Source organism: Nesoenas mayeri (assembly GCF_963082525.1).
Source record: "Nesoenas mayeri genome assembly, chromosome: 6".
NCBI lineage: Eukaryota > Metazoa > Chordata > Aves > Columbiformes > Columbidae > Nesoenas > Nesoenas mayeri.
In genome coordinates this window covers 22,900,778-23,044,956 of record NC_137545.1, presented here as the reverse complement: position 1 = coordinate 23,044,956, position 144,179 = coordinate 22,900,778, and the positions used below count along the sequence as shown (strand labels likewise).

The 144,179-nt window shown below is 39.1% G+C and overlaps 3 protein-coding genes across 5 annotated transcripts in view; 1 reads left to right on the top strand and 2 right to left on the bottom strand.

The window, feature by feature from the left end:
- The first annotated feature begins 1,451 nt into the window (after positions 1 to 1,451).
- GORASP2 (golgi reassembly stacking protein 2) lies at positions 1,452 to 15,838 on the top strand. The gene is made up of 10 exons (XM_080346501.1): positions 1,452 to 1,560; positions 8,839 to 8,919; positions 9,612 to 9,815; positions 10,214 to 10,300; positions 10,748 to 10,878; positions 10,964 to 11,096; positions 11,218 to 11,341; positions 11,704 to 11,790; positions 13,856 to 13,951; positions 14,698 to 15,838. Exons 1-10 carry the CDS (start codon positions 1,498 to 1,500, stop codon positions 15,015 to 15,017), a joined length of 1,326 nt encoding a protein of 441 aa, XP_080202627.1. The 5' UTR covers positions 1,452 to 1,497; the 3' UTR covers positions 15,018 to 15,838.
- A 21,876-nt stretch (positions 15,839 to 37,714) lies between these two features.
- On the bottom strand, positions 37,715 to 105,473 carry TLK1 (tousled like kinase 1). Of its 3 annotated transcripts, none has more exons than XM_080346365.1 (21): positions 105,361 to 105,473; positions 79,795 to 79,913; positions 76,503 to 76,574; positions 70,787 to 70,862; positions 68,164 to 68,210; positions 67,715 to 67,801; positions 65,593 to 65,682; positions 64,642 to 64,734; positions 63,430 to 63,540; positions 61,577 to 61,713; positions 60,163 to 60,351; positions 53,030 to 53,096; positions 49,298 to 49,395; positions 47,107 to 47,188; positions 46,720 to 46,811; positions 46,544 to 46,633; positions 45,656 to 45,825; positions 44,381 to 44,516; positions 41,699 to 41,810; positions 41,298 to 41,405; positions 37,715 to 39,468 (listed from the first exon to the last, which is right to left on the bottom strand). In XM_080346365.1, exons 2-21 carry the CDS (start codon positions 79,906 to 79,908, stop codon positions 39,292 to 39,294), a joined length of 2,148 nt encoding a protein of 715 aa, XP_080202491.1. In that variant the 5' UTR covers positions 79,909 to 79,913; positions 105,361 to 105,473; the 3' UTR covers positions 37,715 to 39,291. The 3 variants fall into 3 exon arrangements, 2 of the variants coding, with proteins under 2 accessions (XP_080202491.1, XP_080202490.1); XM_080346364.1 differs by lacking the exon at positions 105,361 to 105,473 and adding an exon at positions 104,634 to 105,022; XR_013922253.1 differs by lacking the exon at positions 105,361 to 105,473 and adding an exon at positions 104,634 to 105,022 and having other exon boundaries at positions 39,335 to 39,468; positions 41,298 to 41,428.
- A 33,013-nt stretch (positions 105,474 to 138,486) lies between these two features.
- The window catches only part of METTL8 (methyltransferase 8, tRNA N3-cytidine), a gene marked incomplete at its 3' end in the record, with an annotated part of 12,584 nt that continues 6,891 nt past the window's right edge, over positions 138,487 to 144,179 (bottom strand). The window contains exons 4-8 of the mRNA XM_080346776.1: positions 144,083 to 144,146; positions 143,611 to 143,750; positions 139,977 to 140,083; positions 139,816 to 139,881; positions 138,487 to 138,677 (exon numbers count right to left, since the gene is read on the bottom strand). Coding sequence (XP_080202902.1) covers positions 138,487 to 138,677; positions 139,816 to 139,881; positions 139,977 to 140,083; positions 143,611 to 143,750; positions 144,083 to 144,146 — 568 coding nt within the window. The remainder of the gene's footprint in view (positions 138,678 to 139,815; positions 139,882 to 139,976; positions 140,084 to 143,610; positions 143,751 to 144,082; positions 144,147 to 144,179) is intronic.

The following is a 144,179-nucleotide window of genomic DNA, read 5'->3' as shown; positions in this document are numbered from 1 at the left end:
TTTATGTATTATTCACCTTGTCTTCTTGATTTGTACTGCTGCCTCTGGGCATACTAGAGTTGATTTCTTCCTGTAATGATGAGGTGAGATGCTGCAGGGATGTAAGCATGCCTGAACAAGCGTGCCAGCACAATCCAGAACTGGCCATACCTGATGAGAGCACCTGGAGAAACACAGGCTGGCTGCTCCGGTGGAAACACCTGGGCACAGGGAGGTGGCCAAGGATGAGAAGGGAGTGGGTCATCTCTGTAGGCAACATAAGGGTAAATCAAAGTACAGTGCAGAGAGGCTTACTAACCCATAAAACACTATGATAATACAGAGAGAAACGAGTCCAAAAGAAGTGAGGTATGGTTTTCTGATCATGCTTATGCAAATTTCCTTTCTGTGCCTAGTTGGGGATCTTCAATACCGTGTTCCAGTTGCCTATCAAATGCTGTTTCTGTGTTACTGCAAATGACTGGTGAGGGTAGGACTCCTTGAAGAGATCACCTCCAGATTTGTAGTACCAGACCCACAAGGCCCTGGTTCACATGGGCTGTGCAAAAGCTGCATCTGGGATCTTCCAAGCACAAGAGACACTCTCACAGAAAAAGAGACTGTACTGAGATTCACAATACTCCCGAAAATCCGCCGTGCGCTTCCTCCAGCTGTGCTGCAGCATCAGGTTGGCTCGGGGCTGGGTTTCAGTGCTGGCTGCCTGGCAGCTCTCACCACCTCGCTCGGCACAAACAGGCTGGAGAGAGATCTCTGTCTGCTGCGTGTCAGGACATCCCGTGCGTCTGAGATAAGAATCTGTCTCGTTATCTTGCTGATGTCTGCGAGGGGGTGTGCGCCCTGGAGCAGGCTAATTCGAAACGCCGCTCCCGGCAGCGGTTCTCACCCGAGCCGTTCCGTACCCACGCGGCAGTCCCCCGGCTCCAGCCCGCCGGCGGTTCGAGGCGCACCCGGCAGCCCCGGTGCCCCCATGTCGCTCTGAAGCCCCGGTCGGCCTCGTCCCGCGGCCGAACAGCGCTCAGAGCTCGCTGCTGCTCCAGCCGTCCATCGGCTGCACGGGGAGCGGTGAGACTAGAGTCGCCAGCAGAACGTACGGTCTGTCCCAGCTTGCCCTCTCTATGTTCTGTGCACTCATTTACGGTACAGTATTAATGCTAATGTACATTAATTAACTATACCTACCTGGCACCGCCGGCGCCTCCCGAACGCCCGGGACGCTCTCCCGCCCCGCCCCTGGCAGAGCCGTTCTTGGCCGCCAGGTGGCGCCGTCGTACCAGAGACGAGAGGGAGGCGCGTGGTCCATCGCGGCCACCGTACGGCCGCCGCCTCCTCTCGGCGGCTGGGCTGCCCGGCAGGGGGCGCTGCAGCCGGAGCCGGCGGCCCGTCCTCCCGGCATGCCCCGCGCGCGGCCCGTCCCCGCCCCTGCCGAGCCGCGGAGGGGGCGGGGCGGGGAGTGCCACGTCCTGCGCCGGGGCTTTGTGCGGAGCAGCGCCGCCCGCCATGGGCGCCTCGCAGAGCGTCGAGATCCCCGGCGGGGGCACTGAGGGCTACCACGTCCTGCGGGTGAGGGCGGCAGGGGCGGGCGCGCCGGTCGGGTGACTGCTGGGCGGGCGGCGGCCCTTGGGCCCGGCGGCCTCTCCCTGCGCGGGTCGGCGCTCGAGCGGCCCGAAGGCTCCCGCGCGGAGGCGGCGGGGCTCCCTGCGGCAGCGGCCGTGCCCCGCGGCGGCGGGAGGTGCGCGGCCGTCCGCGCTGCCGGCGGCGCGTCCCGGCGGGGCGGGGAGGCGAGTGGCCCGTTCCCGGCGCCCCGTCAGCAGACTCGGCTCCGCGCTGCCGCTCCCGGCGCTTCGCCTCAGCCGCGCGGGGCTGCGCGGGGCCTGCGTCCGGCCCGCCCGGCGCCGCAGCTCCGAGCCGCCTCTCCCCGGCTGGAGAGACCTGGCGGCCGGGCTGTGCTGCCGGGTCACGCCGTCTGTGGCCCGGCTGGGGAACAGGCGGGCAGGCGCGGTGCGCGGGAGGTGCTGCTGCTCTTTGGGCAGCTTTTTAGGGCAGGGCTGCTTCTCCTCGCTAGAAAATGCTGCTCGCACGCTGGCTCGTACACGTTCAAACTGCATTTCAGAGCTGCGCCCTTTGGGTGTCTGCCTACGGTGACACGTAGGGCGTTTTATCTTGATCGTGGCATCGCGATTTGCGCGGTAGCTGCTTCAGCCCTCAGCGGGAGTTCCAGAGGCATTTAAATGACAAGCGGCACACCTGCCAGAGCTGCCTTCACAGTGAAGGCGTGTTGCTATTTTTCATAGGTACATAGTTTCTGTTCATGCTGTGGCTACAAAAGTTTGGGTATGTGTGCAACAAAATATTTTGGTAGGCTGCATTAAAGGTCTTGTGAGCAGCCTTTTGGAAGTCCTTTCTTTAGCGTGTGTTTCACACAGAATCACAAGATGTTAGAGATTGAGCAGAGCGGTACCTGGGCTGTGTCCTTGGATCTGACACGCTGGGTGACACAGTGACTCTGCTGGAGCTACTGACAGCCATACCCACAGCACAACCTCTTGCCACTGTAGCTACAGCCTGGGCACCCTGACTGCACCCTGCCGGGCTACTTTGCTGTTGGCATCGGACCTTCGCAGGTCAGCTCTCTGTCTAGAGCTGGCCCCACACTTTGGACACGTGAAAGAGCACAAGACCTCAACTCACAGGAATTAGTACTTCATCAGTCCAGCTTGCTAGTAGAGAGCTACAGCTATATGGACAATACCATGATGAAAAAAAGAACAGAGATCATTTTTCAGGTGTTAAAAAATGCTACATAATGCTTTTGAGAATCAAACATTGATGCTTTGATCAAATCCAAACATTCATCTGTCAAAATTTGCATATAGGCGAAAGTCATGGTGGTCTTTGCTCCTGGTGTTAGAGAAGCTTGACACAAATGCTCTGCCTGTCTGCATGCACTGGCCTTTGGTGGAACTTGGGGTCAAGCAATACTGCTATTTTCTTCTAATTTATTGTCAGGTAGACTTTCTTTCTGAGCTCAGTATTTTAATCAGATAAATGAGAATGGTAAAAAGAAAATGGCAGTAGTCTTTCTGTGTTACAGATCTAATTCAGATAAGGTCAGATATATTTGATAATACAAAACTTCTGTAAATAACATATATTTCATTAAGTTGTTGGAAAACTAGAGAAACATCACAAAATCTTTTCAAATATTGAAATAATTTGTTTGGGTAGGGCAGATAAATGAAAAATACCTGTTAAAAGGCCATGAAACAAATTAGTTACGTGGTTCTGAATGACCACAGGAGCCAAGTAGAAGTTGCCAGGAGGATGAGCAAAGTGAGACTGTTGCAAGTCACAGGTTTCTTACAGTGAGGCTTTTAACCTGCATGCATTGCCTCCCTGTACAGCTGGTAGCAAAGTCTCTTTTCCTGCTCACTTCAGACTAGGGCAGAAATATATACAGCAAGTGAACAAACACCATTGTTAATTTCTGATGTTATTTTTGCAGATTACTTAAATCTTTTTGGCAGCTCTCATTGTGAGCTTTATGATCTGTGCACTTGTAACAGGAAATAGGAATGCTCCAGAACTGAAGTGCTGTCGAAGGAAAGTGATTTCATTAGCTGCATGCTTGAAAGGAAGCATTGCTGTGCATTGCGCTGGTGGGGTTTCTAGACATTGAAATGTAGTGCTTTTTTTTCTCTTTTTTTTTTTTTCTCCCTGAGAGGGAGAGAAAGTTACACACTGTTTTGTTGCCCTACTCTCTTTATAGTTAGACCTAATAATCAGACATTTGTTGGAAGCATTTCTTTGGAATACGTTTTTATTAATCATATGTGCATTTGCTCTTAGACTTCCATTTACTGATCTTTGTCAAGTGCTCATAAATCTTCCTTTTAAGTAGTACCGCCCAGACTGGTATTGTGCAATGCTATTTACCTCTTGGAATTTTATCCATCAATTGTTTTTCTCCTCCATACATTTATTTTAACATATGTTATGTGGCTGATTGGAGCAACTGTCTGACTCTGTGTATTGCTCAATGTCCATTTGTTTCTGCTCTTCAAAATGGAATGAAGGAAAATTTTGAATAACTTTCTCGTTCAGCAATGCAAAACTGCTACAGTTTGCTCAGGCTGTTGTAATGACTTGACAATTTCTTCAAGGAATAGATGATGTAAGAATTTTTATCTGCAAGGGATTTTGATGTTGCTGTGTTATGTGCTGTTCTCCCTAAAAGATACTGAACAGCAGTGCCCAAAGTCTGTTGTAGTAGAGGTACAAACATGTCGCCATAAAGGGATGACTTATTTTTAAAAGCAGCCTCACATTTTAAAAGCTCAATTTAAATTCTTGGTGCAAAAATAAAATTTGATGCTACCTATAGGGAATCTCTTTTCTTGTAAGAAAGCTTATAAAGCTTTTTCTCTTGAAAATGGAATATTTAATAAGAAAATTCAATCCAGTTATACTATATATTGTGTTAAAATAGCTGGCAGACAAAAACCCAACAGATTCTATCAGACCTAGCAGAATTACTTATATAATGATACATAATGAAATTTTATTACCAATTACCGAGTGGGTGGAAGAACTACAAAAAAACTACTTTCAGCATTTTGTTGGTAATAAAGTAGATATTACTCAGGAAGCATTTCTTATATAGAAAAAAAAAAAACAGCCTCAGAGCTTCTGCTCTTTGAAAGTTGTATGTTTAATGCTTGAAGCTTCTGAAAGTTTAAGTGGATACTAGTATAAGTTATCTGACTTTCCAAAGTGGTTAGTGCCTTCATCTGCCTCTGAAATTGTGGTTTCTGTGCCTAATTCCATTTACTGTAGTACGACTTGCTCGGGACTTAAATTTGTGACCATTGTGTTGCTGAGCAGCCTTCTTATGATGTGTAATGTAAAACATATACTGTGTAGGCATAGAATGGTAGTGTTGGGAAAAGTGTTCAGCAAAAGGGAACTTTATGTGTTTACCATAAAAGAAGTCTTTTGAGTTACGCAGATGAAAATTAGTGTCTTGACTTTGAATCCTTTTCCCTGTTTAATTCTTGACAGTGAATTAAAAGTGAAATAATTAGTGTGTAATCTGTGTGCTCAGCAGCACTGCTGTCCGAGTGCTGTCCTCTCGGTGAGGAGCTGCAGTCCTGCAGCATCATGCGAGACTGGAAGGGTCACACAGCCCTTTCCTGCCTTCTGACGCTCAGTATTCTTGGCAGATGTTTTCCTTGCTCACTCTGAAAAAGCTCCGATGGTGGCAGTTCCACAGCTTCTCCGGGTAGTCAGCTCCGCTGTTTTTCTCTACTCTTAGAAAGTCACGGTGTTTACCCATGGGTATCTGTAGCTGACATGTCTGAAATAACAGCTGGCTTTGAGAGAATTAGGCTTCCAAAGCTGCCAGGGATGGTGTCTTGCCTGCACTGGCGTCTGTTGTAAATGGTATTACTTGATTACTTCTCTGTCCTTATTTGATCACAAAGGCAAGTTACTAAATACCTACTTGGGGCATATAGCAAAGCTATACAAAGCCAGATTGTTCAGGACGCCTGGAGTTTATGTACATATACGTGGAATCTATATCCTAAGGTCTCTGGTTATCCTTTGCTGCTGTAGTTCCTGGAAAAGAATCATGGCCACGGAGCTTTGAGCAGAGAGCTGTGCTGTGCATTGGGTAACTGGTTGAAAATAAGGTGGTGTGACATAAAAACTGTATGGGGTCATTGTTGCTGTTTTAAAGAGGAGACTTTTCATATGGAATGAACTTGGCACTTCTGTTTTGTTTTTCTGGGACTGCCAGGCATAAAAATGCTTTTCCGTCAGTGGCGGTGGGCCCAGACAAGCTAGGGAAACAGGAGACTTTTTGTGACTGAGCCTCTGCATGGCAGCATGAGGAAATGTGCTGACAGAAGGGATGCAGCTACATGCTTATGATTGATGCAGCTATAAGAACTTGATTTCTTTAGGTAGGGCTTCCTGGCAATTTTTACATGCCTACTTAGAAGCAAACCATGCGGAGGTGTTCAGGCTAGTGATGGGTTTGGGGAAGTTGTTCAACTTCTGAAGATACTTTCTGCAAACTAATTGTTCAGAACTTGGAAACTCTTGCAGTATCTTCACCAGTTTGGGGCAGACCTGGTGTACCAGATTGGGTAGACTATAAATAATTTAATTAGAATGTCAAATCTATACCTCACAGATGTCAGCAAGCTTTATGCTGATGGATGCTAAACACGTGTAATTCTCATTTATTGTAGGTGCTCCTTCTCATTTTAAAAGATTAGCTTATTGAGTGCTGGTCACTGGTTCATGGTGTTCAGAATATAATCTATCAGAGGTTGTGGGGGAGGGATTTGTGTCAGCATATAGAGGTTTTGTTGTTTAGGTTTTTTTAAGACCTTGGTTTGGAAATAGAGGGAAATATCTGAATACTGGCTGAAAGAAGTCTGGGTTTTCATAATTTCAAGGCCATGACATGTATCCAGTCCTAACAATCTGATGTGTTATCTGAATAAATATATTGGTGTGCTGGGTTTACTGATTTTTTTTTTAATGATGAGGTTTAGAAAGATATATTCTTGTTTTCAAAATAACTTCTGAAACCATCTGCTGATTTCATTTTGGTATAAAGCCTTTATGTCAGGCTCATTAAAAATGCAAAATCTAAGTTCTTATATGTCAAATGCAATAGGTGGTGGAATGAAAAAGAGAGGCTATCAAAGTATTTTCATATCGACTCCCTAGACTGAGGGAAGAGCAGTGAACAGTACAAGCTCATCCTACATTAGCTACTGGAAAAAACACATCAGAGGAGAGCGTGTTTTGAATTACTTAATTACTAGAGAAACTTCAAGCCTGAGAATACAGTTATGGAGCATGTCTGTGGGAAAACAGAGTTCTCTAATTCTGCTTTCATGAAACTGTTTGTTTAACCTTTCTTTGTCAGGAAGGCCTCAAGTACCCAGCTTAGTAGGTAAATACGTGCAACATTTGAGAATAATAATTCATACGGTGTATTTTAGCTTCTCTGTGGCTTTTCTCAGAAGCTAAAATTGCTGTTCCTTGAGGCTGTTCTGGAGTAGCTCTACATTATTGCAAGTTTTAATATCTAAAGTTGAGTGAGCTCTAGGGACAGACCACTAATGTCAGAGCAACATCCACAACGTGCCCAGGAGTTCCTGTGCAGTTGGTGTCAGAGGGCCTGAGACGTGGAGCTTGGCATTTGCTTTTACCCTGTTACTTGGTGCACAGCTTGCTGTCAGGTCTCTAGGTGCCCTTGGTGAGAGGCATCTTGAGCCAACAGATTGAGTAAGTAACACAGAGGCAGTGGTTTGGATTTAGTTAGCAGGACTGCAAGTTACTTTGGCGATTGAGAACTGTGGTTCCATACAGAGGAGAATATCTGTACCCCCAGCTGTAGGAAATTATTTCCAAGGAACATGCAGGCAATTTGAAGAGGCACTTTTGCAGATACATGTCAAGTTCTGGTTAGAAATAATAAATGTGGGGTTTGAGGACGTTGTTGCTGCCTCAGTGTTTTTTATGACTTTGGGATAATGTTGGTTTCATACTTTTTTTTTTCTGTTTTTAAAGTGTTGGACAGCAGTCAGTGTGTGTGATATGACCCTGGAACTGCTGATTCCAGATTATTTTTTTCTTTAATGAATCTTTAGGTTATGTGTTAATGTTCTAAGCTTCTGGTGTCCAGTACAGAAAGCTGCCAACAAGTAATTTGAGGTTTTTTCCAAGCTCTGATTTCATGAATTTGTCAGGCAGAGATAAATAGACCCTAAGAGAACAGTTTCAGTAGTAATCAAGCTTTTTTTTCCATATTAGAATATTTTGTTCTAGATGAGTCATGTTAAGAAAACTCAATTCCTGCAGAATCAGACCGGTATTGAACAAACTAGCAGATTTGTACCAATGCTGTCAGATGGAATAACACATAATGTAAGAAACCACACTGTAAAGGGTAATGCTTTTCAGATATTTTTGGAAGATGAATGTACCACATAAAAGAAAAAGCCAGTGGGTAAAATGAATCAGCTTACAAATAAAGAAAGATATTCTTTGCTACAAAGGCTGTAGGAAAAAACTGATAGCCGTACTGGAGTTACTTTTGTCTCTCAGCAGTTCATGTAATAGAGAAAAACCAACACTGGCAAAATGTCTCTCGGTTACTCCATTTTGAATGAAAATCATACTTTAACCATCTGGGAGCAATGTGTGTCCAATACTTAGACCTTGTCTGAGTGGAGTGGTTGAATTATTTAATCTGCCATGGCTGCAAAATTGCATGTGTCCCTGTTCCTGCAGCTTGTTGGTAATGAATCCTTGGTTGTACAGACACCCTCTGTGTCTCAAGATTGTCAACAGGTGATGTTTAATCATGAGATGCCTACACAGATGTGATTCGCTTTTTCCGCTAGTAGGCATGAGATAAAAAGCAAGGTCCAATGGTGGTACTTCTGTGGAAAATTACTGCTTTTTAACCAACTTTTTCAGAATTCAGTAAGCTTGTCCTTTGACCATAATCTCCTTTATTGAAGTAAATATCTCAAATTTATCTGCTGCTGCAGCTGTTAAGCAGTGCTTGTCCCAGACAGTGGCTACTGTTGTGTCATTCCTCAATAATTTACAAATTCCTGATTATTTTAAAATGTTTCTCTCTTTTTTTAAGGGAGGGATTTCTTTGGTCCAAAATATTATATTTGAACATTTAAAAATCATATATACAAATATCAGTAGCTTCTAGAGCTATGGTAGAAATACAGAAATATAGTTGTAATCTATGAATCTACATTGGTACACTGTTGCTAAATTCTTGTTTAACTTTGTTAGGTACAAGAAAACTCACCAGGGCACAGAGCTGGATTGGAGCCATTCTTTGATTTCATTGTGTCCATTAATGGTTCAAGATTGGTAAGTATGTTGCTACTTAGAATCTTGAATGTAAACAATGTGTTGAGAATCTTATTTCCATAGGCAAATTAATGCATTTTTAAAATTTAAATGTATATAAAATAGTTCTCCTTAGTTTAAAATGAGAGAGCCTAACTGCATCAGATATTATTTTCTTTCACCCTGTAGTTATAATTCTACCAAGAATTTAGCTGGAGAATAAGGATGCAGACAGATGTGTTCCCTCCAGACATCTGCACCAGCATGTGGTTGTGTTAGTGCCCCCTCCCTGGTCTGTTTGTAGAACTGCTTGTGTGAGAACTTGGAGGTTGGTTGAAAGAGCTGTTGTCAAAGCTGTCAGCTGGGCAGGAATTGCAGAGAAGGTTTTCGAGCAGGGCTGTATTGAGACAGCAAACCATCGTAGCGCTGGAGAAGAGTTGTGGGTAAGCTCTTCCACCGGCGTGACTGGATTTACGAAAGCCTCTGAAAAGCTGCAAGGCATGTCCTTTCAGGTTTGGAAAGCATGATCTGTTATTGTAATACCTCAAGTTTTCACCAGAGTTGTATTGTAGAATTGTGGAGGGAAGCTTGTTATAAAATAACTGTAGATACATATTCTGATAACGCACAGTGTTTTGGGGCCTTTGATGTACAGAAGTTGTGCTATAGAACTTGCTGTGTTAAACACTAAAACTTTGTTTGAACATTCACAGAATAAAGACAATGACACTCTTAAGGACCTGTTGAAAGCAAATGTGGAAAAACCTGTAAAAATGCTAGTGTACAGCAGCAAAACACTGGAACTGAGAGAAACATCAGTGACGCCCAGCAACATGTGGGGCGGACAGGGCCTGCTGGGTGTGAGCATTCGTTTCTGCAGCTTTGATGGGGCCAATGAAAATGTGTGGCATGTTTTGGTGCGTACAGACTTCCAAGTATTTTTCTTACTCTTAAACCTTTTGTCTTTTTACTGAAAAGCAGCTTGCAAGGGGGTTGACAAGTTGTAAGATTGAATTTGTTTCCCTTGATTTTGTGTTTTAAAAGCCTTTTGAACTAGAACCGTATGTCTGTTGAGTGTATTATAAAATCTCAAATTTCAGTTGATAGTTTTGTACCATACTTAGAGCTCCTTGGAACAGTATCAAAAGACCCATCTAGCCATTGTTTCACTAGTTCAGTGGCTATTCTACTAATTGCGTTGAAAACTTGACCAGATTGTCTGTCTGACTCAAAACTTTTGTGAAGGGCACATCTAACTGTTCTGCTACACCCTGACAGTTACATAGTGTTTTGTAACTTTTCCTCTTAAAACCAGGAAGTGGAACCAAATTCTCCTGCTGCATTAGCTGGACTTAGACCTCATAGTGACTATATCATTGGAGCAGATACCGTCATGAATGAGGTAAGTATATAAAAATAAGATTTTGAATTTTTTTAACTAAAAGAATTGTACCAGGGCAGTTTGAAACATCCCCAGTTCTGGTTTTGTTCACTGCTAATGGAAGTTAATGTAAAGAGAGAGGAGCCCTGGCATGGTACTTCCTTGTGCTTAAATGCAATTCTGGAAGCAAAAGTTGTTCTTAAGTAGAAACTTTTTTGTATGCTAATATTAATATTTCAAATAGCAGATTTGAAGTCTGGCTTGTGCAACGTGTCTTCTGAGTTGCGCTAGCAAGGCACATACTGCAGTTGGCCTTGTGATAAATAAAACAGCAGCACCGCAACAACTGCAGCACAGAGTGATTACCAGGTTCTGTCACAGAAAGTTAGGGCTAGGAATATGATTATACTACTGTTAAATGATAAAATCAATACAATAAAGCCCTTATTAATTTTTACCCTTTTCCAGTCTGAAGATCTCTTTTCCCTCATTGAAACGCATGAAGCAAAACCGTTAAAACTTTATGTGTACAACACGGACACAGATAACTGTCGGGAAGTGGTGATTACTCCAAATTCTGCCTGGGGTGGAGAAGGCAGGTAAGGAGATGAGATGTTGCAGTGGGATGGGAGTCTGTAGTTGTAAAGTCGCTTTACTGACTTTTAAGTTATCTTATTTTAAAAGCCTAGGATGTGGCATCGGTTATGGATATTTGCATAGGATACCTACACGCCCATTTGAAGAGGGAAAGAAAATTTCTCTCCCAGGACAGTTGCCTAGTGCATCACTCAGTCCTCTCAAAGATGGCTTCACAGAGGTAAGTCACAGTCATTTCTTCGGCTTGGTAAAAATGGATGTTATATTGCTTTTTGTGCTTCTGTTGGTTCTTGTGGAAACACACCCTACTGACGTAACTTGCTTTTTCTCCTTTCAATAAGGTTCAGTTGTCATCAGTTAATCCCTCAGCCACGTTACCCCCGGGGTCAGCAGGCCTTGAACAGAGTCTTTCAGGACTTTCTATTAGTTCACCCTCAACTACTGTCAGTAACGTTCTCAATACAGGTCAGTGTGGAAGTAACTAGCTTCTGAAATGCATGGGTTTTCTAACTCTTTTGGATTCACAGATGTTTCTATCAATTTAGTAGAAGGCAGAAGAGAGAATAAAATTTTAATTCCCCAAACTTTTCTCAAAAACAAAAGCTAGGGTACTGTAATTGTGCTCCACTTGCTCACAAAATACTTGCAAACAACTTCTATCAGAAATATGATGTGTATTATTGAGAATACTGTTTCTTCAGCAGCATTTTATGGTTAAGGCAAATAGTAATTCTCGTGTAACCAACTATTTATTTGTACTTCTCGAGGAAGGGAGCTGAAGTGTTGTACGCTTAAAATTAATATTGTTTTCCTGTATCCTCCACCAGGTGTTCCAACAGTTCCATTATTACCACCTCAAGTCAGTCAGTCGCTTACCTCTGTGCCACCAGTTAACCCAGCAACTACCTTACCAGGTGAGCAGGGAAAATTTATTAAAACATTTCTGAGACAGAAACCATAAGGGAACAAGGGAAGAAAGCTGTCTTTTCTACTGCTTTTTGGGGGGGACACAGGAAGGTATGACTTCATACAACTTAACACATTTCATGTTGAAGATCTCTGTACAACTTCTACAATGTTCGGAATTTTTTTTTTAGAGCATGTGCACAGCATGAACTGGCAGCAAAGCTTACAATCATTTACCTCTTAGGGCCCCCTGCACAATAGATGCAGCATTGAGCGTTTCTCAGGAAGGTATTAGCTTTGTTATTTGCAACATTTCTTGAGTTGACATATTGTTATTTTTCATAGTTCATAAATTGTATGTTGCAAAATACTTTTGCAAATAGCCTCTCAGTTTGTTTGTCTTTTGTAGTGGGACTTCATGACAGAAGAAATTTCTGAGAAGGCACATTTGCCTATTTCTGCATTCCTTTCACCCATAAAACCTCAATTTTAGGAAACTCCTTTTTAATACTCAGCTTGATCAGTCTTCCCAGTATAAATATAGGGCTAAGAATATAGAACTGTATGTTGCAGTTACTGTTTCTGAGTTATTTAGTAATTTAAACCGGTATAACAAGAGTCTGTCTACAGAGTGATGTGCATTATTTCTGATAATAACAAACATTTCAAGCACTAGTATTCCAGAATTGTTCACTGTTGCCAAGAATAGGATTGGGTAGGGTTTTACTGTGTAACTGGAACAGGACTCAATGGTGCATTCCGAAACACTGAAGGAGTTGTATTTTGTTTTGTATGCTATGAGACGAGTAGGTAAAGATGCGTTCAAAAGTTTTAAGTAATGCTTGGAGGTATGGTCTCTAACATAGAAAAAATGTGTAGTAGAGCTAACTGTGGGCATACAAGGGCAGAGAACTTTAATTTTGTACTGCTTAGGTAAAATACCAAACTACTAAGAAGTTCAGCTTCTGTTAATGTCCTCTTCTTCCTCAATGCCCTATTCACCCATTCCCCAAAATCTGCAAATGCTAATTTTCCTGTTACCTTGTTCACTGAATAGTATCATTGCTTTTTTTAAAGCCATTAGAGTATTTCTTGCTATTTGCATGGCCATACTAGTGAAATTCTAATGTATTAAATATACAGGAGGTTTAACATTTGAGTGAATTTATGTGAAGTTCAGCATTTTTCAGATTTAAAAAATATTCAAACCACAGTGGTTTGTAGCTGAGCTGAAAGCTTTTTCATTATGCCAGCCTTTGTGGCTAATGAATTCACAGGTAGGTAAAGATGACTATTTATGAATCAAAACCTGTATACAGTAGCTTTGCTTTAAGACTTTTATCCCCTCCATCTTATTACTGTAATGTTAACAGTTATTTCAGAATTAGCCTTCTCTGAGTTAACCACAAAGTAGGAATAGAGTCCTTGTCCCAGAAGTGCAGCTCTAAGACAGAAATTTCAGGAGGGGAAAGATATTCCGTAGCAAACACAATGATGAAAGGGCATGTGTTGTGTTCATCATATGTTTCTCTTCTATTCCTGACTTTGAAAGTTATTTTGTCTTGCCTTTTCTATACATCTCTCTGTTTAGTTATGAACTAAGTAGAAAAGACTAATAATAGAGTAATCAATATTAGAGATCAGAAACAGGATGTATTTCATCCTGTTATTATCTTATGCCATTCAAGTTGGGAACAAAGGGCTTCTGGTACAGTGCTGCAGTGAAATAACTACCTTTGTTAAACTTGGGATGCAAACCTACTAATTCCTTGAAATAAGATTCTGCTTTCCTCAGAAAAATCTGAGGTTGGGATATGCTAGTCCAGAATTCCTGCAAATAGGTATCTGTTTTCACTGTGCAACTTAAAAGCTGAAACTCAGGTGAATTTGCATTCTTACATGTAAAAGTGATAATGAAGATGTAAAGCAATATAAAATAACTTTATATGATCAGTAAAATCTCAGAAACAGGAAAAACAAGCAAACAAACCCCCAAACAAATGAAACGATGACAACAACAACAAAACAAACAAGAATTTTAAATTTGCAGTCGTAACTTTCTCTTTTTTGTAGGTCTGATGCCATTACCTGCAGGGCTTCCCAACCTGCCTGATCTGTCCAAACTTAATTTACCTGCACCACACATTGTTCCAGAAATCACACAGCCTGGTAAGTGCTTCTGCAAACTGAAACACTGTAATAGCCTGTCTCTCCTTAACAATCCTTAACACTCTCATTTAGAGCCACCTGGTAGAATCCTGAAGAGGGTAAATGGAGTGTTTGCCTGACATGGGAGTTGATGGTAGTGCCCACATTAGGTAGAAAAGGAATATATCTTTAGATAAGCTAATTCTAAACCTGTGTCTGTATTTAGTTGTTTCAGCTTATAGTATCTGATCTATGATCTCAAAAGAGGTAGGGCCAAGAGTGAAAGTAAATAGTTTTATTGGTAGAAGAAAATACGAGGTTTTTCCTTGTATGCTAGTTGAGATCAAAGCACCCTGATTGAATGCTAAAAGTATGAGCTAATACTAGATTTATGGGTTTGAATAAAACTAAACTGAAATTGGAAGCCTTACCTGGAATAAGGTTCTTGTTAACTTCTTGTTTCTGGCAGTTTGATGGAATGCCAGAAAAATCTAATAGTCAGTATTAATGCTTAAATACTATACCTAGTCATATGGGGAGATAGAGCAAACCTGAGTTTGTTCTGATTCTTCAGTTCTGAAGTCTGAAAAGTATCAGGCTTGAAACTAGCCCGCTGAGTCAGTGCTGTATGTATAGCATACTCACACTAAGTTGAAGAGTAAATAGGAGATTAGAGAAGGTAAACATGTTAAGCAGAGAATCTCTCCAGATCTGTCTGTGGTGTGCAGCAGCTCATTGCCTCCTTTAATCTTTTTTTGTCTCCTTAGGTTTGCCACCCCTTACCTCCTTGCCACCTCTGAATCTAATGGGAATAACACCTCTGTCAATGCCACCCAAATGTGTTCCTCTGCTTCCTTTGGTCACAGAGGCATCTGCAGTGTCTACAGATTTGCTTCCCTCCATTACTCAAGCTGGAAGCTTTTCTGTTGACCCTGTCACTACGCCAAATGTGGAACAGACCTCTACACTCACCTTGGATAGTGCTATCCCAACTGTTAAGGCAACTATTTTTGACCAATCAAGTGAATCCTCTGCAGTTAATGAGAAAACACCTGGAGTCACAGATACACAAGCTTCTGAATCATAACTCCAGATCACTCTGTTGGATTGGCTTGGTATTTATTTAGCCATGGGATACATATTTGAAGAGCAAGCTATTGTTAATTTCATACTAGTTTGTACTTAATCTTTAGGAATCCTGTAAATAATATGGAGGTATAATAAAAATAAAAGGGGGTTTATAAAGTGTGGTGGGAGGGGAGGAAGAGTACTTGTATGTAACCAAAAAAAAAACCCAACAAAATGTCAAGGTGGTAAATAGAACTCTACTGCCAAACTTGGAGGTATATGTTTTTAATATAGGCTGACAGCCTTAGTGTGCTAGGCCTGTCCTTGCTTATAATTAGCAATTTTTGCTTCTGATAGAAATGAAGCGGTTCTTGGGTGTGACATTTCCGTATCATAGTTCTTGTTCTTTGCAAGTATCTTGTTACTACAGTGGGGATGAGAATATTTAGTCCAAGTTGTGAATTTTAACACTGCAAAACTTCCACCTAAAGATATTTCTATTGAAGTTGCTGAGTGACCTGTTAACTGACATCTTGTTATTCAGCTTGTACACACATCTTTATTTTTAAGCTCTTGGGAGATGCTCAAGCCATGTTTTGTGAATGCTGCTGCATTGTTTCATATACCCACTGTAAAATGGCATTTGGAAGGGAATACAGGAAATGTTAAATGTAGCATACAATTTGGCACTTCATGACTACTGTAAGACAAAATAATGATTAAGCATTACGTACAGCAATAAATTCCTGGAATTTTATCCTTTGTGTGACAAAATAGTACATTTCTTTTTTTAGTGCTTGAACTCTCATGTAACTGTTTTTAGGTTAGGTCACTCTAGCCCAGCTCCATGAGGGGCCTCCCCTGCAGAGGAACAGATCCAGTAGGGAATGCCAGACTTTGGAATGGCAGGCAGGATCAGCACTAGCAGTTAGATTCATTGCAGCAATGAGTCATAAAATCTGCCTGCATATGATTCATACTTGGCTTTTTAAATTTATGTTGAGGATTAAAATTATAGATTAACTGTGGCCAATGCACTTGCATAAACTGGTGTGTGTGCTGTACTCCAGGTGATAGCCTTCACTCCTGCTCTCAGGTATAGCTCATGTGGAAAATGCTTCTGTACAACTCCAGTACTTCTATGCTACTGGGATTTCAGTTATACATGTTTTCTACAAGCATATGCAAACTTTAGCCCTGTCATCAGCGGACTGAAGCTAAAGTCTCTCTAAATGGCTACGTCATCACTTTCAGAAATGCAGTGTGCCTGATTAGTGTTTGGAACAGTAATTGCATGTAACTGCTCATCGTAAAGTCTCAAAGAATTAGTTCAGGTGGAAGCCTTATCTAATACCTGTCATCCTGTCTCATCTTTATCACTTAAGTATTTGTCTTTCCTCTGCCCCACTACTGCACATTTCCTCATTGCCTGTTGTGTCAAAAGCCCATGTCAAAGACAGAAACCAAATACTTTTTTTCACACTGTGAATGGTTGGTTTCTTCAGCTGTTGGGTGTGTGAAATCCCTCTGCATGGCTGAGTAGGGGGCTCACTGTTTCTCAGAATGTATTTTTGATTTAACTTTGTAAATCCAGTGCCACATACCTCAGAATTAAACCTTGCCATGAGACAAAGTATGTTCCCTGCTTTCTTTTTCTCTGTATACAGAGAATATCTGTTAGTATTGAGCTTCATAAAGCCTCGGAAGTCTGATAGTCTTTCCTGTAACTTCCTTACACACTTTCACAGCTAGCGTCCTCATCATTATTATTTTCCTTTTCTAACCCAAGAGCAGCAGAAAGAGAAGTTTTGTCACATACCCCATTTAGAGAAATTGCTGACTGTAATCCGGTGCCTTGAACTAGAATCCTTGGGTAGTTTTTTTGGGTTCTTACAGTACAGCACAGTGTCCTTTGGAGTAACAGCTGAAGTTAGCTGGCATGTTTTTGTGCTTTCCAACATCAAGCTGCAAACTTCTGTAGGTGTTGCACGGTTGTCTCTAGGAGCAGACAAAAATAAGACAGTCTGAAGCCATGCACTTCTGTTTGTTAGCTATTTTAAGGTCCCTGTTGCTGACTTTATAGATCCAGCCTTTTGATAGGTACAGAAGCAGTAGAAGTAAAGCAGTGTTTACCTGTAACCATCAGCGGTTCTGGTAAAGATAACGTGACTTCAAATTTGGAGATGATTCAGTGGTGCAGAGTTTAAGTTCTAATCTCACAGCTAGAAAGTCATAAACATTGACAAGTCAAAAACCACTTAAAAGCAAGAGCCTTCAAGACATAGTATTGCACTCTATCCCTGTTTTTTAATTCCCTTAACTAGTGAAAGAAACAAATAACTTAACAGCAAAGTCAATTATCCTGTTAAGCAGGCATTTATTAACAGCACCGGGGATCATCCACAACAAGTGCTCCCATGATGGGATGCTCTTGCGTTGCTTATATTCACACAATTATTGCATATTCATTATAATTTTTGGAAATTGTTTACCTACTTCTAAGAAAAAAATTACATAATCATAAGGTTAGTATGAAGTTAGTTAAAATCGATTAGTTTCTTACTTGCAATACTTCTATTAATTACTAGTTGAATATAAGCTATGTACTCCGCTTCTAAACAACGTCTTAGTTAATCTTCTGTCTCCCTCTTGTAGGATCTAAAACTTGAAAAGTATCTCCTGTTTTTGCAGGTGGTTAGAAAGCATTTATCATGTCAATTGGTGAATGACTGATACGTACATCTTTTGTAACTTAATCGCAGTACACATTCATTTAGCAGCTTCTCTTCAATTCCCCACTTCTCAATATACTTGCAAATTCTTTTGCAATACAGATCTACAAAATATCATAATCTTATGTTGTGGTACAGTATAGCTATCTGTTACCCAATAGCAGTACCAAAAAGACCATTGTAGCATAATGCAAGTAAAAATTATTAGCATTAAAATTAGAGTCACAAACATAAACAGCTACTTCAATTGGGTCAAACAGGGTAGCTATGAAGTAAGGTTATAACAAATTTTTGCCAAAACTTCAAGAAGTATCATCTTTAGTGACTTAATGTAATACTTCAATTTATTCCCAAAAGGATTTGCAATCACTCATTTCAATACCATTTAAGAGTCTTTAGTTTGTAACAAAACCAAAATTCACTCTTGTCAAGACTACAATTATCACCAGTAATGCCAACAAGGGATATTTTGCAGTTTCAGATTCAACCTGTCCAGACATTCCTTTTAGTTAATTTCGGGCTGTAATAGTTTTCACTAAAGATTTGAGTAAAAGCATTTGTTACTGCAGTTATACTTTTTAGAGTCACTAAGATCAACATTGAGAGAACTGTAAAGCAGTAAGTCCTACCAGTTCCAATGTTTGTTTCTTATCTGGCACTTTCTTCACTCTCGAATAGTGAATCCAGGCAGGTTGCTCTGTAATCTTGATTGCAGTAAAGGCTGTCAGCAACACCTGGAACAGTCCACTCCTCTTCTAAAGGTTGACCTGAAAAAAAGCTTTAACATAATCTCTTGGCTTGAAAGTAAAGACTTAAGTTTTCCACTTTACCTCATTTGAATGTTATTATTGCTTTCAATTGTTTTAATAGGTCTCATCTTAGTAAGAATTTTTGAGACTGAGGCATATAGAAGAACTTATGAATTCCAGTTTGTTTTCCCAATTTTTATCTGATTGGCTGTAAAAGAAATCCTTCTTTTGTTGGCCAATAGCTCCCACTACAGTTACAAAATCTTTATCTAATGGTGTCAGATCCTGATTCAAAACTGAAGATGTTCCAATATCAACTAAAAACTCAGCATCTTTTCCCTGTTTTCCTCTTCTTTCTCCAAAGCTTCATCATCTGCCACCTGGGAAGGTAAAGGCATGTAATCTTCAATTCTGTCCCCTTGTGGGGACCCATCATCTTCTATCTCATCCTCCTCTCTCATCAGGGGAGTTTTCTTTCTTTTTCTACACACCGAACAACATGGTTTCAGCCTCCCTTGCACTTTATTCTGCTCCCTTTTTAATGTAAACACAGATGGATCATGTGGTGGCAAGTTAATACCACATTCTTTCTGCCACTCTGGGTGTTTTTCGCAGTGAAAAATGTATATCAGCATACATAACTTGATTCCATTTTCCTTCTCTCTTCAAGAATAACATCGAAGTGCCGTAACTCAAAATTTCATTAAGAGGCCACTTTTCATCATCATCTAATTCATACAATAGCCACTGATTATAATATTTCATCAAGGTTTCTCTATTCACATTATCACCAGGTGGTTCCCCAAAACACCCTAACAGGCTCTTTTCAGAATACCACTACTATGCTTGTCCTCCCATTATGCTTTATACAGAACAACACTGCTGATCTTATTACAAATACGAACTATGAGCACTACTACATATATCAATACCTCACAGATAATACTAGAAACTACCCGCGTCATACAATCCTCACAATTTGTACTCCAAGTTTATCCCACTCTCTCCAAAACTTACAATTAACACAAAACAATTCACGCAAAAAGCTCAAATCTATATAACGCTCAGAACTACAATTAGGACATTTTACAACATAGATTGGTTCACAATACCCACACTTCTCACAAGTTAAAACCACAGCAGCCTCTACTGTATCTTCAGGCATTAAAGTGCATAACCAAAACGAAGGTGTATCCAAAAATTAAACAAAACTACAGTATGCGTTATGGCTGTATACAAAGCTGTCTTTATATGACAATAAAATAATAAAATAATCAATACCAGAAGTTTTCCACATTAAAAAATCCACAGAATACCAAAGCCATCATATTCCAGAAAACCAAGTAGCCAAAGTATACCTTCAAGGTGCTAACAACCCGGTGTACGCTATCCTGTGTAAGAATTCTGTGTCACAACTTGTGGCTAGCCCAAACCAAAATGACTGGTCTCAAATTTCAGAAAAGAATGCCTTCTTACCAGAGGTCTTTGTCCCCACAGCCATCTGACAGAGGAGCAGTGTCTCCAGAGAAATGTCCAGAGTGCATCAATAGAGTCCCTGACTCAACAGGTCCTGCAGCCAGACAGGATCGGTTCTCCTGCCCGAACCACCAACTGAAACAAAGAAATAAACTTAACAGCGAAGTCAATTATCCTGTTAAACAGGCATTCTTTATTGACAGCGCTGGGGAACACTTGGGATCATCCCGAATAAGTGCCCCAATGACTGGATGCTCTTGTGTTGCTTATATTCATACACTTATTGCATATTCTTCACAATTTTTGGAAATTTTTAACACACTATACATCTATACTAAGAAAAAAAACCCGCATAATCATAAGATTAGTATGAAGTTAGTTAAAATTGATTAGTTTCTTACTTACAATACCTCTATTAATTACTAGGCAAATATAAGCTAAGTACCCTGCTTCTAAACAATGTCTTAGATCATCTTCTGTCTCCTTCTTGTCATGCGGTAGGATCTGAAACAAAAAATATCCCATTTTTGCAGGTGGTTAGAAAGCATTTATCATGTCAATTGGTTAATGATAGGTACATCTTTTGTAACTCAATCACAGTATACATTAATTTAGTAGCTTCTCTTTACTACATGTAATGAAATTGTAGCATACTCACTTCTGGCAAGGATCTCTTAAAGACTTACTTTTCCCTGAAAAAGAGAGTAAGGAGGGATAAGGAATGAAGACAGACCAAGGGCCTGCCAGACAGTGTAACCTTGTTTGCATGAGTTCATGTATTCGGCTGTTAGTGAACAGTTATTAATAGGCATATCAGCTTTATTTAAAACATTGACACATTGAGATTTTTTTAACAAGTTTAACAAGCAGCAGACAAGACGACAGATGTCCCATGAACATCCCCAGCCTTACAGATACTTAAGAGTGATTAACATGTGCCTGACGTACTGTAAAATGAATAAGGTGTATTCCTGCTCCATCAAAGGCTGCGCTGGGGGCACTGGTGTTCAGTGGTACGTGTGTTTGTTGCGAGTGCTGGGCTGGCTGTACAGTTCTGCTCAAGAAACCTCAAGCACATGCTGAGGAGGTGCATTTTTTGCAGCTTGAGGCTCTGCTGCTGCCCTGGGAAACAGCTGCTCAGGCTGCAAGGTCAAGGCAGGAGTGTGGACAACGCGTCAGTGGCGACCGTTTCGTAGCTGGGGGGGGTGTCCCAGAGCGGGCTGTTCTGAGCCACCCACAGCCGTCTGTTAGATCAGTCCTGTCCAACATTGAACCCGCCTGCCGCAACCGGAGCGCCACTTGTTCCCGGGCACTGGCGGGGCTGTGCCGCCAGATGGCGGGCGACAGTCTCTGTTGGTTGAGTGTAGAGGATCAGGCGCAGCACTGAGTGATTGGTTCCCGCCCCCCCAGCAGCGACTGGAGTCAAATGGATGCCAGCTGGATGCTGAATGATAGTACTTAAAGGAATCACGGATAACTATAAAACAAACTGATGTGAATGTAGAAATGGGCTGAGCTTAAGCTAGTTCTAAATTCCAGAATTTTGCTGGCAGTTTGCCGACTTAAGCCAAGCTAACCACAGGGCAGGGTGAAAATGTGTTTTGAAGAAAGCTCAGCCTTACAGGCAGGGACTCGTTTGAGAAATTGTAATGCTGAAGGAAAGGCCTGGGTAATATTTCCAGCCTCGCAGTGATGTAAGTGCTGATTGTGGAATTAAGTTGAAGAGGGCAGGATAAGGATCAGTGATGTTTGATCACAGCGCCCTGTCTTCCTCAATTATACACAGGCTTTGTCTGTACTAGTCAAATAAATGTGTTCACAATCACTCCCTATGATGGAGGCCCCGCTGGCACTGAGCTCGGATTTTTTGGTTTATCACTTGGACTTGGACACCGACAATCTGTCTCATTTTAGATTTGAATCTTGTAATGGTAGGCAAGAATCAGACTGTGTTTTTTAATCTGTAAGTGTTTGTAGTTCATTACTAGCTCACACTTTGTACTCCTGCTCTGTACATTCTCCATGGCAGTGCTGGTAGCTTAATATATATTTGCACAGCCCAGCACGCAGTGTCTTGCACTGTGCTGCACCTTCTAGTAGTTATGTTGGCTCCGAAAGCAACAAAATATTCAAATTCATTTGGCCGTAGAAATGTGGGGGGTTTCTTTTCTGGTGTTTGTTTTTTGGTTTTGTTTGGTTTTTTTTCTGTTTTTAAATCTATGGTATAATGGGAAGCCAAGGCCTACCACAGCACAGTTTTAAAGTAAAATACTTAAGGTGCAAGAACCAATCTCCAAAATACAAAACCAAACAACCGACAACTCCGATCAAACAGAAAACTTAATTTAGCTCAGATGCCCCTCCAACAGTTTTGCTCCTGCAGCCCGGGCCAAAGAATTAAAACATAGTAACCTGTCCTTCTGCAGAATATCTCAGAAACTTGCAGATGGTGGTTAGAGAGCTTGTAAGCTGAGCAAGGAACAAACATGTCCTTTTCCAGAAACCCAATTAATGTTTATCCTTAGGCCTTGTTGAATACATTATGTTGCACATTATTTCAGTTGTAAGTTAGTACCAAAGTGCTGGTTTTGTGCTATGACATACCTGGCATGTCAAATGACATCAAGACTTAAGAGTTCAAAGGCCACAGATCTGGCATGTGGAGAGCTGCTCTGGCTGAGAAGGGTTAGGTGGGGTGCCTAGTTTTGTTACCTTACAGCAGGAAGCCATCAGCAGCACGTGTGCCTCTCCACTGCCCGTCCTCACACCTGGAAAGGCAGAACTTAGCCCTAAGAGAAGGCTGCAAACATTATTACAAGTTGACTATGGCCTACCAAATAATCACGTTCTCAGCCTTCGAACTTTTATCCTATGTGAGCAAAAGGTATCTTTCATCCTTAGTTGTGCAATGTAGTATTTTTACTCTCTGAATAGTTTCCCATGTTAGGTTCACAGCTAATCTGTCTTAAAAGCTGCATTCCAACATTGCTCAGCACACCACGAAGAGACAGATTCAGAGACCACAGAGATCAGGCTCCTCTTGGGCAACCCATGGCAACAGTGAAAGCCACTTCTGCCAACAACCAACCGATTTTAATAACAGTCCTTGTCTGAGAGCTGTTTACTCGGCCAGCAAGTGGCTGCATATTCACATACCTTGTTTATGGTCCTTGCAGCTTAGGTGAGCTATGAAACCTCAACAGAAGCTTGAAAAAAAAGGAAATGAGCGATGAACTCAAGTTGCAAAGCCTATGGGCGACATAGGCTTGCTAGTTATGTAAGAAAACCCCACAATGGAAGATTATATTAGCAAAAGCAATGCAGAGCTACGAACTTTACATTTGACAAGGAGTGCTGGATGTAATGGAGGTCACTGAGGGTCAACTCATCTGGACCGTGTGATGTGCAGAAAGGACATTATAGCACTGCCCGGATCCCGCACCCTAAAGCCATCTCTTCCCAGCCCTCATAATTTACCAGCCAACATCCTCTGCTGGCAGCTTTCATGAACAAACGCGACATTTCAGTGTTCTTGCTCCTAAATGAACAATAGTCACAAAAAACAAATCTTCAGCCAACACCACTACATTCTCACCTGGTGTAAGAGAAATAGCTTCCAGTTCTTCATACTGGGCGGGGGAGAGAGAGAGAGACTAAGCAAAGATACAGACAGTTCAGTTGCTAAGACTTAGCAGTGACCATCTTGCTGCTATCTTTCCCTTATCCTTCAAGCTGATTTTCCTGAAATTCTGATTTTTGAGTCTTCAAAATAGTCATCTTTAAAAACAAACTGAAGATTTCAAACCTCCCACCCTGGCATTTCTAAGTACCGATTGTATGGGTTTGTAGTTGTGCACATATCAGCTACTTGGATTGGCACATACCATCAGGCAGTGCTTAAAGAATTTAAAGAAATAACATGGGAACTGAAGCTAGCTCAGAAAAATAGTGCAACTTATTTAAGAAACACTAGAACTTGGAAAAAAAGTTGAAATTTTTTATAAACAGCAGCTCAGTATTAATGGTTACTAGGCATCAGTCAAGTTTTATCAACTATGATACTAAAAGATTAAACTGTAAGAAAATATATAAGAAGCTATTTCACAACACTGTTTATGCCCTCAGGTGAGCTTGTGTTCACACAAAAAAGGGAACAGGACAAGCATGGTCCCAGGCAGTGACACTACTAAGGCTCAGAAGTCTGACAATAGGAGACGGTTTTGTACATATAAACAGCACGTGGGTAAAATCCTTTTAGAGAACAACTGCTAAGAAAATAGAAACCAACTGGAAGTCTGTGTATTGCCAAATAACATGCTGGGCACTGGAAATGGTTGAATTTATAAAACAATTACCTTTTGTTTCAAGGTTACATTTTTATTTGAAACAGATTTCTTACACATCTTACCAGCAGCACCTATTCAGAGAGAAGCCCCCCTCAACCAATAAGAACAGCAAAACACAAACAACAACAACACAAAACCAAACAAAAACAACAAACAAACAACCCCCCCACACTTGCTCTCTGGGCACTAACTGTTTAACAATGAAAAGGAACTTACTGTTCCTAACCCACTTCTTGACTGTTTTCATTCTTCACTATGAAAAAAGTAATAAGAATAACATCTTCTGGATTGCACTGTGCTTCTGAATATTTTAAGCCTAAAAATACACATCATAAAGGAGTAGGAATACTTTGAGGAATTTGGGGTGAAATATCGAGAACTACGAGGAACTGAATAAAATATTTTTCAAATGCTCCTTGGCAACTGTCATACGTCACTCATACAGAAGCATGCTCGTGCATCCTTACCTGACAGCTTCACGTTGCTGGAGTTCAGTGTACACATAATCTGCTCCAAAGTCTCGCATCAACTTGCAAAAGTACTTGCTTCAGCCTTGACTCCTGTCCTTGCAAAGCCTACCTGTCAGCCTACAAACTTCTGCTTCCTACAAGGTGACACCATCTCTCAGTAAGTACGTTACTGGCCCCTTCTCTGAAGGACTTGCTGCCGCTGTGGCTGATGCCATATCTAGTCCTACAGAGGATAAGGCCTGAAGGCATCTCAGATTCTTGTCTACTATGTCACCTTCCTCCCCTTTTTCTCTTTTTTGCCTTACTCCTCATGTCATTTTTAGACAGGGCCTTGTAGTATCATTCAGAATGGCTAGAAAGGGTGGCTAAAAACACCGGCAGATTTCTTGTGGTGTACAGGAAGAGATGCTGGAAGAGATCTGCTAAACGACAGATACCAGCTGCCTTTCTCCTTGCTAATCACTGCCTTTGGCACTCTGCACAGCAGAGATATCCTGCTGTCACCTCTCACCTAGAACTCATTTGCCATCCTCCCACAAGGAGTTCCTCTGCTTTTTTGAACTACTTGTTGGGTCTTCCAAGAAAGGAGTGGAAGTCGGCACCCACATCCACTGCCTAGTGTGCGCTGTGGTTTCAATGGAAGACACAGGCTGGTCTGAGGGAGGATCACGAGTCAGCCAGTGGGAAAGAGTGCCCGCAGACATTGGCCTGAGACACCACAGCCCATCGCTGTGAAGGCACAGCAGCAGTTTCCAAGAGGGCAGGTTAGCAACAAGGAGCTCACTCGCGTTCACTGCTGTTGCCTGTTCAAGGAAAACTCTTCAAAATGATGAAGAGTAGTAGAAAGCTGTTGTTGTCACATGTGGCTGAACTTGAACAACCTCTACACCTGACTGTGATGCTGAGACCAGCTCATGAGCATGGGGCAGCTTCAAGTGCAAGGGCTTTTCTTCCAGACCTGTGTGTCATGCAAGGGGGATATTGGCTGTTTAAACAGCAAGTGCGCTTCACTAGAGGAGGGTGTTTGATCAGTTTTGTACATATCTCCTTGTAAAGACCAGAAATGTGCTTTCTGAAAGAAAGTGTTTAAATTGATTAGGCAAATCATAAATAATACCCTCAGCCTCCTGTCTGCAGCAGTCTCCAAGCATTGATCATATGGCATCTTTCCAGACCACATGGCAGCCAAGGAGGCAAAGTTGGTGATTATTATTTCACTCACCTTTGGCAGGAAATAAAACATCTGTTTTATCCTGACAGTGGGACTCTCTAGCAGTTAGGCTAAGATGGGTTAAAAAGGAATATAATTGGAAATTATGTTTAAGGCAGCAGCAGGCAGTTAGACTTCTCAAATTTAGTAAGACTTCAGTCACTGATACTTGAAGAGCCATGGATTTTTTGTGGGTGTAGCCAGTCAGGTTCTCTGTTTCAGAGCTCAGTCAGAGAGAAAGCTTGCTTGTGAAAGAGGGTACCTTTTCAGCTAGTCTCAAGGGACAAGTGGTTGTGGCTCTGGACTGCTCACAAGCAGAGCAGCTGTACTTGCTGCTGCTCTGAGTTCTTCTGGTTGACAATGGTATTTCTCATTGCTGTTTGACCATAAGGCAGTGTTAAGTGCTTGAAAACTGGGGCTATTAATGTGAATATGCAGCATGAGCAGACGTGCCATTCTGTTTAATATATAAGCAGATGAAGATAATTTTGGGGGTGCAAAACAACTTCTAAGATCATCTGTTTCCCTGTAGAGTTAAAACAAGTATTATTGACTATGAATGAGTAGCCAGTGGGCTGACTGAATAGCTCAGCTAGGTGGTGACGAAGAGGAAGGACAGCTGCAAGTCTTACCTCCTAGAACAGAGCCCTAAGTGGTCAAAAAAAGGCACCTTCAAAAAGAGGGAGGAAAGTTTACTGCAGGTGATATGGTTAGAGTGGCCCAGTGGAACTGAGCAAAGAGAACTTCAGACCAAATGCTTGTAATAATTATTTCTGTGTCTCAGGGTAATCTGCGTAAGAGTCTTAGCAGGGAAGTGTTCTAATTGCCTCCCAGAAGAGGACAAAGCAAAGTCTTGGGTTCAGCAACCAAAGAATAATCTTGTGCCGAAATACTGGAGCATGATGAAAAACATTTGCTGTTTTGTGGGATTCATTTTGCTATACCCTCTTCGTATCCAGCAGAGCCTGCTCACAGACACTGTAGTGCTCCTCTTTGAACTGGTTTGGCTCAATGAGTGGATGGGCATTTAGTTAGCGGTGGTCACTTTGGAGGGAGGAGGGTTTGTATAATCTTTAGTCTAAGGACAGTCACTGAGAACAGATTTCAGCTGGCTGCAAGCACTCCCATTAGGATGTGACGCACAACAAAATCTTAAGTGAATGATGCCTCTGAGTATCCTTGGCAGCAGATAAGCACAAGCACCGTGGCACGCATGGCAGCGATGAAACGTACAGAGTCATAGTCATTATTGTGCCATCTCTTAGGAAACAGCTGACTTTACTGCAGTTTGCAGCAACAGATGTGGATTAAAGCCTCCAAAAATTTGTATTCATTTGAGTCACTAGTACATACTAAAAAGGAGCCTGAGTTCGACCAAATACACCACTGAAAAGCAAGTGAGACTTGGATAATCTCAGCTTTGCCTACTGCACCCACTTCTCTACTGGCTTTGACTGCGTAAAAAAATATATCTGGTCCTCTGCTGCTGCAGGTAGCTGCTGTCCTCTGCTCAGCAGTAAAATCAGCTGTTGGAGCAGAGATGTAGCAGAACTACTCCTCTAGTTATGGGCTCAGAGCTACTAGGGCTGGGCAAGATCCTCACCATCTTCCACGTGACCTGCTGCAGTGTGCCCACCACAAAATGCCACCAAGAGTTCATGTTAAAGTTCACATTCCTGGGTGGGTTGAAGCATATTTTGAGAAGGAAGTCAAACCTCAGCTGATAGTGGTGGATCATATACCTACAACTATTAAAACTCCTACTGTTTTTTGTTTCCCTTATTGCAAGTAAGGGGCAAGAATTTCTTCCCCTTTATGGTCTTTGTAATATTGTGTGAAATGGCTTTTTTTTTTAAGGGTACACTGCAAAAAGAGTGGCTTGCTTAACTGTTGGCTACGCATTCACAGGTGTCTTTGCTGTCAGTTATTGATGCTATCAAGAAAGCTGCATCCCTTAAAAGGCTTCCAGCTGAATTTAAGCCCCAGGCCAGATACTTTCTCTCTGCAGGGTAACTTTTAGCATCAAATCTCACTGGAACAAGAAGGCTTTAAAACTAGGAAAAAATGAATGAGGAAATCAGTGATACCAATTATACGCCAAATGAAGATAAGTCCCTCTGTCTCATTAGCACTGTTTAATTGTGCTTGGATTTAAATTCTAAATATAGTTCATAAGAATTCACAAGGGCGAGTGTTTGCTTCCACTGTTGTAATCCTCTCCATATCTAATACTTCTCTCTCCTATTAGATCAACAGTTTTAAGGACTTGTCTGTTTGAGTCATAAATAAGGACGCCAAGACATCACCCCTTAGAAATTAAAAATGTAGGTTAAGCAATGGCTTTTGTTTGATACTTGCATTGCTGTGAGAGTCCAGAGGTCTCAGCTGATTTCTCAGCTTCCTGTGCTGGGTCTGTGTGAACACATGGAGAGAGTCCCTGCTATGGAGTCCTACACTCTTAACAACGCAGAGGCAGAATATTTTCAATATGCATGTGTGCATGTGTTAAAGCATGTATGTGTCTTTCTATCTGCTTGTCTATCTCTATCTATTTATCTATCTGTCTATCTAAATGCAAAACATCACAGTTTGCAGGAATTTGAATCTTTTCTCCTCAGTCTTGGTCAAGCACTTGACCCTCATTGGGGTTAACTTTAACCTCTTTACCAGTTTACCACTACAAACCTGGTAACAAATATGATTTCTAACTACATGACTCAATCCAGCTACTAGCAGATTTCAAGAGGAATCTAGAAAGCCCACCACACATCTGGGTCTTCTATCAAGGGGTTCATCTGGGAAAGAGAGGAGACCCACTCCCTCTTCCTGGAAAAAACGCCCCAGAGCCAGTTCTTTGCTCACCAAGAGGAACCTACCTTTAGATCATATACAACATATCTGTTCAAAACATCATTGAGGCAATCTCTCTGGTTTGAGAAAGGCTGGATTTAAACAATCATTTCCACACCAGCCAATGGTAAAAGGAGGAAATGGGGCAGTTCAGCAGGGATGAGAGAAGCAAACATCCTTTTTCCCTTCCAAACTTGGTTAGAAATTCACAGTGTTAAGATGACCTGTCCAAGAAGACAAAGATTTCCAAAACATCATCAGCATTTCTAAAAGCAGTGCAAACACTCACCAGTCTCTGCTAATCCTTTATCAGTGGTTTTGTTTGATTCAGAAATCCTATTAATTAATCTACTATTGATTGGGTGAGAATTTTACTGCCCTCAAAACTGCAAGTTTATTGCACTTATGAAAACATTTTACATTTGCATCCTGGATTAGGACGTATCTGTCAAGAACAGATGTAATTGCTTAGTCACTGTGTGCAAAGGCATCTGATGCTCAGTGTAGGCTCAGCTTTGGTTGTCCAAAGGAGAGTGAACATAGATATAGTATTAGATATGAGCTTCAGATGCTTGAATTCATGCAGGAATAATCAGGTTTGCATCCATGGGATAATTAGCACACCATGTTCTTTCCACAGTAGTTTAGTCAGGGAATGCTTAAAAAAGATGGTGGCTTTTTGTAGCTCCTGATCTCTAGAGATTATTATGCAGAGATGGTGCTGGAGGCTTAAATACAGGTAGCACCCAGATCACTGTGGTGGCTGCAGTGATCGTTGTTTCTTGGAAATTTTGGTTCTTCATAATCTCTCAGCAAACAGCACAGACCACCATGGGATGTGTGCTAGGTCTCTCTCATATGCCAAAAAAGCATGTGCTTCGTCAAGTATTTGTGTGTTGGCACTAAAGAAACACTGAACTAACCAGCTACCTGAGGGCCCTGCAGAAAGTGGTGTTGACTCACAGAGGGATGTTTCTACATCTAGTGGTGACTTTGCTAACTGCTGCAGAACATCTCTTGCTGTTTGCTGTCCATCACTCCCTTGCCCTCCTCTTAACAAGACCGATTTTGGTCAGTGAATTAAGCTAGTATGCCCTCCACAAGGGCAGGATTAATAGCCGTTGTATGGAGGAGAGCTCTTTGTTCCAAGCCCTGGCTGAAAACTTTCCTCTTTGTCAAACTGAGCAGAAACCCACAAACAACACTGAAAGCAGCCTCTAATCTCTGGCAGTTTAGAGGGGTGTAATGCAAACATGAAAGAACATAACTGCTGGATAGAACTCGTGGCTTTAATGAGAACATGCCCTTGGGGTTTATGACAAACAAATTCCAGTTGCTTTATTGCATTGTGTCTGAACTTCCCCCTGTCGTTTCAGCTGGATACAGCACACTGTTGGATCATGTCTGGAGAAGGAAGTTATTTGTGCAACCATGGAGGGAAGGAGAAAATCTCTGGCAAGATGTTCATACAATGAAAATTTGAGAATACTGGTAGCGTAGCCAGCTGATTGCCCCCATTAAGAGAGGTGCTCCTACTGAGGGAAAGCAGGAGCTGCGAGGGTAAGCCTGCCTCTGGGGAAGCCCCTCTTCCTCCAGGGAGCACAGCCAGGAAGCCTGAGGTGAAAGCGAAGCCCTGTCCTGCCCCAAGCTGAGAGGCTGCCATTTCCAGCAGTGTCTCTGCCTCTGCTCCCCATGCCCACAGCCACTTCCCAGCAGCTGCCCAGGGCCTCGGTTCAGCTCTTGGTCCTGGCTGAGGTGTTACCCAGCCAAAAAGAGCACCACATTTTCACCCAGGGCTGCCAGCTGATGTGACCCGGCACACAGCTCAGTGGTCACTGGTCTGGAGGCAAGGGAGGCCCTGGGTGCAAAGGGCTCACGTTGGCTTACATCAACGGCAAAAAACACGTTTCCAGCTAGGAATGTAAAACTGAGTGGTATTAAACCCTGGACCAACACCAAAAGCAACATAGCTCTCACACCTTTCGTGACATAACACAGCATTTTTCCCCCCAGACATACAAATGAGTGCAAAACAGTATTTTTAAGTATTAAGATAGAAAATTCTAATGCACAATCATATCCTAATGGAATCAACTTCTGTGAAGCACTCAGACAATTTTCACATTAAATATTTGTCTTGGGTCAAAAATATAACAAAATCTTCCATGGTAAAAGGATATATAATTGCCTTAAAACACAACCACCATGCTATTAGGATTAGTAACTACTACATTACATTTTTTAAGTTAAAAACTCTCTTACAGATCATATATTGTAGTAGCTATCACTATTTCTTTCACCACATTTTAAGTTACTTTAGAACTACCTCCTACCATTAATCCACCTTTGTCAGCCCAATGTCCTATGAATAACATGATAGAAATCATAAGCAGTGACTATTACAAAGAAATGTATGACTTAAAAATGATAAAATGATACTTTAAAAGGCTTCTGAGTTGTGATTGTATAATTTCAAATAGCAAGAATGGCAGTAATAAGAATCAAGTCCAAAGCAGACAGAGCAAGAGCTGAATCGCAGTATTTCCAGTCATTTTAAATTATAAATACATTCTGTGAATCTTGCTTCAAACTATTAGATATCAATCAATGCATTTTATAGATTCATCATTATACTATTTGAGCACCTAGAGGTCCAAAGCTTCCTAATAACAGGCTAGGACTTAACACAAAAATTGAGGAGACAAAGTTCAGAATTGTTAGAGTTATCTTCTTTTACAGATCCTTTTCCCAAACATTAGTAGTCAATACTGCCTTGAACTCAAACAGAAGTCAAGCTTCACTCCAGAAGCTTTGATTCTTATTTCATGACCCTTGTTCCAAGTCAGATGGATTGTATAACCCAAGAAGTTTTCCTCCACCCTTTGGTACAAGCTATTCTTCCCTGTTTTGCATTAGCTGTAAGAGAGTTTTCTCTTAGTATTTGTTGAATCCATAGTAAGCCAAATGGAGCTGAACACTAGCAAATAGTGACACCCAACACCAATTTCTAGGAAAATTAATGTCATTAGTATTTAAATCCTCTGCCTGCAGGAGGCAGAGAAGCCCTGGCCCAATATCCCAAAGGGATGAGCAGTCCTGATGGCTCAGCCAAAGTATCTGTTGCTCTGACATTGCCAGACCCAGGCTCTGTGTCACGCCAGTGTGAGATGCAGACAGGTAAGACAGATGTTCAGCAGCCTGAACACAGCTCTGTGCTTTGCCATCTAGTGGGCTCTGGCAAAGTGTCTGCTTCCTTCTCCCCGGGCTGTGCGTAAGCGTGTCTGACACAGATCTCCAGTGGCAAGCCGTGTTTTAATGCACCTCCCTGATTTTAGGCTGAGGCAAATTTATAAGCAGCAAAGTGCTGCTTATAAAGTTGTGATGGTTCAGGCACCACTAGTTGTCCCCCTGCGCCTTGGGCTTGCTTTCTGTATATCCAAATATGAAATACAATGTAAAACTTTGCCACTAGCTATTATAGTGATTCACCTTGTATCCACCCACAGTGTGTGGTGGCTGAGTCTGAAAGTGTTCTGGACATACAGCAAGTTGCCTAGGGCCACGCAGTTGAAGTGTCATTTCAGTCACACCATCCGTCTGGAGCCTCATCTAGCTGACTCCTGCTTGCTTTTCCTCCATTTCAAAGAGGATTGGCTCATATTGGCTTTTTTCCATGATCTCTGTGCCCTGTCTGAATTGCTCCTTAGCACGAAACTAGCAAAATCCTTTGCAAAACCCAGAAGGAGAAAAACATGACATGACTCACTGAATAAAAAACAGAGGCCTTCACATTGCCACCTGATGTTAGCAGAGTAAACCAAAGCATGCCCCAAAATAGAAAAGCTGTCTAAATGTAATTCAGCTGTATTCTTCTCAGTGGTATCTGAGATAAGGAGGAAAAAACCCAATCTTTACAGTTTTCACCATTAGGACCTTGTTTTGTTTAAGATATTACCTACCTATTAAACCTATAAGGTTCACACTTTACCAGTACATTAAGACATTAATATAAGTGGAAAAGGATGATGTTCATTAAAAACACAGGAATTCTAACGCATCATAAAAGAGGACTAATTCTCCTATTTTATCTGTGTTTTGTTAATGGGATAATAGGACAATAACCTTAACGTTATGCTAATTTTTAGGTTGGAATGTGTTTGGGCTCAGTCATAAAACTGTCCTGACATCTGATAGCTCTAAGAAGAGCATTTATGAGATCAGGCTTGGCATCTGATACATCCTCATGTAACCTTACAAGCAATATGAGGATTTCATGGTATCATATAAATATACATGAACGGACACTTAGCCAATGGAATAGGATGCTCCAGTTTCACTATGGGCAAGTGCTCATGTGTAGTTTGCTACTTAATATGTTACTTACCTGGCTTTGTGAAAGAAGGACAGGCAGAGAAGGTATTCCAGTGCTCAAATTGGTGATCTGCCAGCTGCCACTGAGCCACAGCTGCAAGCCTGAAAAGAACCATTTGTGCACTAGTTATAGTAATTATTTTTATCATGAAGAAAGTTTTCCCTTATGTAAATGTACAAAGCTGTGCAATAACTCCTCACATCGCTGTTTAGAGGGACAAACCTAAGAGAAGGAAAGAAGCTGCACCTACTTGCTAATTCAGCTCCATGTATGTGACCATTTGGCAGGTCTTGTTCCTCTGTCATGCTCAGCCCAAGGGCAGATGAAATAGAAATCTGGGAGCATGGTGGAACGTGTTTTATAATACTACTTTGAATCCTTTAAGTCCTTGCTAGTCCCATAGTGGAAACTGCTGTCCTTCCAGTCTTGGTGAAGGGAGCACTTAAACAACCCCCATGTGCATCAATACTAAAAATAACAGGAAGCCACAACCCCAGGCCACATGCAAAACTGATTCAAACCCTGTGGATGCGTAAACAGGTTTCCCAAGAGTAACAGCAACGACAAGGGACTGCTTCTGTTTTTTACACTGAAAGCACAATGGCCACATTACAGAAAACAGCACTGATCTCAGGGATCGGGGCTGAGGACATGCCATTCTCTTCCCAGGAAACACTTGTTCCGCTGGGCTGCAGGGTTGTGCTCTGCTAAATACCATGGCACAGCTTTCACACAAAGCAAGAAAACACTTCACTTTGCTAGCAGGCCTGCTGGTCTGATGGTAGCACATCCTCTGAGGATACAGCAAATGTGGTTTTGATCTCTAGCACTTTTTAAACAGAAAGTCCCTGTGCGTGTTTTAATAACGCACAGAAGAAGATACCCACAGATTTGCACAAGGGGATTCTGAAACTCAAACGTCATGTAATTTCTTAATGATACCTGATTAGCTCTAGAGACACTAGATACAAAATGAGATTTCTAGGGAAAGCATTTTCCTTTGATTTATGCACAGAATTACAGAATTTTACTGGCTTGGGAAACATAGCACAGTGAAAAGATTGCAAAGTGACTCAATTACTTTGAGCAAAAGAGAAAAAAATAATTTCTTTAACAGCAAGAGTTTTCCTAACATTCTGTTAGGAGTTGAATATCTGAAATAAATAATGCAAGAACCTCACTTGTTCAGAGGATAATGTTAACTCCAAAGGATACTCAAGAACCACGCATGAAGTTCAGAATGAGATAACATGGAGGCTGCACAGAAAGCAAGGCTTGTGCACTACACAAGGCACTGTTCTTCACACCACAGTGCATAGGACTGGAAATAAGAGGCTTAATAAACAGCAAGAAAGAGAGGATGCCAGGAAATACTGGAGTGGACTGCTTGGATAAATAATGTAGCCTCCACTGATAGGCATCTTTAAGAATAATATGGGCAAATTTGTCAGGATACAAGCAAACTTGAGCCAAATTTGGGTACTGGAAGAGACTAGAGAATTTTTCAGGGGTGGTTGCCTAATAAGCATTGAGGACCAAGTAAAACCTGTTTTGTTTGTGGAAAGAGCATCTGGAAACACACTGGCCTCAGGTGGCAGATATGTAAGGCCAGGCCTGCAGGTTGGCCACTCAGGGGAACCTCTTTATTTTGTTAGACTCTGTGGTCATAGACACATGAAATTGCTGGATTATTCATCATCCCTCTAGATAGGTTTGCAGTCTTTCCTACAAACACAACACAATCCTCAGCTCTTCAATCCATGGCTTCCTGAGGCTGGGTATGATCCAGGCCTCTGGAGAGGTATTTATACCCAAAGCCCAAGGCAGGATCACAGCGGGACCGTGGGATTGCCATGCCCTGGCCCCAGTGAGGTGGCCGCAGATGGCCATGGCAGGCTGGCAGGGACAGAGGCCACAACAGCAAAACACCTTCAGTCTGTGCTGTCAGGCACCCCTCACCTGTGAAACAAAGGTCCTCCCTCTCACAGCAGTTGATATATAGAAAAAAATATGTTAAAAAATACAACAGCAATTGCAAGACTCAATTGTTTTTGACACTGATGTCAGGAGACTCTCTTACCCCTCTGCCTCCAAATTTTGCAACCATTCCTGCCCTGACACCCCACCCAGGCCTCCACACTGGGCCAGACTCCCTCCCTCCAATCTAGCACTTTAGAGAAGACCAGCAAGCCCTGGAGGCTCTTTGAAGAGAAATAAATGTCCCAGATACCCCCCTCACCCTTCTTGGTGGCCCCTCGCGCCCAGCAGCATCCCTCACCATCCCAAGCTCTCTGTAGAAAACCCAGCGGCAGGTCAGGCGGGGGCCCAGCGCAGGGCCCTTCCCGCTGCCGCAGCTCCTCTGCTGTCACAGGAGAAGCTTCAGGCCCCACAGAGCTGAAAATCCAGAGCAAAACTGCAGCAGCAGCGCTGCTGGTGACCTACCTGCACCCCCCAGACTGGATGTTTGGTGTCCTGCCCGCTGGGATTGCTGCAGGCCGGGGACGACAGGCCTGGCCGGGCTGGCAGCCCTGCCTCACACCTGTGGTCTCCTCACGTTGGGGAAGACAAAGCCTGAGCAGGAGCACCCGGGATACTTCAAATCCCAGGGCATGTTTTCCCTTCCAAAGCTTGCTTATTTTAAACCACGCTTTATGCAGTCACCTGTGTGGGCTCCCACGCAGGGTCCCAGGTGCAGAGCAGCCCGGCTGTGTCTCGGCAGGTCCCGCGCACCGAGGGGCTGGCGGCTCCGTGGGCTCCTGAACGTCTCCAGCCACGCAGCTGTTTGCTCAACGAGCCCCCATGAAAACGGCATCTATCAACCAGTACAGACCCAGTTAAGGGCGAGGAACTTCCCACAGTGAAATCTGAAAATCTTCAGTACAAATACAAACAAAATAGAACTGTGCTAAAACATGGCTGTTTTCCAGCAACAACAAAGCCAAGCATTAACTCTGGTTGCAATGACCTGTAGCACCGTAATCATAATTAAAAGGGCAGAACTTACTCTAACAGCCACTTCTGTTTCACATGTAGCATTTCTTTTATTAGATAGCAATTTAGTAAATGCAGTAATGTTAAAGTATTTATGAATGTAAAGGAAGTGTTATACAAGGTGTTTCAAAAAGAAGGGCCCAATTTCCATTCCTATGGTTATATTAATAAGAATTTAATAAATATTATAATAAGTGTTACTATAGGCCTTCCAACTTTTAAGAATATTATAATAAAACTATTTAAAACAGTGCAGGCATTTTCCTTATTTGTTTTGACCATTTTCCCACTGGAAATTTCTCTCTTTTTGAAACACTCTGTATTTCCAAGGTTCATTAAAAACTGCCTGATGAAGTTTAACCTCATTCCTTTTGCCTACCTGCTGCTAAATAAGAAGAGAGTTTAGGAAATCTAGTGATGGATGACAAGCCATGAAATTAGTAAAATGTGCGTGAAATGCAGAGTGAACAACTGATGGATTAATTACCTTGGAGTGGATCAGCGTTCCTTCATGAGCAGCAGTAATTCGGGGTTCTAGACTCGGCCTCAAGGGTATTTGTATCTCCAGCACAAACTGCTGAATTGCAGGCACCAAACACCAACTCAGACGTCTTCTTGTGACCGCAGAATGACTCCACACGGGGATACAAAGCCGTCGTTAACTGTACTGTAAGATGCTAACACAAAAACCACTGTGTATTGGAGGTAAAAATCCTGCAACTTTGACTCAAAGGATGAGATAGTGACTCTCATTTTCTTTCATGGATTTCTATCCAAAACTTTAAGGTGACTGCTTAGGTTTCAGAGTATGTGTCATGTATTCAGCCACAAAGCCTATTCCCAGATGCTAACAACAGAAAAAACAAGTCTATATGTAATTAGTGCAATGCATAAACCATCTGATTTTTAGGTAGCTGTAAAATTTCCAGTTACTTAAGTAGTTTTTTTAATATAATGCCAAACTTCCCTTTACTAGGGGTAACCACAATACATTCCAGATAAATAAAAATACAGTTAACACAACCCTGTATCTTTTCCTTAGACAAAACATTCTTCAATTTAACTTCTGATATTGACACATGCAAAATAAGAAGGAATGAAACCTAACGTGAGCCGACAGCTCATTCTCCTTGAACCCTGCACTCAGTCTTGTGCTGCAGAGAGTCAAAAGGATGTAGTCCCAGTACTCTGGTGTAATATAAGATGGAAAGAGTCACTATTTGAATCTAATTTTATTCCATGGTTAAAGAATTCTAGAAGGACATGCTGCAATACTGAAGTTTTTTCTGTGAGGTCTATTCAGTGAAACGATGTTTTGGTTACATCTACGACAGACGTTTTTAAGTTTCATGGAATCCTCCCCCGTCACCTCCCATATTACTTAAATTAATTATTCTATTGTTGGCCTCTTGTTTGTAATTGAAGAGAGTTTGCTTTAAATAGCTAAGTGTAGCTCAGCGATATGGTTAGCCGATTTGCCCTCAACTGAAATGCAAAAACACACAACAAAACCCTTGAAATTTCAACTGTCATTGTTTATTACTGTTTTGGCTACATTCTCTACAATTTCAGCAGCATCTTAAAGAGACAGTTAATGTTTCTTTATGTACAATGAAAACAAAATGGCTTGCAACATCAGAAACAAGAGCAACAGTTTAACTGTACAATACTAAATGAAAACCTGTGGTAATACAGCCTCCTTTTTCTGCAACATGGACAAAATTACATATAGGTACTCAGCATCAAGAATGGGATAGTAAAAAGAATAGAGAATGGGAGAGAGAGATACACTGTTCTGAAAAATAAGTTTCTACCATACAAGGCAGTTTGAAAATGTTTCACATTTTAAAATATCTGTACAAGCCACAAGAAACATTTCCTTGTTGATAGGAACTTCCTGAAGTAGAGAATAACCATGAGCAACTTCTACATCTAATTATCAATGCGCTCTGCAGGTTGAGAACGCAGTAAACTGACTTAAGGAACTGTACTGTATATTGCCAACACAGATCTGGTTTACATGCCTTGATTGTTAATGAATTACCTACTCTTAATCTCTCTATAACGTACAGTTGACTTGCACCTTAAGGAGGTCATTTGATTCTTTCGCAAAAGTAAAAGCAACATCATTTAGCAGCAATTAAAAGCGCCTTGAGGGAGACTTAAAAAAAATACAATATCCAATTAGAAAAAGCCATACTTTAAACATTTGTACAGGAATAAGTCGCTGAAATTTAACTGAAAATGTGACATCTGTACAACAATTTACAATAGAGCTAGAAGGGAATTTATCATTATTCCTGCATAGAACATTATACATGACCTGTTTGCATTTGGTTTCATACTGTTGCTTGCTTTTATCAGAAGCCTGGAAAGTTTCACAAGTTTCAATACCACAGCAAGTATAGTATTTTTAGAAAATGGAGCAGATTTCAAAATTAGCAATCTATTTGTGAAATAAGTACCAGGAATTCCATAACACCCTTCCGATCTAAATTCAGTGAAACACCACCACATTTTTGGAGGTACAAGCCTGAGTTGCCAAATAAAATACTACAATTTTATCTGAGGAATCTGAAACAGAACATATCTTCGACTGTCTCACACTCCTTACTTTGGTTTCAAAAGATCAATGTCTTGGAAAGATGGCAGTTTATTTAGTTTATAACCAGGCACGGAATTTTTCCTGTGTTTTCAAATTTGCTCACTACCCTTTTTTATTTAAGTAATGAAAAACTACCCTTCATGTTAGAACTTTCCAGTATCAACCAAATGTACTTTAAGTATTAAAAAGATTATTTACAATGTTCCCCAGAAAAAACTAAAAACCTTTTCTTCAGTCTTAAACACAGTAGACCTGTTAGTGTGTAACAGGCAGTGTCATCCTTCAATGTTTAAAGGTATTTCTCAGAAGGGTACACTTATTCACAGCCCATGATCCATTCCAAACCTACAAATGACACTATGTAGGATGACTTCAGTCTGAAAACACAGTTATCAAACTTGTCCTGTGTAAAAACACTCAAATGCTTTCAAGCTCAAGTCTGCATCTGGAAACTACACAAAAGTATCATGCCATTCCTCAGCTGGAGAAATTTCAGTATGAAATAATGCTTGAAGTAGGTGGTGTAGGGGATGCTGCTAGCCCAGTCATATGCAAGTTTCCTGAAGAATTTGATCTCCTCATATGAGGCAGAAGATAAGTATCATTAGCCAGCTGGTGGACATCAAATCTATCCTCTTTCCGGTATGCTAAACAGCGTCTGATAAAGGCCTAGAAAAGAAATGTAAAAAGTGACAATACCGTTTTAAATAATTACATCTGCTTTCAAGCAAATATGCATGTCTCCCTAGATAAAACAGTTTCTAAACAAATTCTTGTTCTTACACGAATCAATTCAAATGGCAGTGTAATGTTTTACTACTGAGTCCAATGAAAAAATGTAACATCACAGCAGAAAAAAAAGTCAGCAAATTAATTGGCTTCAAACAGTCACACTTCAAATATTTATTTCTACCTTTAGGAACTACACTTACAAGTAGAACATTAGCATCTCACACAATTAGAATTCTGCATGTGTTATCCCTGAACAGCTTAGTAAACGCCAGAAGCAAATGTCACAGGATTGAAAGAGCAGAAAGGAGCTCCACAGAGCTTCTAAAACCATTCAGCTGTGCAGTAGATGAAGAGTAGATGGAAGATGCAGGGACAGAATTTCAATGCTTTGGTTGACCTTTGAAAGCTGTCGTTACCACGTGGGCCATGATGGAAGAGAACAAAACATGAAATTTGACTGTGGTGGCTGCCATGTTCAATGGGCGTTAAATATCTAATGGACTATTTAAGAAACCACTACCTAGCTAGAACTCCTTTCCCAGAACAAAACTCAATCCACCCTGCTTAAAAGTATCTAATCAATTGAAAAAAACCTGCATCTAGCTTCAGGACTGTTCTTGAGACACTATGTTGTCTGATGTTCAGGTCCATATGATGTCTGCCAATCACTGGGTGCTGAAAGTTTCTGTCAAGTCTTATGTCTAGCATACACAGAACATCTGGTCTCCAGAGAGCTTGGGCTTCAGCATTTAATGATGGAAAATCCTTATTATTGCTACAGAACTGATTAGTACATCATTACTTAATTCAGAACTTAATTTAAAAGAATTACATATCTTCTCTTTGATAAATCTGTTCAGCTGTTTGTTCTTTGCTCCAATTAAAAACTAGAGATTAAAGGAAAAACTCTGCGATACAAGTTCCAAAGAATCCTGATAGAATTTACTTCTATCATTTACATATCCAGCAAGAACAAGGTGGAAATTAAAATCACGCACATCTGCTAATATATATTCACATGTTCTTGAACATTTTGGATTTTAATCACATTCTTCACAATAAATCCTCCATAACAAATGAATTGTTAAGACATGTTTTCAAGATCCTCAGAGTTAACAGTCTGTATCTAAAATGTTTGTAAAATACTTCATGCTTCTGTGGCAATGTAGACACATTACTGTCATAAAAAGGAGAACATTGCACAAAATACAAAAAAGTGAGGATGATCAAACGACAGCTACACTCTGAAAACTAACTAATAATGCATTTCAACTTCGGTTTTGAGGTAATAAACACATCCTATGACCTCTCAAGGGGAGGAGTGTTAGCAGGCATAACCTCCAGGTATTTGGTAGTCAAATAGTTCTTCAAGCCAATAAGGCTGCAGAAAATAACATTCACTATTTTCAGAAAGAGCTTGTTACTGTTAGTAGAAGTATTTCACAAGAACTTGCAGTGAGACAGCCTGAGTGAGGCACATCAGGTCCTCTGGGAAAAAGCAAAGCAGACAATTTTCGAGGCAGACTTCTTTAAAATCACTTGCACATTTCTGGAATATATTTATAGTCTCGCTTTGAAGTACATGATTTTGAGAAGTCCCAGAATAAGTTTGCTTAAATAAAAACATCAAAATACTGGCTCTGTTATGTTTTCCTATACATTTAGTTACTACATCCCACAGCATTCTTAAGTGAACAGCAATTTTATGGCTGAGTCCTTTATGATGAATATTGTAACTGTTACTCAGAGATCGTACGAAAAGTTACCTTGGCTTCATTGCTTACAACAGGTTTGACGGGGAACTGAACTTCTGTGGCTTTTAGTATTGTATTTTCTTGTAAGATATCTTGCTGTGATTGATTGTGGCCAAATGGCTGAAAAATAAGCACATGATTTTCTTCATGAGAGTTATCCGACTAATTTGATTTCATAAATATTTATGCTACAGTAAGTTTTTGCAGTGTTAATATAAACCACATACCGTTCTGTAAAATAAAACAGTTTCAGACAAGATTTTTTACATTTTTTGCAATATCAATGCACACCACCAAATAGTAACACAAGTCATTTTCCATGTAGATTCACATCTTTGACTATAATTCAGAGTCTACTGGAAAGAGGCATTTACACTAAAACTCTTAAGATGTTGAATCAACTTTTTCCTTACCTTCCTACCATAAAGGCATTGGAAAAAGATTACTCCAACTGACCATACATCAACCTTGTTAGAAATCTTTGGTGGCTCTTTGCCAACTACAAAACACTCTGGAGGCAAGTACCTGGAAAACAGAACATGCACCTCAGTGTCTGCGAGCAGATATGTGGCATCACTAGAACTTACTCAAACATCAGATTATATAAACACTTCACGTACACATCTCTGATCTTTTGACGACTGCACAGTTGCCTTATGATCCACATTCAAACATCTTGCACACCCATCTCAACTGACATCACTGTTCTTTGTATAGTCGCTCAGTCAAACAGAAGGTCTATTTCACACAAGTGCAAATACTAACATTCTTTACCCAAATCAGTAATAGTAACTTTTTTTTTTTCCAACTGGGATCCTAGGTTAAATATGAACCTTCTCCATCTATCAGAGCAATATCAGAGCAAGAAAAGAAAGCCGTATAGGGCATTTTACAGCAAGGCCTGGTTTGGAATCAAAATTAATGTAGGCATCACTTAAAGATCCTTTACCCAAGTTTTAAGTAAGAAAGATGATATTAACCAAAAGTGTATATGGCAGACACAGGTGATTGCTATTTTCATTCCTATAATCTGCAGGAAGCCACACTTAAAAAACTGAAAGTTGAGGAAGTTCCTGTGCCATTCCTGAATTACCAAAGAACTGGTAAAATGGACCCTTCTTTAAAAAACAAACAAAACCTCCCATATATATCAATATGAGGGGCAGTTAAGTATTATTTACTATAGTATCTAACATTAAAAATGCATAAAAATCGTTACAACAACTACAGACCAGACATTGTTTCATCAAGAGTATATAAGGCTTTACAAGAATTTTTGAAGAAATATTTGTGGAAATGGAAATAAACAGAAAACCTATATAAGAATGCAACACAAATATGAATTTTGCACAGTATCACAAAATCTCTTCTGGAATACTCATGTACAATTCTGATTACAATATTTCAGAAAAATGAGCTTCAAGTGATGAAAATGCAAAGAAAGCTACTAAGATAATCTGAAGAGTGGATAGCCTACAATTCAAGGAAAAAAACTGAAGGCTATAAAAACACCAAGGAGCAAGTACCAGGAAGGGAAACAACCTATTTCAGAGAGGACAGTGTTGGCACAGGAACAAACAAGTATAAACTGGCTACAAATAGACACAGTCCGTAAATTACAAGATTAGGTTTCTAATGATCAGAGAACTGAGGTTACGAAACACACTTCAAATCAGATTACTGGGGACAAAACACTAACAAAATTTAACACAAATGTCTGCAAGTTTACGAAAGAGATTCTGTGAGCTAGCTGCCTGGAAAGGCAGGTTACCGGACCCAGTGACTGAGGAAATCCCTTTCAGGACTATGCTGCTGACTGCGCAATTTGTTCTAAACAGACTCATCCCTCACCTCAAACTCACTCAAAAGATTTCTCTCCTTAATGAAGATTTTGGGCTTAGAGAAAGCATGAATTAGAAACACAGAGATTCATCATGAACCTACAATGGTCACAGACTTCTTTTGATGTCTTAGTTTATAGCACCACTAGGGCCTGTGGCATTTTAGATTAAATCCAAAGGCCTCAATTTTTCTACATACATTCCTACAATCAAATATTTAAATTGGTGTTTAAACAGGTAAAGCATTAAAAACAGCAGCAAAAGCCTAACACTTCTAAAATGCTTCAACTTGAATAATCATCTTTTCACAGCATGTGTGCATTGGCATCCAGGCAAGAGTATTTGTGTTTTATTTTATAAAAATTCTGAAGGAGAAGGCCAAACATTATGTGCAACTTCTGAATATGGGAAAAGTTGCAGACCCAATGGGAATGTCGCTGGCTTCTCTGTTTAGAGTCAAGTTTCAGCTCCTGACTCTGATCTTGCTACAGGCAGAATGAGGGAAGAGCAAATGAATTCATAAGTAACAACCTGGCCAATCTAGGCATTCTGTTCCACCCACCCTGACACAGCTACTGTGTGTACCCAGGCTCAAAGAGCTACTGTGCCATGAAGAAGCTGCATCTCTAGAGAGCAAATTCTAGAAACAGCTTTTCTGTAAGCAACAAATGCTTATTGTCATTCCTGTCCTGTAGGCAACTCTAAATCTTCAGGTTTTTGGACAAGCATGCAAGTGCACACAAAAAACAAATCACAGCTGCTGAGCTGTCATTAACCTTTAGGATGGAACAGTAAATACTCTTTTGTCCTAAGGACATTACCTGCTGGTAATCCCTGCTCTAAGATTTCCAAGAGCTAAGCACCCACACTTAATCATCATAGCTCTGTGAAACGTCTTCAACCACCTGCAGCCAAAGATTAAACACCTGCTTCTTCAGGAAAACTATGTTTCTAAATCATGGGGATCATCTCTGCATTTTTATATATACATATATATATATGTGTGTATATATATATATATATAAAATATAAAAATAAACCACACACACTCAGACTCTCTTATCTTATTTGTTATGTTACCCTTCTAACATTTGGGAACATCAACATTCAAAGTACCACGCAAAAATCTTTATTTGTCATCTGTGTTAGTATTTTTAATTCTGGCTCTCTCTCCAAATTGGTTTTATAAGAGAGCATTTATGAAATCTGAACAATGACCTGGAGTCTAAACAGCAAAATCAAACTAGGCATTACCAGTAAGTTCCTGCTCCCTGTGAAGTTAAATCCATTCCATCCACACCATAGCTATCATCATCCATTATTTTGGATAGGCCAAAATCAGTAATTTTTATTTCTCCACATGCTGTTCCATCTACAAGAAGGATATTACCTATTCAGGGAAAAAAAAAAGTTACCACAAAACAGCTAACAGAATGCTTCATTTTCAAAATCAGGTTCAATTTTTAGGAACATCTAACTTCACAAGTCTTAAGTGACAACTTTACATCCTCAAGTCTAGAGTAACTTGACCACGACACATTTAAGCACATTCTCAGGAATTCTCTAGGTTATCATCATAATCTGAAATGGCTCCCTCAGCTGGGAGCTGGCTGGACAACCAGGAAACACCAAAACATAGTAGTATATGTTACAATGAAGTTCTGTATTTTTCTGTCCAGAAAAAATCCTACACTACACGTTTCAGGGCTTGTATATGCCATAAAATCATGCCAAGAAATTGCTGCAGCTCTAAGAATCTTACTCCATGTGTTAAAGTTGTGGAATAATTTCTTGATATAAAAGTAGTCTGAAGTTTGTCAGAGAACAAAAACTAATGAGACCAAGAATACATTCTATACAATTCCATAATACGAGAGAAATCCATATGAACAACTTGTTATGCAGCAGCAAATAAACAGGCTGGCACAAGAGTGACATTACCAACCCCACGCTTGCAAGTGCAGCAGACTAAAGCACATGAAGAACACAAACATCGCTCATGCAAGGTGGGGAAACAAAGGCCGTGGATTCAAGACAGATTACATCATTTATGACAATGCTCATTATTAATTGTAAAGAAAACTTCTGTAAAGTCCTGTTTTGAAATGCTTATGCTGGGATGCTGAAAGTGATCGATTACTTATTTCAAGCCTTTACAGGCTAAGAAATACATAAGGGAAAAATTATTTATACATCAGCATTCTGCAGTGATCAGACAGGACTGAGCCAAATAATGATCTTACCTGTTTATACTGCTAAATACCAATGTATGTATCTATGTACTATATGATTTTTTTTCTATAAATTCAAATCAAAATAATACAAAGTAGGAAAATTATGACAAAAAGTTTACCACAGAAAAGATATGATTTTGGCAATAAAACTAGAAAGAAAAGTACACACTTTTAAAGCTGTTTATAATAAGCCTGATACACAAATGATAATTTTGGCATTTTCAGGCATGAATAACAAACAAAATAAGGGATTAAAAAAAAGATTACATTTTTAATCATAACATTCCTCATTTACCTGGTTTAAGATCATAGTGTATAATAGGGGGCTTGATCTCATTGAGATACCGTAGTGCATTTACTATTTGCATTACAATGGACCTAGCTTCCTTCTCTGACATCAATTTATGTTGCTTGAGATAGAAATCCAAGTCATTGCCTTCACAGTATTCTAACACCGTGCAAAACCTGTGTTAGAATTCAGAGAGACAAAATTAAATAACATATCAAACTGCACAATCAGAAACGGAGATATGACAACCCATTTTGATCCTGGCAAGTTTAAGAACAGCTGTGTGAATATTAAACTATATGAATGAAACTGTTAATAGAACACATGGCATAACTATTAGCTTATGAAACCTGACATCAATCAGAGCATTCATACTCACCAGAAGAGAAAACGCATCCATATTGATGAGAGGTTAATTCAAAAACCCCCTTATTTATGTAGGCACGTTTCTCAATATATTCACTATCCCTTAGGATATGACACAATTTCACGCAAAGAGGTGAAGCCCAGTGACCATGTGCTACATTTAGGCTCGTGATGCTCCTGATGGGAGCTTGCCTAAGCCACAGCTGCCCTGCAGCGGCCCTTGCTCTGCTCAGAAACATTACAGCACTTCATGTCCCGTTCACCCTCAGGACATCCTGAAGGGCTTACTAGTCAGGTAATGCAAAACACTGTTTTCATCGATTTATAGAAGGCCTGCAATATTTAGCTGACACAAAATTCTGCAACTAGTGGTTTTTATTTTTAAGTCCCTTTAAGGAAACCCTAAATGCTTTGCCTGAAAGAAAGAACATATTATTTTTGTTCAAATACTCTTCATTTCTGTTTATCTAATATACAGCACTCAAATCCTTGCCAAGTTCTAGAAAATGTATCATTTCATGTGCTTACGTATCTGTATCCAGGGAGAAGTAGTCATATAGTTTCACTATCCGGGGGTGATCCAGTTCTTTGTGTATTCTATACTCTCTGCAGGCATGTCTAAAAGAAGACGGATACATTAATGTTCTACAATCAAGAAAATGCCATTCAGTTTAACATATGAAGCGTAAGTCATTAATATTTACTTATGGTAGTTTTCTTTCTTTTCATCCCTCCAGCTTTTGTTAAGCTGGTGAATCTTCACAGCAGCATATCTTTGTTCATAAAGATCAAAAGCCTAAATAAGAAACCCACAAATATGAGAAAGTTATAACCAGAGATGACAAAAATAACAAAAATAACATCAAGTAAAAAAAAGGAAAAAAGTTGTCATTTAATTCACAAGTCTACTGATAAGTCTATTGTAATGCTACCTCCCTTCCTGGGTTAATCAAATCTTCCTCAACCAGTGTTTAAAGAGCATACCTATTATAATCCTTCTGCTTATTTGGATCCCCTCTCTTCCCTTGAAAATTACATGTACAAGAGTACATGGCTGAAACATTAGATTTAGCAGACACAACACACTCTACCTTGTATACTTCACTGAAGCCACCTCGGCCAAGTAAATGGAGTAACAAATACCGTTCATTCAACGTGGGGTGATCTTTAAATCTTGAAAGAAAAAAAAATAATTTAGTTCTATTTAAGGCATAGGAATAGACTCCAAAAGTTAAACCTCTTAGCATCTTTTCTGAAATGGAGTTTTGTTTTTATTACCAATACCTAATATGCTGAACAATATTTCAGAACCTGTTGACTATTTAGGGTACGAATGCTACCACAACACCATCATCAAACTAGTCAATTCTGGCAAACTTTTTCTTATTTTTCTCTATTTTTGTGAGGATAAGAAAAGCACCCTTAAATTTAAACACGTGATACAAGGGCACTCTCCTTGTTTTATCAGATTTTAGAGAAGTCCCAAACTTCAGCTTTCTGGAACAGATGAGGCAGATATTCCTCTAATTTCACATAAAACATTTTGTACATACCTATCTCCTTTTAACAAAATGTATTTTATATAACACTAAGAAGTTAACAAATAACAAATAGCAATGTAGAGAAAACATACTTAAGAACTGAATATCTGTTTGTCCTCTAACAGAGGCAAGAAGAAACCACTCCTTCCCAACATAAAATGATGCTGCAGGACAGAGAAAAGGACCATACTTTCTCCTGAAATATGCAGAAGACAAAGTACATCCTTCCATCCAACCAAGGGGAAGGGAGGTGAATAGTCATCATATTTCTAGTGCAATGATGAGACAACTATACTCACGAATCTAGGGCCAGTTGTCACTTATCCTCCATAAAAAACTCTAAGAAAGGGTTTAGGGCTAGTCTACTGTGTTTCTCTACAGTTTTGGAAGAATAAAAAAAAAAAAAAAATCTTCTAATGCAAGCACTGAAGATTTAAAAAGGTTATCATTTAACCTGCAAACAACTGCTTATTTATTTTTTGTAGGACATTTCTTTTTAAAAGAAAATATCCTGCCATTGAATTGTAAGCATCAACACCTGTTACTTTTCATATCCAAAACACAACACTAATTTAGCTACAAATTAGCACTATCACCACATGGTAACTAAAATTTTGTGTACTCCTGCAGGGTAGGTATGGGGACCATTAAAATAGTTAAGTACAATTTCATATGTCACTGCTTTAATGTTTAGAAGTCTTAGTGTATATGTAATTCTATTGTGTCTAAAAAGTAAAAAACAAAATCCTGAAGTCTTAAGGCTACTGTTTCATAAACACTTCCTAGTGCAGAAAGAAAGAAGCCCAGTCCCATCAGCTCCTTCACCCTGGCTGCTCCATCTCCCCTTGCACTGCCCTCTCTCTTCATGGCAACATGAGCATTTTTGCAACTGGGGCAAAGAACTAGACCAGGAAATCAATCCAGGGTTAAAATTAATCCAGATAAAGAAACCACAGGAACTAGTTTTAACTTGGATCAATCTTCAGCGTCTGTTCGGTAAAGAAATGCCATTGCAAGCACGTGAGAGCGAACAGGGCAAGGGCATAACGAAGGAGGCAGGGATAGGCAGAACCGGTTCCTTCCCAGCACCACTGCCAGCTTCATGAGCTGGTGCAACTGTGATGTTAGTGTTTGTTTTCGCCATCATGGAAAACAGACTAATTTTTTACTTATGCAATTATTACTTTCAAACCTACATAGTAATAAGTAACATTAAATAACAAGTTAACATTCTGATACATTGCCACGCAAGCTGAAGTACAGAGTAAAATCGAACATAATACAAAAGACTTTGCATTTTTCCTTCTAGGTACCTGTATCTAGTAGGAATGAAATTACAGTGCAATAAAATCAAAATTAATTTTAGTTTCATCACAAAATTGCTGCTGTTGCATCAAACCTCCTCACCATATTCCTGCATTATTGTCAGATAAGTGAATTGCATTAGCTTCTCTTACAAGTATTTTTTTAGCCTAGTAATACGTTCTAGCAAGTTTTAGCTCTCCTGCACTGTAAGCTTTGTATATATGTTATTTCTTGCACATTCAAAACAATGCATTAAGAAGTTTACCAAATTACAATTCTATTTTTTTGAAGCTTAAAGAAGTTGGTGTCTAAAATATATGCATAAACAAAGAGAACAAGGAAAAAGAAGTATGAATGAGACTCTCTCCTGCAGGTAAAATGTGATTTTAGAGCATTATTTTAAAAATAGACATGCAAAATTAAGACACTCTCTTACTGTGAATTATCTTCATTATTTATTCTTTTCAATTCTCTTATGTGAAGATTTCTAACTCTTTCCAAACGTTCAAGTTCTGCTTGTATTTCAGCTTCCTCCTGCAAATGAAAAGAATTAAATATAAAAGCTCATTTACTCCCCATTTGAAAAGGATATTTTTACCCTTGCATCAATACTAGTGGTGATGGAGGAACATTACATTACAAAACCCCGCTGAAATGGAAGAAAGCACTGGTTTTCTCCTAAAGCCAGAAAAATTCAGGAAGATAAGACAAATGCCTGTTTCAAGGAACCTTTCTGTCCATGAACCCACAGGTAATGGGATGTTCACAGTTTTGTTCTGCACTGTAGGGATGCTATTTGAAATGAGAGGCAGCTGCGTTTTGTGCCTCAGCCAAGGAGAGAAATTATCTGGGAAGCGGTCTGCAATTGATGTACAAAGGAGAAAAAACTGAGATATGTGCAGTTATAGATTTTGTACAAATGGACAAATTGAGAAAAGAAGTTTAAAATATTTTGAGGCTGAAGTGCAAACCGAAAAAGGAATAAAAGCATATGTCATTAGAGCAGAAGCGTTAAGAGACACCAAAACCAAGCTAGTTTAAAAAAAGATTTTTCTATTTGTATCTTATTAAAACTAAAAATGCAGAATGTGTACACCCTCAGATTTTGAGTGCAATTTCAGAAGAAGCATCTCAGGTAGGAATACATTCCCAACTAATTTCAGCATTTAAAATTATCTTATTTTTGCGTGACATATTAGAGAACACTGAAATAGTTGTTTACTCAGATTCTCTAAAAAAGGAAAGAATTCACAATGTCTAATTTGTGAGAATCTATGCATTTATACTTGACATCAAAAATGCATACTCATTGAAAGACACTCTAGAAAGTGTTATATTAATTTCAGAGTTAGTACCTCTAGAACTTGAAAGCTCGAATAATGGGGAGACAAAATTAGTCCATAAGAGAAAGCTCATAATTATGGAATTATTGTAGCTGAAAGGAAAGAGAAGGCCTGGCATCTGACACGTATTTTTTTAGTAGCAGTGCCAGTGGAAGCAGTGCCTCACATCATCTCTTGTTATTTTGGCACAGCCTCTTGTACAGCCACATGGTAAACCAAACTGGAAAACTAATAGGTTTTTTTTTTTTCTTTTTAAAGTAACCCTCATAAAAAGATACATATTTGGTTTTTGAAAGAAGGCAGATCAGTTCTCCAATTTATACTGTGACTGCACAACCTGGTGGTGCTGGTAAAAGCAACTGGGCAGCGAGTCAAAACACAAGGGGACAGAGGCAGAAGTCAGCAGAGAGGAGAGAAAATGCTGTAAAGCTGGTGTTTTCAAACATTGTACATCATAAAATCACACCTTGAAACAACAACTGTATTTATATAATCTAGAACACATATTAAATTATGACATTTCAATGAGTTGGGGAATCTGGACCAGATGATTTCAGTGGATATCCTGAATCCTTCTCAACAAGCTAAGAAAAAAAACCCCTCTCATCCCAAAACAAGACACTAGATGAACCTCCACTCAAAAAATTAAAATCAAATTCCTAATAATTTAAAAGCTGGACTAAGTTAACACTAATCTGCCAGCAGATCTGGGTGGACCGTTCATTTTTCCTAACATACAATGTCAAGGTTTGTGGGGTTTTTTTTGTTTGTTTGTTTGTTTTTTCTGTTTATACAATGTTAAACTCCTTTTTTTTTTTTAAATACTTAATATTAATCCTTGCAGTTCTCTGTTAAATACTCTGCAATGATATGCAGTTCCTCATAAGCCAATAGTCCTTTACAAAGAATTCTTGCCCTTCTCCCCCTGCAAAAGGCCACACACTTATACACACACAATTGTCTATGTTCTTCCCAAGGGCTGACAAAAAAAAATCCATCAGTTATGCCTCTTTTGGGCTTTTTTGTTCATATATTATGCAATTCAGTGGTTCTCAAAATGTGGTTCATAGGCCAATGCTAGTCCAAAGAGAACTGGGCTGGTTGCATTGTTTCCAGCTGTTATTTAGGACACTCAGGCTGTGAATACCTTTAAGCAAGAATGAACCAGCTTAGCTGCCTCAGGTCACTGCTGTATAAAAGGAAGGGAGAAAACAAGAGCCCCTCTCCAGGACTGAAGCTGCTAGCGGGAAAAGAATTTCCTGGGGAGCAGAAGGAAAAGAAAACCGGTGGTGGCAGCATGTACAGGGCACCAAAAATAAGAGCACCAGGAAAGCATCTGGAGAGTGAAGAGGAGCAGACAGCAGAACAGCAAATTCAGAAGGAAAGAAGAAAAAATGTAACCAGCAAAGAAGCACTAGGGAAGAAACACAGCCACATCTAAAGATAACAAAATTGTTTTTCTTAGTTATCGACAAAGTCTGCATTGCACATAAGAATTAAAGTGCACATATGTATTTTTATTCTTATTTTCAGATATATACAAGCATGATTTCCTTGGAAATAACACTTGTTTCCGCTCTGGCATTTAGTCAAGAAGTTCCTTCTTATACAGAATATCCCACCACTAATGCTCAAGGTGAAAACAACATTCAGGTATTAAACAAATTTGTAACAGCTTCCTTCATATGGTACTTGAAATTTTCATTAGACTTCGAAAAAGTTAAAGCATGGGAAAAACCTACAGAATTTCATGTGAAGCTGGTGCTATTTCTGAAGCATTAACACTAAAGAACCATGTGGGCCATCTACATCACTAGGGCCAACAAGTTTATCCACAGATTCCATACCACAGATTCCAGTACTTTCTGTCATGTTCTTTAAAAAGAGCATCAGTGTTCTCAAGGGGCCCAGTTCAGTTTTTTATATCAGGATTTATAACAGGTGACTTCTACATTTGAAGAGAACAGGCCTGAAACAGACTCTTGCAGCATTTCAAGGGGAAAAACACTACGACCTGTCTTGACTAAACATCTCAAGAACTACTGCTCAGCACATAAATGTACCTTCCTCTCACACTTAAGATATTTTTGCCTGCTTGAACTGTGAATGGTTTTCACAGGTTACTCCTCAAAAGCTTTGCTTGAATAAGCAATGGTTTGCTAATATCATAATTATCTCACTACACGGATTTACCAGAATGATGGGCTTCAAGAAGAAAGTACTGTTTGTGTTTTTCAAAAGCAAAAAGCTGGAGTAAAATATCTAATTGCAAAAATAATACAACGTACAGAAAAAATATTTTCCATAGAAGTAGGAAAATTATATTCTCTCTTGTGATAGGTAGGATGCTAACTGATGGCAGCTGAAGTAAATACTATAGATCATCAAAACATTATATTCATTCAGAAATGAAATGATTTATAAATTGGACCTTTTTAAAGGTCAAAAACTAATGTAAAAAGCCCATATATCAAATTTGGCTGATTCCACTTCCTCAGCTCTGAAACAAGAGCAGTACTGGTGGCACCATCACTGTTACAAGGATTCAAGGAATCGGTACGGTGTTAGAATGGATGGACTCACTATTACTACCCTGTACTCTCAGTGTTTATGGTAAGTTGCATTAAAAAAAAAAAAAAAGAAAAGGAAAGCCATGATTAGGCACAAAATTGTACAACACTTTTAGTATTATGTTTTCTATTCAGATAGCTCTCAATAAGCCCTCTCCTTATTTTGATAGTACTAGTTTTTAAGGTTTGTAGCATGGTAAAAGAACCCAAACAAACAAACAAAACCAACCTCAGAATACCAGATCAGATACACACCTTTTTGAGATGTCCTAATCGAAGTTTGAAAATTTCTTCTTGTTCATGATACTCTGCTAGAGTCAAGCTGGAAAAAAACCCCAACAAACATGTTATTATAGCTTTTATATGATGGTAAACAAAACAACAGCATTCTTACTTAAATACTACAGTAAATACAGTATCTTCTGTGAATTATTTACTACCACAATAGTCAGACTACATTTTTGAGCCATCTGAACATCTTGGTTTGTAATTTCAGGGTAAAAACATACTCATATAATGCCTCCGTGTCTGGTTTTCTGGAATATTAACTGTCTCTCCCTGTGGACCATTTCTGTTCTCTCAGATAACCTGTTAGATTCCCTGGGTGTATCCTGGATCATTTCACCATCCTGGTATTTTTGCTGATCCTAGTCCAGTGCTTGCTTCTCAACTTTAACACTTAATGAACCAAAGGATGGACATCCAGAAACCAACTAGACACGACTGATAACACTGGATTTCTGAGCTGTGATTGAAAGAAAGTACTGCAAAATCATTCATTCCAAGTTCATTAACACTACATTTTGCATGAGACCACAAATTTAGTTTTGAATTGGCATAAGACACTTTTGCTTGTTCTCTTTTCATCCTCCTTCCAGAACAGATTCCTGACTACAATTAATGCAGTGGTCCCTCGCTGTCTGTAGACTTACCAGGACACAAAGTCAGTTATCATCCAGATATAGGATGGATGGTCTAATATAAATTAGTAATTGCGAAACTATTAGAAACCCATGAACTGACCACATGCAGTATCCATTTGACAAATGAACAAAAAAGACACAGAAGACAAACACCCAAAGAAAAGACAAAGAGACTTCAAGTTCTGGAGAAGAAACCATATGCATATGATGAAGGGGAATAGGATGGGGAAGGAGAAAGAGGTATGGCGTCCTTGAAACGGTTCACACAAATCGCAACAAACAAATTAAAAGGAAACATTTTATTGTTTTGCCTAGATCTATTATTTCTTGCATAATGCAAAGCTAAAACTAATATCATAATACATTCTCACAAAGTCCATATTTTAGTGGGTTCAATTATCAACTGTCCTGGGAAGATAAGTTTCACAAAGTGTTCAGGAGGCTACACAGGCTGTTCATATTGCAAGTCTAGGGAACTAGAGTGTCTTGAGAATTAGCGGTGGTTTTCTCAGAGGTGAGGGACACCAATTCAGATTGGTCTTACAACAAATGCCAACTTCAATAAATATTTCAGAAATCTAATACACTGTAAGACTTCTTCCCCCCTTTTAAATTTGAATGAAGCTTGCCATAGTTTTCAGAATTCTAAACTCTGTATTTATATGATCTCAAGAGTTGTTTATAAAGGAGTGTATCTTTTCAGGATAAAACTTGGTGGCTTTGCAGCTTTTATAGAGCCCTTTCCTATTCCTGATTTCATCTGAATCTCACTGCCCCTTTTTTGACTTGGCCAGGACAGGGGATTAAGTTGACCAGGTATTTTCCATGAGTATCAGTCAAACTGCTGGATTCTTTTTTGCCCACAGCACCTTTCTCTCCAATAAAGGCAAAAGGTCCCTTAGGTCTGTTGGGACTGAACGTTTATATTATTTTCCCGTCAGTCTCCCCTGGGTTTAGACAATTTATGCCACATCTTAAAAGAAGAGACATTAAAGAAAATGTGGGAAAGCTGGCAGTGCATTCTCTGTAGAGTCCAAACAACAGTAAGAAACATAAGAAAACAACGCTCTAATTCCTGCTCTAATGCATTTGCTAGACCTATGGAAGAGACTACCAAGGCCACACGAGACAATTCACAGCAGCATCCCTGACATTTTTTCAATATTTCCACTCAAACAGTGAAGTACCCTAACGCAGATTGAGGTCTCAATTAAAAAGGCAAAGGATCAATGCCAATGAGGTTGAATATTGTTCCTTGCAGATTCTTGTCTGTAGTATAAACTGCACATCTGCATCTCCAGAAACACAGATAGAAAAGTTAGTCTTTTCTCAGAAAGGAGGCTTAGCAAAGCTGAGGCACAGCAAAACACACTGAAAATACAAAGTTTATGACATGATCTTCCAGAATTTTCATTGAATGCTGAGAGCCACAAAACCACAGATACTCTGAAAAACTAACTTAATATAGGAAAGCTGGTACTTTTTATAAAACCTCAGCTATCTATGTAGAGTTACGACAAAGTACCTAGACAGCTCTTCCAAAAAGTTCTTAAATAGCCTTCTTGAGCACAGAGCACATTAGAGGTCATACTGAAAACATTAAGATTTGAAGTCAGTCTTTCCATATTTCCATGCTATATCCCAATAAATGACTGTTTTCCATTTTTCTATTTCCTTACTCTATTAGAGGCACAGCATGATTCACAGCAATTTGAAACTGCTATTACTGACCACCACATTTTGGAGGAAGGCATATAAAATGCTGAACTGTACGCAAATATAGTCACTTTAGATTTTGTTCGTTTACTTTCGAAAAACAAAACTTTATTCCCTCATATTCAGAAACATTTACTTTTTTTTTTTTTTAGAAGTGGGAGTTTATTACTTTTTATCTATAAATATACTGTACTTTATATTAATATTAAAATAGCATAAGACAAAGCGCAGTGAAACAATGACAGTGTACGTGCTGGATTTTAGGCCACCACCCCACCACACAGGCTGAAAACATCCAGCCTAGAGACTGCTTCCCGCCAGCCCATTGCTTCCCACCTGCATCCACTCACCCGCTGCCTTTCCTGAGGCAGCGGCACGCTGGAAGCACCTTCTGAAAACAGAAATCACCTATGAGACACCATCATTTCACAGACTCATAGAATCTTTTCAGTTGGAAGAGACCCTCAGGATCATCGAGTCCAACCATAACCTAACTCTAGCACTAAACCATGTCCCTAAGAATCTTGTCTAAAGGCCTTTTAAACATCTCCAGGGATGGTGACTCCACCATTTCCCACAGAAGTGGTTGCTCCTCCATCACCTGGGACATAAAGGTCTCATCGGATATGGAAGAAAGGTTGAGGAGTATGGGGGGGGACATTGGCCCACTGACTGAACCAAGTTGGGTAGTCAGGCCTGAGGCTAATTTGAGGAGTGCTGGGGAAGAAGGGCAGCTGGGAGTAGGTTACATGAATTGGTCTGCTAACAGTCTGGTCCTGACTCTGATCTTTTCTACTTAAAACTACCAAGCAATAAACGCTATATTTTAACTGTCTACAATCAAATGACCTATCACAGAATGTTAGGGATTGGAAGGGACCTTGAAAGAACTATCATATACATGCAACAAAATCCTGAAATTTGCCCCCCCGCCAAAAGCACTGGACATGTTCTGTGCATGTAGTGTAACTTTCCTCTGACCTGCAGGGCCATGGTGTACCACCTGTACTTGTCACTAGAGGACAACAGACAGCTTACTTAGCCTGAAAAGCTGGATTATCACCAATTTAAACATTATTTTTAATGAACAAAAAAAGGCCTTCCAGTAGTTTAACAATGTTTTCATAGCCAAATTTCAAAGGCTTTGACATGGTGTGCATGGGCAGCCATAACCAATCTCCTCTGCACTTCTTCCTCACAAATTCAGAGGAAATCTTCTATGATCAAAACACTCTTACCAGTGTGTACAGACAAGACAAAAAACCAAAATGGCCTTCGTTGTCATGACAATCAAGCCTGGCACATTTATAACCATCTCTTCTCCCAAATATTCCCAGTTGAAACCTCATCCTGGATACACAGGTGCAGCAGAATGTGGCCATGCCCCCAACACATCAATACAAGTTTTTGGCCTCAATTTCTGAAGCGCTACTTTTTTGGTCTAACCTTATTCTCACGCTAGTTCCTCGAATTTCTACAAGGGCAGGCAGACACTGACCAAGTCAAAGCCTCCCATGAGGTCTTTTCGCCCATTGTTTCCATGTTTGCCTTAGAAAGAGACAGCCTCAGGAAAAGGAGCTTGTCCTGCAAAGCCCAGACACATTGTTGGCACTTCAGCCTGAAAAAGCTTCTGAAAATATTTTTATTTGTTCCACACAGAACAGAATGCTCTCTCTAAATGGTGCATTTGTTCAGCTACAGTAACAAACTCTGCCAGCTCCCTCTGCTCTCCTGTCCCCAAGTGCCTGCAAGGACAAGGATGCAGGCAGATCCCCTGAGGGCACCGGGAAGCAGAGGAAGGTGATGGGAAAGTGAATACAAGAGACACAGCTGAAGCTGCACAGGAAGGACTGCACCACCGAAACTAAACAAAACGCTGCTCCTAGAAATTAATGATCAAGTGAAATAAGAGATGCTTCCAAGAAGTAGGGGACTGGCATTATAATCTCTCAAGTCTCCAAAGAATTTGGAATAGAGTTTTCAAACAAATTTTTCCAAGGCTAAGAAGGCAACCTCTACTTCAAATAAATGTTTTTTCTTTAAATAAATTTAAATTTATCCTTTTCATGTAAGACTAATAAAATTACTTTGCTCAGCAGAAAACACGGTTTCTCAAAATAGAAACTACTTTTTAGTTTTGGTTGGGGCCACAACAAGGGAAAGAACGATGGAAAACCAGGACAGTGTTTAGACTCATCTGTTGCATGTTATTTAAACGTCAAACCCTCCATTCACTCACAGGACATTGGCAGATGGCCACTTTTATACACTAACTTCAGTGCAAAAATCTTGCTTTTAAATTCCTATCAGAGACCACAGTATATCAGGCTAAACTAAAACAATGCCCCTATTAAGAATGCCTCAGACAACACCTTCAATTAGTTTCACAACAGTTAACACACATTTTCAGTAAGGGTTTCAACAATATTGGTTGGTACAAAGCTATAGGTTGTCTTGTCAATATCTGCAGCTGGAGACATTTTCTAAAGCTAATAATGCAGTGGCAGAGACAACTGTTGCTAATAACTGCTAGCAAGTTGCTTGCTTGTTTAAAAAGATCTACCTCATCACTTGTATGTATGTTGTACTCATTTACTACTGGTTTAGTTCATTAATCTCAAGCAGCTCTTCATTTCCCCATGCCTCATATAAACAGAATCTCTTCCATTTGGCTACACTAATTAACATCATTACTTTTGAAGTAACACAGGAACAGTGATAAGCACAATTTAATAAGAGGAAATCACATACAGAAGATGACAAATTAACTTTAAAATGGAAATGCACAATAAATAACTGTTTTACCAAGATAGACAAAACATATTTAAATCTGTACTGAGAAACAGAGAGGAGTCAATGCATAATACTCCTATACAAAATTATAATGAATCCTAAATACAAACTTTTGAAAAACCCTTCCAAGTAAAGGGCTAAGAGCATGCTGTGGCTTAATCATTTTGTGATCTCAGGGCACATTCCAGACCTTCTCAAAGGTCCGAGATAAAATCTACAAGCTTATCATATAGGAAAGCAATCTCATATCTAGATTATATAATCATCAAATTAGGATACTTAAAGGCAAAACAGTTTTGGTTCAATTATAGCTTACATTTATGCTAGCACTAGATACAAAAGGACGATACCGATTGTTCTCTTGGCAATTCCATAATCAGAAAGCATTTTCATGTGCCATTTAAAATGTAACTGGTTAAGCCAAATAAAATGAAAATTTGAAAAGCTTGTAGTAATTTGGAAATTACCTAAAACTGCATTATACCAGAAAACATTCAGAAGTCCATTATCAGGAATTCATCTTATCCTACTTAATAATTAGAACATGTCTTTTGTATTTTTTCCCGAATCTATATTTTGTCTCCTCCTAAAGCAGCATTAAGATTACGGAAATTTAACATGAATGAAGACATGGCCAAAAGCCATCAAATTACAAGTTCTGCAATTTTTCAGGTCTTTTCCACTACTTCCATGTTTCTTTTAGTAACAAGAAGTATTACATTCAAACAAAAAGGTATTTTTAACATGACAGTCATCTTAACTGTACTATTCTGAAGTACAAATTCTTTTCTAAGAAGAAATGTAGCACTAAGTATTACTAAATAATCAATTTGAGCAATGGATCATCAGTGCTCTACGAAAATACATGAGTAACACTAACCAAGATTTGCTTATATCGCAAGCCTTACTACTGTATTTTCACAATTTTGTCATGGCCAGTTTCACAATGTGAACGTTAAGAATGATTCATAACACAAAACATATGCAGCTGTCTTCAAACTGATGGTCTAAATGTATGTATTTTGCCATCTAACCAGAGTAATTTATTTATCCTCCACCCCCAGAAGTATAAATTACTACCCTCCACAAGCGAGAGGTGACAGGTGACCATGTTCAACACATGTAGTCTACTTCTACAAAACAACACAGATTAATTTCTTAGTCTTCTTAACCCTAGCTATTTACTTTTTTTATTTAAACTAACTAGCAACAGATATACCATCAGCTACAGCCTCTCAGCAACAAGGGCAATATCTAGTATCTCCAAGCAGCAACTTCTTAAAATACTCAAATTAAATGTCAGGAACACATCTGTCTGTGCCTTGAATTAAACCATTTCTCTCTGCAGGAAAAAAAATGTCACTTGAAACATGGAGAATTCTTTGATAGCTCTCAATTTTTATGTTTATATGACAAAAAATTTCAACATTGTCAGTATGTGAAATGGGATCAGTAACTTCTGACAGTTGCTCTCAGGATCCAGCATTCAGAAGGGAAAACAAAAATATTTTTTCTGTTTGTTTTTAGACATGTCTTCAAATACTAAAGGCTGAAAAAAGCTTTTCTTGTCAGCTAAAGACTGTTCTATGTAAAATGAAAAATCTCTAACTAAAGGAGAGGCTCCTAAACCAATGTGGATCATGAAAAGTTCAACAGTATCAGTGGCGTCACAGGAGTAGGAAACCAGAATAAGGACTCATCTAGATCAGGAAAACAGAAGGAACATTGCATACACACAGAATGGGCCTTTCTCTGGTGACTCGACCAAAAATACATTGGACAATAGTGCAGCGTCTTCATAGGCAGTGGTGCAAATTTCCCAAACATCAGCAAGTCCTCAGTGAGAATATAGCTGCTGAATATACTGAGTGTCTTTTTATGCTGTTATTTGAATAGAACTCACAGAAACAATATCTGAGATTTTATGTAAAAGACTGATTGAAATGTTAAACTTACAGCTGTGGTAAATTGGGTCTAACAAAGGGATCGTTTTCTGCCCCATTCACAGCTTTATTTTTCCTCTGCTTGGGTTCAGAATTGGCAGATGGTGCCTGAGAATTATTTGTAGTTGGAGGCTTTCGCTTGGCCAGGAGCTTTCTTTGCCTTTCAATGTCTTCCCTTTGTTGATTCACCCATTCTTGCTGCCTGTAAACCCCAAAAAAAGCTTTATTAAAGTTGCATAATTTTGCATTTTTTAAAGAACTATCTTTTTAACTGATGAAGCATTAAGAAATTTTTAGAAAAGTTACAGTACATGTGGATATGTTTCCTAGGAAAAAGAACACCAATGTTCTTCACGAGGTGGAAAAATGTTGCTAAAGTTTTGGCACAATCTACTTTTGAAATACGTGGTTGAGGTTTTTGTTTTGGGATTGTTTCATTTTTGAAAGTGTTACACATGATTTCTGCACTAGAAAAAGGAAAAAAAAATATCTGAGCTGGTGGATACCTTCTATTATACCATCAAAACAAATGTAGCAGTGTAAATAGAGAGTGCCTAATTTTTATAGGCCAAAGAAAGAATCTGATATGACCATTCCAAATAAATCATCGCTTTGGTTGTATGGCGAACAACTGCAGCTTTTATGCAAAACATGGATACAGATTGTTTTTAAGATTGTCTTAAAAAAATCAATACCCTAGGCAATCACATAATGCTAAGACTACACATTGCCCTTCAGAAACTAAAATCTTGGTGAATTACATTTAAATATACATATATATCTCCAAAGATGGAGTCAGACTCATTACCAAAGAACATCTTTTGAGGCATTGCATAATTATTTAACCACTATCTCTGATGGTCTCCTAGGTCCTTTTCCTTGGCCCCATCTCTGCTGAAATACCTGTTGCAGCAGCTCTTTTCCAGGTGGCTGCTGTCCCCATCCCCTTGCACTAGACCCTGTCTGAGGCTGCCACATTTGTCACCCATGACACTGAGGAGCTGGATGCCTGAAAAAGCTGCTCCAGTGATGGATGGGCAGGCAGCACCTGTGTGACCACTAAGATCTCATCTGCCCCAATGATCACCAGTGATACGTGGTTAGCTGCATGAAAAAAAATCACTGATTCAGTTTTATAGCTCTTACTACCAGCTGGGCTGGATAATTATGTGCTGCTCATTTAGTACATTCATGATTTTCTAAGGATAGTCACAATCAAGTGAAACCAAACTGTCTTTCAATGACATCCAGCCTTAGTATTCTTTCACTTGATTAAGGGAGTTCTGTACTGTATTCTCAGTCTTTAAAAGGCAAAGCAAAATACAATGTATGAAAAACTGCTCCAATCCTAGAACTTTAGTAATAAAACAGTCCACTAGAGGGAACTAACAATTAGTCAGAGTTTTAAGAACATAGCATTTACTAACTTCACAAGATTTTGAAATGCAAAGCCATCTGTCCACTGTTCAGTAAATGAAGCACCATGACGAACTGTTGTAAAATGCCCCAGGCGTAATCTGTCTTGCATGCTCTTCTCTCTGCTTGCCAGCTTCTCCTGTGTGCTCTAAGAAAACAAAACAATATTCACGTTTAGTAATACTAAAGTGTTCAAAAAGTCAGTAAAACACCCAGCTCTTTTCCTCCAACAACTTTCTAAGGGAAGGGTAAAAGGAGAGTAGATGAAAACATCTTGTATTACTTTACTCATTTATTCTAATTTCTGCAGAACTCAAATATCTGCAGTTGTCAGAATTGGTACACCAAAAAAAAAATTAGAGTTTGACTCAGTTTTTTATAAAGTTTGCTGTTCTTCATAATTAACAAAACATTTTATTTGTAAATACAGCAAAACTGGTAAGAATATCAGCATGATACAGACATATAATTAAGATTATGTCTGTACATGTCTGTTATACTAAATGAGCCTGATCAGATATCGGCAAGTGTGCACCTACTTTACTTAGCCTGGAAACTCCCTAGACAGAGCATCTATGTTACTACTTGTACCAAATTGACTGAGCTCAGGAATCTCTACATGGGAGCGCACTGCAGGTAGACTGAACTGTAATCAGATATTCCCTTGCAGAAGCAGATGCCCTTCTCAGAACCAGCCACTGCTACCACAGGCATCCTTGGGATGGGATAAACAACTCAATCTGCCCAGTCTGCTTCAGCATAAGAAGAGCGAGCCCTGGGAACACCACTGATGGACCGAAACTTCTTTAATTTTTATAAATGATTGCTTCTTGAGAAATGCCTACAGCTCAAACACACACCCAAAAAGTGAGAAGTTGACATAATTAGGATTTCTGTGCAAACAGCCTTCTAGACTGAAGAGGAGGCCTGCAAGGCCTTTCATGAAAAACGGCCTATGGGGTATTCTCAGTCTGAAGGTGCCCACCTAGCATCACGCTGAACAGATCTGAGGCATTTTTTGCCTGCAGTCCCCCCACGCTGGAACTTAAAAAGGACTGCAACAATTCATTTATGGCATGCTAGCGAGGAAACTCTCCCTAATTCTCTGAGAGACAAGCGTGTGCTCTTGTATCTGACAGCAGCATCTAGCAGCTAGTGCCAGGGGACAGCCTTGGCTGTTTACCTTAAACTTTTTTGTATCCTAGTTTGTAATAATCTGATTTTCTATTCACATTTTGTTACTTTAAAAAAAAAAAAAATACAGCTATTTTAAAGAAGAAAGAAACAAGCTATCCTTGCCTTTTACAAAATTGTTGTTAGTTTAAATATAATTGGCATTAAATTTGAAATAAATATTTCTTTCATAGTAGTACGAAGGTAAATCATCACCTTCATTTGTTTCCATTAATCTTGAGCTAACATAGCATTTTATCATTTTATAATCAAAATTGTCTCAGTCACTTAAAACATCTTGCAAAGAGATTTTATCTGTCTCATCTCCATAACTGATTATGTTCATAAATTTTTGCATCCACTGTAATCTTATTCTTAAAGTTAGTCCAGAAAGTTTATTACCTATTAACTTCTTATCTTTTATGCTTTTCTATTTCTGAATTACTCATGATGGGAAAACTCCCCTTAAATTAAAAAAGGCACTTTTTCCATGATCTGAAAAGGTCTCAACATTTTATTTTGCCTATTCTGGTATATAAAAAAACTTACTGCCAGATAAGAGACCATGAATATGAAGTTTCAGTCTCAGAGACTCAGCAAAAAAGTTAAAGTGAAAATGAAAGAGTCATAATGGACTTCTATGGCATGCCAACAGTTTTTATCACAAAGATTGTAAAAGCAGTAAACTTACCTTTTCAATTAGGAGCTTCTTACTCATTGAAATACATTTGTTTAACCTTTCTTTATATTTTTCAAGTAGCTTTTGTTGTTCATCTATTTGTCTTCTAAGATCACAGTTAGCCTAATAAATATACACAAAATATGAAAAGATATATTGAAACACTTTGCACTGAGCTGCATTGTGCATTACAACATTCAGCATACAAATAATACATAAAAACATTGTACCAAACACCTTTCCATTCCTCCACTGTTTAGGATATCCTTATCCTTATCCATATCCTAAACTGAGAGTTTAGTCTTAGCTCCAAATCCTTTATATCTGATTGCTGAAGTCATGTGAAATCCTAACATTTTTAATGTAAAAGGAAAGAAAAATTTCATAGACAAAAGTTTCAGCTATCTGAATAGGAAGTTTAACAAGTTCCCTATGTTCCAATTATATTTAACTTATTACCTTAACAAAAGCATAGCAATATTATTTTGTTTAAAACTAAATGATTTTAAAAAAAGAAAGGTTAGGATTGTCTGTGCCATACTATTGAACATGTGCTAAAAAATGGTCTTCATGTATGATTTTTATAATGTATGACTGCACAGGTTAATATGTACTTGTCCACATATAAATACTAAACAGACTATTGAGTTGTAAATACAGGGTGTTTTGTTTCATATTTCTAGGCATTACCTTTCCAACACTTCTTTCAAGAGCAAAAGCATTATGATTTTTTTTTCTGAAAACAGGTCTTAGAGCACAGTATAGCATAGGCTTCTTACTAAAAGTAGTTATTTATTGCTCATAATAAAACACCTCCATTCTGAAACTGCCAAAAGTTGTCCCACTGCTAACTGCTACTCACAGATGGAGCAACAAAAAAACACCTGTTACATGAAATTATATTATGAACTTAAGGAATGAACCAACCTCCTGCAAAACAGCATCAGCTTTCTTTGTACCTTCAGAAAGCATATAAACCTATTTAAACACTAACTAGACATAGCACAGAAGCAGAAAAAAAACACTTATGCATTTTGTTTCATAGACTTCTACGATTTTCAGAAAAAAAAATTTAGAAAAATGAAAAACTTGTTTCACCTTTTAATATAGGTAACTCCAGGGCAATTTTTTAAAACAAGGATTATTCAAATATTTAAAATATTTGCCTCAGATTCACTGTCTGTTGTTCTGAATAAGCGTCTTTATCCCATGTCTAACACTTACCCTGAGTAAGTCATCTATACGACCTTCTTTCTTTTCCAAGTCTTGATTTTTATTACTTTCTAGTGCAGCTAATTTCAGCATTGTGAGATCAGTCTAAAAAGAACATTTTGAAATATTTATCCTTTCCTTCAACAATCACAGCATTATTTTTCTCATGTTCGTTAGGCAGAGAAATAAACTACTTGAAAACATCCAACAAGACCAGTACATTTTATTTGCATGTGTTTCAAAAGTGACATGGAAAGTTCTTACTCAAAACTGCTTTCCCTCTTCATGAGAACAATTGTGAACAGCTGGGACAAACCACTAACAGTGTTAAAAAGATTTCATCCCCGATTGAAAAGTTATTGTTAACAAAAAAAGCATATAAGACAGGGCAAGAATGTAAATGTCAGCTAATTACTTTAAATTCTCTCTATTTGGTCAACAGGTGAAGTTCTGACTAAGCTCTGAAAGAACTGATCATGTCAGAAATGGCAGAGAGAATAAAACAGTTGCTTGCAGCTTTTAAAAGTCATGACAGAACTATATCTTGATCATCTTGATTGCCATCTCATTTTTCTTCTTCAATGTCATATTTTAAATGCAATATGACAACAGCAGCTGTCACTTCAAATGCTGTCTGAAAGAGCAGCCTCTACTTCTAAGATCACACAACAGCTAAAATCTGGAGCAAAAGCTTACCAACAACGTGGTCATCTACATGGTCAAACTACTCATTAAGTACACTGTTGGAGGCAGAGCACATACAGAATACAAAGCTAAGCAGAAAGACTTAAATCATGACCTGCAGAACTTAACAGAAAAATGCTTCGGCAGACTGTCAAAAGCAAAGCTTCTGAAAGCCTTTAGGAGTTTAGAAGTTGAAAGACAAAGAAATAAACATGTCCATAATTTCTTTTTTCCTACAGTCTGAAGTGATACAGAATAGCTCTACTCAAAAATAGTTACCTGAGTAATTTTAAAAGATAACTGCTTTGGTTGCGTGATAGGGTGGTCCCCGAAAGCTAATAAAGTAGGAGAAGGACTATTCTGTCGAACCTGGAATGGATAAAAACGAAGGGGTTTAGATACAACTGTAACATTCAATTATGAACATAGCCTTGTTTACAACAATTGGCAGGAAAATCATCTAGAATAGAGAAATAAGGTATCTTTATTACAGAAGATACCACTTGGTACACTGCATTGAGAGCTACCACTATGCTGCTATACATCAGTCACAGTTTAAAAAGAATAAAATATATTCTCTGAGAAAACTGAGATTGTCACTTTTGGGAAACTGGCAAAGATTTAACACAATACAAGACTGACACAGGGTGATGTCAGTCTTACAAGGACTTATTTTTCTGATTCTAAGCTTTCACAACTCAAAAATAATTCAAGTTATTTTTGGAGTGGTTATTTTCCATGGGAGAACCAGAAAGGGGAGTGTGCAGATCAGAACATAAATCCTGTTCCCCAAACCCACTAGTTTGTGTGAATGAGACGATTTTCAAGCCAAATTCCAGAATCTGTATTACACTCCACTCTGTTAGCAAGAATAAGAGAATGTCTGAAGTTGAAAGTACATGGAAAAAAAGCTGAGGTCTACCAGCAGAAAAAACAAATCCTTTCTGTAACTGGTGGAATCTGTTTCGCCATTTAGAATCACATGTTGGTATGCTTAACACTGAAATATATTAATCAAGGATTTAGATGAGGGAATAAAGTGCACTGTCAGCAGGTTTGCTGATGACACCAAGCTGGGAGGAGTGGCTGACACACCAGAAGGCTGTGCTGCCATCCAGCGAGACCTGGACAGGCTGGAGAGTTGGGTGGGAAATATAACAAGGGAAAGTGCAGAGTCTTGCATCCGGGCAGGAACAAGCCCAGGTTCCAGTATAGGTTGGGGAACGACCTATTAGAGAGCAGTGTAGGAGAAAGGGACCTGGGGGTGTACAGCAGGATGACCCTAAGCCAGCACTGTGCCCTTGTGGCCAGGAAGGCCAATGGCATCCTGGGGTGTATTAGAAGGGGGGTGGTCAGTAGGTCGAGAGAGGTTCTTCTCCCCCTCTACTCTGCCCTGGTGAGACTGCACCTGGAATACTGTGTCCAGTTCTGGGCCCCTCAGTTCCGGAAGGACAGGGAACTGCTGGAGAGAGTCCAGTGCCGGGCAACAAAGATGATGAAGGGAGTGGAGCATCTCCCTTGTGAGGAAAGGCTGAGGGAGCTGGGGCTCTTTAGCTGAGGTCACTGAGGGGTGACCTTATTAATGTTTACAGATATATAAAGGGTGAGTGTCCCGAGGATGGAGCCAGGCTCTTCTCAGTGACAACCAACGGTAGGACAAGGGGTAATGGGTTCAAACTGGAACACAAGAGGTTCCACTTAAATTTGAGAAGAAACTTCTTCTCAGTAAGAGTATCAGAACACTGGAACAGGTTGCCCAGGGGGGTTGTGGAGTCTCCTTCTCCAAAGACATTCAGAACCCGCGCCTGGACACATTCCTGTGTAACTTCATCTGGGTGTTCCTGCTCTGGCGGGAGGATTGGACTGGATGAGCTTTCGAGGTCCCTTCCAATCCCTAACATTCTGTGACTCTGAGAAATTGTGCATACGAGGAAGAAAAAATTAATTAGCATGACCAACAAAGAGAATATTAAAAGGATATAGGCAAATCAGGTATCAATTATTTAAAAACAAAATTTATCAAAAACTGAGCTTTTAAAATCCCAAGTTAGGGGTTCAGTATCCTCCTAAGTAACGAAAATCCTCCCCTTTCTTGTTTGAGGCTTGTGAACAGCCGTCATTAGAACATTTCAACATATATTGAACATTTCAACATATATTGAACATTTTACACAATTACTTTGTATTTTAAAATGATGCTTTAGAAAAAAGTTTATGTTCTGTTAACAGAAAATTTTAGATTTAGTATTTAACTTGATGCTTTTTTTTGCTGTTTAAAGAACAAACTCCTACCCAGGATTCCCTCCTTTGAAAACTCTTCACTTCTATATAGATTCTTTTCAATTATGCTGCTTTTAGACTATAAGAGCATCTCCAGCAGTTATGAAGTTCACAAACTTACAGAAGAAGGAGCGGAATGTGAATTCTGAGGAGATCGGATTGCAGGAGGCACACCTCGCACTGGACTAGAGCCGTTTCCACCTTGGTACTGTGGAGAAGATATGGACCTCCAATTAGTTACTCTTCTTAGCAAAACACCTTATACATCTACTGAATGATACAGCTCATCTGCACACAGAATTTGTAAATCAGACGGTCTTTCTTTTATTAGTATAACCTTTGGTCATTTAAAGAAAAGTGTGAAAGAAAATGGTTTTTGTATTTGAGCTCAGGCTGCACCAAGAGACCACTGCATCTCTTCTTCTAAGGTTTAATGCTGATAAATGTACATAATGAAAAAAGTATCCTCTCAAGATGGCTGTCCATTACAAGCAAAAATATTGTAATACAAAAAAGGTTAAAGTAAATTTTAAAGCTGAAGTAAATTTTACAAACATACAAAAACCTTACCTCAAAATAGTCACTAATCTTGTGACCACGTCCCCCAATATTCTTTCCTGAAACAATACATTAATACATTGGAATTGATTAAATACATTACTTAGAGATGTGTCTTATATTTTTAGATATACAGTAATTATAGGAAAGTCTTACCACTTGTTAATTGGCTTTCTTTGGTGTGCTAGTATGTGATCTCCCTATATAGATAATTAAGGGATTGGCCACAACAAAGAAATCGGCCTATTCTATTCATTGAGAAATCAAAAATTAAGTCACACTTCAGAAATTAAGTCACACTTCAATTCCTAAACCAGATGAGTGCATGCCTAGACCTCTTCTGGATAACAGGAAACTCATCTCTCATCCTACAGATCAAACCTTTAGCTCTACGTCCCTGTCTATCTCAAAGTTCACCCACTTCCAAAATATGTAATTAACCAAGCCTATTAACATTATATGCTCCAGGTGGGTTATTGTGCCCAAATGCTCAGCCCAAGGACTTCCTTAAGTGCCAACAACAGTGTGGGCACAGAGGGTGACAAGTGTTTCCATTCCTCCCAGCCTGGTTATGAATCAGCTAACTCACAGGGTTAACTACAGATATAAATAGAGCAGAGTGGGAGAGTAGAATTTCTTTTATCTGAATCGTCAGTGAGACTTTAGAAGCACCAATGCAAATTCATCTTTCTTCAATGTGAGGACCTGTCACATACGTGGCATTTGAGAGGCTGCACCATGGCCTTACCCAGTGCCATAAATGCTTTCTTCTATTTGACCTCAAGATAACTGATAAATCTTAAGACTGTATTTGTCTCTTGTTCAAGTCAGACTACCTGTTAGGAAACAACTTGAAAATGGACCATTGTTCAAAGCTTTTCTTTATAGAAAATAATTTTTGGCAAAAAATTAGGAGATCATTACCCATAGGTCAGAAAATGTAATTTTAGACATTTTAGTGAAGTTTTTCAAGCTTTTCTATTCCTTCAGACCTGAAGAATTCGTCCTAGTCCAGTGCACTTCTGTATTGGCAGAGCTGCATAACTTTGTGTCAAAGAAATACCATGAAGAAACAGAAACATTTGGTAGCCCTTTTTGTGTCAAGGCTTTTAAGAGAAATATTCAGATAAAATAATTCAAAGACCTAGAACAGCACACAGCTACCCCCTCCAGCAGTTACCCAGTTAGGAGTACATATCACTGCTACTGCCATCTAGCCAGTTCTTTACTGACCCTATAATTTTGTTACTGATTTCTGTCTTCATGCTTAATTCCCATATATCGCTTTATCAAATTAGAATTTGCTTTCATCCAGATAAATGAGATAGACTGCTTTCCTTTTTAGTATAGAAAAATCTAATGTCATGTTACAGAACTCTGCACTGAAGAAATACATCAAATTCTTTCGGCACAACCAATTATGAATAGGTTTACACTGACTTTCGTCCCACTTTCAAATTACATCCATGTTCTAAGCAATACTTTTCTTCAACATTTATGGATTATTTTGCATATTACAAAGTCAAAATCCTAGGTATGTAAAAATCACAAGAGATGGACTTCTTGTTCCTTTTTTCAATAAAATAGCAGTATTTGCTGTGTTTCAACTGTACTGTACCACTTCAATATGCTGCAGTTTCCTAGAACAGTTCCTTAGAGTACTGCAGCGCAGATTACTCGGTTTCACTGCTGCTGACAGTAAAATAGTAATTATAAGACATTATAATCACGTTGTCTATGTTGAGAAGTTCCTAAAATTTCTATCTTCTCTAATTTCAATTCTTACTGATAGAAAGAAGGATAGGCTACTAGAACAATGGAAATAGGAAATTTCATTCAAGTTCTTTGAACAAAGCAGGTCTCTATGAAGCAACGCTTACAAAGAAATTAATTTTAGTCAAACTACATAATGCTCCTACTAATAGCATGTTGCATCATTAAGACTTCCAGATATGGAGCCCATTGATATGTATCTGAAGTGGCACTTCCTAGCTCAGTTAGAAACAAAAAAAGCTAATACAGATGTTATCAAAACTATTTCCTCTCCCCTTCTGATGAATTCTCGTCTTGAGGTTAAGCTTCCACCATTCCTCCCCCAAAAGTTACATTGGAAAGAGGAACAACAAAAACTATGCTTTGTAAATATTAAATTGCAAATCAGTCTCAGCCCAATTTCGCCATCCCTCTAGACAACTACACTGTACAATAATCCATAAAAAAGAAAAATAAAATTAAATTTTTAAATATACCTGAAAAACGAGCAACCAGATATTATAATCTGAAATCTCTTTCTCCCTTTACCTACTGCAAAGAAATATAAACTATAACAGTATTTTGGATGAGAAGAACTGCTGCAATTCTTAAAAAGTACATAGAGTTGTACCATAGCTACAGGTTACACATGCAGTAGCACACAACTGTTATGGGCAATTACCAGCCCAGCTCAGATTTTACTTGTCCATCCGTTCCAGTAACAAATGAAGGAGGAGAAGATGTAATTAATCATCCAAAACCCAACACCTTTTCCATGCAAGCAAAAGTACAGAATTTTTAAGGCTAACAGTCAAAACTTTGTGCATTATAATTTGATTAAATATATGCAATAACTATCTAATTCATTTACATGTTCTTTTACCTTGGCTGCTTTCACTCTGAGTGTCTGCTTTTCTTTTTCTTCCTCTGGAAGGTTCTGACTGTTTCTTCTCTGGAGTCTACAAACAACAAAAAGAACATGATTCAACAGCAGCTCTATTTATTTATATTATTATTGCTAAATTATTGCAAAATAAATTTAAATCTTCATTCATAAAACATGATTTCACAATTCAGCGGGGATGTAATTTCAGATCACAGTTAAATAATACGATCCTTGGTCAATCAGATATATAAGCTAGAAAAGATATTTAAGGAAGTGAGAAATAATTCTTAAATAATTTCCCAAATGGAAATTCTACATACTAATTGTGAAGCAATTATACCTTTTCATCCAGTCTGGAGTTTATGTTTCACTTATGGCTACATTTTACCGAGATCTTCAGATTATAGTTGTGGGTGTTTTAAAGCTTAATACTTAGTGAAATAAGCTGATTCTTGACAGTGTTTTCTACACATTGCCACAGTATAAACACAAAGTTCTAGTGCTTCAATAGGAAGCCAATAATGTTATGTATTTTCAGAAGTGTAGAAGTCATCTCCAAACTAATATAAGCCATAGATTTCCAGAATCTTCTTAGGATTAAAAAAAAAAGAGAGCAACGGCTCAAAATTCGAGTATCTATCCACCTGGAAAGTGGTGTTGTTCCCTCCCCATTATATTTGTATCTCAAGAAATTGAAAGAAAAATATCAATGATGAGTTAAAAAATACAGATCCGCTGAAAATTTATTCCAGAAAGATTATATATAGTTGCCTAGAAACTACAATCAGCAAGTACAACACAGATAACAAGAGAGCGCTGTGATCAGAAGCATCTCTAAATTACATTTGCTCTCTTGATTTGAGGATTGAAACCGGTTAGTCTCCCCACTGTAAGTTAAATTGCTCTGGTTGAAGGAAAAGATCCTGCAGCTGTGGGTCTTTTCAGCCTCTGAGCAGCCTCATACCAGCAACTGGAGAAAGCACAGAAGCCATTACATGAACTCTGTTCTACAATCAAGAAATCGACGGTCCCTAACATCTCAGACTAAATTTGAGATCAGTGATAAGATGCTTCACTCTTTTATACCATCATTTTACGATTCCACTGTATTTAGCACTTTGTGCTCAAAGTATTCTTCTCTCAACACAGCAAATGATACCAAAATCCAAATTTCAACTAGAAGCATTTCAAGTGTGTTTCAGTTCCAAAACCTTCACATGGTATCTTCAAATATAAATTTATTCAAAATACCCTAAAATATTTATTTTGGCAAAGAACCATTTTAAGTTAGCTGTGATTCACAGAAAATGATCAGTCTATAAAAGAACAATCAGGACAAGAAAAGCCTTCCTTATCTACACCATGTATTTTTTAGCAGTTTCAACTTTGTGGATAGCTTCATAAAAGCACCTTTGGAAGTTTTACAATTGTAACTGTTGTATTATAATGCTACAAATGAAGTTAAAATTACATAAATTTCATTTAAAATAAACTCTTCCAATCAAAATCTGGATTTTTAACCATGCTATTTCACATTAGCAAACTGTACAAAACGGACTCCTGGAAATGAAGTTATCTTAAGACAATGTGATTCTGAAAGCAAAAAGGTTAGCTTAGAAATACTATTTTAATAATTTGCAATTACTGCCAAGTAAACAGGTAACATTAGGCTATCTTCCAACAAAATTAAATCAAAACTATTTAACCAAGCATTTTCATGTTATTCTTATTTTCCAGCTTTCAATTTTGCAGTTATCATTCTAACGTAGCCACTTTTACCTACCATATCAAGCAAAAATTAAGTTCTTTAAAAACTAATTAATGACTAAACTTTTAAGATTTCCTCCACCAAAATCAGTTTCCAACTGCAGTGACTGATGTCTTGTATTTATAAACCAGCCATTTGAAGAGGTTTAAAGTTTTAAAACTGAATCTCAAATAATTAATAAATGTCTATTTCCTTAAGCTCTTCTGATTTCTTTCAGTGTTTAATTTAACCTTCCAAGCAAAAAAAGTATTAGCACACTAATGAGGTTATTAATGAGGTTACCAAACAAGGTCACGTTCACCTTTTCCAAGTACAAAATTCACATGGTAATGTACAGCGTACATCAATCACTAGAAAATGTTCTCCAAAATCCTTTCTAATGAATGGAATCATATGAATTACAAGAAACTGAAGACTAATGGGGCTGAGGAGTATCCTCCTGATAAATGACGATTGAAGCTACTTTCAGTCACTTCAAAAGGATTTATGTATAGTCAAGATTTAGATTAAAACCCCACTATTTCAGAAGCCAGACAAAATAGTTCGGAAGCTACATTAAAGTTACCCACAGTTTTACATATTAGCAGAGCCTCATCCATCATGGTCTTGATCCTAGTTCTCTTCACACTTATAGTTTTAAGTCTTGGCTTTTCACATACTCCTTTACAAAATCAATATTTCTGAGTACCAATCCTCAACTAGTCAATCTCCTTTACAAAAAGATACTGAGATATTTTTACATACTTTATGTATAGTATATATATATATACTATACAGTATATATATACACACTATATATATATAGTGTATATATATAATATAGAGTATATACTATACATTATATAGTATATAATATTTTCTACCGTTATCATAGAACTGGTAACAGTATAACTCAAGAAGTTATTTTTGTAGAAGAAAAAAAAATTAAAATCATGTTTAATAAAAGTGCTTATTTTTTGTCTCAACACTTAAAATCTCCAGTATGCTTAATAGTCATGAGGTTTTTTTAGTTGTTAATATTTTTCACATGCATAATGAACGAGTTTATAGTTTTTCACAATTATTTTCTTCTAAATCCTACCCTCCCCCCAAAGCGTTACAACTACAGCACACAAATACAGCAGCGCTATTTTTCTCTGCAACACATTATAAATTCCAATTAGATCAAACCTGTAGTTACTTCTGAAATCACATTTATTATTAGGGTTGTGTATTATTGGGAACTGCAGCAACTAAACAGCTACATCCAAGCAGAGCAAAAACATTTAAATAACTAAACAAACTGGACAAATCAAGCCACAGACAAAACTGTCCTTTAAATAATTCATTATCTACAGAAAATAGAAAACAGTATAAGATAGTAATACATATAGTAAATACAATAACAGTAAAATAGTTATAAACACAAGAACGTATTTGTAACCAAAATAAGGACTAATCCACTTTAATGAGGAATGATGGGGAAGGCCAAAATATTGGAAGACTACCAGAAGCACTTGTTCACAATCCTATTCAGTCAATTTAGGATTTATCTCAACTACAAGTAGCTAATACACACTCAAATTAAGACCTATGTAGCACAGCAACAATACATTTAATAAAATAAAGATAATGTATACATTTAAAAATAAACTAGAATGTAGGCCTGGATCTTAAGATCAAACATCCAGCTGGTGTTTATTGCTCACAAGGCTGAACTGAATCCAGAACAAATCCTGGCTTCATGTTATTTTGCAGATCAAAGCTTACCTCTCTGAAGTATCTTAATTAAAACTATTATTGAGATAAGTTGTCCCTCTTAATACATCCATCAGACAGTAAAAAAAAAAAGACTACAGTTCTAATAGTTGTATTTTCTGCAATCCCATGTGCAAAAACTAAAAAAGAAAACATTTGCACCAGAAAAACAAAAAGGGGGGGTGTGTGTGGGAAGCCTGCCTCGTTTTGAAAACTAAGTGTCAAAGACTTTCTTTTAATGTGTCACTTAGTGATGAAAACACAGAATAATGACATGAATGTACCATCACAATTTCATCAGAAACCGATATTCTTGCTAGAAACTAATTTCAATTATTCTGAGATTTGCATTTCTACTTTTTTCTTCTCCCAAAATCTATTGTAACACAACAGTTCTCTTTCAGCATCAAAATACAGAACTGCTTTCCTGTATGATGAAGTCTTTATATTTCTACACTATCATCCACAAGAGGAATTCCTTATTAAGACTTCATTGTCACACCAGTAAAAAAAAAAATGAAATTGCACAACCTTTTTGCAATATTAAGAACTAAACTGTACTTTTTATAGGATTGTAGAATATAAGTAACCAGATGTTATTTTAAGAACAAAACTCTAAAAACCTATTAACATATTTGATGTTACAATTATAATTTAATTTAAGTGCATACTAGTGACAACTTTGGAAAATGGGTCAAGAAATAATATTTTGTAATTCAATGTCATTAAGACTCACCTTTCAGAAAACAAAGAAGAAACCTGGAGCACTGTGCACTGGAGATCTGTGCAGGGACTTTTTAGGAAAAAAATCTACTTCTATTTTAGAATCCAACTTTTAGAATATTAGAAAAAAATAAAATTATACCTATGCGTGGCTTGAGGTTAAAACACTGCAGAGTCTGTAAATATGGGTTGAACTTTCAAACTTACATGCCTTGGAAAAAACTTGCCGCCATACCTCATGTATACAAGTATAAAATAACATCTTTCTACACCAAAAAGTTACTACATGTACAGTCTGTGTTTTGAGATCACACCGCTACTCACAGACATGGTTTTCTGTCAAGGAATTGCAATAACGCACGGTAACCTTCAGACTCATTTCCATTCCCACACCTTCATCAGCACAGCATCACTGCAACACTGCCCAAAGTATCTCCAGGAAAAGCCACGGAGAAAACCCCAACAGGCAGACAGACTCTTTTGGTTAAGGAAACAGACTATATACAATTGAAAGGAAAATCCAGCTGGGAAAGGCATGGAAAAAACACCAGAACCACCAAACATAACAGAAAGAAATCACACATACAGAACACTTATTTATAAATTAGCAGTCTTGGGAACCAACTAAATTAACTTGGTGCTCAGCCCAATATAAAATCAAACATCAGACAGTGTCTCACAGTGACCAAGTGAATCAAGAACTAGGCCTCAAAAGGAACCTTTAACATGTGAAAATAATGTCAAAAGCACATTGCAAACAATTTCCCCTCTTGCATGACACATACTCAAACACAGGTCTCACCTGGGCTAGAAACACACTCCTGCTTACAACCAGTACAATCTTATGGATGCAAACTGTGATGTACACAGGCAAAACTGGCCCAGGGGCTCACCAACCCCAGAACAGGTGGACTGAAAGAGCTGCATTAGCGCAACTATATCAGTGCTGGTCACTAGCAGGAAAATCATCTGCTCCAGGGAAGTCTGCACATTAAAACCTAACAAGAGTATGAATCCGGTTTTGGCTTATGAACTGTAATTAAGTAAGAAAATACACAGTGACAACTGCAGCTTTTACAAATGCAGATGATAGCTACTGTCTGACCTTGGAGCAAAACTATATTTTTAAAGAAAACATAGCAAACTTGTTTCTACAGTATTTTCAAAGATGCAGCCAAAGACCAGTCAAAGTTTATCTGTGCTTGAAAACTGTATTAAACAGAAGACATCCCCACAGCGTGACTACAGAGTAGCAGAAGCAGTTCATTTCATGACAGAAAATCCAGAGAAACTTTTATGAAGCCATGTCTCCCCCTCCCAGAGATGGTATGTTCTCATAATATATGCTTTTTCCTATCTAGCTGTGTATTTTGCATTTTTATTTAAATGTTTCTACATAAAATAACGCATCAAAGTTGAATATAAGATTATGATTTGTTAACATGAAAACTTTGAGGTAATAATGAATCTGTCCCATATACTTACCTCTGATTCTTTATCGCTTAAAGATCCCAAGCTTCCAAAACTGTGATTTGAGCTTTCGTTATTTGTTGAGGCCTACCAAGACAAACAAAATACTGAACATTATATACAGACTTATAAAACATCTAATCTGCTATTATCACTCAGTTATAACAAGTAGCAGTAACAAAACTTCACAATTGCAAGGAAGACTTGATTAACTGTACAGCACTTGTGACTTGCAAGAGGGATAAAAAGTTTGACAGGTTGATATTTTGGCAGGGCACAGTAAATTGTGTATGTCGATTGCTTTTAAGCCAAGTAAAACTCTGTTACATTCAAAAAATATTTCAGTCTTATTTAGGAATCCGATGAAAAGCCCTACCAAATGGTTCCACCAAATGGGCTTAAAAAGCCAATATAGCTGAAAGTGCTGGAGACTACTAAAAATTTTTCATTTTTCAATTTAAAAAAGGGTTTAATTCTCTCCAAGACAGATACTAGGCTACTACAGAGATTATATTTTAAATCCATTCAATGACAGAAAATTACAATCTATTGAAAATATTATTCTACATTCTTAAAACAAAACATTTCCCGCAAAGTAACAAATAGAAACTAGTAAGGAAAAAAACACCACCACCACCCCCAAAAAACTAACTGTGAAATAGTCTCAAGTTACAATATTTATTTAGAAATTTTCTAAGGCTGATTTATTCAGAGAACTTTTGAATACAGAATGACAGTGATGATGTTTTATTGCAAGAGGCTGTTCCACGTTCACATAACAAAAAGTGCCAACATCAGTTGAGCTTCTTGTTATTAAAAGAAAAAAAATCTTATGCAAAGAGGAAGTTTCCTCATTTTTTCCTTCAAAGTGAAAGCAGAACAATGTAGACCATATTTACACATAACGTTTTCCCAGTTACCTCTGCACATCAGACCAAAAGGTTTTATCTGCCTTTTTAATAAAAATCAGATAAGCCTCTCTCAACATCCTCCACCATGACTGAAGACTGTATTAGAAAGAAAAGCATATTCCAAACCCAGTCCCAATCAGCTACTACACTTCACATTCTCTGCTTGGATACACTGAATAGTCAGAAATAAAAGAAATACAGAAAAAACTTATATAATTGCCATTTTATTGATGGTGGAATAAATCACAAGACTAGATATTGGTATTCCCCTCTACTTTCCTGCCTTCTAAAACCAAACAAAAAGTAAGCAGGAAAAAGAAGAGATATTGCAACGTATACTGAAGATTATTTGTGGAGTATTTCTGGTCAAAGTTAAGAACTACTGTGTCTTGGCTGAGGAGCTGCATCAACCAGGACAGTGGTAATACTATTTTCTGCAAACAACTATCGAAGCATTTGGTAGTATTAAAAAAAAAACCAACACAACACTTTATCCAGCTATCCTTTTGGAAACCAACTGGATGAGATACAATTATCTGTTCAGACAGATCTTGGAACATGTCAGGGAAAAGAAATTCACAATTCACACAGTAGAGAGAAAAAGGAAATTAGCTGTTTCAAATTTTTTTTTATTTCCTCTGGATAATTTGGATGAACAAGCTGAGAACCTGAAAGTGGAATGTAATTTAGGTAAAAGTGAAAACAGCGAAACAATAGACAACAAAAAAAGACTTGAAGAGATTCATGGAAATGGTAAGCAGCAGCTCTCAGGGGATCAAAAGTTTAAAGAAAAGGAACACTGAGAAACTTGATAATTACTTTTAAAAACAATGCATTACACACATAGCAGTAGACATTCTGAGAAGGAAAGTGGCAATAAGGGACCAACACAGCTGTATCAAAAACTAATAGAAGGGTTTATAAGCACACTAGAAGTTAAAAGAAGATACGGATCTAGTCACGAAAAAGGACAAATAGTCATTTGAATGATGAGTAATTACCCGAGGAATTACAATGAACTAATAAATTAGGGAATTAAGTAGTACTAGAGAAACCAAGCAAGAAAGAAAGAAAGACAAGCCAAAATTTCCAAGTTTGTCTCTATCTAATTTTAATCATAAGATATGGCAAGTATACATTTTTGCAGTCATAATTAGAAGGCTTTAAACAAAAAGAGAAAACAACAGTGCATCAACCACACTGTGTCAATCCAACCTGATTCCTTCCCTGCCTGTTTAACTCACTTCCTGGTGAAGATGGCAGTAACAGAAGTGATATGCCGCTTTTTTCACAGCTTTATGAGAGTTACCTTCACATTATTCTCAAAACCAAATTAAGACGACATGATGCAAGATCACTATACGCTGATTTCTCTGCTTTATAGTTGGTTAATAGTCATCAATAATATCAAATATCCCCAGAAATTTCATCAGTCTGCTATCAGGTAGTATTCTGTTCTGTAATCTAGAGTGGCAATTAAAATGTGGAATAGGAAGTAAAAAATACTAACCAAGTCTGTACAAAATACTTAAAATACAAAGGCACTGCAAACACTTAGGAAACAGAATTCAAAATTATGTCAGTCATGGGGGAAATGTGCCTAAAAACTTAGTATTATATTTCTTTTAACATCAGTTTATTAAGTACTACACCTGGAGAAGAACATTGAAACGCGCAAATACAAAATGGAGTACCTTTGGTTACGCAACAGTATTGCAGAAATCAGTCTTGGAAGTTGAAACTAGTAACTTGAACAGAATTTCCAATAAAGGCAAATTTATTTTGCAGATATATCAATTGAAGGGTAATATATGACATATGGAAGGTAATTAAGCCCTTCTATTCAATGTTCATAAGGTTTTTCCTCAACTGTTGCATCCTGGTTTAGATATTAATGCACAGACTGCAGGAAGTCTGCAATGAAAGTAGGTAAAATTGTATAAATGTCTGGAAAAGTTGAAAGAATTTGGCTTTGTTAATCTAAATATATTAGTCTTCAAACAAGTTTAATATTAAGAACAGAGGTCACAGCAGACCCCCTGTCTCTATTCCAAGCCAAACTATAGTAGCTGGCCATTTGCAGAAAGGACAACTCCACTTAAATACTGGGAAAAATGTCTGTCTCTGATCATGTGCACTACAGCGAAACCATAAATGCCTGTAGAAACCCATTCTTTGGTATTTTTAAGAACAATTCAATGTCCATATCACAGACAGGTTCAGGATAAACATCCTATCTCAAAGCAAAATAACAGACTAACAAGGATTTTCCTGAGAGCCTCTTCCAACCCAGTACTTTTGCAAGTGAATCATGCAGGTAACGTACAAGTGAGACACTGTGAAATAAACTAATATTTCAAAGACGGTAGACATGGATGACTGCTCTTAGAACTTACTTTAGCTCCAACACTGCAACTTCCAGTACTTCCAGTGCTGCCACTTACTACTCCTGTAAATCTTGCCTCTAACAACTCCTGTCTTCTTGGGTCCAGGCTATGAAGCTCATCCATTGCTCCTAAAAAAAAAATAAAATAAAATAAAAGTTAATTATGTTCCCTAATGTTTGCAATGGCATATTTCACAAACAAGCCAAACATACTACTGGCCTATGCAAAGAAGGAACTTACACCATCAGCTTGACAAGGATTCACCATCTGCTACCTAATAAAAAATGTATTCAACGAATTCCAGAAACTTTGAAGAAAGTTCTGTGTGTCAATTTTGGTGAAAACTAGAACCTGTTAGAGGCGCGTAAGAGACATGGAGTCTGCAGCATGCAATACGCCAACCAGGCAACTATTTATAGATCAAAAACCAGCTGACAGGAGCAAAATACTTTCCAGCATAAAACCTTCCTGTTCTGCAATCCTCTTGTTTTCCATATTATTTAAATTGTTTAGGCTATCAACATATCACTGTCCAAGACAAACAAGTAAGAATCACAGGAGAAAAAGGGAAATCAGAAGGTAGATCACAGTCCCCAAGAGGTGCAGGGGAAGGCAGGGTTATAAGGACCTGGGAAGGGCTGAGGAGCAAGGAGCAGGATCAGCAACGTGGAAAGAGCCAAGAGCCACAGGGACCCTTGCAGAGGTGGTGCCCCTGCCAAATGGGCAGTGGGGGCTGCGGGCATGGCAGGAACAGGAGGGGGAAGGAAACCGGGGGAACAAAAGGAGTTTCTGATGAGCTCAGCCTACAGGAGTAGGCCGCAAAACGATGTGCAGCTTCCTAATCTGTATTTAAATCACGGCTGCTTAATGAGTCTGAAAGATGATCTAGACAAATAGTCTTCCGTATTTACACAAACTGCTTTGTTTTTATCTTTTCAACTACTTGAACATTTAGTTTACCTTCACTTGGAAACATTTCAGTTGCTTTATTTTAAATAACATATTTAATGCCGAAGTCTTTATGCACTATTTTAATAGCATATCTCCGAAGTTCCATATAAAGTGATATAGCCTCATTTTTTTCAGCTAAGACACAGCTTATCATGTTTGTGCTTTTCCGTGCCATGGGACAACACAGCAGTTCAGAAAGGACTGCAGGTAATAACTGTGTATATTCAAATAGTGCTATGAGAGAAAGCTTTTGGAATTTCCTTTTATGAAAACTGCAGTTTGCAAAGTTTAAGTGCTTTTATTAACTTCCACTCATCAACTAAGCATCTTGACAGGCAAGGTATCAGTGCAGCTTTCCACGTCATTAGTAAGACATGAGACACTTTCCTATACAACTCTTGGGTACCTCACAAATCTTTAACATTCAAGAGCTAGACAGAACTTTCTGTACTGCACATTTTGGTCACTCCAAGCCATGCAGCTAAGCCTCCTGGTAGAGACAGCGCTGGTTCTGCTGTCTGGCTAATTCCCTTGCTCCTGCAGGAAGGCAGGCGACAGTGTGGCATCTGTGCTCCTTCACTGCAGAGCCCGGTACCCAGAACCTCCTCTGGCAGAAGAAAATCACAGTGAGAGAAAAACAGTCAGGAAGGAGACATTCAGGAAATGTGTTGTAGGTAGACTCTTCTTCTGAAAAAAATTAAACTGCAAATGGCAGGTTGAGGATACCACATTTTGTTTCTGAAGGTGGAAGAGCTTACCCAAACACAGCCACATCCAGAGCTGGAGGTCTCTTTTCCAGCAATGCAGGGGAATTATCCAGTTTGAAACTACAGTTGGTTTCTTATCAGCGGTTGTAATGCCACTTCTGTACTTGCATAGTAAAAATTCCTCCAATTTCTACATATTTTAGATTGTAAGCTCTCTGGGGTACAGACTGGTTTACTACATATATGCATAGTGCAGTTCAATAAGGAATCCTATTTAAACTCTTGCTTCCTAAAATGTGCTTGTGTACCACTTCCAGGAGTTTCAAAACCAAAGTGTACACTTTTATGCACAAAAAATATTTCTTATATTTACATATTGTGCAATAAAGCTTCCGTTTTTTCTTTTTTTTTCTTTTTTTTTTTTTTTTAAGCAGATGTGTACAGCATACCTTTACTAGTATGTAATCCATACCTTAATGGGAAAGTATTGTTCTAAAAGCGCATAAGAAACTAATCACACCAGATTTCTCAGGTGAGTATAAATGACTATTGTTTTGGTTCGTAACAGTAAATGTCTAAGTGTATGCCACTCTGAAACAAATAACATGAGTTTACCAAAGCAACCCATTTAATGAAGCAGGACTAGCAATATTTTGATTTACTAGCCTACTTGACAGTCACCGCCCACCAAAGTTCAGAGCTTACTTAAAATTGCTGACATAATTCTAGCAATTACAAACCATGCACATATTACAGAAACAGATATTATCATACCCTATATTGTTTATTTTATGAAATATAAGAAAGCAATAATCACAGTAGATAGCTAAGGTTCATTTGAAGTGCTGTAGGGTAAAACTGCTACTGCAGATCTCATGTACTGTATCTAGATACTAATGTGCTAAATAGACCAGCACCCCTGGGTTACCTCCCCAGTCAGAATGGTAATTTAGCAGGTAGAGGGGTAGTCCACAGCACAGATGAAACACAATCCTCCCTTTTATTTTTCTGCTCAGATTTTAGAACCTACACATGGCTGACAAACATAGTGTATTCTCTTGATTGTTTCTGCTGGAGTGTTTTTTGTTGTTGTGTTTGGTGGTTTGGGGTTTGGTTTGGTTTTTGTTATTGTTGTTAAATATCCAGAACCAAAAAGCAACACGTAACATGTACACTCCGCCATCCTTCTGATCTGAAGGACAAGACAGAAAATCTGGATTCAAATCTTCCAACACTGAGCAAACCCTAAGAAGGTCTATTAAACTGCCTTCGTCATTCATGCTGTAATTTAAGATACACCATTCACTCCCAGACACACAGCTGCTTTTTCCAAGAACATGCAGTTCCGTACAATCCTTCAATTCTTAGCACAAGTTAACTGCTTTTAAAGGTACCATACACTTAAAGGCACTTCATGTAAGGGACAAAAAATATAATTTTTAAACACCAGACTTCATAAATTATCCTGCTGACAGAACACCTTGCTGCTCACAAGATAGATATAACTTACAGTTTTGAAAATCTACCCAGACTTCTCAGTTGAACTACATCCCCGAAAGTCAACTCATTATCTCAAAAGACACACAAGTACTTACAGCATATTTACAATGACATCAGATGAAAGACTAGCATTGCTACCACCCACTGCCACTCAAACTTCTGCTATCTTCCAAAGAGAACACCTGGAAGATTACCCCAAACTCACAGAAGAGCCCAGATTTTAGAATGCTTCTTCTAGTAATTTTTTTAGAAGTTACCAACACTATCGTTGTATTTTTTTAGGTTCTTTCAGAATAATCTAAAGCCTCTTCTTTAAAAACTGGTAATTTGAATTTTTCAGACCTGGTGATCATAAAATAATGAAGCACAAACAGCACCTGTACTCTTAAGGCCCCACACCTCCAAATATACAAATACTTGCAAAAGATCCAGTTATTTTACCAAATATTTACTTGCTCATACTTCAGTAAAATGGACATTTTAGGAGAAAAAAAATTAGCAGAGAGTTGCAACTGCAAGTCTTCACCTCCTAAAACTGGATCTTTTGTGATACACACATATTATGATCTCCACCTCAAGCACTGCCAGACGGCAGAGCAGCGCGGCAGACCCAAACACAAGGGCTTGGCAGATCAGACATGTTTTCCTTTTCCACTAAATATGGAATCAAGCTTCAAGCCTCAATCTTTATCTTTGACTCTCTTATTACCCTGAATGGACTCTTGTTATCTGGCAATCAATTACAGCTGAAGAAAGATCAACAGCTTCACACATTGTCAGCTTTCTACAATGAAGATAAAATTCATTATGCAGAAGCCAGACTCTTCTTAGAACATCCCTCCAGATTAGACTGAGGCCCCCTTCTCCTGAATTCAAGGCCAGGACAAACCACCTTTCACTTAAGTGAAAGGCATACTGGTTTGGTCTGGTTTCTTTAACCGACTTATATGCATATAGCTTTTAATTCCAAAGCAAACCACTTGAACGCACAGACCTATCTATTGAAAAGAAGAAGACAGTTCAACAATAGCCCAAGCGCAAATCGAATTTCCTAATGTGCTCCTAGCAGGCACTCAGATTTTATGGTAACACACATTGTATGAGAATTATGTCCAACATATTTGCAGGAACACTTCACATTAACACTGATAATATTACCACCGTGTAGTCTCTTCACTGACAGTAGCATCTTTTAGATCAGTAAATATAACTAATATACAATTAAAAGGGCAAAAGGTAGGAATAATAATAAAAAAAAACAACACCACATTTCAAATGGCAAGAAAAGCAGTCTGGAAAGCAGCTTAAAAAAAAAAATCAAAAATCAAAATTCCTTTAAAGGTATCAAACAATCCTTGAAGTTATGACTTTAAGCATGGTAACCATTCCAAGTGCAGAAACCACTGTTTAACAGCATTGCAATGCAATCCCTAAAGTCTTTAAGTAACTCTTTATTTCAACTTGGAATATCCTAAATGTGCATTTATCCCATTATGTTGATGGTCTAATAATTTAATTTCATAACAACTGAGTTTGACAGCTCTTGTCAATCTAGAATACATGTGTATGAGCAGATAAATGGAAAGCTTTAAATTATCAAATGCAAAACAGACTACAGAAAATTAGTAAAAACACAGATTTAAAAATCCTTGAGCATCCTCCTAAAAAAAAGCCCACACAACTACTTTTCCCTTCTTCTTTCACCAAAATTAAGATGCATCTTGTCTCTGCATCCATTTGTATTTCCTTTTAAGTGAACTACTCTCTTGTCTCATTTGTAAAAAACAAAGCAGCAAACCAAGCAAACCAAAACATGCACTAAACTTCATTCTTCTCTCTTCTCTTTCTCAAACTCTGGACTTTCCTTACTGCAGGACCAACCTGAAAGGGCTTTTTCATTCTCCAGGAAAATAAAATAATGAAGCTAACATTCCTGCCTCCAAGAAAAGAAACTATTTGGTATAGTGGTTAGGCAAATGCTAGCAAGTCATCATCATGTTGATCCAGGTCTCTTCCTACTAATAGTAAAACTTTCTATTTATTACGGCTTCCACTTTATATGTGCTTCAGTACCTTATAAAAGGGAATAAAGCAGCCCAGAACAAGTTGCCAGTGAAGGAACACACAGAGCTCTCAAATACAAGCCTAATCAAGTGAAAAAGCAAGGCAAACCGAACTATAGTAAGACATCAAACTGTACGGAGTGAATGCAAATTTCTTCATTTTTAAATTGGAAAAGGCACCTGTTCCATTTAAAATAAAACATTTGGGCTGCAAGATTGAGAAGTGAATCAAAAAACCAGAAAGTTGACCTGTGCTGCTAAACAACGTCTTGAATAGGCTTTCCTCCGCAGTGTGTTTTGGGGAATCATAGAAAACAGAATTGGAAACAGCCTTGAAAACTACTAATGTGCTAAGAAAACAAGTTGAGATGCTAGCATGATGGCATAAAGCCAAGCAACAGTAATTTGAGAAGAATTCAGTTCCAAGATAACAGCAAAAATCCAGCCCAACTTTTGCAGAAGGCTTTTAAGTGCATCACCATCAGAACAACTGTGAATCACAATCCCCAGGCCATAGTCACTCAGTTCTGCAGCCCCACAAGTCAGAAGGTCCCACTCAACCTAAATCAGCTGTCAGCACGGCAGATGACAAGATAAAATACCTGAGATGTGAAGTAAAACAAAAAAGAAAATCCTAGTACTGTAATATATTTACATCCTAACAATAGCTACATAAACAAAGTCTAGAGGACACTGTTTACCAAGGCCCCAGGGTTCCAGCTCTTCCAAAATACTTAACAGAGTAACAACGAACACTACAGATTACCCATGACAAAGTTTAAACTGGAAATTTAGAAATGCTTATAATCACTGGATTTCCAATCAAGAGGATTAATTTATTTTACAGAGGACTATGTACCTATTGTAACCTCCAAGCAAGAGGTGACATGAAATAGTTCAGGGTAGTATATTAGAGCTGAAAACCTTCACTGTAGGTGCACTCAAACAGCAGCAGTAGATGCAACAGAAAAGGGGGAAAATAGATCCTAATGTTCAAGTGAAACTAGCTGTTTGAAAAGTGATAAGAAATTCTAATGAGGTACATATATAAGCCCGGGGTTAGGAAGGAATAGTATCCATTTAATTAATCAAGAGTCATGACAGTGAAAATGCAACATTTCTGAGCACCTGAGCTGGTAACACTCAGGCATGCAACACAGAAAAAGTAGTATAAAATTCACCTTTCTCACTGAAGTTATCTTTTCTATTTAGGCACTTGTTTCCTAACAAGCACACCCTCTACCACCACTAAGGTTCCTAGGTGAAATTAAAATGCTTTTCTTAGTAATCAAAACAGAGCTTTTATTCCACAAACTGATCCTCTTGAAGTGAGAAAGAGTGTGTCCAAAGGAATGAGCAAAAGGATGCAGGCAAGTGAAAGGTGCTACTGCTTATGGGAGGCTAAGGGGTGAAAGGAAGGAGATAAAAAGCTGGAAAATCAGCAGGCATTCAGGTCAGGCTTTACACAAAACCTGTAGGAGGGAAATAATGTAACTGGCAAATTCTGGCCTAAAAAAGCACAACTATGGCAAATTTAACAAATTATAAGTAAAAGAGTCTTCACTGTATTTAGAAGACAGTAGTTTTTGACAAATACGATTTGAAAATCCACTTCCAAAGTACTTTTATAAAATTTGTGTCTGCTGATTACAGTTGTATGATTGTTGGATGCAAACCTGTTAAAATACAAAGCAAAGAAAATGAGGTTTTTCAAATGAGAAGGAAAAAAAACACCAAACACAACAACTTCCGACTGATTTCCCATGAACTAACGGGCCGATGAGGGAAGGGGTGCATTTTGGTTAGGTTACCTGGCCTCTGCCATTCAACATTAATTCTTCTGGTGCTGAAAAAACAGGAAAATACTCCTTGTGTCCCTCCTCTCCTCAAGATACAGCCTATTTCTTTTTGGAAGACTTTTCAAAGGTTTTTTCAAATGACCATAGCTCAGTTTTTAAAAATGCTGTTTGAAGGTTGGTTATTTCACTTTTCCCAGCAGTTCAACAGTCCAGAAATTTGATCTAAAACAAAGAAAACATCAGCTGCTGGATAGACAAGTAATTTTCTGCAGATCACTCTACAACAGAAATCAATTCTTTAACACTAAAAAGAAAAATAAATAAATAAATAAATAAATAAATAAATAAATATTTAGACTTCATCTCTACGCTGCCAGTTTTTGGATTTCAACTGTCTGGCCAACAATCCAGAAGAGTGAATTACAGAGAAATATGTTCCTGAGGGAACCTCTGCTAACGCCTTGAAGAAAGACTCATGAATAAACCACTTGGGCCAGCTCTAGATCAGTCAGGAGACATTTGTGGGTAACAATTTAGGAACATTTCATTCTCCCTGATTTTCAGCTAGGCGCCCTATTCTAAGGTTCCCTTGGCCATTATGCATCCCATCAGACGGCTGCAGGCAGCAGAGGCAGAAACAAATTTACAAGTTGCCAACCAATGGCTTTATTTCGCCACAAACCAACAACATATAGTCATGCGTGTGGGTATACGCCACAAGGACGGGAGCTCAGAACGGCTCATTCAGAGCTCAGGGAGTGATTCATACAACCAAGAGGACAACCGCTCCCAAAGGGTCTGTTCTATTGCAACTGGGGCTGAACCAGGCACGCAGCTATGTTCACAGCAAGCCAGGGTCTCTGACGAGTCCCTCTACTGATCCTCACCCTTGGAAGTACGATTGAATTACCTGAAAGCCACACATGGCTCATAAGCAATGCACTGGCCTCCTGAAGGAACCGCGAGCTCTTATTTCTGAGTGACGGCATTTTCCCCACACATTGCATAAAAGTAATTGTACCTTCCTTCAACACTATAGACAACACACCTATGGCACAAGTGTGAACACAACCTGAGGTGCAGCACCGTACCTCTGACAGATAAGCACTCATGTAAGCAACAGAAAGACTTGAAAAAAAGAAGAAACCCACCTGACTGAGCACCTTTAAAAATTACATCGCAAACTTGCAAGGTGATAACGTGCATGTCCATGACAGCTTTCAAGACTGAAGTCTGTCTAACAGTTAATGGTGCTGATGGGTCTGAAAGCTACTGAAGCTTTTTTGCAACATCCACTGAAAACAATGGCATGCTGTGTCTCCTTCCAAACCTGTTCCTATTCAGAAAACAAGTCAACATCTAGTTTTATTTGGCACGTGAATACTTATAACGGCCTGGTTTTTAGCCAGACCTTTTCTTTATGCTAGTTTTTGCTGAAGGAATTTTTTACAGATCAATTTTTTCCCATCTTGCCCCAGAAATTATTACGCCATTATTTTTGCAGCATTTTTTCCTTATTAATGATAGGAGTTGGAAAGTATAGAATAATTAATAGAGAGAAGACGTGGCATGGAACATTCAACATGGCATCTACTTATCCATTTCCATTAAGTTCTATATAATGCCATGTGCAACACATACAGGAAGCGTTAGCATAGCAAACACTGCTGTGAGCAACAGTACCACGGCAAAGTCCTTCCTGAGTCTGCTGAATAAATTTTAGCGTGATGAATGAAGGGAGAAAGGACAACTGAAAGAACATGCAGCATAGTACTAGTATCTTGAAAACTGTTTCTCTTGGATTTGCCATCTCTCAACAGCAGTAAGGAGGCTACATTCTGAAAATTGGTATCACTGTATTTTCGCCTCTCCACACACCTTGACGAAACTTGAATTCAACAGTTAAGTTAATGGGCATAGTAACAGAAACATCTGCTATGCCCAACAGCAGAACAATCTACTTGGAAGAATCTCCAACTTCTAAAACCCCTCTTCATGTCCAGTAATCCCTTCTAGGCTCTTAAAAACAATATTGAGTTAGGTAAGATCAGAGTGTACTTCCTAGATCAAAATCCCCAACTGCAAGATGTTTCTTTATTACGAAAAGCCCTCCTATATCAATCAAACAGAAAAGCCACTACAAAAAAATATACTCCATAGAGCAGCAGCATCAGTGAATAATATCCCTTTTGGAAATGTCCTCCTTAAAAATACTTATTCTGAACTCATACAACTACCAGCTTAAAAAATTAAAATTAAAAAATTGCTAAAAAAATATTTTCCAAGTTGTTGGCTACAAAACCATATGCAGAACAAGCCTGCCAAAGAAGTCAACACTCTGCGCGAAGAGAAACTAGATGGGTGATATCCTGAACATGTTCATTACAAGAAATGGCACCATTCCTTTGCAGCTTGTCCCTACATAATCCCAAGTGTCATATTTTCCTGCTTTTTAAAAACCTGGATTACTCACTTGCAATTTTTCTCTAGATTATTCTGAACTGCCAAGAGTGATCAAAGAGTAGGTTCTGATTTGGCAGAAAGATTTTGGTGGCTTTTCAACACCACCAAACTGGCAGAGCCAGAATGTTTCAAAGAAACAAGCAGGTTTGTTAACTTGGTCTTCGCTGACCATTTTGTGCTCTTTGCAGCTAAAGACAGAGATACCTGACAGCAGGTTTACTAACCAGTTGACTCTCACTGTGTAAAGTACTGCTCTAAGCATTCAGTCTGTTTAGAATAAATGTATAGATACTGGAAAACAAATGCATCTTCAGTAAAGCCTTTTTAATGACAACATCTGATCTGAACATCTGCTACAGTGACAGGACAATCAGAGATACAAAGCACTCATTTAAGGTGCTTTTAATAAAGTTTTGTTCAAGACAACTGTCAGTTTTGGCAGCAACTGGGTAGCCAACTAGCACATCCTCCTGATGTTTCTCGTCATTTCTGACCACTGTGGTCTGTGCCTCCATAAATGTGATACAAACCTCTTTAAAATCTCCCATAAAGCCTTAAACAATCATATTTAGGTTCCATGGGGCTTTCTCCTGGAAAGGGAAGATTCATTATACATTTTTAAGGTCAAAAGCAGTTAGTTTTTCTTTCTTCAGAGTTAAGAACAATGTTCTGGATAAGGAAAAACCACACTAAATGCATTGGTTTATGATTGTATTCTACAAAGTTAGAAGAAGCTTAGAAGAAAATATGAAGGCACTCCTTTGAGCTGCTTTAGTCTACTGGATATCCTCAGTCAATCAAAAGTAAAAAACTCCTTGTTATTGTCCCATAGTGCGGTATCCGTGATGCTATATTGCACTGTACTACTGCTAGGATAGATAAATGAATATACAATACACAGACAATAAGTTTATGCTTACAATTTCCCCATAAGGTAGGAAAAGCCTATCTGCATTCTATAGAAAGCACTTAATATCTTGGCCAAAATTATGTGAGATATCTGCGGCAGAAATACTAAAAGACTGTCTTCCTGGGTAGCAAACATCTGCCTTGAACATAACATTATGTCAAGAGAGACACAAACTAAAAGAGCCTGGGCTGCATGCATGCAGGTGACATGCTGCCTGCCTATCTCCACCAGCTCCCCTTTCAGGTCTGTGTAGAGGAATCTGCAGCAATTACTGTTGCTTCCAGACAGTTCTGTAAAAGGTATCCAGACAGAAAAGGAGAAGCAGAATTTGCCCATTTCAGCTTCATTTGCTGCAAAACCAGACGCTCCCTATGCCCTTAGGGAAGAGGCAGCAGGCAGGGAGAAGCACACTGCACGTTCATGGGTCACTTGCTGCCAATGCAGACTAACAGGTCACAAGATAACACCAGTTTTGTGATACTCCCAAAACGTGCATCACACTCCAAACAAAAGTGCACTACTTTCTATCTCTCTATGCTGAAAAGTGCTAAAAGCCTGGAGCAGTCCTGAAGAAGAAACATCCACCTAGAGAAATACCAGAAAGTACAGTGGATTTCATTTGGTGCATTCACTTACAAGGAAACAAACCAGGAGTTCTCAAAGCTCAAGTCCATGAAATGGCTGTCTGCAAGAATTTAAAATGGCACAGGCCTTTCCCACATATCAAAAATAAACAGCAGTTTCTGCTATCTAAGGAAGGAGTGAAAAGGAAGTTGAAAGCAGAGGTCACCTAGTGAGCAGGAAGGGAGCGCCAGTGCCCCTTCCCACGAGGCCTTTGGTTCTCACCCTCCCTCCTCAGACAAAGTAAACCATGAAGGAACAAATATAAATTGTGCCGCTTTTCCCTAAATAACTTTGACTGCAAGTTACCTATAGGGTAGAAAGGCGGTCCAAAAACCCCCAACAATTTAGTGGAATAAATGTTTCTTATTTTTCCAAGTTACAATACCAGTCATTTGGTATTTGAAAGCTGTATTTGTGTCAACAGAAGTGTGTTTCAGTTGCTAATTCCCTGAATTTCCTAATCTCCTTACTTCTGCAGCTCCTGCTGCCATTTCTGCCCTCATGATCTCCAAATGCTCCCCAGCGCAGGCAGCCCCTGCCCCCAGCCGAGGCCAGGGCTCTGCTCCCTGCAGCACACAGCACGGTACAACTGCTGACCACAGCCCATAACTCTTAACCTATAGTGTTCTCTTCATTACATGCTATAAATAAGAAATAAAGCAAAAAATCCTAAGTCTTTCCAAGTATATTAATCTATTTCACTCTTAACACTGTGATCAACTCTAACAACTCCCATATACTTAGGTAAGAGGCCACAGTTCAACAAACATGCAAAAATCTTATTACACCTCTAAGATGAAGCTGTGACAATAAATTCACCTCTAACTGTCACCACAAGACTCATGAACTATTTTGGTTTTTGAACTACGCCATTTTAAGAAAAAACAGTACAAACCTCGAAAAGCACTGTCAGTTTCCTCCTTTCAAAACATCTGCATGGTGCACATAGCATAGAAAATACAAAAACTGAAACAAGAAGAATTACATTAAAAGATTTAAACTGCAGGATCACAAGCTTGGTGAGAAACCACCACACCAGGCAGCTCATGCAGTTGGGACCCTGTCCCTGTGCTGAGCTCACTACCTTCCTCTTGTAGGCACCCTGACTAGAGGATAGGTGCTGCTCAAAGAACCAGGCAACTAGATACTGTTCCTTAAGCTTTTGTGGTTTGTCTTAAAAAAATAAAGTACAATTCAACTAGCAGCCTCTGAACTGACAAGGCAACCCAAGCTTCGCTGAATAGGGGAAGAAACCCATTTTTTAAAAGTCCTTTGTACGGAGGAGCTTCTCAGAATACAGCTCTAGATAAATTACACACACAGAGCTGACATGTTACACCCACGTTTTCCTAGGACCTTGCAGCATTGCTCCCATTATACAGATAGGGAAAAATGAGACTTCTATGAAATCACACATGAATCAGTGAAAAATCAAGTTTGAGACTAAGGGTAAGAAATATTTCAAACTTTGTATGCATCCTTCTCACAGCACAGCTACAAAGCCTGTTGATACCCACAGTATACATTAAATTCAGTTGCAACTTTGTGTACTGAACATTTTTAAAAATTCAACACCTGCATAGTTAACAAAAAAAGCATCCTATGTAACCATCTGTCAAAAATTCACTTTTAGCGTTCCTGGGCATTATCATTAAAGAAATCTGCATTACAGCCATTGCTCCTTTGCAGTGTTCATCACCTAATTTTAAACCAGCTTTCTTTTCTGCTACACTATCACTTTCATTCAAGTTTTAAAAGAAAGAAAGGTTTCTCACTCCTTTCAACACAGTCCCTTCCTGAGAACCGAGCAAAGAACAGACTTCATGGAACAAAGTCTGTGATCACGTGAATAACATTTTGTAACATAAATGCAGTTGAAGCCCTGAGGGCAACTAGAAATTAGGAAAGGGCAGAGCTATAAGTCTTTGATATTGCAAATAAAAAAAAAAAGTCAGGTATATATTCAAACCATATTTCAAGACACCAGTAAAAATATTTACGTGCAATTAACATCATCCACCATGTAGAAGCACCTGAACACTCAGCTACATAGTACTTGTTGCCCTATGGAACTAACGACATTTCTTCTCAGTTAAAGGATAAGGACACTATAACGGCACCTGTGGACCACTGCAGCCTAATTTAAGAAGAAACAAGTGTGATCCAAGTTCTCTTCTCCAACTAACAGAAGATAAAGCAGCACTTCTGCTTAAAACAGCTCATACCAAAAGCAAGGGAGGACCATGAAACCCCTCGGGTGGCTGCAGCGGGGTTCTCAGAGCCAACTTGTACGGCCCATCAGAGACACAACAGCCAGCGCTACCGGGAGGCAGCGGCACACCTTACCAATGGCTGATAAATCGGGATGCATTTCACCTGGCGTATGTTTGCCTCGACTGCTTCCACACTCCTGACTTTGGGGGTAACTGAACACCAAGCTAACCACACAGAAGATTAAAATAAAAAAAAGAATTGATCTATCAATAAATCTATAATGGACTGCGAGGATCCAGAACTGAGCCAGGCTTACCTCCATCAGTTAGAAAAGGCGGACAGGCCGAATGAGACCTATGCCTGTACAGTCAGAGAAGGTTAAAGCCCCAATGAGTCTGCAGACGTGCAAGCGGACCTGCTGCTCACGCCACAGGCCCACCGCTCTAGTGGGTTGTCCATCTTAGTGACAAAGAGACAACTGAAGTTTAAGAACTAGTAAAAGCATTTGAAAAAACAAAAACCACACCACAAAAAAACCCCCAAACACAAACCCCAACACATCAGGAAGGAGAAAGTTTCACCAACAGCAGTTTGCAGTGAATTCAGAAAAAGGCCAGTTGGAGGCCACCCTCCTCACCCTGCCCACGCAGCAGGAGCCGCCACCGCTCGCAGGGCCGATGCCACCACCTGCCCCAGCAGCTGCCAATGCCGTGTTGCCACCGTTAACATGCATACATGGTGACGTCTATACATGGAAAAGCTTCTAAATATTAGGTGGCAAATGCAAACACCAGTGACCAAGTACACCATGCAGGTTTTGGTATACCTCTTAGAAAAAGGTCAGTTTAGTCTCTAACGAAGCCATTTTACATCCCTAACAGCTAGTGATGCTATATACCTATTTTGGTAGTACTTGAATCACTAATTCTCTGCTTTTATGTACAGCTTTCGTATAAAAAAATAATGTACTGCAAGTACTACATGCTAACATGATTATTCACCAAGTAAGATAAATTGTACTAAAACCATCTTATTTTGCCAGAAATAAACTCTTCTGCTCAGTGCCTTTGGATCATTCATACAACAAACCAGATCCAATAACTCAACTGGTGCAACAAAAAGTCATTTTAATGACCTGTCTTGACTTAAACCTAAAAACCGTGAAGAATTTCCATTATTAAAGACAGAAAAAATACTAACAAATCCTGTTATTTACCCCAAATCCCTCATTTGGATCTTTATCCACAACAATCTTAAGACTGGATTTCACTTTTTCTCAAGCAGAATTTTGACAGCTAAGATAAACCAACATTCCTCTCCAGTCTTTCTAGACACAGGCACTGCGGCTGTGAACCCCAAACCACACCAAGCAGGCACCACTGCTGCCAGGTCTACAGCAGGAGGGCTCCTGCGCGGTGACACACCGGGGAACACCAGAGGACAGACTCCCAGCCGCATCCTCACAAAACCGCACCACCAAGTGTAGCTCCAGCTGAGCGCAGGCAGCCAATGCTTGAATGTCCAGAAGGTTCTTGCTTCTACAGCATAAACCTGCTCCCTTTATCAAAGATCACCCTCCCTCCAGGAAAATCACCAGCATGCACAATTGCAAGCTGAGCAGGGGGAACGCGACTTCAGGGGGGAAAGGACAGCTTAGCACAGAGGAGCAGAGGAGTGGGACAAGACTGGAGGTCACCCCTGTGGCCCAGCACTGGTCGGGAAGGGAAACTGAGAGTGGGAGGAGGCAGGAGCTGGTCCAGGCGAGAGCACACACCCCAGCCACAGAGCCTCGGGGACAGCGGCGCACCGCCAGACTCTGCAGCTTCCGACAGTCACCGCTACTGCTGCCTCACCACTCACTTCCCCTAGAAAGATGGGATCTCAGAGCTGCAAAAACAACAACAAAAAGCAAAACCAGCAGCTTCTCCCTTTCTCCCTTTCTTTTGTATGAACAAACTTGAAGAAAAAGAGAGATTTAAGGAAAACAGCAGGAAGGTGTTGTCAGACTCTGGCAGAGACTGGTGCCTGTTGTTTGCACTTCTGCAGAAGAGAAAAACAAGTGAAAGGCTCCGAGAGAACAGCACGTTGTGATTTAGCCAGGAGAACAAATCAGGTCAACTTTCAATCACACGACACAGGGAAGAGAAGGAGGAAAAAAAAAAAGTCACTATTAAGGTCATTTACTGGAAATTATTTTGTTGTCATAACTTCAATATTTCATTCCCAAATTATGACATATGTTGCAAATATAACAAATAGAGAGAAAAATAAAATAAATACAATACTAATCTATAATCTTAATATACAACCAGACTGCTTTTTTTTTGTGAGCTCTACATTTTTCTATTTAAAAGCAAACAGCAACGTAAAGAGCTAAAACTCAAGATATGGCAAAACCAGTACCATTAATCTAGCAGCCAAACTTTATATAATCTGCAATACTCATCAGCAGGTTTAACAAAATTACATACTTGAAAAAATGAGTCAAGTTTTTAAGAAGTATGTAACAAGAGACAACAGGAATTTAGAACATTTTTACTGAAGAGCAGCTGAAGTTTTTGTGTAAGCGGAGCTTGTTTGTGAAATGCTGTGGGGGATGGGGGTCCCTAACAACATTAGTATTCCTAATGACTAAACAGACAACTCATCGAGACTTCACACACAGACTTTGTGCATATATAAAAGTGTGTACATGCATTATATATAAAATTGCCTCTTCCTTAATACTAACCAGTTGGATGTTCAGAATGTGACAGCATGTATCAAGCAGGGGACTGAAAAAAATCTATGGATGCAGAATACAAAATATCATCTAACAAGGAAGCAAAGACCATGACGTGCCTTTGAATACTGGTGTTACCCCTCTTAGGCATTATTAGTACCACAATCATTTAATAATACAATTTAATTAGAAAGAGGTAACATGCAATACGATTATATAAATAGAGGTAAATTAAATAGGCAATGAACTCCACAAAAAGCAATCACATACTGAGGCAATAACAAGGACAGCAAAAAGTATTTTTTGTAATATCTCATTTAAAAATCCTAAACCTGCATCTCCAGGATTTACTTCTATTTGTATCCCATAGTAATTTTAAAATATGAAAATCCCACTCCTCATAATGGCCCTTCATAATACTAAATACAAAGGGACTACAACAAGAATTACTCCACAAGTTAAAGCTTGCAGAAAACTTGCAAGACAGACTTTTTCCATGGTTCAGTACTGTGAATAAAACTACTGAAACTAAAATGCAACACTAATAATCAAAAAGTTTCTAAAATATGTATCAAAGACACAGCAACCACGCCCAAACAACAGCCGGCTCAGGGAATAACTGACTTGCAAAAGAAACAAAAACCAAACAAAAAATATCCACTGCCTAATACTGATTAACCAACTCTTACCAATCTATAATCACCACAACTAAAACAAAAGAATTACCTCATGAAGATAATGACACCACTCAGACCACCATCACTCTTCTCTCCCCGTAAATTGTCACCTGGCTGGTGAAGGGAACAGGCCAGGGGAGAGAGCGGGAAGGGGAGCAGGACACTTGCCTGGATTTGCCTGAGCAGTGGACCTTGACTTTGAAAAGTTCCCAAACTTCTGATAACATCTTTTAAGAGAACTGTTAAAAACGGATAATTACCCATCCAGGCTAAAAGCATTTGCCAATAGAGACCTCCAACATAATACCTGCAAAAGTTCTCCCACATAAACTAAAATAATATTTGTAATATATAAAAACTCACGGCTATTTCAAAGTCACTCTATTTTTCATCATACAAACAATGTATTTATTAAGAGAACTGGTTTCATCACAATCTTGAATGTGCAAATACAGTTGGTCTTTACAATGATATCACTTAGCATGATATCACTTAGCTTGCTGTAAGTCACCAGTGTCAACCAAAAAAGTTGTCCTGTCTAAACAAACATATTTTTAATTATAATTCTGTATAAATTAATATAAAAATACATGTTTCTACTGATGTTAAAGAAAATATTACTAATAATGTGCGGATTTTATTTTCAATTGCTTTATAATGAAAATGTCAACTTACTAAAGGATATTACTTCTCTCATCACTTTTACTAAGAATAAGCAAAGAAAGAGCAAATACTGTAACCTCCCTGAGGACCAAAATAGCAAAATTCAGGACAAACTTGTGGAATCTAAGAGAACGCAGCATTGACTTGGAAAAACAATAGTTAACAAATATGGCTCTGCAGTGTAAGGGCCTGAGTAGCCTAAGCCGCGGCAGTGAAAAAAAAGTAGTCTTAGAAATCCTACTTGCAGCATCCTCTGAGTTTGTCTCCACAGAATCAATAGGTCCAAGAGTTCAGTGGTTGGGAAGAGAAATGGGAAACCCCTCTTCTGTTAAAGCTGTGTGATCTCAAAGGCACCAGAGACCCAATGAGTGAAGACCAGCACCTCACATTATTTCAACTTAAATAATTATTTGCATATTTAATGTCACTTTCCAATTTGTTGCTCTTAAGCATATAGTTCAGAGGTCCTATTACTAAAAAATAAACATTTGCAACCCACCAGAAGCTATAGGTGCAGAATACAGCACTTGAAGCATCTATACGCTTTGAGCTCAAGATACAGTCATAAAACGAAATATCTAAAATGCTGGGTGTATGTGACATCATACAAGCGATTTTCCTAAAAGTATGAAGATTTCCCATTATTCCTCAAAAAAGGATATTTTTCTTCCTTTTCTCTTATAGGTATAGCTGCATCAGAAGCCCAAAGAAAGGGAATCCAGCATTTGCCAATTGCCAAGTAATTATGGTCGGGCTTCATTTCCTGTAAAAGGCACTTGAGTTTCTTACCACCATCCTCATATCTTAAAATCTGAAGCGCAGAGTGCTTTGTTCTTAAGGACGTTATAAAGAAAGCACCGCGGCCTTTAAGCTTCCACCCACTTAAAACTGTGCAGATATGATGAGGCAAGATACATTGCTTAATGCTTCTGCTGCCACCGTGCAGCAAGTAGAGGTGGTTCCAGGGAACACTGACCTCCCTGACGCTCAGCTTCATGTAAAAGCTCCAGTAAATTAAGTTTCCCATTCCAAAGCGATCAGATTCCTGTCACAGATGTGTAATTATCCGACGACTCCTAGCTTTCCCTCTAAATCCTTGGAGGACATTTGTTAGCCTCAATGCCTCTCCTGCTAAAGTTAAAAAGGCCTTTGGAGCACAGAGTGGATGAATTTTCCTATTTGCTTATTTAAAAAATACACTCCAGCATTAAACACTTAAGCTAAACATGGAGAGATAAGAATCTATGGTGAGGCTTAAAGTTTATGATCTATTAAATTCGTACAAGGGAAAAATACATTCAAGCAATGTAAACTTTAATGCTCTGCTGGCAGCCAAACCACCACCTCGCTGGAAGCCACCCAGATCGGAACTCCGAAGCACTCAAGCGGCTTTCACCATCAGCCGCTTCTGCCATTGTCGTTTGTTCAACCACTGCAACAGTTGGTTCACTTGGAACCACTAAGGACCAACTGGCAACTTGGAAAGCGGGAAGCGTGGCTTTCTTTTCCAAATGATGAGCAAGAAGGAACAGTCACTGGATTTGATCTGTTAACTCTGAATCTCGCAAGGCGCGGTGACCAGAAATAACTGACTCATTTCACAAACTACAGACAATTCTACTTAATCTGGTTTAAATGCAAAACACATTTGGACATATTTGTTTCTTGTTATGTATCTAGCACAATTAAGATTCATTTTATTTCACTAATAAAGTTAGCTAAAAGCTTTCTAAAGTATGGGAAATTATGTTTCTTAAACATTAAGAATCTAAGCTGTATAACTACTTAAATAAATGCATATAGATGTGCACCCTCCTGCCTAGCAAGACGCATGATCAAATTAGACCAATTAGAATCAACTTTTCTTTAAGAAAAATAATTAAGCACAAATGCAAAATAAAATTAAAAACAATTATTTAATCAGGATTTCCTGCTCGCTGATTTAAGCCATGATTAAAATTAGTAATATAATCACCCTGATTTCAGTCAATTCCTCCAGCACGGACCCAGCCCCAAAGGCTCGCGCTACCCCAGCCTTCCCCATCAATCTTCAGCACGTCCAACCTCACTCAAGCCCTTCTACTCCCCTCTTCTGGGACTCAGTTTGACTAGAGGTCGATCAATTTCACAAGTGTTCATGTTCCTACCACCTACTACATCCTACCCAGGGAAAGGCTGGCTGCCAGGCCTCCTCTGCTGCCATGTCCCTCAGGAATGAAAGGAAGGAGTGAGACCTCCAGAGACAAGGTGCCTGGGAAAGAAGCAGACCTGTAGTTTCTATCCCAAACACAGCACTTCAACGTGGATGGAGTCAGGACGAAGGGAAATGTAGGATTCAAAATACCTTCTGATGCTCACTAACCCTTCTCCACTGCTGCTGAACTCGATCCTCAAGCACTGAGCATAAAGTGCAGTATTTGTCCCTTGTTATCTTCGGCAACCATTAGAAGTTTTCCACCCGCAAGCCCACCTGAGAAACTGGGGTATACTATGGCGGCCGGTTTCTGTTTAACCGCTCTCCAGCGATCACAGCTGGAGCACCGGCATTCCCAACAGAAATCCTGACCACTCTTCTTCCTCTACCCATCCTCCCCTCCACCCAGAGCAATTTGGCAAACCAAATTTCCGTTTTCCTTTTTTACAGCCGAAACACACCAAGCAAAACAGAAAGAATAAAAAGTTCCTAAAGACAATGCTTTTCTTCCCCCTACCCTAGTGTGCTTTTATGTTTTAGGGGAGCTACAGTTCAGAAAATACTCTGCTGCATAAAAACAATTTACTAACTTCAGCTTTTTCTTGTGTAAAAAAACTCAGCATGGATGTCAAAAATTTAGTATGGGAGTAATCTGGATTGGAAGCGAATACTACTTCAATACAGAACCTTTTATCAAGAATACAGAAGGCATAAAGGATTATTTAAGTCTGTCATATTTCCATAATCTCCATTCTTCAGTACCAAAATTATACAGACCTAACTTTGACTGTGATGCACATATATACACAGTAGCTTTTCCCAGGAGTCCCAACAGTATTTTGCAATCATTCAGGATTACCAGGCTCTAAGAAAACCCAAAGAAATGTCAAGACTAATTCCAGACCAGAGTTATTACTAATAAGCAAGTTTACTTCACCTTGCTGAAGAAAACAATTTACTTGCTGAAAGAAAAAGCAAACAAGAAAAAAAAATATAGGAAAAAAAAAGAACGAGAGAAATAACAGGCTTTTTATTTTAAATGAGAGAATAGTAAATAAATACAGACTATCCTTTAATATATTGATTCTCTCTTTAAAATGGAATATGTTAATGGGAAATTCTGTTCTAGGCAAGTTAAAACAGAATTAAAACAATCACCCAAGTACTAATTTACTCTATTCTCTGCAGCATTTGCCTTTCATAAAACCAGATTCAAACATGGGCCCATATTTGTAAAAAAACGTTGTCTTCTCCCATGTCTCAATTTGACATGATATAAAATCTCGTGAGAATCTGGCATAAGCGTCAGCTCACTATGAAGAACACATCTGCAACAGAAACGGCAATATCACAAGCCAGAATCTGTGCATATCAGTGGAACAACATACAGTCATACACAACACCCGCCCATGCTACAGCCAGCCTAAAGAATCTTTTATGACTGCTGCGCTTATCCTAAGTAAAAATATACCATCATCTTTAAACATGAAGCATTCTCATTCTTCTCTGCTCCCACATAAACTGTCCAAATTCGTAAAATTCTCAATTACAGCTGAATGACAAGAAACTATTAATAAACTTACCGAGACCTTACTGGTTAAGCAAATAAAGTAGCTGAGTTTTTGCCCTACAAGCAAACAACAGCAAAAAAAACCCAATCCTGGAAGTCTTAATAAGATCAGGTAGCTTTCATGTTCATGGACTAATATAGTGTATGTAGCCTCTGTGACACAACCTGGCATCTGGAAACATTTTGTAGACCGGAAACTCAAGGAGTTTATGCTCAGATATACAACTATCATCACATCTTAGGCAACAACAAATACAAACAATACACATTTATCAATTTTTTTTAAAAAGTCACCAACAAAATTTGCTGCATCTACAACATTAGTTATTCAAAGAGTGTCAAATGGATGTCACGAGTTTATTTACCAATTTGTTGCCATATGGTTTCATGTTTGAAAACTGAAATTCACATTCCTGTCATGGTAATTCAACTGCATTCGGCATGCAGTTTTGCTTTTTGTAAGGTGTTCAAAGCCAACAGCACACACAAAAAATAACTTGCAAAGCATCATGCTTGACCATCAGACACTGTGGCACTGCCCCCAACCTCAAAAAATAAGCTACCCAAAGACACTCATATGTATCACCCAAAATCTCTTGTCTCTCTGTCTTGTCAGCAATGACCTGAACATCCCCCATTTACAATACAGCACTTTCCAGCTATACGCTTTGGTCTTCTTAGTTACACCCACAAAGCAGTCAAAACTCAATAAACTTCAAACATGAAGTTGCGTGAGTACAATTATGTGAGCTGTGGCACAAGATTTAGCCACACAATCACATACTGTATGTAAAATAATACCACATAGCAGTCCTCCTAAATTCCTGATAGCATCTACTGCAGGGCTCTTGAATAAGTGGCCACATATCCCACACACAAGTTACTGGCATATAAAACAATTGACAGAACTACAGACATTTACAAGCTATACTGAAATGCAAACAAGAGACTATTCTGGTACCATATAAGTGTTCAGATGCAATTGTATTCAAGTCCACCCCAGTCCTTTAATTTTAAAACCTTAAAACATAAATTCAAATTTATACAGCTAAGCCATGATGTCCTTGTAAGCCAAGATATAGAAGATAACGTTCAATGAAAACTGTTGCAGAAATGTTGTAGTGCATTCCAGAAAAGATTAATTATTTTCTTTAATTTCACTTCTATTTCCCAAGTAGTCCCTTTTTGATACTGACAAGGCATTGCATTTTTTTTAAAATAACTTTGTGTGATAGTTATATATACCAGAGCTCTTCTGTTTGCTTCCTCCATATTAGAGCTTCATACAGTATTAGTAGGACGTGCTAAACCAGGGTGCTGTGGGTTTCTGTTCTCAATCAATCAGAACCTTTAAAAACCCGTGTGAGAGATGTGGGCTTGTGCCAAATTTTCACAGTGAATCACAAGTACAGTCAGATAAACCATAGCACACATGGTGCACGCACTGAGGGCCTGCACATCTGAAGGCAACACGAGCAGAACCATCACAGAAGCCAAACAATGAGATCGGAATCCACAAAGGAGAAGTCCAGGCTGGGGCACAAGATCAGCCCCAGTGCCAAATGGTCCGTATCTGGAAATATTCTCCAGTTAAAACCGGCACAGGCATCAGTGGCGATGCAGCACTGATTCAGTATGGGCCGGCAGCCTCCTGCGCCGCCCCAAAGCTCATAATCTCCATTAACATCACAAGGTATCACAAGTTTAAAATCGATGAGAGCACAAACTTCTAAAAATACATTGCACTGCAAATACAGCACATTTATTAGTTTGATCTGACATCATTCTTTCACATATATAAGGCAATGTCTACGAACATGTTTATATTTTGGGGCCTACTGCTTTCAGGCAAGATACTTCATTGCAAAATGTCTACACATAAAGTGTGCTGATAACATCCCATGAGCACAAACACAAAATGTAAATCCAAGTATGGCTGGCAGCTTATGATTTTCAAACAGAGCTGCCTAGTGAGGATGCACAATTATCGCGACCCAGGAACACCGTGCACACACAGTCCATTATAGTACTAAGCAAACACCAGGGTTTTGATTACTCAGTAACCCATGAACCTGCATTAGAGGATGTAAATTACAGTACCTAGAAAAATCCAACACCATGAGTCCTAAGAAAGAAAAAAGTAAAAAGCATCATAACCATCCCATTAAAAACTAATTTCACAAAGATGTTTTTCAATATCTAAAAAGCAGTACTCAAGAAACATAATTTTTCTTTAAAATAAATCGATATATAAGTTGTGCTGCAATAATAATTTCAGGCTTATATGCCAGGTATCTGAAATACATGCAAAAATACCTCATCTATACAGTCTGCGTGAATATTATACGCACGCGTATTCATAACAAGTGTCGCAATACTGAAGAAACCTACTCTCAATAAACTTAAACTATATATTGGGCCAGCAGTGGCTGTTTTTCTAAAAGCTTCAGTTTCCCAGAGAAGATGAGCACAAAATGCCTGCCACTTTGCTCAGCATCTTTAACATATACCATAATTCCTTTCCAGGTATTTTCTAGAGCATTTCATGTCAATCTACCTGGAGGAGCGTGTGCAAAAGTGACACAGAGTGATACAAGTCTGACAACTACCGGTGTGGAAAATGGAGAAACACGGACTGCGTTACGCATTTTCAGGATGTCAAATCCCTGTTACCAAGTCTTTACATAGCTTAACAACCCCTCCCCCCCGCCAAAGAAAAAAAAATATCACGAAACCAAACAAAACCAGAAAGAAGCAGCCACGGAGAGACTTGAAAAACAAAGACTCCCCATTTTCACTATTATTTCAAGTTAGCAAGTTTCCTGTTTGGGCGATGACGTTTTGCAGACGCTACAAGAAATGCTTCACGGTATTCATTAAACTGGGGCAAATCAAGTAAAATTATCTATCTGCTCGGCATGCAAGTATCCATCTATAAAAGTTCTCCTCCGCCACTAACCGGCGTTCAGCAAGTAGTTATTTTAGCTAAAAGCATCGAGCAATCCACGAGCTGTATAACTGCTACATCTTGTGGCAATACATTTCAACGCAAGGAGGAAAAGCAGACAATACCCGAAAGGGAATAGCGAAGGGACTTGTTTGCTCATAACCTTCATACAGATATTCCCTGCAAACACCCACAACACCCTGCTGTCGCTGTCGGTGTAACACAAGAGGGGAGGAGCAGGGGAGGGAGGAGAAAAATATTATCATCCAAGGCGTGATGGAGGACAGGAGAAAGTTGCAGTCATTTCGCGGTGGCCGCAAGGCGCCCTGTCACTTCTGGCCGTAAAACCCGCCGCCCCCGGGGGCGCCTTCCCCGCGGGGCCGAACCCTCCGGTGTCGGCCCCTCTCTCCTCCCCACCTCCATGATGCCAAAAGTGCCCGACTCCCTCCATCGGCAACAACGGCCGCATCCTCCGGCGCAGCACTTTCGCTTTACCGCTGGCGGGGGGAAACCGGTTTCGGGGAGGACGCGGCGAGCTGCCGCCCCAGCACAGCCACGGCGGGCGCCGGGCGGACGGCCCGGGAGCGGAGGGAGCGCGGGCCGATCCCCCTCCGCGGCCCGGCGGCGGGGCGAACAACGAGGCGCGGGCGGCGCGGCCCCGCTCGCCTAGCGGCGGAGGCTCCCTCACCGCCGCCGGGCCCAGCGCTGACCCCGCACCGCCGCCGGGGACACCAGCCTCTCCCGCCGCCGCTCCCCTCCAGCCCGGGACCGGCCTCCGGCGGCGGCCGGCGGGCCCCTCCCCGAGGGCCGGGCCCCCCGCGCAGCCCCGCGGCGCGCTGGTTACCTTCCTTGGGCGGCTTGCCGGGCGGCGCGCCGTGGAGCTGGGAGGCCGCCGCCGCGGAGCAGCCCTGCAGGCTCGGTGGGGACGTGGAGAGCCGGGACCAAGATGGCGGCCCCTCCAAACTTCCACTGCTACTTTGGACACTCATCAAGCTACTTTCCTGGAGCCCGGCAGCCGCCGGGGGCGGCGGGGGAGGCGGCGCGGCGGGGGGACACCCAGCGCCGCGCTCATGGCCGGGGGGCCGGCCCGACACCGGCGCGGGGAGGCCGCCGGCGGGGAGCGGGCTCCGAAGACAGGCGGGGCGTGGGAGAGACGGGGCGCGGGGCCGGCGCAACCTGCCCGCACCTCTGCACTGCGTCGCCGCGGCCGCCGCCGCCGAGCAGCCGCCTGTGTCTGAGGCTAACCTTCCCCGCTGCCGCCGGGGAGGGGAGGGCTCAGGCGGGGAGGGGTCATGCGCAAACACGAGCGTGAGCCGAGCGAGCGCCGCGCTCCGCCGGCGCCCAGCCGCGCCGCAGCCGCCCAGGGCCGCCGGGCGGGGAGCGGCGCCCCCCGCGCACGCACCTGCCCCGCGGCCCCGCGCGCCGGAACGCTCCCGCCTCCGGAGCTGCCCCGGCTCCTGCCCCGGGCCGGCCCGCAGCCGCCCGCCGGCTGACCCCCGCTCCCTCCCCACGCCCGCCCGTCCCGCGGCCGCGACCTCCCTCCCTGCCACCGCCCACGGCACGGCGCTCACCTTCCGGGCCTCGGGCAGCGCTCCGCCGGCTGCCGTGGCGGAGCCGTAGGCGGCTCCCCCGAGGCCGCGGCGCTTCTCTCCGGCCAGATGTCCTGGACGGCTCGGTTCGCCCAAGTCGGAGCCCCCGTGCCGGCCGCCGCGCCTTCCCCCGCCGGGGACGCGGGGGAAGGCGCGGCGGCCGGCACGGGGGCGGGAGCGGAGCCCGTACGCGGCGCTGCCCGGGCCGGGGCCGCACCACCGGCACCACCCGGCGTGGGACTGCGCGGGGCGAGCCCAGCCCGCGGCCGCGGTGAGTACGGGCAGTAACAGCGGGGCCGAACGGGGCACTGCCCACCGCCGTCGAGGTAAATGTCTTTGGCAGCTTTTCTGACAGGGTTCTGCAGGATTTCAAGTGTGTTTCTTTCTCCGAACACGACTGTGTGGTCGTAGAAACTCAGGGGGACCCAAGAGAAGCTGTTGTTCAGAGGAAGAAGGTGTTGCTCACTGGCTGTAACCTGCCTGGTTGCAAAGCATCAGTTCCCACCAGATGAGCTGATCCTCGGGCAGGATCCATGTGGCAGGCCCCACCACCTCTCACCTGCCTCTCCACGCAGGCTGAGGCCCCCAGCTGAGCACCAGCCCTGACCTGTACATCTTTCCAAACGTAATTCTCTGCCTAGAGTTAGACTAAAGTCCAGACATAGCAAAATTTAAACCAACTTATCAGGTTTTCCTTTCTTAAAACTAACATAGTCTTCACTGAGAATGTGAGGCACGTGGCAAAGTCCATTCTGGAACAAAGCCTTTTAATTTATGAGTGCAACTTAAATATGACAATTACTCTGATTACTTAATACCACACTTTGCAGATATATATATAGATATATATATATATGTGCAATGTAAGTACTGCATATATATATATTGCATATCTATATATGCACTCTCTCTCTCTATATATATATATGCTGTATAAGTATTTTCATCACCCAGGCATGGTGCTCATTTTGTGGTTGCTGTGTGGAGACATCCTGGCCATCTACTAACCTGCTTTCCCCTTTGTCTGAGAACGGAAGGAGTAGATCACTGATGTGTGGTTGGATCTGTGCACAACACAGATATTACCCATTCTATCTTTTCCTTTTAAAGTGACATCTGTCAAATTATCTAAGATCTTCACCTCCCACAAGTATACAGCATAGCTGCAAGTTTCTTAGCAATTTGGTATTAACTTGGAGTAAAAATTAGTATGTCTATTTGCTAAATAAGTCTGTTCCAGGACATATACTTAGTAATAGCTATACTTTTTTTTTTTGGCAGAGAGAAGTGATCTGATACTTCAACCAAGACTTACCGGACTTACTTTTTAAGGACTCGATCCTACAGAAGACTTCTCAGACTTTACCTAAGCAAACTACACCAGGAAATTGCAAGTACTTAGGCATGAAGTAAAACAGTGCTAGTTCACTCTGACTGTAATATTAATAGTTAGCAGCTGGCATAGAAACTTCTTGCAAGATTAAAACCAAAACATACTCACAATCCCACAATCCATATGATAGCATAAGTGAATGTGTACCTCATTTCCTGATGAGCATATTCTGCTGCAACATGCTGGTTTTAAAATCTGCCAAGTAAGAAGCAATAATTTAAAGAAATTCAGTCTCTTTGGTTATACTAATTTGCAACCACTTAATACAAACCCTTGCTACCTTTAGAAAAACATGTGAAAAAGCATTATTTTGCCACTTTTGCTTAAAATCTGTTGCCCACAAGTTATTCCCCTGATATGGTTGGGACTCCTTGTTTAAATAAAGCACCACACACTTTGACTAGAGGAACAGCGTATGAAGAGGAAGATCCCATTCATTACTTCTTCTATCAGACATGCAGTTTAAATGTTACGAAAATTCTGAGATGTCTTTTAAACTGTCATAAATTAACATTATGAAAATAATCAGATCTTTGGAATACCTTGTCATGTGTTAGAAGGCACCTCACTGAGGGACCAGGAGTGAGTGGGCAGATACTGCAGGACTCCCCACCAGAGCACTGATTAAACACAGCGCCCGTTGCTTGGTGGAAATGGGTACCTGCTGCAAAATACAGGTTGGGGTCTATTTTCCTAATATAGCATAGCTATATCTCTTGTTTTTGGGAGCTGTTGATGTAGATTGAAAACAGAGTGTGAATTATATAGATTATCTCCAGATGAGACAACCTATATAACTTTAAAAATACATGGAGCTGGTATATTTCCCCTCTATAGTTCATAGAAAATCTACTTTGCTCATAGTGTTAGAGCTGACACTGATTTTAAGGTATCCCCTTATTTGTAAAGCCACATCGCTTCAGTGTTGCCAGTTTAATAGTCTCACAGCAGCAGAGAAGAACATCTTCATTAACACCTTTTAGAAATTTCCAAACATATTCTGAAATACTTCCTTTATTATATAGCATCATAAAGGTGCATAATGCTCTTCAGAGTCACCGGCAATGCCCTGCTTTCAGTTTGCAATAAAACTTTATGGTCCAGTGGCCAGACAGATAACCTCTCCCTCACAGTGGTGAGCAGTCAGCTCTGTGTCACTCACCCAAACTGTTAAAAACTACATGCAACTCAAATAGTAATGAATATTACTTTTTAAAAAATATATATAATAAATATTAAATCTTTGTCTTCTGTTTTTCAGGGGCAGAATAGTCTGCTATCAAGGCTTTCCATGTAAACACTGCATATCATCAACATCAGGCATAACTTGAGGTAGTAGATACAGGGAAATCCCCTTTCAGTGGAATTGCACTGGGTAGTAATGAAGAAGGTGCCACATACCTACCTACAAAGAAAAGCTTCACTCCAGGCAAAGCCCAAGAAAGCTCATTTAGTTTTTCTAACTGTAACGAAGAGACACTCAAAATCCACAGCAGAATACAGAGGAGTGAAATGCCTATGTGCTCTTTTTCTCATGGGAATGTGTCAAATGAAAGTCAGCAAAGGTTTATGCACAGTAGGAGCCCTCAAATCAAGGACACTTGAACAGAAATTTCGTTATTCCAAAAATTAAAAAGCCAAACAAAAATTCTGAAAAACTTAAAAAAATTGTGAGAGCTTTCTACTTTGCCACTGCAATTATTTGTGCAAGAAACTTTTATTGCAGTAATTTCACAATCTACCCCAAAATCTTTATAAAGTAAGATAAGTTAACTGGCATATAGCAAAGGAAAGGGCTTAAAAGAATTGATGGGCTGCATAGTGAAAATAAGGAAGACTACAGCAGAAGTTAAGTTTCTGGAGACATCCGTATTGCATTGATAAAGATAACCATGCACTCAGGTCAAATGTCAATTTCAAAACTTTTTCATACATCCTTTACAGAACAAAAAGATATCATTTCAAACATTACATTTGGTAAAATCCAGAGTTTATCCCAGGTCTTCTTGTGGAAGAATATGCTATGATTGTGGGACCAGTTACAGAGAGATTATAGTTTTTCCCTATTCTGAGACCTTCACAGGCACAAAATACATTTTGGTGCCCTCATGAAAACGATGTACTCTATTAACATCAAATAATACATGTTCTTAATAACTGGGTTTGCCTTACGTCTCTTTTTCCCACCAAGATCAATTTTATATTTACTGGCTTAGGTTTCATGCAAGCAACAGATACTCCAATACCAGCAAGTGGTGACTGATCAGGTCAGGCAACTGATTATATGAATAATGTATGTTTATGTGTAGATTCTAAATAAGACCCCTTTTAATTATGTCAAATTAGAAGGAAGGCCTCAAATACATTTAACAATCAGAAGCAGCAGAGGTAGAAGAGGAACTTGACTTAGCAGGCTTGTACTTCTCAGAATGTAAGTCAAGAGTTTTCAGAATTACGATAAATGACAACATCTCTGGAAAAGTATTAAACTACATGCTTCACAACTTAAATCACTCTGTCAGCTACACATCAGGGCAATGTCAGGAGTCAGAGATCATTAGGGACTTTTCCTTGGATGCTTTTGGTACCTATTTCCTTTACCTGCTTCTTTTGATTAAGAGTTCTAAAATATGACCCACAATGGTATTACAGTTCTTTTTACCTTTTCATATATTTAATCAGAAGTATTTAATATGTAGCCTTCTTCCATTTTCTTCAACTTGGAATAAGTTACTTTCTTTGACAGACAGTAAAGCAACCCAGCCTTGTTTCTACCCTTTTCTCAAACATGCAGTTATCTTCTGTAAGCAATATTCAAGTCATTTGATTTAGAATCACAGAATTGTTTAGGTTGGAAAATACCTTAAGTTCATCGAGTCCTACCAAAAACCTAACACTGCCATGTCCCTAAGCACAACCTCTGCACATCTTTTAAACACCTTCAGAGATGGTGATTCAACCAGTTCCCTGGGCAGGCTGTTCCACTGCCTGACAACCCTCTCCATGAAGAAATTTTTCCTCCTATCCAATCTAAACCTCCCCTGACACAACCTGAGACCATTTCCTATTGTCCTATCGCTTGCTACCCAGGAGAAAAGACAAACACCCACCTCACTGCAACCTCCTTTCAGGTATAGACAGCAATAAAGTCTCCCCTGAGCCTCCTTTTCTCCAGGCTGAACAGCCCCAGTTCCCTCAGCTGCTCCCTGTAAGATTTGTGCTCTAGACCCTTCACCAGCTGCGTTGTTCTTTAACACGCTCCAGCACCTCAATGTCTTTCTTGTAGTGAGGGGCCCAAAACTGAAGACAGTATTCAAGGTGAGGCCTCACCAGCACTGAGTACAATGGCACAGTCACTTCTCTAGTCCCACTGGCCACACTTTTCTTGATACAAGCCACGATGATGTTGGCCGCCTTGGCCACCTGGGCCCATCAATTATTTGCAATGCCAGTGAAACCGAGCTTTTGTTTGTTAAAAAGGCTTCAAATTCTTTGTTAGTTCTGTGTCATCTTGGCACTTTGGATAAGAGATTGACAGTGGTATTTTTTTAAAGCATAAGCTATTATAGTATACCATGCTGTGTATTTGCCAGTATGTATGAATTTTATACATAGATATACGTATACACACATGTACACATGCACTCACCTATCCCGTATATAGGTCATACACTCACTCTGTAACTATGCCAGCACCAGCAGCCAATCTGATTTAACTATCATAGTAGAAAAATATTCTTTTAACTAAATAGACATACTGGTACAGCAGCTTGAGTAGAAAATGCCTAAATTATTTCATCATTGAAACGATGTATTTATGACATTTCTAGGTTAGATGGAATGTAGTATGCTGGGAAAACATAACTTGGGAGAAGAAAATATTGTTTTCTGTCTTGGTGAATGCTGGAAGATTGTAGCTCAAACACCGTCCACCGCTGAGCACATGTGGACCCTCCCTGCATCAGACCAATGCGCTCCTGGCCAGCATGTGCTGGGACGACAGGCAGAATCTTCCAGTCTGTGTCCTGCAGCTCAGAGGGTTTAAAATGCAGTTTTGGCACCAGCACAAGGTAAAATGCCAAGTGACTGCACCAGCACATGCAGACCAACTCAGACTGTAACAGCTTCTGCACCTGATTCTCACGTGGCATTTCTATTTATGACCAAATAGGAATGTTGCAATTGTACTAACATTAATTTTCAAGTTTAGTTAAAGTTTTCTAAAACTGATTCAGAGCAATAATATTTTTATAGGAAAAAGTTATTTAGATCTTGATTAAATAATTTTTGAGGCTCACTGAATTAGAGCTGTCTCCCTGAGCCACATACTGTACTACATGCTTTATAATCTTTTTAATATAGCACTTGCTAGCAACTCTGAGTTGCAAGGTAACAAATGCATACATTACTAATATAGTGGCAAAAATACCTCCCCCAAATATACCAGCATATCAAGAAGCAGAGAAGCCAAAATGAAAAAAAAAAATTGTATCACAGTAAGCCTACATTCAAGAAACAAACACAAACACCATGTAAGCACAGATCTATTTTTATCATCCATGCAATTGTCATAAACTGCATTTATCATACCTTTGATATCATCATCGTCAGTCAGATCCAGTGATCCACCTCTGCTATGATTATTTGTACTGCAAATCTCCAAGAAGCCTGCAAACAGCTTTCCTTCAAACCAAACACAAAAATTAAATGGGTCTTTTTTACCATAGAAATGTTCCTTTCGGCTCCAGTCTCCCTGCTCTAGCTACTAAGATTGTTAGCTGCATTCTAGTCAGAATCAAGGACACTTTTACAATCTCTTCTTATGTGCGTCATTTTAATAAAAAATAATTCGGTTTTAAATGTTCCCTGAAGAAGAAATGAAAAAACCCAACCTGATGGATGCTACAGTCACTTTTTTTTCCCCCACCTGTCTGTTTTCATGTTATTCTATTGCTTTTCTTCCCATGTCCCTTGCAATCTACTTGTCTGCTGTTTCCTGCAATTTTTTCTTACACTTAGACTATTCCTTTTATAGTGCTGCTCTCAGGTAAACAGGCCCCTCTTATCTGTCAGGCTTCTTCTCCATCTTTCTTTAAGCTCATGCTTTTCCACACATCTTTCGTACTTCTGTCTCACTCTTTACACCTTATATCTTCTTTCCTGAAGTATCTGTCTTGCCTAGAGCTTATTTTTTTGCCTTTGATTTTAAGCCATTAGAGACAGACAGTGTTTGCAGAGAGCCATGTCTGTATGTGGTTCCTAATAGAAATGGGGCATGTCTTGATGCTTTTATTCAGGCAAAAGTAATACCAGTTTAGGGCTGCTGTGGTTTGTTTGTTTGGTTGGTTGGTTGGTTGTTGTTGTTAATTGTTGAATAAAGCCTTCAAATTTTGGCGAACTATTATCAACGCTAAGCCTGGCAGATGATGAAATATTATATATTAAAGTGACAGTATTATAATTTACAGATTTCCCGCCTCTAATCCCTTCCAGCTCCAGCTGAGCTGGTCTAGAAGTTCACAAAGCCCTCTGTGGTGGCAACAGGGGAGTTGCTTTGCCCCATCTGACCTAATGCCCACCTAGTCCAGTGTCCTGTCCAGGCACCTTGTATTCCTCCAAGAAAATGACAACAGCCCCATAGTCAGCAGATTTGGGACTACCTTTCTTTCTCACCCACCACCCTGCCACACACACACAAGGTCCTGGAAAATAGCAGTACAGGAGATAAGATGGCCAGCAGATTCCTGAAGAGTACTGAGAAGAACTTTGATTTCAGACAGCTGAGGAGACAAGAGAGGAAAGGATCTTAGGCATATTATTTAGCTTATCAGATAATAGTTCCTGATTAGGCCAAAGGTGGAAGGTATACATATAAAACTGATCACAAAACAATAACATTATTGATGCCAAAGAAAGCATGGAGGGGTAGAAAAAGAATGGGCTTCCAAAAGCAGATTTTAATTGGCTTAAGGACTGAATGGGTGTGTAGATCTTTTGGAAGAAATTCAGAAGGAAACAGGAGCATAGAAGAGCTGACAGTTACTGAGAGAAGTGTATTAAAGGCACAACAGCAGACTACCCTGATGCAAAGAAAGCACTGAAAGAGAGCAGCAAGGCTTCATCAGGAGCTATTTAACTAAAAGACAAGAAGCAATCACACAAAAATGTGGAAACAAGAACAGATGACTGAAAGCATGTTCAAAGGAATAACACACGCATGGGGAACAAATCAGGGAGGCTAAGAGGCAAAATGAATTAAACTAGGGAAGGACCTAAAAGCCATTAAAAGGTTACACACACAGGCACACATGAAATAAGGGAGACAAAGGAAGGTTCAAATCCAAAATCTAACAAGAAAGATAGCAAATAATGTGACACAGAGAAGACTAAAATATTCAATGGTCTTTTTTGCCTAATGTGTCTACAAAAACCTTAACATCAGATATGCACAGCAATTAATTTTAACAAAGGTCAAGAAGCACAGAGCAGAATAGGGAGGGAATGAGATAAGTGATATTAAGATGTGCCGGGTTCCAATCCTGCTGACTGAAAAGTGTAGTTCAGAAAGCAGTGGATAAAATTTGGCTGCCTGTAGCCTTGTGTCTCCTGTTTGGATTAGCCCAGAGCAAAAGCTCCTAAATTTATGTCAGGAATATTCATAACGTTCTTCTGCGAGTTTTCAAATGCCTGATATCATGGTTTCACTTACACTGAATTCCTTGTTGCCATGGAGGACTCTCTATTTACCTGCTCCTTCTCACAAAAACTGTAAAGATGTGGTAGCTTTGAGACCACCACCACTCAGACCAGTTGGGTTGGGAAGGGAGCAACAAGTTCAAGAGGGATGGTGTAGTCTGACTGGTCATGAAGTGCGATCATATAAATTGTATTTCCGTAGGAAAATATGCTAAAAACCACCCTGGAACACTTAAAAAGATAAAATAATATCTGCATGATAATCTGGGGGGGTGGGTGTGGGTGTTTGTGTTTTTGTTTTTTTGAGAATTTGTGAAGTTCAAGAGAGAGCCTAGAAGACTAGAAAGGATTAAAATACTGCCTGTCTTAAGAATTAGAGTTCAATTGACCTAACTTTCATACATTCTTATCCATCTATGAGGGCCACTATCATAAGTTACTAGGCAGTTAGTGTATAGGTATGAACAATACGATAGAAAACAATTAAGCAATAGGACGCTAAAATGTAATCTTAGGATCATTAGCGTGTCAAAACTCTCTAATTTCCTTCTTAGAAAGGGTAACAGGCCTGTTGAATAAGAAAGAAGCAGTAAATGTGATATCTGCACTTTAACAAAGCTTTTAGCTGTGTCCTCTCTAATTTTACCTGCAATACAAAAAATGGTGTACACGAAATCAAGTAAGAGTTGACACGTAAGTAGTTAAAATATTTATCGCAATCAGTACTTATAAACCGTTTCCTGACAAAGCAGGATGGCACTGCAGTAACATCCTTCAGGGATTTCTCATCGGTCCTGTTCTGTTCAATTTTTCATTGAACAGGTTGAATAATAGAACGAGGAGTAAACTTGTGAAATTTGCAAAAAAATCTAGAAGGGGGTTGCAAACTCATAGGAAAGCAGATCAGCATTCAAAATATCTAGATAACATGAGAAACAGTATAACTGCAACAAGCTCCTATTATATACAGAGAAACTAAGCACTACCCGTGACAAAAAGAAAATGGAGTAGATCAAATACAATATGATGATGCTTTAACAAGGCAACAGGATTGCAGAAGGGGATAGGAAGGTTTGAGTGGATTTTAAACTAAGTATGAGTCAACAACACGATGATGTTGAGGAAGGGCATTTCTCATTCCAGGAATTGTGCCGTATGTGAGATGCAGCACCTAATTATTCTACAATCTTCAGTGCCGCAGAGGCCGCAGCTGGAGCATTCTGTGCAATTTTGGGCGACGCACTCCAAGAACAATTTCAACCATTTTGATGGAGTTTAAATAAAATCAACAAGAATGATAAGTTATTTTGAAAATATGACTTAAAAGGAAAGGTTGAAGGAATGGGGCTTGGCTTTCTCAGAACAAGACGACTGTGGGGAAAATGCATATTTTAAAAGGCAGCATACAGAGAGCCACGATCAACAGTTCTTTGTACCCACTTGAATTACCACAAGTAATTGCTTAATTTGCAGCAGAGTACACTAGATGAAAAAAAAAAAATGAAACAATAACAGAAAAAATCCTATGTCTAGATTAGATGGAATAGGTTTATGGAGGTTGTGGAATCCCCTTCATTTGTGGTTTTTAACAGCAGCCTGCACAAACATCTGTCAGGGATGACCTAGTTACCCATTTCCTGCCTCAGAACAGCCATGGACTGGATGACCTTTTAACGTCTTTTTCTGCCCCTCTTCTTTTTTTTCCCCCTGTAATGATTTCAGTACTAGAAAACCTGTTTGCTATAATTTGGCTGCTATAGGTTAGGCAGTACAACTGCTATAAGCAGCCAGGGCCGTAGTAAAATAAAACAAACCTCCACACAAAATAAGAAATAATTCAGAAAATGAAAAAATAAAGACACAGACTTCAGCAATTTTAAAACATAAACATGTAAAAATATATATATATATATATCAATAAACCAAATTTTTATAATGGCAAATGCTATTAACATTTTTTTCACCAGCTTGCATGTATAAATCTTTGCAAAAGCTTCATTCAATACTCACTATATTCTGTTAATAATGACACAGTTGACCGTCATATTAAGTGACATGATCAACCACACTGCAAAAATCATAGTGCTGTTTTAAATTTAACTAAAAAAAAAATCTTGATTAATTACATTGTTTATTAAAATACAGTTCTATTGTCCAAAACATCTATTTTATAACCATTAAGATGTCAAATTGAGATTTTGAATTCTTTTAAAATAGGTAGCAAAAGGTAATTTGATTTTAATTCTTAATTTTAATCTGGGTTTATTTAAAAGAAAAAAAAAAACTATGATTTTCAAGAAGAAACAAAAGTGATAATGAAATACAAGAAAACGACTCACAGAAAAACTCTGAATGAAGCTCTGTCAGCACCTCAGAGTTATGATGTATCGTAAACCACATGAGAGCTTTTCTCCCATGCTTAAGATGCTGTCATCAGAAACCTTCTGTGTTTATCCACAGTAGCATTAGGTATCACTGTTACCAGCACTTAGATAATAATCAACCTATGCGTACACACAGAGCTATTGTTACAGTTGATTTGATGACACTTTCATCCTGAGAGCTAATGCAAACCCTTTTAAAGAAACAAAAATATCATGTGTGTTCAAGTCTTCGTGGCTACTATTAAACTTCTAGATGACTTCCAGGAGTTCATTGTAAAAGATATATATTTCTTTTTCCATTTTTCATAACTACCAAGAAGGCCTCTTCCAATTATCTAAGCATGAAAAAAAATATATTCCAGAATAGCATTTAAAAATATTTATTTAAGATTACTTTCCCAGAAGTCTACAACATTTTCAGACCAAGCTTGTAGTTTACAAAACATACATAGCATAGGATGGTTTTCATGTGTTTCAATCAACCAATCAACAAAATAAAGCAATTCCTACTACTGGCCTGCAGTGGGATAAAAGGAAACACGTTGGTAGACCACAGACATCTGGCTCAAAATATGGGATGTGTGGCCAAAGGCCATAACATATTCCATATTACCAAGATCACCACCAAAAATCTGATCAACTTTTCCAAAATAGTGTGAATTATCAGAATTCCACTAACTGGTAATTTATTAAAGATCAATGTAATTCTTATGTTTGGCTCTGCTGTTTCTGTAGACAGGCATGTTTAATTCTGTGTGTGTTTCCCAGATGCTGCTAGGTGAAAATGACCTGAGAAGGAATGTACTGAAGTAGCAAGACAAGAAAGCAAAATGCCCATTACTCCAGTTGGTGTATGACATTCATAAGGCGACTGAGGAGATTAGCTTTAATTTCCAGATGTAACACACAACTGCATGCCAGATTTTTACAATGCAGAAATGTGAGCAGGAGGACATTGTGGGAACACTGACACATACCAATGGGTTCCTTTTCATTTTCTGGGTTGGATTTTTGACTGTCCTAAATGTCTAAATGTAGCTCCTTCTCCCTCTTCCCAGCTTCGTTTAAAGCACACAGACGAGATGTGAACTATAGAATGTAAGAATAAATGTAACTGTTTGGGAAATATTGAGAAGAAATTACAATGGTTGTGCCTGTAAAAATAAGTTCATATGCACACAAAACCCTCAATGTATACTACCAACTGTGCAGTTTCTACCTACGAAGTGAAAATTTGTGCCTATAAATACATGTTTTTGTGGGTACGTAGAATTACTTCTTTTCAAACTGTCTCAAATTGAAATTGAATGTTAGGCCTCCCCATCCTTCCACTGCATACAGAATGAATTGCATCATAAGGGAATTTGTTTTTATCTCATATCTTTTTTTTTTTTTTTCCACTAAATTGTATTCCCAGACTGTTCCAAGCAGCTGTTCATCTAATTCATCAGCAAGAACCATAGAATATAGTCGACAAGATTATACTGCTTCCCTTTGGAGAAGCAGAGGAAAAGTAGAGGAGAGGAAAGAATGCAATATGTAAGTGTATAGGAAACCACAAAATTCCCACAGTCCTGAAACTCAGACCTTAGTTATAGGCAAAACCCCACAAACTGCTATTTGATGTGTTAATTGAAATCTAGCTTTCCACACGGTCCCCTTTTCTTCTCAACACAAGGGACACTGGCTGCTCTTGACAAAGAAAAAGAATCAAAGCCTGTCATGTAGTTTTGCCTTGCTTACTTCAAGAACAAAGGGTTAAGACAGACATTGAGAAAGCATCCAAGAGATTAGATAAACAAATAAAAATGTGTATGTATGTGTATATGTGCATATGATGATAATTCCTAGACATCTTTACCTCTCCTCTTGCTGCAACACATACAAAAGATGGTGTCAAGCCTGTTAGGCCTCCTCCCTTTCTCTTCTGCTGCAGCTTTCAGTAGGCACAATGCTTATTAGTACCATAACAAACAGGGATTTTGTAGTTCAAGACAATCACATCTTGGGAGCAAAATCTATGGCTAAATTTAAAAAAAAAAAAAAAAAAAAGGTCATAAGTTAAAGACTCAAACTGCAAACCAACCCAGAAAGTAACAGCAGATATTAAAACATACCACGGGCTGCAGAGATGACACTGACTCCACTGACTCTTACCTGCCCCTAATCAAAGAGCCTCAAAGATCAAACCAGACACGTTCATCACTTGCTTGTAATTTGCTCTATGGCAGTCCAGCAGTGTTTAATAGAAGTATTAACAACCACAGAAAATACAGGTGAAAAAGAATTCTGCACATCCTTCAGTTAAGACAGGATTTTTTATTTTGTAATTTTCATCCCTTGTTTCAGTATCGAGCACTGGTGGCTTTTAGTAGTGGATCTGCAGCCCAGTGGCAATCGGTACACTAGAGCAGCCTTCATTACCGTCAGGCAATATTAGCTTTGCAGATTTTTCTAGAAGGCAGAAGAGGTTTTTTCGCTGCACTCTCTCATTAGCTTCCTAATTCTCCAATAAATATTAAGAGGGTTGGATTAATAATTCTTGCCAATTTTAGTAGGAAGCAGTTACTGTCCACTAATAATAAATATTTATATTTGCGGTTGTTTTCTCTGTTATGTTACATCTTGACCCATAGCTGTTCTTTTCACAAACAATTCCTATTTGTTGCATATTTGTAAAAGTAAGTATCAGTATGCAGATACTGTAGCATGTTTTGAGGATGTCCTGCTGCTGCCTGGATACATGTGCAATTTAAGTCCTCTATTATGACCTTATTTTGAGATTTCCTCTATTTCCCATCTATGTTATATTTCAATCTCCCTTTTTTAGATTGTCTCCAATTTGTTGGCCCCATTCTTGTAATGAAGTGTCTCTAACTGAATGCTTTCAGTCTGGTTTGACAGATGTATGACAGGATGAATCTGGTATCATAGTTCGTATATTAGAGAAAAAGATCAAAACTGCATCCTCCACAACATTGATTAAGGGACAGCTTGAATTCATAAGGCATTTCAGGACACACTGCTAAAGATATTGCCTTTGAGAACAGGAAAATTGAATCTATTGCATGTTGTATAAAAAGCTAAATCCTGGAGATACTCAGCACATAGCCTGAAACGCGCTGGCATGAAATGAGGCAATTAAGTGGTCTCACTGTGCCAAGCTGAATACCTCAGGATGGTGACATCTAATACCACGATGCAGAACTTTGCCATCTTGAGTAAAACTTTCAGTACTTTCAAACTCTAAAAGGGATCTGACACCTCACACTACTATACTACTTCTTTCTGATTCGGTACACATCCATTTTTTTCACTTCATTTTTTGGAAATTATTCAGTAAAATCCATGTCTTCCCTTTTTAAGTTCTCTCTACTGTGTTTTCCTATTTGCAATCAAGAAAGCTCAAGTTTCTCAGGGACGATCACTGCAAAGAAATTCTGGGGCCAGCTTTAGTATGAGTCTTGTTTTACCATTTACAGTGACAGAAGAATTCCATAACACAGACAACAGCTGCTGCTGAGCTTAAAGCTACAAGGCACCACTTGATCCAAGAGTCAGCTGATTTTAAGTGTGCAATCAAATACAGGCAGGGAAAAACTGACTGATGTGTCGGAGCCTCCTTAATTTGGAGGAAGATATTACACAGTGCACTGAAGCACCCATTATAGCTGCTATTGCTGCATATATGTATAAGCTCAGCAGAAGGTGATCTCCATTGCTCTGGTAGGAGGCACCCAGCTACTATTCAGAGAAAGAACAAGTGCTTCCTTCCATGTCATTAATCGAGCTGAGAGAAGCAATCAGAAGTACAAAGCAGAGATCCAATTTCACAGGGAGAGGCTGAATTAAATTTTGGAGTACTCTGACAAGTATCCAGGGAGCTGCAGGAAACTATTACGCAATATAATTTTACCTACAGGATTCATTCTCATGCAAACACATCAAGGAGTTATTTTCTTAGCTGACATCTAAAAACCTCTATAAAAAAAGAGTACGTTAGTCTTACCTGGAAGACATGGGCAGCGATCTTTCACATTGTAGACAACATACTGGCCAAAGACCCTCTGTAATGTAGCTGATGTCCACAGCACACTACCTACTGAACAGTGGGTCAATCGAGAGTCCTTTTCCTTTTTTCATGAGGTGTAAGATACCTCCCAGAAATGTATGCATGACATACATTTACAAAATGTATGTACCTTTACAAAAGGTAAGACCTGAGGATAGGAAGCTAATACAGAACTAAACAGAACCAAAAAAAGAGAGCTGGAAAAATAAACAGTGTCGTGAAGGGCTTTAAAAACTTAATTATAAATGGTATGCTTTATTAATAAAAATTTTAAAAAAAACTTTACCACATCTGACATTCTTTGATGAGTTTAAAAAACATAAAAAAACCAAATGCTAACCACAGTTCCACAAAGAACCCCAACTCATCCTCAGTCTACCTCATTCAGGTATGAAGAAAATAATCACAGAATCAAAGAATGGTTTGTGCTAGAAGGGACCTTAAAGATCCTCTAGTTCCAGCCCCCCCGCCATGGGCAGGGACACCTTCCACTAGACCAGGTTGGACAAAGCCACATCCAGCCTGGCCTTGAACACTCCAGGGATGGGGCATCCACAGCTTCTCTGGGCAGCCTGTTCTGGTGCCTCACCGCCCTCATGGGGAAGAATTTCTTCCTTATATCTAATCTGAATCTGCCCTCTTTCAGTTTAAAGCCATTATCCCTTGTCCTATCACTACGTGCCCTTGTAACAAGTCGCTCTTCAGCTTTCTTGTAGGCCCTCTTTAGGTACTGGAAGGTGCTAGAAGGTCTCCCCAGGGCTATATCCAATGGTACTCTACCAAGCAGATCCCTGAAGAGGCCAAGGTCTGCTCTCCTGAAGTCCAGGGTAGCAAGCTTGCTGTGTGCTCTCCTTGCTGCCCTAAGGATCTTGAACTCCACCCTTTCATGGTTACTGCATCCAAGGCTGCCCTTGGTCTTCACATTCCCTACCAGCCCCTCCTCGTTGATGAGAACAAGGTCTAGCATAGCACTTCTTCTCATTGGCTTCTCTATCACTTGGAGTTATCATCAACTCATTCCAGGAACCTCCTGGATTGTTCATGCCCTACTGTGTTGTCCCTCCAACAGATATCAAGGCGGTTGAAGTCCCCCCATGAGGGCCATGGCTTGTGAAGGTGAGGCTGCTCCTGTCTGTCTATAGAGGGCCTCAACTGCTCAGTCTTCCTGGTCAGGCGGCCTGTAGCAGACCCCCACTATAATGTCACCTGTCCCTGCCTTCCCTTTGATTGTGACCCATAAGCTCTTGCTCGGCTCCTCATTCATCCCCAGATGGAGCTCCATGTACTCCAGCTGATCACTGACATAGAGGGCAACACCCTCCCCCTCCCATCTACCCTGCCTGTCCTTCCTAAAGAGCCTGTATCCTTCCATTCCAATACTCTGGTCATAGGAGCCACAACATCTCCGTGATGCCAATGAGATTATAGCCCTGCAGGTGTGCACACATCTCTAACTCCTCTTGTTTATTCCCCATGCAACATGTGTTTGCACAGAGGCATTTGAGTTGGGACCCCGATGACGATGACTTACTGGCCGGAGTGACTGGAACTGCTTCCTGGTGTTTTTCAGGTGCTCTCCTGCTGACCTGTGACCCTTCTCCAGGCCCTGGGCACCTGTAAAACCCAGAAAGCTGGTGACTAACATTAGTACACGGTTCCACAGGATGCTTGCAGCAGCTATTATTGGCTATGGATGTCATTCAATGTTATCCTCTTTCTATGCTATTGAATTGATGATGTGCTGGCAGAGGCTGTATTTTATACATTAGCTTTCCTAGGAAAGGACAACTGCACCTTAGGGGTAAAATTGTGATTGTACTGAAGTCAGCGGCAAAGCTCTCATTGTTATAAATAGGGCTAGAATTTCACATTAGGAGTTATTGTATGGAGAGATGTACTAATCCTTTATTCCTCATCTGTCTCTCTAGGGGAAAACTTACTCTTACTTTTGCAAAATCTTATATAAGACTCAATACTGACACATAAAAGAGCATATCTATCAGACCTGACCACTAAAAGACAATGCCTCTCATTTTCTGCCTTCCAAAGAGATTCACCATTCCCATTCAACTATCATAGAAAAAACAGTGAAAGCGATGCCTGTCTCAGGTGATGGGATTCAGTCAAGGCTTAAGGATCTTAGGGAAGCAAAGGGAACGTAGTTTGTTATCAGATACATCATGTGTATTTGTTATTCATGTACTTTATAATCTGCCAAAATATGTTTCAATGTCAACAAAACTTAACCTTAAAGCACTAAAATCAGCCATAAGACTCATACAGACGACTCTATATAATTTGCATTTTATTCATAGAAAATCCTACCCAATTTTCCTATCAGATAATTCCACTTCAGGCAGTAAGGGTAAGTGCCTAATGACACACAGGGCTCCTTCAGCTGCTTGCACGCCAACAACTAATATAATTGTGCCTTGTTTTTTATTTTAAATGGAGACTACCTGCTTCCCATAATAATGGTCCTTCGTTAGAGGACATATTCCATCACGGTTAGCATGATACCTACCCAAGTACCCAATGGGAGTTGTACTTTGGATAATAAATGTAACTTCTTTGTTCCATACAGATTTTGTGTGAGTTCTGTTTCCTTTTCACTTATTCTAGTCACTATTTTGATCTTCTTTTTGATGATAGTACCACAGTACACTCATACATTCACATGCCAAGTTATTAATAAGTAAAAAAAACAATCCAAAGAAGTTATAAAATATCCCGTAAAACTTGTTCAAAATAAAATTTTTAGATCCTATGGGGGAAGGGATAATCCATGGCCAATTGGACATGCTCATTCATTTATAACATTATTTAGAAGCAAGCAAAATAGCAGCAAGATAGTTCTGCACACTGGTTTCTATTTTTTATTCTATTTTTTATGTATTTCTGTATTGTTTCCCAACTGCATTTCAGGCATGCGTAAAGCAACACAACTGCTGTCTATGCAGTTCTAAGATTTTGCCTGTGTGTAGCTGGGAAGGAGCACGTCAGCTTGCTTTGTTTTGGAATTTTTGTTTTGTTTTACACTCACATGCACATAAATACGAGTACTTATGTTGGAGCATACGACATTAAAGAGATGTTCCTTTTGTGTAGCTTCTGAGAGAGAGCTGAATCATTTCCAAAGAAAGCTCTGTTCTCACACAGTCAAGCTTTGCTACTACTGCAGAAATATCTGTTGTTCTAGATGACCCACGTTTTATTTCTGAGCTCTAGTAGATCCCTTAAATAGTCGAAGTCTCATTCCTGTAGTGCCTAGAGAAAACAGAGCAGGATACTGATGGTAATTTATTATTCTTTGAACAAGCGGAGCAAGGAACAGCAGACAAATGGGCAGTATCCTCCATCTCTGAGAACACACAGCATCGTTCTACGCTAGCTGCAAACCTTAAGTGCCAAAGTTACTGCTATGCATATTATCGTATCACCCTCTAACCCAACCATGAGCTGACAATGAGATGAAAGGATTATTCACCAGGATGGGACAATTTCTGACATAGCTTCATAACCAGTTGCAGTTAAGCAGCTGTACGGAACTCCAGGATTACAGCCATGCCCATTTTGCTGATATGACAAATACAAAATATCCAGGTTGCCCGAGAAACCTCTGTTTACATATAGCCTTAGTGGCCCTTAGTGATGATGGTTATCTTATCCAGGGCTCTTGTTATCTGGTCCTGATGCTCAGCAATGGCAAACTGTTTACTGGATAGCTTCTTGGCATGAGATTCAACAATTTGAAAGAAGAGTCTACATAGGTTTTTTGGGGAGAAAAGGTACGATTGCTTTTTATAGAAGATTTTACTTTTCAGTACTGTCATTCCAAACTCTAGCCCTCCTACCTTTGTGTGATAACGGGTAGAATTAACCTTTTTGGCAAGGAACGCTGCAGGGCAGTGGAAGAAAAATAGTCCATCTGTGGACCAGGATGCCAATAACTGAGGAGAGCACACATTCAGAATAACTCAGAGATCCCAGACTCTGGCTCAGAAGAGGAATTGACTGTTATTGCAAAGTTCCCATGAACAGAGCGTGAGTGCAGAGTTCACAAAGACATTAGATTTTTCCTGTTTTTCAGGATCAGAACCAAACTACCACCCTGCCTTAATACAAGCAAGTAGTTATTGCTAGAGATAAACTCAGAAATGCTACTTACAGTCTGATGTGTCTAATACTGGGTATATTAAGTAGAATATTAAATCCCTAATCCCTCTGAGTGATAATGGGTATTTTTCCACAAAGCACTTCCCAAATGTAATTCACAAACTAGATTCATGTCTAATTTCAATGTGATATTGCTTTTGCATAAAAATCACAACAAATCCCAAACCATTACCGGTCTCAAACGCCTTGTTAAATAGTACATTGTCCACAAAGACTTTGTACAAGGTACCTGAGATATCTACACAAAAATGCTGAAACAGAAAGGGACTGAAATAGGTGTCTTATACAGCGGTACCACATACACAACAAGATTTCTCTTACACTTCTGATACAGCTTTTTGTCTGACCCCTCAGGTAAAACCTCTCATGACCACTATCTGCTGGAAGAAATTACTGTGAACATATACTGTATGTAGAGGAAAAAAATAAGCTCAGACCACAGTCACACCAACCCCACAGCTCCTTAAGACACTGATTTTCACAATATTTTGTTTCGTAATATGAACTTCGTTTCAAGTTTCTAGAATCAAAATGAAGGCAGGCTTGCTAACCACTCAAAGCACTTGCCCTCTTTTTAATTTCTCCTGGGAACGAAAAGTATATTCCGCTTTTCCTCTTTGGCACCACACTCTGCCCTCATCGAAGATTACTGAAACATGAATTTGCGAAGGCTATTTCAAGCAGAAAGATGTTCCTATGTATAGGAATGATGTTAATTCCTGTCACTCTGAACATCCAAGTGAGATTGTTGTTAAAGCTGGTTGTAAAGGACCAACAGAATTTGTGTCATTCAGTTCAATGACTTTCATCACCTCTATTAGACTAAACATAAATGTAATATAGTCAAGCCAGATTCCAAAGGTTTGTCTTTCATTTAGGCAAAGAACTGGAGATGCAAAAGCTGTGCAGCATTTACAGGAACCTAACCCAGATTCAATAAACCAATTGAACACGAGACGAACATCCTTTCTAAATGCAAATTATTCAGGTGTGATTTGAGTTCCTTAAAGGTTACTCTTCAGTTCCCTCTCTTTGTCTAATGAATGAGAACACAGAACAGCTTAGCTTCCTTTTTCAAAATTATTTGTATTAAGTCATCCTGCTGCTTCTAGTACAGGCCTTTTCTGTAAGGAGCAGATACAGACTCTGTCCTGCTTCTGTCCTGTGACTGCTGAACACCAACATAATTCTTTTACTAAAGCATTTCTGAGAAGAACTGAAAAACTAATTTTAAAATGTGAGTCTGACAATACAGCAATGCACCGACATACTCAGGCTGCAGGATTTTCTCCTTCCTTTTCGTTTTGACAAAAGATTGTACATTTTCCTATCTGAAAGACTAAGACCACAAATATCAAGAAGGTCACAGAAACTGTACCCCAAGAACACTTGATATTAAACTGATCAAATTGTCAAAAGATCTACCTGAACAGGGGTGCACAATAGCTGCAGATCTGACGATAAAATTTCTTTATGATGAAATCTTGTCTTGAGTGAAGCCGGTAGAAAAACTTTTACTTAGTTCGTGTGGGTCAGAACAATGTTTCTTGTATCAATTTTGAGCACGTGTCTTAGGAATCATGGGAAAGAAAACCATTATGTTATATATGCCATATTACAGATGCTGTCCACAACAGGGATTATATTTGTGCATAAATTAAATGCTGCATAATAGTAGCCACTGACTAGGAAGGTGTTGTGGGTCCTTCATGGCACTGGCAAATTAATTAGAGAAATATGCAAGTATATTTTATGCAAAAAATTTGCGTTTTACACGGAAATGTAGTCTCACCACAACTCATATAGCAGCATCTTCAGAATTAACAGGAATTACTGAAACTGCAGGGCCTTCAGACAAAGACTGAATGAAAATGGCATTTAATTCCACAAGAAAACAAAAACCAAATCACTACTACCAGGAATTACTGCTACCTAACTAGGTGTATCTCACTGTGGAAGACACAGAGGAGTCACTTCCACTGGAAAATATTCCACAGTGGATACAGAAAATATTTTACATTTTCCATGTTTTTTTTCATACAAAGTTCAAATGAAATGTAGCAACTGGTCACATAATGTTAGATTTTAAGCTGGAATTGTGGCTATATTTTAGACAATCACTAAGGCACATTTCATTTCTCTGTCTCATTTCAGCTGCATTCCACATTTTTTCATTGTAACAATGTCTCACCAATTATGTATTAATGGCAGCACACATGAAGTAGCTACCATTTTGAATGTTGCAGGTGTAAAATAGACAAACAGCAGTAGGAAGTCCAGTTAAGAAAAACAGACCCATTCTGGGTTTAATCCTGTGCAAAGACAGCACCCATAATAAAAGTAATTATATTATAATAAAGACTAGTAATAAAGTCCCAAATCAATACCTTCAGCATATTATGCATAACTGAAAGCAGGATTAGTCCACTCCAAAGAAGATAATAGAAAGTCCCAATAAAAGGGGCTGGATTAGATAACATCTACTGATTTTTCTTCTAGGGGAATAAAACCAGGACTTTCTTGCTTTCTTTCTATCTATCACGGGCAGCAGAAATGCACTTGTAGGTCACGTGTTAGGCATTTATCTTCTGGAGCCCAGAGATCTTGACTCCATCTACATGCTGATGAGAAACTCCATGAGTTTAGCAGGCATTACAGAGCAACAGACAAGAAGCCTACGGCTTGGGGCAGGCTCATAACCGTACCTTTCAAGACAAGTGTCAGTGTAGTCCTCTGCTCTAGTTTGATCAGAAAGAAGTTCTTCCCATCATCATGCTGTAATACTGTCACGAAATCCCCTTTTGCTTTAAAATCATCTGTCTTAGTCTTACACCAGTTGGAAGGAAACTGATAAACTTGGTTCTGAACTAGAAGCAAATAAAAAATACTCATTTCAAATTTTAACATCAGTTGCTAACTCGTTGTGGTTTTGTAACTCACATACGGCTGACTAACTTTTAAAACCTCAAAATTTGCATGTTTTAAGTTCTCACAGAAAATAGGGGCACAGTCTCATTTTGAAGCTCACATCTTATAGTAATGTAATGACTTTTTTTTTGAATAACCAGTCAGCTGCAGATGAACTGCTGCTGCTGCTGCACAAAAGCACTGCATGTTGGATGCAACGGATACCACTTTGTTACTTAACATCGCTACAGGTTTTTTGCACCCTGTTAAGAAGTTCTGTTCCCAGCTATTGAAACACACTGTGGGTACTCAGAATAAGAGTTTGATATGAAGTTTATAGAAAAAAATCCTTATTTTCCTTCAAAACAGTCTTTCCTCTACTGCTATCCACTTGCTAGGTATCTTTCCTTAATTAAAAAAAAATCACCAAGGGTTTTGCCTATCTGGACTGTAATAAATCTAAATAATGAAGGGTTTAGAATCATAGAACCACAGAATAGTTTAAGTTGGAAGGGACCTTCAAAGCTCATCTACTCCAAGCCCCCTACAATGAACAGGGACATCTTCAACCAGATCAGGTTGCTCAGAGCCCCATCCAGCCTGGCCTTGAATGCTTCCAGGGCATCCACCAGATCCCTGGGCAACCTGTGCCAGTGTTTTACCAGCCTCATTGTAAACAATTTCTTCCTCATGCTTCACTTCCAGCAGAGCCACGCACTGGCACACCCCTGGGCCGCACCTGCCTGCCAGAGCCACCCCCGGCAGCCCGCACAGCTCATTCAAGGACTCGTTTTCCGGGAAGGCCATGGTCACCGGGCGGGGAGATGGCACCTCGGCTGCACACACCCTGCAGCAGCAGATTTGTGCAGAGGACCAGGAGCAAGTCACGGCACCTCGGTGGCAGGCAGCAGGTGTCATGGCCGGGGCCGACCCTGGCACAGAGGTGTGCGCATTGAGCCAAACTGACATGGCTGTTAACCAGACAGAATTTCTCCCTGCCTGCCCCACATTTTCAGGTGGGGAAGCACTCAGCAAGCATTTCTTCAGCTAAGATCTATGCAGAAGGCACAGAATGCTGCCAAAATAACACACTGAACCACCGATGTAAAACCTTGCCTCTTTAAGAAGGAGCTCATACTATATAGTATCAGATTATATACTTTTAACTACAGTGAAAGTGCCTTTTGTAATTCTGATTCACTCTCACAGCATTTTGAATATTAAAGGTCCTATTTTAGCAAAGTTTCCAAACCAACAAACCAAAGTGTGCAGAAATTCATCAGGAAAAACAAAACAAAACACCAATCCATGTACTGAATGTTGGTACAACACACCAATTGCAAAGGTAAAGATAGTACAAATGGATCTTCTCTGATAATTATTCGGAGAACGGACAATTTCAAGGCATGTGCCCACAAACCAAATTGAATTGTCAAAATTCACTCTTCTAAGACATAACCTAAACTTCCTTCCTTAAGGCATGTGACTCTTTGTTCCCTCCCCCGAAGTCTACTTGTTCCACCTCCTCTGCATAGAGCGAGAGCACACGAGACATCCTGAGAGAGTTTTGATGCTTAGCAGAGGCCAAAACTTGCCACACTTCTATATTTCTTTTCATCATTTTAAAATTTCAATTATTTTTTGTTTGCCATAGGAGCTATGATTCTCAGGAGTACATGTACTACAGGCACAGCTTTGGTTCTGGTATGAGCACTGTTAACAATGAAATCATTCAGGTCACCAAAGCTGCATATGCATGTCCACTGTTCCCAGATCAGGGCTTTAAATGTTCACTTCTATATTTAGAAACCTGAAACCAAATGGCCAACTTTCCTGATGACTCAGCACCCATACTGACTGCAGAAGAATGTGGAGCCCCAGCAGGTCCCTTGTATAAAAGTGCTTAGAAAGTCCAAATATGAAAGTTGAGGCTTATATACACTTTTGCAGACCAAAAACTCAAAGTCAATTAATAACTATTCTTTTACTTCTCATCCAATATTACCATTGGTTTTACGAAGAACTTCTAAGCATACAACCTTCCTCTTTTACCTTATGTTAAATGCCTCTTTATAGATTTTCTTTTTCTCTCATGCGTGGACTTCTCTTTACTTGGATGGCAGCCAACTTCCATTCTTCTTCCCAGCCTGCTGATGTTCTCTATGCTCTCGTTGTATTTTTAGATACACATACACATCTGTATGTATGTGTATATACATATAACCTAAGCCCTCTAGACTTCTCTTTGACAAAAAATGTTTTATTGTGTTTAAAAAAAAAACAAAACATCAGGGAACATCAAAATACTTGGCAGAACTCTCAGAGAGATAAAAAAAGACCACTCTAGGCTCCCCTGGGTAACGTTTGCACATTCATTGCTGATCTCACCTAGTAGCTGGGCATGAAAACCAAAAGGCCTGAAGCCACCACTGTTCATGTAGTTACACGTGGACATTTATGGTAAACCTTGTATTGATTCACTTTATGAATACAAATAGTAATACTTAGATAATGTAAGTAATACGTAAGTAATACTTACATTCCACTTGGGAATCTCCAAAAGCTTTATTAACATAAATCAGAAAAGTAAGGTATCTTGAAACAAGAACAAATAATATGTAGCATCACAAACATATATACAGTATACTTCTACTAAAAAAGATGCTGGTAACACAGCAGATAAAACTGTCCCATTCTTGTTCTCAGGGATGGTAGGAAAATCCATTGGAAACAACAGTCTGTTAACATCTGCCTGCATTATCATCAATAATTCATGGCTTTCAAAGAGTCTTATTATTTTTGTTTTCTTTTAAAATCTGATGGTCTGATTTAGGAAAAGGATAATAAACAATTTTGAAAAAGAAATGGAAGCTCAAAGCATAATGTAAGTTTAAATTATACTGCTTTACTGGTATTTCCTTAGCAACACATACCAATATGCAAAGTGTTTTGGTAATGGAATAACACAATTCCTCTGAAATCTAAAAAGATAGGGAAACATAAATATTCATTTTCACTTCCTGACAATGCATTTTTAAAGCTATTTTTCCCCTTATTGTTTTTTTCAATCTTATCTTCACGAATTTTGTTATTTTGAACTTCAAAGGACTGTTTAGACTAGGCATACTTTCTCACAGGTACTTTTTCAAGTATTTGAGATAGAAACATAGCAAAAATTAACAAGCCTTACAATGTTATTGTAAATCACTTATCTTAATCAACCATGCTTATCTGGTTGGTTGTCAAGTTTCATAACACTTACTGCCCTTTAAAGAATGTTGTAGAATTCTGAATACCCTACAATGAAATATAAACACAGACGTGGGCTTCTTAAACTCAACTGAATTTCAGCCCTTAAACAAAGTAAGATTAGTGAACAGAGCTCTGTGTAATTGAGTTTTAATTCAATTCTTTAATAATTCATGTAGATGTTCTTACTGACAGAACATTTTTGTACTACTGTGTCTGCATCTTTATTTTTACAAGGAATATTAGGCACCAGTTAACCTAGATTCTAATTGCAAGCAACTAGTCTATGTCTTGAAGTGACTCTATAGACCTTCAGAGTCTTCTGGATCTGTATCGACATAAATTACATCAGGAATCTGTGTCCAAGATTTTTTCTTTCAGATTTAACCCTGAGCCTTTTATTAACATTAATTGTTTCAAAGTAAAACAAATATTTATAGTTGCTGATACTCTGCTTCAAGACAATTGATGCAAGAAGAAAACAGTGTGGTTTAGTAGTTTGTTAAATACCTTAAATTATATAATGATACTTACATTTTTTCCAGACTGTGTGCCATGCAGTTTCCCTTTCATTTGTTTTCATTTGCTATTAAAATAAATACATGCAAAATAAAAAGAAACTATAACCAAGGTTCTTGTTGATTATATTGATTCCTTGTAAACTTCAGAAAATGTAGAGTTATTACCAGCATGCTTTTTTTCTCTCTTTGTATAAGCTAGCTCAGATTGTTTCCAATTTAAAAAATAGACTTTATTTCACAGTTTGGTAACTATCACTGAGTATTTATTCAATTCACTAATACTTGCTCTTGAATAACAAGATGAAATGTTTATCTAAAATAAGATTATGAGTGTGTTTGTCATAATTTTTATCTCAAAGCAAGTCATGCTCAGTGACAATCACAGCTTTGTCACACCATCTTTTATTAACACAAATAACTTTGGTTGTTAGATCACAAAAATGTAAAAAGGATTAAATGATTGATTTTGAACAGCATTGTGTATCATTGGGTTTAGCTCAGTCCCTGTGTAAACAGGCTTAGCATTGTCATTGAGAATTACACCCGTTTATGCCAGGGATTAACATGCCAGGGTTTCCCTCTGTGAAACCGCAGCTCTGTTCTAAGGATGCAGGCTCTTGCTACTGTTATTTTCTCTTCATTTTAAGTAAATGCACATTTAACTACCAGCTGCACTGGTAGTTTGTGGGGATGGAGATTAAACCTGAAGTGAGTGCAGAAGATTTAACTGTGCTCCACTTCAGAGTAAAAACTGATTCTCAGAGGGATTGTCACCCACTTCCCAGTGCTGGAGTGCAAACCTCCTCCTTGAAATGCCTCACGCTGTCTTTTCACTTCTCCACCCACCACCACTCTCTCTCATCCTCTCGCTGTTGAGTGTAATCAATGTCATTGGAAACTAAGCTGCCCGCTTCCTCGGAATGACATCTGACTACTGTGCTTAACAGAATATGCAACAAACAGAGACATTAAAAATGGCAAAGCTTTTCCTAGTGTAGAATAATAGACTAGTGGTAGGTTCGGCTTCTCTAAGCCCATCTGCTAAATCCTACACTGCACAACAACCCTTCTATTCAGGTTCAAATATGCAGCTCCTGCTTTTAAAGAGCACTTGTTATTTGGGAGGAAATGGAGGCTGGAGCGTGCCTGACACTGAAGAAAAAAATGAATGTTGGCTCTGCAATGAAACCCTCCAATACTGCCAGTCTGACCCAAGCATAATTAATCAATTGTATGCTCTTTTAGCAAACCAATTGCTTTTATTGTTTGGCTTTCGGCCTGTCCAAACGCCAATTTACAATGATATGGTCGTGAGTGACAGGAAAGTGTGGTAAGACTGATGTGTCTCTCCTTCTCTCTCTGTCACTGTACTGAATTTGTCATTCTATACAAAATACTAACTGCTGTATGATTGCTACAGGACTACATGTTGTCATGCCAATTAGGATATTATCTTTTTTATTTTTTTAATATTTATTTTTTATTTTCCCCCTCTATCTTTTCTGTATTCAGTAAACTGTGCCTACGAGGCCCATTTTGTATTCAGGTTTATTCTCCAGCTCTACTGCTGAGCAATGTTAGGATCTCACAAAAGGTAATGAGAAAGGTTACAGGATTGTTGTGGGTTGTTTTGTTTGTTTTAGAGGCATTTTAAACTCTTCAACAATAAATATTCAGATTTTCCTTTTCACACATACAAAAATAAAAATAGAAAAATTTAATATAATAATAACCCATTTTTATTAACTCACTCATCTTTTAGCCCTGTGAACATCGTGACTCCTTGTGTCTTTATAGGCCACACTGTATACACTTATCGATGTAGGTTTGTTGCCTGCCAACTTGACAAATTTAACTTGCTTTTTCATACTGTGTAAAGGGATAAACTAGACCTTCTAAATACTAAAACATAATGTTATATGCCATCTTCTCACTGTCTATCATTCATTTCCCTCACCTGCCTTCCTATGAAGTCTTTTTCTGTTTCTAGGAATTTTCAGCATCTAGTTCTGCTGCACCTTTTTTCTAGCTGAAGAGGACACACTACAAAGAAGACTATACACTGGATTTATGGAGTAGTGATATAGCATTCTATTTTTGCATCACATTTATAACTATATAGCATTCTATTTTTACATCACATTGATAAATTTCAACATCTTGGTTCTTTTTATAACTAGCAGCATACATCAAGTCTGTGTTTTTAATGAACTTCAAAGTTCAATTAGTATCAATATATAGGAATGCTCAGATTATCCTTTGAGCATTTATTAAATTGTATATGTCATCAGTGAGTTTCAGCCATCATTGAACTAATTCGGTTTCCTTCTTAATCTTTCATGTTCCCTTCAAAATTGTACCAACCCAATCAATAAAACATCCTCTGAAAATGGCCCTATCTTGTTGCTAACTCCTTTTTCACAGTAACAATTGACAAGATACCTTTAGTTAACATTAAGCATATGAAGCTTTGTAACACTGATACTAGGTTTAATATTCGTGATGTACATTATACCTCCAATAACCTGAATTTTCAGCCTCTTGTATGAGTGCTCCTCTGCAACCACAAGAGTGTTTTAAAATAATAAACATATTCCTTCTCTAAAATGTTGTAATGCCAGATAAAGCCTAAAGATAATTCTGCCATTTTCATTTTAAGTTGCAATTCTAGTTTATATAAATTCATTTAAATTCTGTTGAACAGATGCAAGTATAACAAAAACTGAGATTGGAAGGCACTTAAAGGTGATAATCTGCAGATATGGTCTTGATTTAAATGGGACAAGATCAGAACATATGGAGTAAATTTAACTGTCCTACCTTGACTGAACACAATCAGGATGCAGACACTTCTGTTATTCTTCTGTATTTGCTTCCCAGGAGGTTAGGAGTGTAGCTTCTGTCACTATAGAGTTCTACTTGAAAGAAGGTAAAAACATTGTTCCCTAAGGAAAAAGCAAAAGCAAGTGTATCATAAACCTGCCTGCACTGTTGCAAACACATGTGCATAGCACATATAAACTAGAGCAGATGAAACATTCCATTTTCATAATAAATTGAAATACATTGTCCACATATGGATAAAAAGACAAAGCCTATAATATTCCACTAACATGTGAAAATACCGCATCACTTGAGAGAAACAGACTTTGAAGATAGGTTTTTCCACCACCAATCCTTTCCCCAATTTGCTTACCCACGTTTCACCCTATTTCTGCAACAGACCATCCCCCTTTTTCCTTTCGCCTCCTCCATTTTATTTCATTTATTCATAGACCCAATGTCCTCACCCTGCCACATTGTCTCCTGTTATACATCTTCTCCCTGTGTGGCACCCATGGTGTTCTGTTGCTCAGTTCCCTGTTCAGTTCTGCTTATCATTCTTCTTGCTTTGTCAGCCTATCCAAGCTTCTTTCTTAGCACACTTCCCAGAGGAAACATTACCTCCTCCTTGTCTGCCTTTGAGCTGCATCTTGATCTTCCTCCCCTCCTGTCTGCGCGGCTCTTGCTTTCAAACCATGGCACGTTCTTCTGTTAGTTGCTTGGTACTAGCAAAGTGTAGAGGACAGTCACTGGACAGAGAAGTTCCCTTCTCAGCTCAAAGCCCAGTGCAGGCATGACCGATATGCCTGGACCAGCAGGTAAAACAAGGCACCTGCCAAGATGCCCATGGCAATCCACATATTAATAGTTCTTACTGTCTCTATACTGACTGTAATTGCATTTAACAGGCTTAGACTTGTACGTTTTCTGGCTGATTCTCAACAGGAGGGCAACTGGCATGTAACTGACGTAAAAACCCCTCACATCCAATCTTCGTTCCAAACATGGAGAGAAGCTGCTGGATACTGAAAAGCAAAGTGACCTGTATTACTAACGATAACAAAGTTTAATATCTTTATAGTATGTTTATAGAGTTTATTTGCAAAGTTGTTCAACCACTCATGAAGACACAGAAGAAAAAATGGTTTGTGTATGTAACTCTCTACTACTATCACAACCATTACAAACAGCATACTCTGTAAGGCCTATTTGGCTTGAAATAATTTAAAAATACAGCAAATAGCACTATATTAATTTAGTATATATACAATTCATTGCATTCACACAAAAAGAAAAAGCAATCTGTTCTGTACAGGAGGAAATAAAACTTTCTTGCTTAGATCTTAGAAATCACCCAGCCAGCAAACTTTACTGCAAATGTTTGTGTATATAGCTCCTGTGGAAACTGCTTAATTGTCTGGTGTGCGCAGGGAAAAAGGGGAAATGTGGGATATGTCAACAGATCAAAGAGCACACCGAAGCAGTGAATAAAGATCGTAACACAAATCAAAATGAAGTAGCAAAATTTATGTTAAGTGATTTCCACTGGCATTTAATAAAAATTTCATGATAGATTGTTACAAATTTTTAGTCATTATTAAACCACAGAATCTGCAGATTAGCTGAGTCACATGCAAAAGACAAAACAGAAACAGCAGTTTCAAATACAAGAAATGTTTCCATGGTGTCACTAGAGTTCCTGCTGTCCTTCTCGGCTGCCCTGCATTTTGGCTGTCCTCTTCAGATTCAACGGATATGGCACAAGCACCTGCCTGGGTTTTGCTGGAAAGAAAACCAACATTTTTTATGTGAGTTAATTGTTATTGACTATATACTTCAGAATTAGTGAAGGAAAACAGGTCTGTCACTTTCTTTACTTTATAGGTGTCTTGTACTTGTTTGAAAACTAAGCAAGGTCTAAAACAGCAAATACCATTCTCATGTATCCCTGTACATAAATGTGATGTAATACCAGTGGAGGTGGGCAAGAAGTACACACTATTGATAAAGCAAGCCAAAGCAAATGAAGCCAAAGCTAAATTCTAACAAGATTATCTTTCTCTAATTGCCATTTGTATACATTCACAAGTCTGCTTTCCCAGCACAGCAAGTCATGCTGAACAAAAAAAAATCCCAAAACAACAAGAAAACAACTTGCAGATAGCAATTAAAATGTTTACTATTTATATAATCTGTACTTCTATACATTTATATAATTAGAGATTTCAGGTACATATCTGATTAAAGTAGTAACTGCAGATTTCAAAAGTAAAACTTACAGCCTTTTTCCATACTGGGCACACTTTGTTCGAAAGACCCTAATTTTTCTTTCCCCTAGAAATTAATTAACGATAAGCAATTTTAAACTGCATTTCCTATATAGTTGTCTGCATCTCCTTTCTTTTATTTCAGTTGTCCCACTTGCCTTTCTTTTGCCAATATTGCAATATTAGTTTTCTCAACTAGTACAGGTAATTTCAAAGGATTCTAAAAACATGCCCTTGATTAAACATTTTGAAAACTGAAATGTCACAAGGCCAAAATACAGAAAGTTCTACCCAGATTCAAAAGTTCTTACCAGGAAAGATCTGTTTGTCCATTTCCCCTTCTATCAATCTTACAACTGTCCAGACTAGTTACAGTTCACTTTACAATGGATAGTAGCTGATCTTACTACTTCTATAACAAGCGCTATTATTCTAAAAGAGGCAGCCAACACTTACTCTGCAAGGTGTGGAAAAGAAACAGCCAAGTTTGCTCAAGGTCATATGAGAATTCAGGGTTTGGTTTCTTCTGAAGTCACATTTTTGTTAAACTAACAACATAGCATAATAAAATTTTGCCAGAATCAACATATCAGTGTGAGAGGCAAAGCAAACATTTCATTAGCCTCCACACATGGAAAAATCTACATCAAACACATGAATAAGACTGCATGGTGCTCAGAAGCTTATCGTCAGCATCATCCTACTGGAAAATTCTACAACTGAAAATACTTCGTACTAGACTAAGAGCTATGCATACTCAGAAGTCACGATTAATAGCACACAGTAGCAACCTAATTAAAATATAAACAGATATATATTTACATTTCCCATGCAGACGCTACAGTCTCTTAAGACCTAGGGCTTGAAGAAACACAGCTGTGTTTTAATCTTTGACTTACACTACAAAAGTTTTATTGCAGGTCACAATAATGTCATTGCTAACAGAAGCTTCCTAAGACACTTAACTCCTAAAACAGGATCTTACTCTACTGGGAGTTTAGAATACAATAGAAATGCAGGATCAGACCCTACCTTCACAAGACCCCTTATTGCACCTCGTTCTTTAAACAGATCTGGGTTTATGGAAATCAAGCAGGTCCCTTGTATTGTCAAAGGGGACGAAGATACTTAGCATCTAAATTTAAACTATTTTTGTTTAGAAGACAATCAGTTCTATTTAGCTTAGCAGCTAGTGACTTGCAAAAAAAACAAAAGGAGTTTGTCAGCTGTGACATGCTTACCCTTCAGACTAAAACAAAACCTAGAGAAGAGACTTTGAGTGTCGCTCTATTAATGGCACTCAAAACTGCATGCATGTTATAGATTATATGCATTCTATATCCTTGTTGAAGAAAGAGAGATTTATTTTATTCATTCACCAGTTTCTTTTTCTCTCCTCCTTGTGGCTAAGTGACTGTAAAATTACATTTAAATAGCAGAAGTGGCATCTTTAAACACTGTCTCAACATCTTCAGTATCATGCTCTGCATCCAAACACAGTGTTTGTATTTTGGTTTTCTTCTTAAAAGCACCCAATGCACTAGCCTAATCCTGTCCTTTTACTGTGTCTCCAGAGGGTCAATACAAAATTGTTGCATCTTTTTACTAAGTCTCAAGCCCTAAGAAACCAACCTCTCTCTGTAAAAAACAAAAATATCTCAGTTGCCATGTACATCACCATTTTAGTGTGATTACACTACTCCATAACAATATTAATAAAATGTACTCTGGATTACTCTTTTTGCTCCTCACCCTAGCATATCTGACATATTTACTATGCAAATGTGAACTACTTGGTTTCAGCACTGCTTTGTTATTTTCGTAATTCTTTTCTATGTGACATTCAGTTTACAACCTACAGCACTTTAAATATAATGTATGTGTCACTAAGCTGTTACACAACCTTGAGTTTGTCCTGTTTCTGATGAGCGTGTAGATGGAAAGTGGAGACTTCAGAGGAATAAGTCAGTCACAGTGGAGGACACCGACCACTGACTAGTCTGATATCCCTGCATATCACATGCAGTTAGTATGAAATTATACCTTACATGCAAATCAGAAAGAGATTTTGTCTTCATTGTTTATGCACCAAGAAATTTCCCCCCAAAGAGGAAATACAGTTGCAAGACACACAGTGTGACTCCGAAATTAACACAGCACAGCTTACAGTGGTACTGAGAACAGATATTCTGTTCCTCTAAATCTCTGAAACAACTATGTTTCAGTCTAAAACTATTTACATATTGTGAATTTCAACAGGAATAAGCTACATGCTTATACTTATTGACTATTCATATTCAAGGAAGTAAAATAGTACCTGGGCACAGTTATAAAAGATGCCAAGATGGCTATACCCAGGGACAAGAGACTTAGTCCTAACCTTACTGTTAGTTTTTGCTAAACATATACAGTTTTATTGCATATAAAGCAGAAGTCAGAAATGTTTTGGGGTTTTGTTCTTTGTTTTTGTTTTTCCAGACCATTTTTACACACATACATTTACAAAAAATCTGGGAAAGGTTTTCAGTTCAATATATTTCTCCTTTCTAGTGGCTAACACAAGATTTATAGGAAATATACGTACTCAAATTTGCTTCAGTTTCTGGAGTTCATGGTACAGTCATCTACAAGGGTCCCTTTCAGTGGTTTCTTCGGGATTATTTGGAGACAGCAGCAACGGTTTCTGGAACTTGCTTTGTATCCAAACTCGTTGCATTTTCACTTTTTTCTTCCTGTTTACTTGCAATCGCCGATCAACTAAATTCTGTACTTCAGTTAATCCGGCAAAGTTGAACATGCTGCATACCTCATCTATTTTTTTGTATGAAGAATTATTATAATTAAATAAAAAGACATTTGTAGAATGTAGTAATTAACGACTTGCAGTTCAACCAAAGATGGAACTAAATCTGTTTTGGGATTTGAAAGACCAAGGACAAGCCTGGAAGAATTATTTTCTTCAAAATTCATTTTCACAGCTCTCGATTTATATTACAGTAAAAAATATTACGTTGAGGCCCAAACCACATTGGTTATTACTCATGGAATTCATAGATCCCCTTTCTTCAGAGTGTTCAGTATGCCAGACTTGGGGAAAACAAATGCATACCATTTGGTCACTGTTCGCATATTATCAAGATAAAGCTATTTCACCTGCCAAATGACAATCCACACATTCGTGAACGCATCATTATCTACTTCTTGTCAGTAACCACTGAAAAACTTTAAGTTTCTTTGCCATGAGTAAACACAAAACAACAAAACATTTAAAAACTGAGAAGGCTCTTTGAATTCAAGTGATTTCCCATAAATGTCCCAGATCCCCCTTCTCATTTCTAAAATCACCCAGGCTGGGATAAATCATGATCCATCGCTGTTGCTTACAGTCTAAGTTGCTGAGGGGTAAAAAAAAAAAGTATTGTGATGCTTGCTCACTTTCACAATTTCCAGTAGCTGGGCTATATTATGCCAGTCTAAGCTGAGTGCCGACAACACCGAGTGAACAGGCAAAGAGCAATACTATCCATAATCATGAACTGAAGTGTAGCCCCTGCAGGATAAGCAGCCTCACAGTTCAGATTCACCAACACAGCAAACCAAAATATTAGGGCACTGATACCAACTGTCCTTCCAAGCACGTTTATCTCATTTTTAAGAAAGAAATCAAGTACATCTTCAAATAAAAGAACTGAGCATACCATTAGACACAAGATGCTTAAACAAAGATAAATTCCAGTGATGTCTGCAAAGAATCTTGCAGGACCTCAGGTGCAACAAGTGTACACATAAAGGGAATTATTTTCTCACAACAGTTAGCTTTGGGCTTTGTAAAAGCAGACAATTAAAAAAAAAAAAAAGCTATTAAAACTTTGTTTAAAGATGAACTTTTATAAACCAAATAATTTTGAGAGACACTCAACTCTTACTATAAAACTGTACCATTTCATACCTTTGGTAAAGAAATATACTCTGGTTCCATCTCCTCGTACATAAAAATTTTCTGATAAGCAATGACCTAAGAAATTAGAGCAGTAATGAAAAAGGGTGTGTCACTTCTTTTTCAAAAAGAGTTAAAATGAACAGTGAACTACAAAAGCATTCGGGAATTACCTTTTTTAAAGCGAAGTTGAGCTGTATCATACCTTCCATAGTCTCGAAATAACAACATTCCTCCAGGTTTCAGTAGTTTAGCCAACCTATTTACAACCGCCTGCATCCTGAGAAAATAGATGGGATACTGCTGAAATTTGCAAACATAACTGTTGTTTCAATAGATATTTGGAATACACATAGACTTCTGAAACGACAGTGAAGTATGTCCACATTTACTACAAAAAGGCCAGGCACTAGTGAACAGGAAGAACTTTTTGCAAAAAAGTCTCTAAATCAAAAAATTAAAAGGAACTGTAAGAGACTGCAAACTGGAAAGAGAACAGGAGCCCTCTTCCTTCACTTCAACAGAATCTCAGGAATGGATTAAAACACAGTTTTTGAGTACATAGGTCTTATGGGTCAGATATATGACAGACAATGAATTAACAGACAGCTACATGCATCCATGAGCTAGACAGAGCCTTCTTGCAGTGCACAGCAAAATCAAGGGCCTGGAAGACAGACAAAAACTTCTCCAATTTCTTTATGGAGGTGTTGATCATACGCACAAAATCAGTATCTGCACACCTAATGTCTGAGAATGGAAAGAAGAATCTGAGTAGTATCTCAGGACAGGAATCTGGCACAACTCCACCCGGAGATACTGCTAGTTAGAGGAGGAAAGTCTGCATTGCCCAAAATGCTGACAAGCATATGAATCTTGGTAATATTTAACATCAGCTCTTCTTTACTGAGATTACACCAGCCTGCTGTATGTATGACAGGCCTAAGTACCATATACAATACTCTTTCTTCTTCATTAGATCAGAGCAGCTTCATTCTCACTTTTTAATCTTACCTTGGAGCTTCTTATAAATACATTTGCATTACTCTGCAAAATATGTTACAAATGGCTTGGGTTTGCCTCACTCTTCCAGAATAAACGGAAGGACTCAGGTTTTCCACATTCATGAAAGACAACAAAAGGCTGTCAGCACCCACATGTCCACTTGCCTAATTCTACCCTTCCTTGGACAGGGAAGCAGATGGACCATGTAGAAGATGTGGAGCCGGTGAATGCTAAATGAATGGTAAGGCAAGGTAATGTACCTGAAATGAGCTAAAGAAGGGTAAATCATACTTAACTACACAAAATCATCACACCTTTACCGTGTACCACGAGAACACCCTTACAACATCCCCATCTCTCAGGTGGCCTTACCCCAAGAATGTCAGAACTCAAGCACTAATTCAATTTGGTCCTTATTTGGCAGCAGTGCAGGCATTTAACCTTGATTTTTAAGAGACAGAATTAGGAGGTAGTTCAGCAGAGAATATTATCATATCTCAAAAAAAAAAAAAGAAAACCAACAAAGAAAACCAAAAAGCAGCATACACTTTCCAAGCGTGGAATAACTGTAGAGGAAGCCAAGTGCTTTAAAAGTTGTCCTCTTTGCTCATGCTCAACACAAGCAACCAAGTGTGCTGCGACAGACAAAAAAGGCAGCACCACCTAAGAATAAGACACTGTTCAAGACAGGTAGTTGTGCACAGAACCACAGACTTTGTCTACGTAAATATAAGCTTTGTGCACATACAAAAAAGTACATGCACAAAAAGTAAAAGTGCTTTGAGAAATCTCACCCTGTAGGACTAGAGCACACTAAATTATATATGTTGAAGAAAGCTTAATACCTTGCAAATTCTGCAACCACATTTTAGAGGGAACTTCTTGCAGAATTGAAGTGTGTTAAAAACGCAGTAGAAGAGTAGCAATTGCTAAAAACTAAACACAATAGCCCGAAGAGAAATCAGTAAGTAACAACTGTGCTGAATATAAGTGTGTCTCTCTCCTGTATATTTTCCAGGTCTCCAAAGTACTTAAGTTCTGCAATCATCATTCTCATGGTTTTCATTTCCACTTTCAAAGTTTCCAGAAAAAAAAAAGGTATACTGAGCAAGATGGATCTGGATTACATATGCCTTTATGCAGTCATTTTAATTCTATGAGATCACAGTATCACAGTATGTTTGGGATTGGAAGGGACCTCAAAAGATCATCTAGTCCAATCCCCCTGCTGGAGCAGGAACGCCTACGTGAGGTCGCATAGGAACGTGTCCAGGTGGGTCTTGAATGTCTCCAGAGAAGGAGACTCCACAACCCCCCTGGGCAGCCTGTTCCAGTGTCTGTCACCCTTACTGAGAAGAAGTTTTTTCTCAAATTTAAGTGGAACCTCTTGTGTTCCAGCTTGATCCCATTACCCCTTGTCCTATCATTGTTTGCCACTGAGAAGAGCCTGGCTCCATCCTCATGGCACTCACCCTTTATATATTTATAAACATTAATAAGGTCACCCCTCAGTCTCCTATTCTCCAAACTAAAGAGACCCAGCTCCCTCAGCCTTTCCTCATAAGGGAGATAACAGTAATGACTAACAAATCTTTGGATAGTGGGTCTTATAACACAGATAATTACACAGAAATCTTGATGTGTGTATACACACACACACAAACACCCACGTCAGCGTTTCAATGCTGAAATGGAGAGGAAAAAAAAAAAAAAACAAACCAAACACACACATTCTCAACCGACTAATATGAAAAGATCCACAGAAATTCTGACAGAACATCTGATTAGTGCTTCTACAGGCAAAGCCATTGAAAAAGCATCTCTATTGTCCAATTTCTTCCTGGCAGCATCATCACAGTTACAGAGATCTGAAATCTACTGCTTGAATTGTTTTTGAAATCTTGACCCAGGCTTCACATGACTCACGTGCTCATCTCTGAACAAACAGGAAGGAGTAATATCCTATATGGGAAAGATCTTTCTGTAAAGCTAATCATTAATAACCCAGGCAGGGAGGCAGGGAAACAGTTCTCAAGACTTTGGCAAACACCATTCTGTTTGCCAAGATCATTTTAACGACATTCTTAAAGTAATAAATGTATTACCACATATACAGCATGTATTTCCCTTCATATGATCTAGTTAAAGGAAGAGTCAAGCAGTTTAACTTACATGCCCTCTTTTGCATTTTTCCTATCAATAAAGGGCATTTTCACAATCAGCCAGCCTTAACAGTCATAAAGCTTGGTTCATTAGGCATTGAGAGGCATTAGTAACAAGGCTAACAGCACTCAACATAACACTGTGCATGAAAATTAGATCAGGTTTTCTTAATCCAAACAAGTTACAAAATTCTGAATGCATTTGGTTCAAAAGGCCTGTATGTAAGCATTTGCATGTGGCTACATCAGCAAACTAAGTCTTTATCGACATATCATAAGATGTTAAATCTTGAATGTTTGGTTTTGATGACTAAAAATAATTTCCTTCTAGAAGATTAGTGGTCTATTTTTTTAATTAATAATTTTCTTGAATCACTGTCACTTTTAATACGGTTATATTTAGTTACAATATATCCCTTGTATTTTGATGGAGACAAGAGTCTCACTAATGAGTTAGCCTGACCAGCATTTCCTTTGAAGCCTGAAAATGAGAAAGAGCATTTAAAATACCTTGTTTTCTGTATATTGTAGCTTTCTAAATAATAAATTAAAGATTCATCATCTTCTTTTGCTTTTCTTGAAAACCTGCAGTGATAACAGAGATTTAACCCATTTGCTTTGCCCTTTAGTCTTCATTTACCTGTCAGGATGAATAGTAGAGAGCACAAAGACAAGGAGAATGACATCCAGGATCTCATCTGGAAAAGGATAGGGTAAAGCATCATCACACACATCATGAACAAAGGCAGAACACCAGGCTGAATTGTAGGACGAATGTGACTGTCAGGAAAAAGATGAAAAGAAGCACAGAGAGAACAGTAGTAGTTAATACGTTTACTGTGACTCAAGAAACTTTTTTCCTTCAATTATTCAGCATTGTAAAACATCTCATATAAAAGCCTATTCTGTCTGGTATCTTACTCAAGCTGAGAAGCAAGCTCACTGATGGTATTCATTCCTCTCTGCATAGAGTAAGACTTTGTTCTTCGGAATATTGAAAACTTCAGTTAAAAGTTGTCAAAGCCATCACATTCTTTTTCATGAAGACGGCTTCCTGGCAGCCTCCTGAATTACAGACTTACAAGGTACCCTAAAGCAAGCATATGAATTACCTTTACCAGCTCCACTGCTCCTGAAGCAAAATCACAACAGTAGAGAAAGGTTCCAGGTGTATTGCTAGGAAAACAAAACCAACATCAGTTAAAAAAA

Bases quoted from the DNA above. Each gene is read 5' to 3' on its own strand.
- TLK1 (XM_080346364.1), bottom strand. From the start codon at position 104,778: ATGAGTGTCCAAAGTAGCAGTGGAAGTTTGGAGGGGCCGCCATCTTGG. The intron at 67,802-68,163 runs GTAAGGTTTTTG...TCTTCTCCACAG, and splicing joins AGATTAGTGACTATTTTGAG to TACCAAGGTGGAAACGGCTC. The intron at 45,826-46,543 runs GTAAGCACATGA...ATTCTAACACAG, and splicing joins TTCTCCCTGGATACAGATAC to GTTTTGCACGGTGTTAGAAT.
- GORASP2 (XM_080346501.1), top strand. From the start codon at position 1,498: ATGGGCGCCTCGCAGAGCGTCGAGATCCCCGGCGGGGGCACTGAGGGC. The intron at 9,816-10,213 runs GTGCGTACAGAC...TCTTAAAACCAG, and splicing joins AAAATGTGTGGCATGTTTTG to GAAGTGGAACCAAATTCTCC. The intron at 11,097-11,217 runs GTAAGTCACAGT...CCTTTCAATAAG, and splicing joins TCAAAGATGGCTTCACAGAG to GTTCAGTTGTCATCAGTTAA.